At 46.6% G+C, this 109,417-nt stretch overlaps 6 protein-coding genes and 1 non-coding gene across 8 annotated transcripts; 5 read left to right on the top strand and 2 right to left on the bottom strand.

Annotated features, from left to right (window-relative positions):
- The first annotated feature begins 823 nt into the window (after positions 1–823).
- si:ch1073-13h15.3 (inactive all-trans-retinol 13,14-reductase) lies at positions 824–5,880 on the top strand. The gene is made up of 11 exons (XM_067244913.1): positions 824–1,043; positions 2,124–2,306; positions 2,395–2,636; positions 2,752–2,947; positions 3,184–3,381; positions 3,469–3,588; positions 3,700–3,838; positions 4,030–4,139; positions 4,230–4,396; positions 4,554–4,713; positions 5,096–5,880. Exons 1-11 carry the CDS (start codon positions 887–889, stop codon positions 5,260–5,262), a joined length of 1,839 nt encoding a protein of 612 aa, XP_067101014.1. The 5' UTR covers positions 824–886; the 3' UTR covers positions 5,263–5,880.
- A 24,456-nt stretch (positions 5,881–30,336) lies between these two features.
- Positions 30,337–49,072, top strand: col1a1b (collagen, type I, alpha 1b). The gene is made up of 51 exons (XM_067245370.1): positions 30,337–30,535; positions 31,904–32,101; positions 33,269–33,282; positions 33,594–33,629; positions 34,179–34,271; positions 34,837–34,902; positions 35,122–35,166; positions 35,343–35,396; positions 35,654–35,707; positions 35,812–35,865; positions 36,092–36,145; positions 36,261–36,314; positions 36,419–36,463; positions 36,624–36,677; positions 36,915–36,959; positions 37,225–37,278; positions 38,194–38,292; positions 38,411–38,455; positions 38,566–38,664; positions 38,766–38,819; positions 38,935–39,042; positions 39,180–39,233; positions 39,464–39,562; positions 39,720–39,773; positions 39,905–40,003; positions 40,262–40,315; positions 40,531–40,584; positions 40,751–40,804; positions 40,923–40,976; positions 41,308–41,352; positions 41,463–41,561; positions 41,778–41,885; positions 41,994–42,101; positions 42,369–42,422; positions 42,698–42,751; positions 42,953–43,060; positions 43,249–43,302; positions 43,405–43,458; positions 43,675–43,836; positions 44,058–44,165; positions 44,431–44,538; positions 44,640–44,693; positions 44,860–44,967; positions 45,235–45,288; positions 45,397–45,504; positions 45,762–45,815; positions 46,165–46,272; positions 46,412–46,691; positions 46,863–47,053; positions 47,238–47,480; positions 47,717–49,072. Exons 1-51 carry the CDS (start codon positions 30,454–30,456, stop codon positions 47,861–47,863), a joined length of 4,338 nt encoding a protein of 1,445 aa, XP_067101471.1. The 5' UTR covers positions 30,337–30,453; the 3' UTR covers positions 47,864–49,072.
- Positions 49,073–49,684: 612 nt separating this feature from the next.
- Positions 49,685–52,800, bottom strand: sgca (sarcoglycan, alpha). The gene is made up of 11 exons (XM_067244854.1): positions 52,761–52,800; positions 52,351–52,479; positions 52,063–52,211; positions 51,857–51,926; positions 51,498–51,696; positions 51,239–51,404; positions 50,911–51,119; positions 50,772–50,798; positions 50,394–50,573; positions 50,023–50,049; positions 49,685–49,930 (listed from the first exon to the last, which is right to left on the bottom strand). Exons 1-11 carry the CDS (start codon positions 52,795–52,797, stop codon positions 49,924–49,926), a joined length of 1,200 nt encoding a protein of 399 aa, XP_067100955.1. The 5' UTR covers positions 52,798–52,800; the 3' UTR covers positions 49,685–49,923.
- A 940-nt stretch (positions 52,801–53,740) lies between these two features.
- Positions 53,741–67,720, top strand: ppp1r9bb (protein phosphatase 1, regulatory subunit 9Bb). Its single transcript, XM_067244817.1, has 11 exons — positions 53,741–53,802; positions 54,036–55,574; positions 61,404–61,536; positions 61,968–62,088; positions 62,311–62,415; positions 63,261–63,393; positions 64,465–64,617; positions 64,753–64,806; positions 65,520–65,749; positions 66,110–66,203; positions 66,291–67,720. Exons 2-11 carry the CDS (start codon positions 54,153–54,155, stop codon positions 66,339–66,341), a joined length of 2,496 nt encoding a protein of 831 aa, XP_067100918.1. The 5' UTR covers positions 53,741–53,802; positions 54,036–54,152; the 3' UTR covers positions 66,342–67,720.
- On the bottom strand, positions 67,714–72,289 carry prdm9 (PR domain containing 9). Of its 2 annotated transcripts, XM_067244816.1 has the most exons (7): positions 72,234–72,289; positions 71,767–71,877; positions 71,566–71,658; positions 71,134–71,411; positions 70,788–70,855; positions 70,478–70,668; positions 67,714–70,314 (listed from the first exon to the last, which is right to left on the bottom strand). In XM_067244816.1, the coding sequence occupies exons 2-7, from the start codon at positions 71,864–71,866 to the stop codon at positions 68,228–68,230; spliced, it is 2,817 nt and encodes a 938-aa protein (XP_067100917.1). In that variant the 5' UTR covers positions 71,867–71,877; positions 72,234–72,289; the 3' UTR covers positions 67,714–68,227. The 2 variants fall into 2 exon arrangements, with proteins under 2 accessions (XP_067100917.1, XP_067100916.1); XM_067244815.1 differs by lacking the exon at positions 72,234–72,289 and having other exon boundaries at positions 71,767–72,113.
- A 316-nt stretch (positions 72,290–72,605) lies between these two features.
- trnag-ccc (transfer RNA glycine (anticodon CCC)) lies at positions 72,606–72,676 on the top strand. The gene has a single exon. It is a non-coding gene; the product is annotated as a tRNA-Gly (tRNA).
- A 299-nt stretch (positions 72,677–72,975) lies between these two features.
- fbxw10 (F-box and WD repeat domain containing 10) lies at positions 72,976–80,105 on the top strand. The gene is made up of 13 exons (XM_067245169.1): positions 72,976–73,504; positions 73,994–74,206; positions 75,085–75,212; positions 75,325–75,441; positions 75,623–75,733; positions 76,497–76,696; positions 76,909–77,030; positions 77,281–77,435; positions 77,552–77,694; positions 77,779–77,937; positions 78,068–78,348; positions 78,754–78,957; positions 79,240–80,105. Exons 1-13 carry the CDS (start codon positions 72,976–72,978, stop codon positions 80,103–80,105), a joined length of 3,228 nt encoding a protein of 1,075 aa, XP_067101270.1.
- The last annotated feature ends 29,312 nt before the right edge of the window (positions 80,106–109,417 follow it).

Below are 109,417 nucleotides of genomic sequence, written 5' to 3'. Positions count from 1 at the left end.
ATTTTATTGATTGGTTAAGAGACTTAAATAAATTGTGGATTTTTAAATCAATTATTTGCATTGATAAAAAGTTATGGAATTGAAGGATTCATTTTTTGGGAAAGCTTTATCCTTTTTGGGAAAGCTTTATGGACGTTCTACGTTAATAGGAAAGCTAGTAAATTCCACAGATTCCAGTTATATAAAGTATTTTATAGCTGTTATCACTTCACTTGGGCAATGTTTATTTTATTCAGGTATGAAGTTCTACCCAAATTTCTACCTTAAACATGATTAGAAGGCTTTGTTAACTAAACTTCCATAACAAATCCAATCTAAAAGATGTATGTGTATAAAGTCTATGGAGGATTTGCACAATTCCTCACTATCTTAATTACCTTATCTGATAACACTCTTAAGTAATTTAAAACTGGAAGATAACCTTTGTTTTATTGTTTTGATTATTTGGACCTGGTGGAGGCTAGCCTACTGCTAATTTCAGCTTTGGTCAAAAGCATTTTCTTTGTCAAGTCTTTTTTGTTGACACTTCAAAGATAATCTTTTTCAGCTGCCAAGTGCAGTGTCCATCCAGCACTGTGGTGCTCAGTCAACCATTTTGTGTAACCATCTGACTAGAACATCCTCGCAAAACATACCTCATGCAGGTGTTTATCTTTATTGTCCGCTATAACATGATAATCCTATCACGGCTAGTACTAAGATAATTGGCAGTTACACAAACACACTTTCTCGTCGTACCAACCAGACCTTCCAACCTTCCAACCAGACCTTTGTCACTCAATACGATAAAAGGGGCTCGATGGGGCAAGGCAGTTTCAGAATCACCAGGTTTTAAAGCTGCAAACTTGGTTTCCTGCTCCACAGGCTGTAGCTGAACTCTTTGATCATGTGGCTGTTGATATTCGTGGTCTGGTTGGTGATGTGGGCTGGAGGGTCGTACTGGTACCTGTTTGGCAAGCCAAGTCCCTTCTCTATAGAGTCTGTGAGACCGCCGGGCCCCAGGGAATATGACCAGAAGAAGAGGGACAAAGTGATCAAACAAGGTAAAGATGATAAACAAGTCTTCCTGTCTGGCCTTCAGACCTTCAACACTTCTGCAGTCTTCTGGTCTAGTACATGTTTTAAAATGTAGCTACTTTAATTCAAGTACAATTTTAATTTCAATTTCCCAATAGTTACAGACATGATGTCTAGAGGGTGATTTACTTGATAAGTTTTTGTACTGTGTCAGGCTATTCTGCATTAGGCACCCTGTTTCAACACAGGAAATCATAATTTGACGACGGTATGATACAATACATGTTCCAAAATGGTAATTTTGTGATTGATCTATCCTTAAGATGGGATTCTCTGTGTTACTCCGTCTATAGCTTTAACACTGAGCCAAATGTCAGGTTTCTTCTTCATCAATGTTTCAGTAATCAATTTTTATCCACTTCACAGGGGATTGGCCTATGAGCTTCACTAGTGCCCTATTAGCCAGCATTACCTGTTTCCACCTCTCACGACAATGACGTTAGGGTTGGACTTTGAGCGGTTTAGTGAATTGATATAGATAGAGAGAAATATAACATAATTCAAATAATATGGATAAATATTGTGGGGTCCTCATTGTGACCTAAAGCTAATGGGAGTCAGGTGGCTGAGAGGTGAGGGAATCGGGTTAGTAATCCGAAGGTTGCCAGGTCGATTCCCGGCTGTGCCAACTGACATTGTGTCCTTGGGCAAGGCACTTCACCCTACTTGCCTTGGGGGAATGTCCCTGTACTTACTGTAAGTCGGATAAGAGTCTGCTAAAATGACTAAATGTAAATGTAATGGGTGTCAGTATTTCTTAAGGAGGATTAAACTGTTGTAGTTCCAGTCCTGTTCATCTCCATATGCTGTGCTGTTTATCTTAATTAGATAATTACTGATTGATGATAGTAGCGGTCCAAAATGCCATTCAACGACTGTTTACAGCTTAAAAACAAAGATACCAATTGTAGTAGTAAGATATCTTGGGCCAACCTTCAGACTTTTGCCTCCAAAGAACATAACCTGGTTTCATTCTTTACAACTTGAATAGCACACAGATAAGATGTAAGTGTTCAGATAAGAATTGTGATATCTTCCGTTTGCAGGTTTCAGTGTTGACAAAGTCCCCAAAGACTTGGATGTCATTGTCATCGGCAGTGGCATCGGAGGCTTGACGGTTGCAGCCACGTTGGCTAAAGTGGGCAAGAAGGTCTTAGTGCTGGAACAACATGATCAGTCTGGGGGCTGCTGCCATACCTATGTGGAAAAAGGATTTGAATTTGATGTTGGTAAGAAGTCGTGTTTGTGAGAAATAGGAGGATGTGTACATTTTTGAATGTAAGCCCTCACACTGAATTGTCACGATTTCTCCTGAAGGACTTCACTACATTGGCCAGCTCCACGAGAACAGCCTTCTGCGCATCGCCTTTGACCAGATCACCGAAGGCCAGCTGGAGTTTGTCGAGCTGGACCAACACTTTGACACCATCCAGATTGGGCTGGGAGAAGAGAAACGAGAGTACACCATCTTCACTGGCAAGACAGAAATGGAGGCTCACCTCAAGAAACAGTTCCCAGATGACGTCGCCGCCATTGAAACCTTCTTCAGAATCATGAAGGTATTAGATGAGTCGAGGGTGGGGTTTTTTTGGCATGGGAAGCACAATTTCTGACTAGGGCCAACCCTAACCCTTTTTCCCCACAACTGTTCTCAAAACTGTTTGGTTGTGGCAGGTCTCAGCTAAGAAGACTCATTACCTGGCCACGTTGAAGCTGATTCCTAAGTGGCTGGCCCTTTTCCTGGTGAAGACACGAATCGCCCACCTATTTTCCCCCATATTCACCCTCTCTGGGACTGGAGCAACAGATCTCGTCAGCACTCTGACCAGCAACAAAGACCTCCATGTCATCTTCTCCTACCTCTTCTATGGTGAGTTTTCCCTTGTCTTCCTTGAGGGTTTAGGTTGGTTGAGGAGCAGTTGTATGGGCTTATGTGAAGCCCTCTGTGACATGCTTGCGTGTAAAAAGGGCTATACAAATACATTTGATTTGATTTGACTTGTCTTTTTATCTCTTGGTTCTCTATCCCAGATCACTGGTAAAGCCCTGGTTAACTAAATGTGACTTTTCATTAACAAAGCTTTTTTTCTTGACATGCTTTTCTAGGTGTGCCACCTAAGGACTCCAGTATTGTCATCAATGCCCTCCTGATTCACCACTACAAGAGAGGAGCGTACTACCCCCGAGGAGGGGCCAGTGAGATCTCCTACCACATCATCCCTGTCATCCAGAAGTCTGGAGGCAATGTCTTGGTCCGAGCACCTGTCACCCAGATCTTAGTCAACAAGGAAGGGGCTGCTTATGGTAGGTCAAAGTGTATCTACCACCGCTGCCTAAATAACTCAGATAGCCAAACCGATTCCTAACTTCCTTGTTCTTGATCATGTGCAGGTGTGAAAGTGAAGAAGGGTCAGGAGGAGGTGGAGGTGCGTGCTCCTGTGGTGATTTCCAACTGTGGCATCTTTACCACCTTCCAGAAACTACTGCCTCCAGAGATTAGCATGAAGCAAGGTAACTTATGCTCAGAATGATGTTCAGACTTTTTTTCTTGCCAAATACCGAAGTCCGAACACGCTTACGTAGTAGGTTTAGCAGGAATGAATATTCTATCTTTTTCCCCAGATGTTCAAGATCGACTTGACATGATGAGGCATGGCCGAGGATCGTTCTTGGTTTTCTCTGGTTTTGATGCCACTCAGGAGGAGCTTGGTATTGTGTCGACCAACTTCTGGCTGTTCAAGAATAATGACATGGATACTTCGTGAGTAAAGTTGATTACTGTTGCCTTACTTTCTTCACAAGGTGGTGCTATTGCCTAGATATTAACTCCTAAGATTTTCAGAAACATAGGGTTGGTCACTGTTGAATTCTCTGGCCTGTTGTAATGTAATATAATGACACTGCATGTATAAACAGAACATCCAAGTTGATATAATTCCTGTTTTTTTTAAGGATGGATGAGTTCTTTGCCCTGAGCAAAGAAGACGCACCTGAAAACATTCCCATGATGTTTATTACATTCCCCTCTGCCAAAGACCCAGAATCCAAGAAAAGACACCCAGGTAATGAAAATAGTATCAACAGTACAATGGCATTGTACATTCGGATAACATTGCCTGAAGCAGAGACTTAACAAACTGTGACACCCACAGGGAAATCCTGCATGACGATACTAACCATGGTAAAATATGAGTGGTTTGAGGAGTGGAAGGACACTGCAGTGAGGAAAAGGGGGGATGAATACCACAACTACAAAATGAGATATGCTAATCAACTCTTTGCCTGGGCCTGCACCATTTTCCCTAAACTAAGGGAAAAGGTATGACCTTCTCTTTCTGTCCAATTGTCGGTGTGTACGTTAGAGGAAACTGTTGAGAGTGTACTTGGTGTGTGTGTGTGTGTGTGTGTCACATAAACACACAGGCCCATACATCTCAAGAAGATTTTTCAATTATGTTTCTGTGTTGTGTTGGTAGCTGGTCTTCCAGGATGTGGCCACTCCTCTCACCAACATGCACTACCTGGGAGCCCAGCGAGGGGCCATGTACTCAGCTGAACACAACCTGGACCGCTTCCATGCCGAGGCTGTAGCCAGGAACAGGTGCAACACTCCAGTCAAGAACCTCTACATCTCAGGTAGGATTTCAGCTATATAATAACCAAATATATCAAATCAAAATGTATTTGTTTAGAATGTTTTACAAGCAATGTCACATAGGGCTTCACGTATGCCCATAGAACTGCCCCTCAGCCAACCTAAACCCCCAATGAAGACAAGGAAATCTCCCAGGGAAACTCATTGAGAACGAAATTAAAGAAACCTTGGGAGGAGCAATATATAGGGAATGATAGAAATTATTTTGATGTTGTATCTACTAATATAGATCGGATCGTGTGTTGAGCTGTGCACGACAGTCATTCCATGTCTCATGCGTGTGTGTGTGTCTGTATGTGTGTGTGTGTCTGTATGTGTGCTTGTCCGTGTGTGTTCCTGTATGTGTGTGCGCGCGCGGTACAGGCCAGGACGTGTTTAGCTGTGGGATTGCAGGTGCGCTACATGGAGGCCTGCTGTGTGCTTCCACTGTGCTGGACCACATCGTCTACATCGACCTTCTTTTCCTCAAGAAGAAGCTAAAGAAGCAGAAGGCTAAAGAGCTGGCCCTGCTGGCTAAGAAGATTGAGTGAGACTCTAGCTCCCCTACAGAACTGTGGCATAACTGCATGTTAAAAAAAACATTTGAACACTCAAATGGACCAAGGCCTGGAAGACTAGAGACTGGAGCTTGCACATTATTGTGGTTCCGAAATCAACTTCAGTTTAAAAACATGGCCCCTCTAGAATCTGATCCTTTCCGAGTTCACCTTGAGCATAAGTGATACATGGGGTATGTTTCAAGTGAGCCAGTAGTGGGTAAGTGGGCCAGTAAATGAGGTGCAACACTTTGAACGAATGCTTCTTAAATATGGATGCACAATCCTCATACATTTCTGGATTCCATGAACTCATCATATGATCCCAATATTTGGACCAAACAGCATCTCTCCAAGGAAGAATTACAATCAAAATATGTGTTCATGAACACTTCTCCGTAGTTTCATTTAATAGCTTAAATTTGTAAATACAAAATGTCAGTAATATTGGATGGTGATCACCCTGCCTCAAAATGTAATTCAGTATTAAATACGTAACACTTATAAATGGCAAAACAGTAATTATTTATTTGAAAACTCCAATGCTATCAATAGTTATCCAAACTATGATTTTGAGAAGTGAAAGCATACAACTATTTCTTTTCAACATTAAAATGTATAATTGATATGTGCTTCATTTTCAAACTGAAAATTGTTGTTTATTGTCTGATGTTGTCAATGAAATATTCACAATTCACATATAGCTAATTTATTCAGAATCCATGATGGAGGCCAGCCTTAATGGCGAAAATACACTTCTCAACTCTTCTAAAAACAATCATAAATGCAGTTAACATGAGCAAAGGATGAATAGTTGAAACAAATCAGTCATATCTAAATAATCAGAGGCTTAACGTTTATCCTAAATTTACCTGACAGACCCCTCGTGGGTCTCCATGTTTTCCCACCTATGTTGTTCTGACCTGAGTAACAACCCCGTGCTGTTTGAACAAGAGCTGAAATCTAAAGGGTGAGGAAAACCTCAGACTTCCTGAACTAAGTGAACATTTCCTGTGAAGGCAGAGCAGGTTGGTTGGCACGCTGTGGTTTGTAATGGAGGACCTGGGGGATCCTGAAAGATGAATGCCCCCTCTGTCACGGTGCGCTGTTTAAACGTGCACCTCCATCCCCCTGCTGGATGAGCCAGTACCTCTATCCCCCTGCTGAATAAACCAGTTCCCCAAGTTTCTGGACAAAGCATTAATAAAATTGGCCCACTTATGCTTATGTTCAGATTTTCCTTAAATAATTGAATTTGATGTGCATAAACTGTACACAGACTTCAGACAGTTTTGTGTTTTGCCATGTTTCATTGAATACCTGATTCTTACTGTACCTGTTGGATCTGTTCAGTACAAAAAGAGAGGTTTTGACTGAATGAGTGTGGACACTGGACCAGACTGGAAAGGAATAAAGTTAATTACATTGCCCCAGCCTTTATGGAAATCCAGCCAACCAGAGTATATAATTACCAGCCTGTAATGTGCACTTCTTCACCAAAAATAGAGGTCAGCATTACATCTAATTCTTACTTTTCTACAGCCTCTCTGACTCACCAAATGAAAAAAAAGAACACGAGGTAAAAGTCCACCAAGGATTTCAGGGCGTGTTGCATTATTTTCTCTCGACAGACTGTCCTAAAGCTGTTAAAGTAATCAACATAGTATAGGGCTTTGACTTCTTCCCAGGTCTCTAAAAACAAGGACAGTGTGGAGTAATTAAAGCAACCTTTTCCATGCAACTGCATACTGTTTTAAAGCAAAAGCTGTATCTCTGTGTGGTGAATTCCAGGGGGGCATGGATCTCCTCCATCCCACTCTGCTTTTGTGGGTGGTTTGTACACGTTAAGGCTTGCTCTTGTATGACTGTCAGAGGCCCAGGAGAGAGTTGCTCTTAAAGAGTGTCCGGTATCACCTCTTTCTATCAACCCCTCTAATATACAGTTAACGAATGCTGTGAGACTGCCGTTCAGCTTTTCATCGTCATACTCCTCCGTGATTAACATACTTTCTAAAATACAGATTTTTTCCACAGAAGGTGACAGGCTTGAAGCAACCCTCCCCCAACAAGCTGTGCAACACGGTGAGCTCCTATTGGCTCTGTGCGGCGGAGGAAGGACATGTTGCTGGTCTCCCTTTTGTTTCAGCCAGCTTTCTTTTCCAGATGTTGCTCCTCCCTTGGGCTCGGCTTGGCAGGCTGCTCCTCGGCAGACTCTCCGAGCCAAAACCCACAGCTGGTTTCCATCTGAGGGTTCTCTAAAAGGGTCGTAGCAGACAGCCATGACCAGGAGAAAACAGTCTGAGCAGGACTGTATACGTATTCTGGTGGACACCACCAGAATACGTATACAGGCGCGACGCTGTGCGAAGGAAAGGGACATCAACCAGAGCTGGGAGTGTCACTAAAACCAATACATCCAAACTTTCTATCCGATCCTGTCAACCACTCATAATCGACCTACCTATCGACCTAGTTTTTTACTCTCGACTTTGAGTCTATTTCTTTTATGCAAGATGTAACACATCTTGAAGAAGTTCTGTAGCTGCACACACGTCTGTGTGTGTGTGTAAACTGCCCTCCTTAAGAATGTGAATATGTAATAAATAAAGAGGGGCAAACACAGATTTCTCCATGTCTGTGTCTCTGTAGAGGAAACCAAACCAGACAGCTTTTTCCATTCAACTCTGTCTCTATGTTTGGCAAAACCATCTGCCAAGAAAGAATCAGAGAAACCGATTTTAAAATAATTCTCTCCCTTCTGAAAGCCAGTAAATGTAAAACAGAGCAACAAATGTACCTGAATTATACATTTTTATGAAAGAATAATGTGATAACATTTCTGATTCAACAATGCATTACCATTAACCCCCACCCTATTGGATAGGTATTACCACATTGGATTATGCAAGGTCAAACCCAGAGCAGTTATGGTTAACTGTTTGGGTTAAACACAGCTAGCAGTTTAGGTTAACTGTTCGGGTTAAACAAGCTCGCAGTTCAGGTAAAACACAACTCGTTGTTCCACACATTGTTCAGCTCAGTTCTGGTTTAGTGGAACTGAGAATTCTAAAGCGGTGAGACTGTCTTACATATCTTATACACTATATTTGTTTGCTGGACCAACCATTTGCATATTCCCATGTTGCAGCACACAGGTCTTCCGGTACATCATCTTATGGACTAGCTGGATGGCTTCGAGATCAGAGACTTATAATTCAGTGTCTATAACGATCCTATCATAACCATCCTTTCCATGATCAATGAACAGGGACAGCCTGTACGATTCACATTTCAGTTTCAATGTTCTAAATAAATTAAAGGCATTACCACTGCAGGGACTGAACAATCTAGGTTCCAACTGATCAAGGCTGAGTGACCCATGTGGGCAGACTGGAAGTTTCCAGATAAAACTGCAAGTACGTTCAACCTCTGTGATGCTACCTTCCCCGACTGCCTGACCTGGGTGTGAGGGTATACAGGTTACAGTGTGGCCCTCTAGTAGGAGCGGCGTCTCTCCTGAGCGCCGTCTCTCCTCAGCGCCGTCTCTCCTGAGCGGCGTCTCTCCTCAGCGGCGTCTCTCCTGAGCGGCGTCTCTCCTGAGCGGCGTCTCTCCTCAGCGCCGTCTCTCCTCAGCGCCGTCTCTCCTGAGCGGCGTCTCTCCTCAGCGGCGTCTCTCCTGAGCGTGCCTTGGATGCAGGAGCGTCTGAGGAATGCGTCCTGGCAGGCCACAATTTTCCCTGTTCAGCTGCCATGTTTCCTTTGAGACTGCAATGCATGTTTTACTATGAATTAGACTGCACGGTCACCTCAGACAGCAGGAGAGAGGGGGAGGCCTAGAAAGAGCTTTGGAGTTCCACTTTTGGACACCTTTTAACACGTTTTTCTGTCTATGTTACGATGTTTTTTTTGTCAGTTTTCTTTATTGATTCATTCTTTTGGGCAGTTCTTAGTTTATCTAAGCTGTGGAGAACTACTGTTACTGAATTCATGCTGTAAAGACAAGAATGATGTAAGAAAGTGCACAAGCACGTGGGTAAAACATGACTGGAGCTCCTCAGTACTCTTCATCCGCATCTGTGCCTCTTCAGGCAGGAGCTGTGTGCACCTGGCAACAACAAACATTTGACTTTTGACCTCAAAACCGAGCCTAGACATCTCTCGGGAATGGGGAGGGGGGAGGGGTCTTACTGGTCATCAGTAACAGTACGAAAAAGTTAAACGGCACGATTGCAGTACTGAGCTTGCACTGCCACGGGCAACATTTTCTAGTCTAGCCACATGGCAACAATACTAATCACTACCTGCAAAACCTCAAACCACCCTTCATTGTATAGCAACAACTCTCTGGGAAGCAGAGGGATGCACGTCTGTGGTCTCCACTCTAGACCACAGACGTGGTCTCCTACTCCAGAGCTGGAGAAGGCTCCTGACTAAACAGATCCAATAGAGGAATGCTAGGCATTCTGCTCATCTTCTACAATAACGACATTTGTTTTCTCTTTCCATAATGACTAATCCTGCATTCTGAGTGTCTATGTCTCACTCACTCTCTGATTAGTTAACAGTACTATTACAGTATGATTACAGTATTAATAGCATTTGAGCAGCAAGTCCCTCCCATGCTTGCTGAGGTCATCATCCAGAGTTTTGTATTCCTCCATCAATCTCAGTTCTAACTCCCCATAATGCCCCTCCCCTCCACCCTCAACGCCCAATGAACTCTCCTCCACCCCCAGAACATTAAAATCAGTTTCCCTGCTTCCTCTGTACAGCCAGAAGCTGCTGTTTCTTTGGAAGAGTAAGAGTCCTGAGGTGGACAGTAGAGTACAGACTAGAGGGGGCCCTTTATGTTTATGTTTATGTTTATTAAGGGTCCCTTTCATACCAGGAATCCCAGCTGGTCTTACATGGACACTAGTCTTCTCCAATGGGCTTGGAATTACAAGTCATTGTCTCATATACATGTATGTGCAGACAGAATCCTATGTTTTCTTACCAAAGCAGAAAAAAGGGATTAGAAATGGACTGATTTAAAATGTGTTACAAGGCAAGAAAAGGAAAAAAGATCAGCACATTTCTGATAGAGAGTACTAGAGTCTTGTTTGGTTTAGGTTCTGACTTGACTGACTGCCATTTGAATTTGAGTTCATATCATGGAAAATAATCCTCCTCCTTGACAACTAGGTGGACACTTGTTTTAGAAGAAGTTATTTGTTTGAGTGTTTAGCACTCATATGGGGAGCGATTGACCAGGAGATGGCAGACTCCTTGTAGGAGGACTGCTCTGCACCTCTGAGGTTCCTCACTTAGTCATCCCCCACATCTCTCTCTCTCTCTCCGGATGGAATGTGAAGTTCACAGACAATCCCAGTCTGAATCACAATTCAAACCTCAAGCATAATTAACATTTGAACAATATATGGCAACCTGGTGGGCACAAAGAACTGACGAGCCAACTGCTATTATGACAGGCAGTTGTCTTTAAAAGAAAAGTAAAAAAAGTAAGAATGAAACGTTCCCATTTCCCATGAGAGGGCAGGGGGGAAACACGAATGGGCACAGTCTGGACTGAGTCTGTGGTGGCTCAAATCCGTTCTCCAGCAGCGTGACACTAGTTCTTGAGTCTTCAGCTACACTCAAAAGAGCGCAGGCTTTTCTCTCCCGGTGGGAAGGCGTGTTTTCTCTGGCTGCTCCTCCGTGTCTCCAGGTCTGGAGAGGAGGGCCCTCGCAGCTTGAGGCTGGAGGCCGCCCGGACATGTTTCACAGAGAAAGCGGCCATGTTGACAGACTGACCCTTTCACACGTGTCCTCGCAGCTTAGACTGGACGGAGGTGTGGTCGTGTCGCTGCATGCTACACTGTCGATATGACCACATTTTGATTCGGTAACTGTGGATTCCGGTATGACTGCAGTCCTTGTGTTGAGTGATCCATGGATTCTCAACATTTACATGCCAATTATATTACATATATTTCAGCATAAATTAAGTACAGTAGTCCTGTATGAGTTAAGGGAGTCAGGTGGCAGAGCGGTTAGGGAAGCAGGCTTGTAATCAGAAGGTTGCCAGTTCGAATCCCGTCCGTGCCAGATGACGTTGTGTCCTTGGGCAAGGCACTTCACCCTACTTGCCTCGGGGGAATGTCCCTGTACTTACTGTAAGTCGCTCTGGATAAGAGCGTCTGCTAAATGACTAAATGTATGAGCTACGGACAGAATACATGTCATTGTACTGTCCCCCTCTGTGTCTCCTCTAGACAGATGTGGATGGGGTGGAAGTTCTTGTTGAACTGTAGCCTGTCTGGGCTCACAGTGTGTTCTGGCTCATGATTCATCCTTTCCGCACTCAACGTTTGGTCTTCCAGCAGGGTGAACGCTCCCATCTCTTCCTCTGACACGAGACCTATTCTGACTACACAAATAATGTTTGTACCCTTTTGTCCTCAAGGCAATTTGTGGGGTGATTGTCAACTATTTTAAGAAATACATTACTTGGGAGTGGCAGGTGTATAGCCAAGGCCTACCATGCAACCTATGGTATCCTATGTAATGAGCAATCTTTCACAAGCCTGTTAGTCTCATAGCCCATTTAAAGATCTTTCTAGAACTGACAAAAACAAATTTAGCACACACTAGCCAGATCAGAGTCAGGCAATCCAGAGATATCACCAAAATGAGTTTGCATCGTTGCATGCTTGACTGACGATAGCTCATTGTTCAAATCTAGAACCAGTTGTTAAGCTAAGCTGTAGAACATGACAACATATACAAAGGTTCATGCTGCAAAATAGGATGAGGACACTGGCAGCATGCATACATCAGGCTAGTAGCTATGTTCCATAGTGACCTGTCAGTGACAGCTCTCCTCGGGCTGATACAGAATCTCGTGTGGGCTTGAAAAAAGACAAACATTCATGTGCCAAACCACATTGCAGATTGTTGGTTTTGTTAGCAAATTATCGAAACAATTACATTCAGGGTTACTGACACATACATCTAGTCAATGACTTATCATTGACTAGACTAGCATGTGTGAGGAAGAGACAAAACACCTTACCTTAGTAAGGTGTTTTGTCTCTTCCTCACACATGCTATCTGTTAGACCTAAAACAGCTGACATGGGATATCAATTTGAACATATACAGTATGTTGACTGTTATTTTGGTTCTGTCTTCTTGATAGACTGGAAGGCAGCTGCTTTGTGCACCTTGTTCTCATGTTGGGTTTAGCACTGGCTTCATTTTTATATGAGTTCCTGCATGTATTTTACTGTGGGGTAGCTCATATTAATCGTTGATTAATATGTCCTGTGACTACGCAAAACAATCATTTGAATAGTAAAGCAGGTTTGTTGCCGTCCCACGCAACAGAGCTAGGCAGAACAAACTCAGCTCCGTGGAGCCAAAGTGATTCCAGATGCTCGCAAAAAATGGAACTCATGAGAGAACAAAAAGATCTTCCCCCCTTTTTCTCTTCTCTGTTTCCACCAACAGACGCTATCTGAGATGTCGTTCCACTCATCTGTGGCTGACACTTCTGTATCTCCTTGGTAGTGGGAGGAATTTTTTCAACATGTCCCACTGCGGTGAACACGTGGATGGTAAAATGACTGTTTGAAACCATGAGATCGAGTTTCATGAAAACGGGATGGAAAAAGTTACAGTAGACGTACTTCTCCGGCAGACAAAAATGCAACAAAAGTCAAGCAGCCTGTCTGGAAAAGGGTGGAACAATCCGAGGACCAGCATTTGTTCTCAAGCTTGCTTTACTGGACCCCCTCCTACACATCCTGTTCATTAACAATCATATGTTCATAGTACTGCATGTACCGTTGAAGACAAAACTATGATTTGAGCAAAGCAGGGATGAACTGCATGCAAAAGATATCATTGTACCAGTGCACATACAGTAACAGCATTACTTCCAATCAAGACATTATCATACGAGTCATATCATATGCAGTTTCTTAATTGGGACCTTGAGAAAGTCTGGGTGGGGCGGGGCGGGGCAGGGTGGGGTGGGGCGTGTTGGGGCGGGGCGGGGCAGGGCAGGGTGGGGCAGGGCAAGGATGAGTTGGGACTCCTTAGGTATTTGCTTCTTGTCCTCCTAACTGTTCAATGATGTTGGAAGGAGGGCTGAGAGACTCGAAGGAAATGGAAGAACTCGAGTAATGCACAGGGCAAGTACAGACAGGACAAGAATTAGCTGAAGAGAAAAAGAAAAAATGACACAGAGAGAAGAGCTCGGTTTGAGTCAGGCTAATAAAATGTATGCTGCACAGCATTGCTTCTTTGGCTCTCTGGAGTAGATTCCCTAAAATGTGTGAGGCAGATCTAAAACTTAGAGAAGAATCAGTTTACATTCATATGTTCACTCGGTATACACAAGGTTATGTGATCTCTCAATAATCATGCATTGTCACTGGAGTCAAAGTTAATGAAACCGATTACAACAAATGGCTAATGATCACTGTTTTTGGAGAGAGCTTCTCCTGTAGAAATGTTTTGGGAAGAATGCGTCTACTCAATGTCTCAACATGCTGTGTGAGAGGCTGCAGATGAGGAGGACTGCAGGACTGCAGCCTGCTTGAGTTGGACAAAGCCACTTGTAGTGATGAAGTACAGTTTAAGCAAAGTGCACTCATACTGCAAACATACTGTTTGGAAATTTATTTTTTACATCATCAAAATCTTCAATGGTTCCAGATGCAGTAGAACCAATCCAGTAAGGTTTAAGAGGAACCGTTTTTACCATGCTTGAAAGGGTTCTTTCAGTAATCTTAGATTTCTATAGGTCTATCTTCTGTGGGTTTATGTCGAAAATGGTCATTCATAGCAGACCTTTTTTGGCCTGTGAACTAATGGTAGTTATTTGGGCCATATCCATGTTGGAATTGTTAGGGGGCTTTGAAAAGACTGGATTATGGGGATTTTCATTGTCAGATAAGTATACCTATCAAGTCAACTAATGACAAGGCTCCCCAATTGCCAAACGCCTGTTTTTAACACGTTCCAAAATTATTTTGGCTTCCAAATTTGCTGTTGATAGATAAATGGTCCAGTATCCTCCTATAATCGCCAATGGGTATTGTTTACATAGGCAACAACCCTGTCATTCCAAAATGACATACAACACAACTCAACTTTTACGCCCATGAGACACTCATATGCTACCTTAACTGTCAGAGACTTTATGTCTTCATAAAGGATGGTCATGTTGAAAAGTTTTCCTTTCACTGACTTGATAATGAACTGCTTAGTGGAAGTATTGCAACGTGACTTCCATCGTACATCCAGTTTTTGTCTAATCTAATGTCATCTAATCTTGTATTGTTACCCTTGTATTGTTACAATTTGTTACACTTGCATTGTTATATGATATTCAAAAAGACAGTGGAAAAATCGAAGGAGGGTCAAGGTAATTGTTTACAGTACCATTCAGTTCTGAGCATAAACGTATTTTTTTCAGTCTTATCCATCAGCATTATAACATTCTTCAAGTGAAGGGACTGAAATAACTGAAGGAACTCTCTCTGTGGTATAGCTCCATCCAATCACAGACGAGTAAATGCTGCTCGGAGCGAAAGGAGTTTGAGGGTGTGTGTACTCCAGCACCCCTGTCCTAACTCAAGCTGTGTTAGTGCTCCCTGCCCCTCCCTCTGTTTCACTGCATTTTTTTTTGTCTGTAGTTCGAACTGAGGACATCACTTTTTTTTCTATTTGCAATCCAGCCAAGGTTTCTCCCTGTGTTGATGTGGCAGGCCTGGGAAATGATGTGTTGCTGCTCTCGTGTTAAGCAAAGCCCCTGGAAGTAAAAGCCCTCTTCTCTTCCTTGAAAAAGATCCTTACCGAAGCATACAGGACTTGATCGATCCCATCAACAGTTTTATAGGACATTGTATCTTTGTAGTACTAACCCATAAAATAGGTCCCCATTGGCCTTTCAGTAGATGACATGGATGACAGTAGATGCAAGAGATGACTAAGTCTGAAATCAAAGTCAAGGTGGGGTTTCAGATTCAATATGTCATCAACCCCAGACAAGTATAATAATCAGGACACAGTACATCTTTTTCTGGTTTATTCAGGAGACAGGTATAATCTTTATACACACACACACACACACACACACACACACACACACACACACACACACACAAATACCAGTGCACACACACACACACACATACACACACACACACACACACACACATAATGCTGTGTTGGTGGGCTAGAGGAGGAGCTCCATTGTAAGTTTCCATTAGGTGATGTGGAGGAAACTGAATCCAGCTGAACACCACTGAGCATGGAGACCCTGCTCATCTAAATATGGGCATCCACCCATAGCCAATCAGAGCACTAGAATGACCTGGCCCGGCCCACTAGTGTCTGCCCTCTACCTTTCCCTTTTTTTTAATCTAGTTGAACATGTGACGTGGAAATCTCAAAAGCTGTCAATTCTCTGTAAAGGTTTTTCTTCTTTGTGGGTTTTTGGCTCAGTTGTCTGCCTGTATATCTCTTCTTCTGCTCTCCCCTTCTGTGTATCTGCCCTGGTATTTCCTCTGGGGAACAGCACTGATCTCTGTGTTCCAGCTGAACGACTGAGGCTGTTGGCCGGTCGCATGTTAAAGGATGTTTGCAGTTCGCTGTTATGTCTGGTGGAGGGACCCTGTGCTGCATTTACACTTCCAGATATGATTGCTAACGACTTGTCCTAATGCCACACCTCGCGGTATTTTGGCATGATCATGATTTAACGCTTTAAAGATTTAAAAACTGATGCTCTACACCCCCAAATCCGAAGACAAAGCATTCGATTTAACCTCAGACTTTCCGTGTTCACGGGTGACATAATGTCTGCCGGTCAAATGGAAAATGGCGACGGAAACAGATGTTGAACACCACATACCTTTCTGTTTGTGGGGGGTTGGGGAGGTCGGATGGGTTAGTTAGGGGGGTACAAGGGCAGGATAGATTCTCCTTGTCAGCTTGATGTTTGGACTTTCTTCCCCCCATTGTGAGTGACTGGGAGGAACTGTGCTTCGGTTACTCACCCATAGAAGGCGTTTCAACTTGCTGTAGCATTTGCAGACAGTGGAGCTTTGATGTGAAACCCAAAAAAGGCCTCTCCCTCCTTCTCCGTGAGCACGGCCTCTGTCCATGTCCCTTCCTCACACCATGAACAACACATTTGGGAGGATTCTAGATCCTTCTAGATCAGGACACCTCACCTCTCAAGCGGAATATGTCATCCCTTCATGAAGCACTTAAGAACATTCTCAGCAGCTCTGCATGGCATTGAGGATCCAGTCCATGTCAGCATGCTGTGAAAAGTAATTGCCTGTAAGGTTTTGCTCTCCTTTTTGAAGGTGTTTTACAGGGGGTCCCCCCAGGTGTGGAAAGGGGTAGGGGGCTAGGTTTACAGATACCTGTTTTCACTGACAGGCACAAGTTTACTTATATACTTTCGAGCCATAAAAATCCCCCACCCAATCACAGGTAGCCCTTTACCTGCCACATGCTTCCTATTAGGTTGCTGGAAACAGGAGCAACTTTATGGATGCCTCTCCCCAGGGAGTCAAGAACTAGCTGGGATCTCCTGGGTAACCTGAAAACGTCTAATAGCGATAATCAGCACCTGTCACATAAGCTGTGTGTTTCAGAACACACAGCAGCCCAGTTATGCAAGAGACCAAACATGACTTTGGTAAAAAGGGGCCGTTGTCATGTTAAATGTTGTTCAGATTGTACGTTTATTACACTACTGCAATGCCTTGGGTCCTGAGTAATATACCTGCCTGGATTTCAACTTCATACAATACAAGGTACGCAAGATAATCGAGCCTCAGACACACACAGAGACCTGCCTTATAATTACATGAAAAAATACAGTAGACTTGACAGATCTGCTCCACCCACTGCAGTCATTCTCCTGTGAAGAGTTTATTTAATCCAACATGGTCAGTGACACGTCCGCATGGAAGAAACATTTCCAGCACCCCTCTTAACCTGATTCCCAGAATGACTCTGTGTATTTACAACACACCCCTCACTTTTGACATTGAATTCTCATTTTCCACTACCATCATGGCTACTTGGTCTAAACTAAGGCCTTTGAGCACCTCAGCTACTTAAAATACAATCTGCAGCAATGACCACAAACTGGGTCCTGGCTTCTTATCAAAGCAGTAAAGGACCCTGGGCTATTGTAAAACACACAGGGGGCCAAACACACCTCGATAAAACACCCCTTGATCTTCTGAGATAGAAAATGAAGCAGGCAGTAAAAAGGACTGCCGTAATGGAGGACCTGCTACTGTGAGGACCCCGGTATATGAATCTCAATTTACGCTTGTTAACATTTGAATAGGCATTCCCTTTGACTCAGGAAAACAGGACCTGGTCTTTGATCCTGTGTTATGAAGTTCATAAAGCCAGATGATGAGGTTGTCATTATGAAATGTAACTATCCCTTTGGGATGGAATGCTAAAGAACAATGCAAATCAGGAATTGCACTTTAAAAATAAAAAAAGACTAGACACACTGTAATCAACAGTTTTACTTTGCTTTCATGGTAAGGTGTCTTAGCGCTACAGGCAGCACACATTTCAGGCCTCATAGTAGTTGGCTGAGGTGATCAGAGAAGATGTCCTCTCAGATTGCAGTACTGCAGTCCAACAGCCATCTGGTTCCGCCATTTTTCAGAGTTAAGTCAATGAACTGATCGTACAAGACAGGGACTGCGAAAGACATTAGGCAGACAGCGAAAGAGCAAGAGAGAGAGAGAGAGAGAGGTGTGTGAAACTGGAGCACATGCAAAGGTTTGACTCTGAGTAAGGATTTCCTTGGCTGTCCAAACTAAGACAGTCTGTCTACCTTTTGGCATTGTAGAAGGCAAAGTAGCTGCTCTTAATTCAGTCAATGTTTGTAACCTGTTCAGGTCATTGGGAGACCAGAAGCATATCTCAAAAGACTTTCCTCAGACGCTTGTCTGGTCTGTAACTCTTTGGGACTCATTAAGTGACCTCTGAAGTATCAAATGCATTTAGGGTCAGGGTTAGGCATAGGGTTCAAATGTGTGTCTGTAAGATATAACTATATATATATACTGTATATATACTATTTAATTTGAATTCTTATGCTTAATTCAAAAGAAGTTTAGCACCTTTTACAAAATGGCTGTCGGTTAAGTAAGAGGAAGATTGCACCTCCCACAATTTCCACCCTAACTGTGTCAGCCAACCCTCTGTTCAAACAGTGGCCAGATCAGACAGGGGGGTGAGGCAGGAAGGGAGACAGGCAGGGAGGGAGGGAGGGAGGGAGGGAGGGAAGGAGGGAAGGAGAGAGGGAAGGAGGAGAGAGAGAGAGAGAGAGAGAGAGAGAGAGAGAGAGAGAGAGAGAGAGAGAGAGAGCCATATCCACATCTCAGCCTTTCTCTCCCATCTCTACCTGGCAGAGAACCAGGAATAATACCAGACAGAAGAAAAGACATCCAATGCTACAATCTGTGTGGGGTCAAACAAAACCAGTGCCTTTTTAGTAGTCACAGCCTTTCATTAGAGATGTATTTTAAGAATGTTTATTGAGCTTGCGCTATGCTGAGTCAGAAGACTTGAGTCAATGATTACTTGGAGGCAAAAATTACTTCATTTCCTATCCCATCTACCAATCTATATTAATAATGAATCCATGGTGACTTAAAAGTGAAATGGCATTTAGTGACAAAGAGCACACATAATTTTTTTAAAGCTAGTACACAATGAGCTTGTCAGAATCTGGATGAGGATGGATGTGGACAGACGCCTGACTTATATAGACTGCAGTCTCCCCAACTGTCCAGTCAACATAAACAAAGCGGTAAAGATGTGAACGAATTATTGTCAACCACCTTTCAACCGGTGTCTTGCCATCCATTTAGCACCCAGTAGCTTATAAAAATAAAGGAAGACTGTCTCGGGAACGTGTGCAGGGAAACGACGCCTATTCTGTCTTTATGGGGCATTTTCATAGCAGCAGTTAACTGGTGAATTATAGGACGCCAGCGAGGCACTGTTCACATTCCACTGGGCAAAGGGAACAGAGAGTCATGTATAGAAATGTATCACTTGTTTGGTTCACCTGGTTTTTCTGCTATCCAGGTGTAAGTGTGTACATGCATGTATAAGTGTGTTTCTTTGCAGGTGGATCGACCCTGAGCAGGTATTACCGTTCCCTTTTAATAACAGCACATGAAGAAAGGCCTATGTATTTACTGTCACTAATGGTAAATTATCGGATTTAGTATCACCCATTTTCAAATGTTGCTGTTGAAAGTGCTTTCGAAGAGATTCAATCTTAACCCTTTCACTGGATTCTGCAGGCTCGGGCCACGAATAAGGAACCACAAAGGCACTGTGGTACAAACTAGTGCTCTGGGCTACAAGATAAGGTATAACACTTGCAAAAGGACCATCGTTTGTTGACCACGTAATGAATCCAGAGGTCGATGATACCATTTCATAGTACCAAAGCACACTCAGCCTCTGCAACTGTAGTGCAACTGTCACTCATCTTATCAAAATAAAATATACAATAATACAATTTGCTGACTGTGGTGATAGTTAGGGCTGTATATAAACCATATATACAAATGTAAATGTTCACAATGGAACACCAGTGTTTAATCACCATGCCTGCACTAGGTCCGTTTGAAGAAGTACAGGCATGTCAATACGATTTATGCTGATTTTTGGGATCCAAAGCATTGATTTAAAGCAATGTGCATTGAGATGTATGGTTTTCAGATGACATGGTGACTATGCACCAGTCTGATGCCATGATCACCTCCCACCACTTGATTTAACTCTCCAACAGCAGTAGAGGTCAGCTGGTGAATCTTGGGCAGCGTTTTCATATTGAACTGAGTTCAGTGAAATAATGACGGAAAAATAACCTCAAGACATCCTATTCCCACAGTATCAGCTGAATGCATTCATAATCATATTTCCGTCAAAGCTTTTGTCAAGAAAGATGGAGGACAAAGAATAGATGGCCCAATACCTCCGCCAACATCTGAAAGCTGTTAGCGCAACGTTTCCAGGGTGACACAGGAGACAAGCATAAATCTTGCTCCTCCCCCACCTCTCTACCTCTCTGCATTAGAACATGTGGCTGGCACAAGTTGAAAACGAAAAAGAGCTAACAATTCTCACAGACATTCTATGACCGAATATCAACCTGGGGAGCTGTAATGGGGATGGGGCAACTGACTAGGGTGCTGCAGTGATGAAAAGGGCATAGCGCAACTGACCCGGGTGGAGCAGTGAGCAGAAGAGCATTGGGTAACTGACCAGGTCAGAGAGGGAGAGAGAGAGAGAGAGAGAGAGAGAGAGAGAGAGAGAGAGAGAGAGAGAGAGAGAGAGAGAGAGAGAGAGAGAGAGAGGATCAGGAGGAGAACAGGGGGGGAGAGACAACGAGAGAGAGGAGAGAGACACACAGATGAAATTGGAGAGAGAGAGAGACAGACAGAGACATCAAATCAGAAGAGCATGTAACGTGGCAAAATGACGAATATCCACCCCAACAAAACAAAAGAGAGATGGGGAGGGAGAGAGAGAGGGAGGGAGGGAAGGAAGGAGGAAGAAAGTGAACGACTGCGGCTGTCTAAATGGCAGAAGGCATATTCTCTCCCTCCACTAAACAGTGGGTTAAGAGAACGTTTGCCTGAGTTGAATGTTAGGGGAGGGAGAATAGACCGCACTGCATTCTTTTCAGTTGAGGTCACTTTCTTCCCTACCACTCTGAACTACTCAGCGAGCCATGAGCCTGGACTACAAAATGTAGATCTCCTGCACGTACTATGACGAGTGCTGCTGTTCTCTCAACAACCCACCCTCCCACCTCTACCAGCGCTGCTCTCTCTACAACCCACCCTCCACCTCTACCAGCGCTGCTCTCTCTACGACCCACTCTCCCACCTCTACCAGTGCAATTCTGTCTACAGCCCATCCATCCATATGTTTACTCATGATACAAACAACATGTATAAAAACAATACATTTATACTATGGTGAAATGTGTTAAACAGTCTCTACATTATTGGCAAGTAGAAGTATTGTTTTTAGACCGATGAACAAAGCACACAAGCAGTGTTTGAAGTGAACACATCCAGATAGATCCTCAGTGAGATCACTAGATCAGACCCACTTCCTGCCTGGTCAATCCTAGTTACTAACTCCAAGTTAAGGGGCAGGCTTTCATCAATCACTGCCACATGCTGCCAAATCTGCAACCTTCCATGCAGGGAGGTAAAACAACATGGACAGGAAGTGGAAAAAGACATTCGGTCTGTGGAGATGTAGCTGTGGCCATGTGGTACACTGTCAAATACAAATGTATTTTACCACACTGTCCAATACTGAGGATGTGCAGATAAGCACGCATCGCATTGCAATGCACAATGGCGTTAACTGTTGCTATTTGAAATGGACTATTCATGCAGGCTTCTATTACAGAATTAGCATAAAGACAGGATATATAGGACATGGTGCAAGTTTAAAGGAGAAAGAGCGCCACACCTAGACACAAATTAAGGGAGACAGACATACAGAGACAGAGGGGGTTGGGGAGACAGAAATTAGTGTAATTTTGTGTGTGTGTCTTCATATTTATGTGTGTGTTATCGTGTCAAGACTTCCCTCTGGCTGGCTCAGGTAAGTTCGCTCTTTCAGTGGTGTAAAAAAATACAAGGACAGCAGTGTGTGTGTGTGTGTGTGTGTGTGTCTGCATGGTCAATGTGTGCCAAGTAGAATGATGGACTTACCTGCTTCTCTGTTGTCTGGAGAGTTCCTTGGAAACCAGATAGGAGAGCAAATCTTACAAGGTTCTGTTTGCCAAGTGCTGTGATAACATGGGAGGGCTTGATATTCCAATCTGAGTGCGTAAAGTTGGAAAATGTTGTGTTATTTAGTACATGCCTTGTGCTGTGATAGAGCAACATCTTTATGTATCTTTATCTGTAGAAGGACATGCATTACAGTCACCAAGGATGTGCAATACCTAAATCTGAGATTTTATTTGTATTTTGAGTCTGAAGTCTTAAGCTCATTTATAATATACACAGGCACACATGCACAAACAGTACACACATACTTTCTGAGTATATTTTAGTCTGTACATAGGACTAGTATTTCCACTTATTGACAATAAAAATGATCAGATTATGATTTCTTTGAAACAACTATGTCTAACAGAGAGAGAGACAATGTGGAAAGAGAGCACAGTCTCGTTTTTTTTTGTTGAGAGGCCAAGGGGAGAACGTGAGTCATCTCCAAGATGGCCAGATTTTCCTCCCAGGGTTCCATTCCAAGCTGCCTCAAATTTAGGTCTCCCTCCTCCCTGTCTCCCCCACAACTTTCATTCTCTCTCCATCCTTCTCTTTCGCCATTTTGCTTTCAGTTACCTCCCATTTCCTCTCTCTCTCTCTCTCTCTCTCTCTCTCTCTCTCTCTCTCTCTCTCTCTCTCTCTCTCTCTCTCTCTCTCTCTCTGTATCTATTTCTCTTTCTCTTTCTCTGTATCTCTTTCTCTTTCTCTCTCTCTCTCTCTCTCTCTCTCTCTCTCTCTCTCTCTCTCTCTCTCTCTCTCTGTCTGTGAGCATCTTTGCAGACACTCCACAGTATTTATGGGAGCAGTTTTCGTGCGGCCTGGGTAACTACCTTTCCAGACATACTCTCTGAGCTCATTTCCCCCACTCAGTTCCACATATGCTGGTCACTGGGGCTGAGACCTGACACGGTTTTCCCCTTCTCAGGTTCGATGTTCCCCAATAATATTTCAAATTTTTAGCAGGGTGACAATGGGTCATTACACTTTTTAGCAAGATGATTTGGTGTTGAGAGAAGAACTTAACACTCAAAATGTTGAATGTTTTGTTTAGTATTTTGTGAACAGATTGGTACAGAATAAAAGCAAGCCTTCATTGAAGTATTTTGACCAGCACAACTTTTTCACTTTCAGCTAATGTATCCAAAAGATGTTTTACTGACCAACCAACAGGATCAATAAGAATGATTTGGAGGATTTGAGAGGGAAAGTAAGAGATGGAAGGACTTGAAATGAACAGCATCTCAAAACATGGAGGTTCACTTTTCCAGATGTTTCTTGAGGCAGCAGCCTCCATGGAAAGTCTGCCAGGGAGACTGGAAATTCTGTTGAAAGTAGAGCAGACTGAAACTTCCTATGGGCTGTTTTTAAAATCTATAAAACACTTTTCCTTGTACAAACAGATTTTTCTATACACAGTTAACAATACTGAATTCACAAGAGCAAAACTTGAAGGACACTTCTAAGTCGGCCATATTGGCAAGTTCAGAACATAAGATTTCAATTTTAGCGGGAGCAGTCAGCATATCATTCCTTTTTTAATCGTCTCCTGCTTTTACCCCTCTAAATATCTTCCTCCCTTCGTTCGCCAACACGATGGTGTCCAGGTGGCTAAGAAAGAAGACTGTGATGAGTTGGTGTTCTGTCGGGGTTCTAACATGCAGAAACAGTGAGATGGTGGGAGCTCTCAGGCTTTTTCAAACAGCCACCCACCATCCTGGAGTGTTATCCCACCTGTCCAGTTGTCATCGGTTTGCCACTCTTGATGCTGAGCATTTGCTTTGTGATAAACCTTAGTGTCGTTTACGTCAGTATATTTGGGAACAGAAACACATTTCTGTCTAACTTGCACACAGCCTCATGTTCCACCTGAACGGTTTAATCATAGAAACATTAACGTGACCAGGAGGGCTTTAAACAGATTTGCAAAGTAGCATATGCTGCACGTTATAAAGCAGCTCCCAGTCTGGTATGCGGCCTCTCTCTCCCTCCCTCCCTCCCTCCCTCCCTCCCTCCCTCCCTCCCTCCCTCCCTCCCTCCCTCCCTCCCTCCCTCCCTCCCTCCCTCCCTCCCTCCCTCCCTCCCTCCCTCCCTCCCTCCCTCCCTCCCTCCCTCCCTCCCTCTCTCTTTCTCTATCTCTCTCTCTCTCTCTCTCTCTCTCTCTCTCTCTCTCTCTCTCTCTCTCTCTCTCTCTCTCTCTCTCTCTCTCTCTCTCTCTCCCTGTGTACAGTTGTGTCATGCCTGCCAGCAGCCTTGCACATTATCTGAAGTCAGGGAAGAATTCAGTCATATTTTCCATTCACTTTGTGTGTCTGACTCTGGATGTCTGCTTCGGGGGGGTGGGGTGAGGGGGAGGAGAAGGGGCCCAGGTCTCCAGAGAGAGTCAAAAGGAGGAAAGAAAACGAGGCCTGCATAGGGATGTTGGCTTTAGCAACAATTTACGTTCAGACAAAGTGAACTGAACTACTGAACTAGAAGAGTAAAGAAGCAAAGGAAGGGTTGCGACAGCTTTTTTACCGTTTATAAAATTTCTGTTCCATCGTGTTCAAGAGACAACGTCCCCTCATCTGGAAATGATGCTCGTAAACTATCTTAAAGGCTCAAGAGGTAGATGTAGACCCGTGCCTTTAGGGCTGTGTTCCTTGCTGTGTCATCCAAGAAGGAGGTACTTTGTGGAGGGGAGGAGTTTATGAGGGTCTTCTGCGTTCTCTCACGCCCTGAGACACTGCCCAGGGGGGGGAGGGGCTTACAAACAGATGGAAGACTTCAAGTTTATGTGTTTTTCACTTCCCTTTTAAGCATCGACCGCTCAAGAAAAGTACGATTTATATCAATATGAGATGTGAGACTTGTGATGGAACTGAAATAAACAGCTTCATAAAAGCCAGAGCATTCAACAGATTTGTTTTGTGTATTGATTTCAGCAATCTCGGAATCTAAAAAGTAATTCTTCCCCCATGATCCCACAACCAAAGTGACTCGTGGATGAATACGTAGTCTATTGTAGTAGACTCTCTGGATAAGAGCGTCTGCTAAATGACTAAATGTAGTCCAATGGATAGAAACAAACAAAAGACAAACCACAGACTGGGTTGTCCACAGCTGCCCTCTGTATACAGTAAGATACAGTTTCAGTCCTACATTCCATCCCTAACCAGGCCGAAAACTACTGCCCAAAATGCAAATGACTGGTGTATAGGGGAGACAGTGGTGCTCATCTAGGAAGCACCAGGCCTTAGCCAACAGACAAAAGCAAAGCCATGCCATTATGAGATGATTGTAGCTCACAGGACTCACTCGCTAGACAAGCTAGCCAGCTACTAGGCTTTGGAGCCATCCACCCTGTAATCGGGCTTTCCTAAACGCTCTGGAGAAGCCCCTCCCTCCTTCAGATTTTATACTGCAGCTTTGAACAAACTCTGGAGGTCTGGGGCTGGGCCTGCAGATGGTTGGTGTAAACACACTGCCGGTGTTGAAACATTACTTATCTGTCTGGCTTTGTGCGTGAGGGACAGACCAGACCAGGAGCAAGCAGTGTGTGCAGTAGCTTGTCTTCCTAGCTGCAAGAGTGCTCAGGTCAAAAATATTTTTTGAGTTACAGTGGCTTCGTAAAGTTGATCGATCAAGCCTTTATGAGAGAGCAGCTAGACGCAAACCGATCCTGAGTAAAAGGCATGTAACAGCCCGCTTGGAGTTTGCCAAATGGCATCTAAAGGACTCGGAGAGCATGGGGGAAAAGATGATCTAAACATCTTTGTGCAGAACTCCAAGCGATATGTCTGGCGAACACCTGGCCCTTCTCATCTGTTGGCTAATACCATCAGTATTGTGAAGCACAGTGCTGGCAGCATCATGTTATGGGGGTACATCTCAGGGGCAGGGACATCTCTGAGATGGTAACAAACAATAAACTAATATAGGCCGCAAACAATAGAAAGATCTGTTTTGATTGGATGGAAACCATGAATTGGACCCATGAGCGTTCTCCTAATGTATGTTTATGCTCAACAAGAATCTTTGATCAATGTCGAATGGTGCCGAATGCAATTGATCATAGCTGGCAAAATAGTGGGGTGCGATGGTAGTGTTCACTTCTTTGCTCCATTGCTGTTTAATATGCAGTCTCAAAGATTGTATGTCTGCTATTTATCAAACCATGTTTGTATAAAGTTTATCTCCTCAACGACTGGCATGGAGTTAAGAAGTTACGGGGTTTCTGGAATCACTCAGTTTGTGTAAGGTTTAATCTAAAATAAGTGATATCAGGAAAGTAGTACTCGCATTGGGTGTTCTACTTTTTACTCAAACGACAGAGTGGCAGCTAGGAACCCATGTAATCCTTGAGTTACTCATTAGAATAACATGTCTTGATAACAGACAAAATACAGTTACAATTTCCAACTACTCTTGTCCTGAACTGAACTGGCCCCTTCCTAACCTATCATTTGTCTAGGGCAGTTAAGATTGCAATAGGTGAGTATATATTTTTTGGAATAGCATATACAAGATACACAGTCTCCCACAAACGTAACACTCTTATCCGCTACAGTGATACCTGAATGTTGCCAATTATTTCTAGATTCATGGCCACATGATCCCTCTCTTGGAGAAGGGAGACATTAGTCGAATCTATCTTTCGTTTGGCCAAATTCTTTGTCTTATGTAGAGCAGTGGCCTTACATTGATAGATAGTATTAAAGAGCTCTTGGCAAAAGGCAAAGCTTTGAAACAAGCCTAGAATATGCTCAAACCCTTACAAGTAGAAACACGTGCACCTGGCCATATGCTGTCCATCGCTCAGAGGCTTGCTGGTGAATGCACAGGTTATGTTACCTCCAAAGCTGTCTGTGCTATAAGAATCCACTGTGTAATCAGTTGGCCTGTCTTGACACTCCCTAAGTTATATGACTGAATTTGACTAAATGAATAGTTTATTTTGATGCTCAGAATTATCTAGATGATTTTCCACAACCCCTCCATGACTTTTCTCCTATCAGAATAATTTTCCTTTCCTACTCACGTTTGAAATTGACAGATTCTCTTTGGGTTTTCCCTTTCCAAGACTGCTTTTCGTATACATAGGGTCCACCAAACAGACAGGTTGCTTCCGTTCATGGCTTCTGGGTTATTAGGTTTCATTGAGGAAAACAGTCCCACCGTGCTCATTAACAGGTAGAAAGAGATGCAGGGGCAGCTAATGAGCTTCTCTCTCTGTTAGGTGTCCCCTTCATTCTCTACCTTCGTAGGGCAATGGCAATGTTGCATTCTGACAAGGTTCTCCAGCAATTCTTTGCTAATTGTCCTCTTGTTCTCCTACTTATTAGAGTTTGATACAAATGATGCGTTAAACATCTTTAATGGTTTTTGCTGTACATATCTTTTTCATCAATATGTTAAATGGGATTTAAAAAAAAGTTACATTCAAACAAGGATACCAACAACATGGAGGCATGAACTTATTTGAGATACCTGTGAGAAAAGGGTTGTCCTTGGCTGCACAAACGGACATAAACGCAGCTGAAACTAATTTCTTCCTCCTTTCTCCAGAGTGCTTCCACCCAAACCACCAGACTGAACTCTCAGGGAATAGCCCCGTAAATACAGATTACAGTGACTGCAGCCCAACAAAAACACCAGAAAATGACCATTTCTATTTAAACTCCATCCGTCTAGCGTCTAACTAATTTCACTCATGGAAACGTAGTAGGAATGTTCCAGAACCATATGAAAGACAAGTGAACCATGATGCAAACTTAGTGATTTTAATTTCCCAGAATGCACCACCCCAATGAAAAACAGTGGGGGTACAACGATCCTCCATCTGATCGAACACCTTGAATGGTGCACATGGATGAAAATAGATGGTGCTAACAACTGGTGTGAATACAGCTTTGAAACAATAACGCTGTTCAACATAACACACAAACGCACTCTATTTTCCCTAATATTCCTCATATTAGTTCATGAGGAATACCAATCTCTTAAAACAATCATAACATTCATCACTCAGCCATATATATTATTACATGAGAATATGTGCTAAGGATTTCATAAATCAAGCAACACCACCACGCAGCACCCTTGGGGTATGAACAATGGACAACATGTATAGAACTCTGTAAAGAGAGGTTGACAGCTGCCTGTCTCTGACAAACAGGTGTCAAAACAGTCCTGTACTTTCATGAAAGCGTGAACAGATGCTTAAAAAATACCTGCTAAGTGTTGCAAAACAGTAACCACTATGTTTTACTGTACTGGGAGGAAAAAACACTTTCCTTTCTGGGGTGGGCCACATCATCAACTTGACAGAATCCCTTGCTGCCTGTACAGATGGAAGACCATTTCAAGACATTAAGGTGACAGTGCCCGTGATGCCCATGCCCGAGATGTAGCCAGTGATTAACATGTTGGTTAGTTGATTTGGTTTTTGCATAGAGTGCCTGTGATGCAACTCGTAATTTTTTGGACATATATATTTGTCATGAATGCAAACAGCTCATCAAACAATGACACAAGTGGCACTGACACCCAAAAGACACACAGACAGACAGAAAGAGATTCACGGAATTATAGATAGATCATATTGCCATTGGAGAGACAGATTGGTCACCTAAGGATACTGCAAAGTTAGTAATGTAAGGTAAGACTGAACGTTGTGGTGTTGCAATGGCCACTATGTTTTAGGACTTTCATCCTGCTAGAAGCAGGTTGGCCAGGCCCAATAGCAGTCCCAACCAATGACAAACATTTAATGTACTGATGACACTTTTACCTGCCAACAGAAAGAGCCCATTAAATGATAGGTTATAAAATAAGTTGTTTATTATCATATGTTTAGCCTGTCAGCAACCTAATCTCTTAAACATCCCTTAAACTAAACTGATAAAATCTCTTCTGTTACAACAACATTCACTCAATAGGAAGGTGCTTCCTTGCTTAATATTACAGAGTATAACGTAATGAAGATTATACATTAATTCTTTGCGCTTCTTTCGGTGAGTAAACCAAAGACACGTAGTGAGAAGACTGTATGAGAGTAGAAATGGAGGGGGTCAATCCGGGCCATGGTTCTCAAAGATGCAACGTGTCCACAGTGCAACGAGAGTGCTTTGTGATACTGCCAAATTTTCTTCTCTTTTCTTTCTTTCTTTCTCTCTCTCTCCCTTTCTCTTTCTTTCTCTGGTTATGTCCCTCCCTCCCTCTCTTTCTTTCTTTCTTTCTTTTTCCCTCTCTCTCTCTTTCTTTCTAACAAGCTATCCCTGATTTGCAGAGATGCTTCTACGTGTACATTGCAGATGATTATATTTGTGACAAAGTTACCGAAAAACAAAGAGTGGAACTCAATGAATGAATCATTTTGATCAAAATAACTTTAAAAATGAACATGAATTGAATTTGAATACCACTTTCGTTATACTGCAGGCCCAAATGATAGTGTATAAAAAACATGAAGGAAAACAACAGCCTCCATACTCATTGAATGAACATGCAACTTAACACAGGTGCTACGTAATTGTGCATTGCAATATGTAACTGGGTTGTGTTTTAGTAGTTTCTCAAACTGGAAACACAAAATATAGACACATTCTTTTCTGAAATACAATGACACACAAAACACGACAAGACAGCCAATTACATTTGAGCCCACCACACAATGCATCAGTTTTGAGTGACATCTCCAGGCCTAAATGTAAGCTCAGTTTAATTGTTGAGTTTCTAGAACATTTCAATACATTTCTATCAATGCTTGGTTCTATGTAAACAACATGTCCAACAAACTGAAAACATGAAACTGTCAACACACAACTCTGTTACTATTCCAAACCCAGATATGTGCAACTTATTCTGAAATGGAAAGAGTCATCCAACAAGCAAATACAAAGTGGTACACGTGGTAAATCTTTACAAGTTGCTCCAACTTCAATGATAAACCATTTAGCCTTTTTTTAGTCTTGATAAAAAACGTTGAATTGAGAAAATAATCACTTAAAATGCATGTCAAGTCATCCGAAAAAAGCTCAAAAAACTATCTATGTTTGCACATCAACATTTTAACAAAAAAGTTAACTTGTTTGACACTTTAAGGCGGCCCCTTCGAGACTGAAGGAGGGACTCAGAGACTTGTACATGTAGAAGTTGAGCACACAGGCCCTCCCCAAAACGTTGGCATATAAAAGCCAGACTAACTCATTTGTTTAGGCAGTAGGGAGTTTCTGCTAGGGTCTGGATTGGAGTAACAAAGACCGGGCCCTGACTTGTATGATTGGTGTCTGAGGAAAAAAAGGATTCCCCTTGCCTCAAAGAGTCTACATGTCTAATATTTAGACATGTTCAGCTTTGTGGATATTCGGTTAGCGCTGTTGCTCAGCGCAACAGTGCTTTTGGCAAGAGGTCAAGGCGAGGATGACAGTAAGTAAGACTTTCAAACATTGTTCTGAATTTATGGAACAGAGACACTCGCAAGAACTGGACATCGCTCAAGGATGCTTTGCACTTCGTGTATTGTGTTCTGGGGATTATCAGATGCTGCTCTGTGCGACACCTGACTCCAAATAGTAGGCACACTTGACAAAGCATTGCAATAGGAAACTATGATACTTTTTATATTAGAAATGTCTATAACTATTGTGGATTAATCTGCAAACATGATTGAGCGTCTAAATGGCTTCCTGATACATGTTGAGTCAGTGCATCCCCTGTTAACGCGCATTTGTATTCCCTCGGGCAAGGGAAATTGTGGCATCTGTAAACTTCGTTGCACGAGGAGATAACATGATGGCACAATTATTTGGAGTAGAGAATAAGGATACAAACCACAAGAAAGATAATATATTTTTTGAAATTGTATTGAGAATGTTTTAAAGTAAAGATAACAAACATGTATGGATCCTTATGAGTTTCAGACAAATCTGCCCTGAGTGCGGTCTACCATAAATCAGAATGACGTAGTCCGAGAATAAATTATAGCCAAATCTTGATCAGGCACAGTACGATCTATAATGATGGATAAGTACTTATTTTATTGTTCATCGGATTAGTATATTTTCACTACATTGGCTTTAACTATATCAGAACAGAATAATTTTTTTCTTACAAAACGGTTTTACTCGGACGTCGACGGGTGGAAGTCTAGACATCAATTAATCATAGTGCATACAGCATAAGGATCTGACAACTTTGACGAGTTTTGAGCGCCTCCATGTGGCCTTTTAGTGTAACAGCAGTGCCCTACCCAGCTCCACCCTATATATATTTTGTTTTGCAAAGCATCTTAAGCATACGTTATGTGTTCATGCAATACTAAACTTCAGGTTCGCAAATTTAAGCAATATTTAGCACTGTTAAATATACACACGTGTGTTTTTTTTCATGCTTCAGGCCAAGCCTCAAACATTTAGCCACGCTAGGCCTGGGCCTACATATCTCCATATTTTGTATTTATTTTGAACTCTAATATTTAACAACTCTTGCTGAACCCTCAAAAACATGCGTATAGGCCTATTTTATCTTATTATATTATCTAGGCTATAACTGACCACAGTTCTTAGGCTGTCGTTAAAGAACCAGTAGCCTATAGGCCTAGACTGAACAATAAACCTTTAAAAAAATCTATTGGCCTACTGGCATTCAGGCTTGACATGGCCTTTAGGTCTGTTTATTTTGTATAGCAGCATATTGGGCCAATTGCCTTTTGGAGCCAACAACCTAATCCTTATGTTTAAACGATAAAACATTTTTACAGTTTGTTTTCACTTACAACAATGTCCTTCTTCACAGGCGCATACGGCAGTTGCACGTTGGAGGGCCAGTTGTACAACGATAAGGATGTATGGAAACCTGAGCCATGTCAAATCTGCGTGTGCGACAGCGGAACTGTTATGTGCGACGAAGTGATTTGCGAGGATACAACTGACTGCGCCAATCCAGAAATTCCCGATGGGGAATGCTGCCCTATTTGCCCCGACGACTCAAACGGTAGCCTTGCTTGATGTCCTCCTAAATGTTTTTTGGTAGCATGCTGGTGCCCTCTAGTGGCACCAGTGAGGGTAAGAGTGTAATCAGACAGGAGGGGTCAACACCAGTAGAGAGGAGTTCTAATCCAGACCTACAGGTCAAGGACACACCGCTTGAGGAAAGAATCGCCTTGGATACACTTCTGCCATTCTTTTTTTATCCCTTGATTGGATTTAACCTTTATATTGATTAAGTGTGAATATTCATATTAACGAAAGACTGCAATACCCCATGAAACATTTACCTTAGGCCTGCCAACCGTAGGACATCCTTCAAAACTCTTACCAACCATGGGACTACCTACTATAAGACAATCAACCATAGGATTATCTAGCACTGGACTACCTTCCATTCCTAACCATAAATACCATTTGACTACACTAACTACCTCAGGCCTACCTGCCAGAGGACTCCTTAATACTGAAATAAATACCATAAGACTACCTACCCTAGCACTACCTCCCATAGCACTACCTACCATAGCACTACCTACCATAGCACTGCCTACCATAGTACTGCCTACCATAGCACTGCCTACCATAGCACTGCCTGCCATAGCTCTGCCTACCTACCATAAGACTTCCTACCTACCATAGCACTGCCAATCTACCATAAGAATTCCTACCTACCATAAGACTTCCTACCTACCATAGCACTGCCTACCTACCATAGCACTGCCTACCTACCATAGCACTGCCTACCTACCATAGCACTGCCTAGCATAAGTCTAATCACCATTGAACTGCCCATTATAGGCCTGCTTACCACAGGACAACTTACCTCACAACTGCCTACCATTTAACAATATATCGTATAACTGCATACAGGACTAGCTAGAATTCCCTATAAGGCTTTGCTACAGTAGTAAAATGTATCTCTAGGACTGGGTAACGGCAGGGCTCTCGACAGCAAGGTCTTGCAGGTTCAAATCCCCCCTGTACGGTTCACCTCTTTAGATAAAAACGTTGTGCTAAATGAACGTTACATTGTTATTTAGATTGTTAACATGTATAAAGATTTCCTGCTTAACCAGGGGTAAACTGCATTATCTTCCATTATGTATGTGTTTGAAGTGTGTTTTAAAGCTAAATTAATACTTATTTTTTTCTTTCTCAATTTATTTCATAGGCCCGGTGCCAGTGGTAAATATTTTTTTATATACCTATTTCCAATGTAAATAGGGATTCACAATGTAAACAACAACACTTGTTATTTAATATTTTCTGTTTGTTACAGAAAGTAATTTAGGTTGATACGTGTTCTATTTGATTACACATGAATGATAGCATTCGTATTACATACTGCTTGGGATGTTGTTTTGACCCATATTTTAAGCAGCCCTGCCTTCGTATCCCAGCTCAGGGCTGGAACCATGTCCTGATGATATTCTCCATGTCCTGATGATATTCTCCATGTCCTGATGATATTCTCTCTTCCTCTCCTTTTGTCTCAGGGACCCACGGGAGATGATGGCCCCAAGGGAGATGATGTAGGTACCACCTTGATGTGTGCCTGGTTGGAATCCTGTCATAGCAGCCCTAAAAGAGGACACAGCCCTATATGATGTCCCCTACTGTCCCAAACCCTTTCCTTAACCCCAGACTTACCTCTCATTACCTTACGGTCCTAACCCTAAGCCCAGCTTCATCTCACTCCATCCAATGGTCCCAGCCCAAATCCTAAGGCTTTGCTGTCAGGGATTCACCTCACAATTCAAAATAGTGTTTTAATTCATCCATAATTTGAGAGAAATGTATGAATCTGTCAATTTACGGTCAGTGTCAAGGGCACTGCCAATTTCGACCTAGTGACCTTAGGCTTTGACCTCATTCTCTTGAGCTTGATCATCTCAAATCCTTATTACTTCACAGCAGGCACGTGGTCTCTGCTGGTTTACACAGAGTTGTGTGCCTGCCTCTCCTATTAATCAATCAGTGCCATCCATAAACCTTACTGGTCTATGACAACATGGGATCATTGATGTGTGTAGCACTGCAGTAAGGCTGTAGTTGAATTCTGGTTCTGTGTGTGTGCCCAGGGTCTTCCCGGCCTGCCAGGAAACGATGGCATCCCCGGCCAGCCTGGACTCCCTGGCCCCCCCGGCCCCCCTGGACCCCCTGGCCTTGGCGGAGTATGTGGATTTGGTGATCATTTATTAGTCTACCAGTACTTCACCTTTTCTACCTTATAGGAGAGATGAGTACAACTTTGAACTGGTGAGAGAGTCCTAACGTGGCCCATTTAGCACTGGAGTTGGGAACAGTTCCCTTGTTCCTGATTGGTGGAATGGATCCCTGCCTCTTGATTGGTGGGCCAGTTCCTTGGCTCCTGATTGGTGGTCTGGTGTGGTGTACACAATGAGTAAGAGAGCGATTCCGCAGTTACAACTGAAAACTCATGAACTCAGGACAGGAGCCAAGCTAATTTTTTTCTGGACAGTCACTCAGGTTCTTCTGAAGCAGTAGAAGAATGGCTTAGCTTTAGTTAGTCCTGCCCACTGGGAATCTAAGATGCCTGACATGGCCTGACAGATTACAAACAGAAATTACTGAGAGATTTAAAGAATCAGAGCCATAACATTCAGTCAGGCTCTAATTTCAACGTGCAGAGAAAAAAGGTTTCAAACCATAAAGCCCTCAGTTTGTTGTTGTAGCCCTGATCCGAGGCTAACGTCATTCTCTCCTCCTCGCCTGCAGAACCACCTTCCTCAGATGAGCTATGGTTCTGATAAGTCAATCGGACCTCCTGTCCCTGGCCCAATGGTACGTCTTTCCTTCTCTCATTCTCTCCCACCCTGATCTCAATCATCGCTTAGCAACTGCAGACCAGCATGTTGTAGAGACCAAAACACAAAACCTTTTGCGTTGACACAACAGCTTCAAATGACAGCAAGACATGTTGTCACCATGTATGTACCGTAAATAGGACACCTACTGTTGTATCAAGAATGTTCTGTGACAACTTCCTGTGTTTTTCCCAAGGGTCCCATGGGTCCCCGTGGCCCCCCCGGCCCCTCAGGTTCCTCAGTAAGTACTTTTGATCAAACTCGTTTTTTTTTCAATCAAATTACTTCCGATGGTGCTCAATAAATTTTTTAAGAAAGTTTGATTATTTCTGGATAATCCACGAGTAGTGAATTGATATGTTTTGGAGGATTTGAGTGTCCTGACATTGTTGATAAGTGTTTTCTTTCTCCAATTAGGGCCCTCAGGGTTTCACTGGACCCCCAGGTGAACCTGGCGAGCCCGGAGCATCTGTAAGTATGCCACATTGTCACATCCTGTTTCCTGACACGATGACACACTGTCTAGTCCCTCCCCTCCCTTTCAAAGCAAAAAAAGAACAAAACTCAAGAACACACACGTGCACAGCACGCACGCATGCACACATTCAAACACGCAAGCACACACACACGCGCACACACACACAAGCAGGTGAACACACACATACAGACACAAACACAAACGTACGACATTTCCCTGTGACTCATCGTTCTGTCTTTGTCTTGCACAGGGTCCCATGGGCCCCCGTGGTTCCGGAGGGCCTCCAGGGAAGAACGGAGATGACGTATGTTGCTTTGAATACCAAAACCTACTACCTGTTCATGGAGTCCTGGGTCTCCTTTTTTCAGCTATTCAACCCTCCCTCCTCTCCTCCATCCTTCTCTGCAGGGTGAGCCCGGCAAGGCTGGTCGTCCTGGAGAGCGTGGAGCTGCAGGCCCCCAGGTGAGTGTTCCAGCCTTCAGGGGAACGGTTCACAGCGCCCCTCGGTGGACCCTGACTTTGACTCTTCCTCGCTGCCTCTGGTTCTTCTCGGCCCGTAGAGCAAAACAGCTCCAGCCGCTGTACGGCAATAGCGCCGTAGTTCACATCGTGAGATACAACCAATGTAAAAGTGAAGATGTACGTGGGCCAAGGGGTCGGTAACGGTAGCTTGTTTTTTGTCTCGCAGGGTGCTCGTGGATTCCCCGGAACTCCCGGACTCCCCGGCATCAAGGGACACAGAGTGAGTTTTAGAAATTCTCTCGAAAATGTTGTCTTCATTCAGTGTTATTTCCAGACACGACCTTATGTTGTGACACCAACCAAATCTGATTGTGTTTGTCGGATTTCCTCTCCAGGGTTTCAGCGGTCTGGATGGTGCTAAGGGAGATGCTGGCCCCGCCGGCCCCAAGGTAACATGAGACAGTGCTGACTGATAAGAATAAGGTTCTAATATCATATGTTTACCTCATGGGGAGGGATGAACTTTGAACCTCACTCTTCTGCTTGTTCTTAGGGAGAACCTGGTTCCTCCGGTGAGAACGGTACCCCCGGTGTCATGGTGAGTGCTTGCTATCGCAGTAACAGCAGTCCCCACTTACTCATCCGACTCCACATGTGCACAGTACAACTGAAAATAGATCTATTTTGGATGTCAACAGTCGAATGCGAACTTCTGTCGACGTCATTCCTTCTTTACTAACTGAAATTTTCTTGTCCAGGGCGCTCGTGGTCTTCCTGGTGAGAGAGGTCGCCCCGGACCCCCTGGCCCATCTGTGAGTGCACTATACATATAGTAGCACTCGTATTGTGTTTAGGTCCATATCTCTCATGCTTGCTGGATAGGAGACTCAAGATAAACTTCCCCTTGAGGGAAACAGTCAAGTGAACTTTCAAGCAAGTCCTTCCAAACACAAAGCCTTTGGATGAACGAATTGGCCGTTTGAGCTCATGTTTGATATTGCTGCTCTTAGGCCTGACAGCATTGTTTTTTCTTCCCCCGTCTCTGGTAGGGCGCTCGCGGTAACGATGGCAACGGAGGCGCCGCTGGTCCACCTGTAAGCATCCTTCTCCTTCGTCACACCAACTCAATTGCACTGCCGACCACCCTATGTGGTTGGGAATCAAAGTTGTGGGATTTGATTCACATAGTTGCACACATGACCATTTCCAGAGGTTCTAAGAAATGCACATCCATTGAGTGTAATTAGAAGTCATGATTCCTTTGCTTAGCTCAACGCCCAATAGGAGGACTGTATCATGACCGTACATGTCTGTTTGTGGGCCTGCTGAATGAGACGTTGTGTTTCTTTCCTCTGTCAGGGTCCCACTGGCCCTGCTGGTCCTCCTGGATTCCCTGGTGGTGCTGGAGCTAAGGTCAGGCTCCTCTCTGGTCTCCCTTCACTGTCCTCTGGCTCCATCAGCTTACCAGACATAACCAGTCACTAAGGCTGTAGGGAAACTTCTAACACGCATAAAAACACTGCCCTCCGATAGCGGTTCCACAATCTGACACTCAGGTCATGCTGACTAAACAAAAGCCCAAGAATGCTTTTGTCACAATGTAGCCACGTGCCAGACTTATTGGTCAAAGTTGATGAATCTACCCGAGACAAACAATCTCCTCATCCCTCCATCACTTCATCCCTCTACTCTTCTTCCCCCTCCTTCACCTGGACAACTCACGGCTCTGCCAGTAGCAGGTAGAGGCCGTGGCCACCAGGTGGCGCAGGCCCTAGCCTGTGCCAGCCCCTCCTGGGTCCAGCCGTAGGGCTGTCAGTGATGGCGGTTGAAGGGGACGCTGTTAGGTCAGACTGTGGAACCAGTAAAAGCCACCATGTTCATGTAGGCACGTCCAGTGTCAGGTTTAGCCTGGATATCTCTGCACTACCTGGCAAAGGATTCAAGAAGTTTATGCTGTAAGATATTTAATTAACATTATTCAGCGTTGAGTTTATTTATCATATCTACATAAACCATTTATTAAAAAAGGTTTTAAGTGAAAGGGTTTGTGAAAATAGAGCTTTTACATCTATTACAGGACTGTAGCTATGTTGGTCTACTGTACTCCCAAAAACATGAGTCTACTCCCCACTGGGAAGAGGGTGTTCTTAGTTTGCAAACGCACCAAAAGCTGAAATGTATTATTTCCTTTTGGCATGGCATGTACATCCACAACATGTTAAATCCCACCCTTGCTGACACACACACACACATACACACATACACACATGACACAGGATGAGATGTGTGTGTGTGATATTTAGTGCTTTCCCCCATCCCCACCCATAGGGAGAGACTGGCGCCCAGGGAGGTCGTGGCTCAGAAGGCCCCCAGGGATCCCGTGGAGAGCCTGGTAACCCCGGACCCGGTGGTTCTGCTGGCCCTGCTGTGAGTCACTTTGGCCAGGATCACAGCTGCCTCAACCATGTTGCTTCGTGACCTTTGAACGCATGGCTAGTGTACGGGTTAACTCTTTTTTTGATTGATTTTTCATCTCATCCAACAGGGAAGCCCTGGATCCGATGGTTCTGCTGGTGCTAAAGGCTCTCCTGTAAGTACTTTTTTGTTTGACACCTGTCAATCATCGACAGATCAGATCGGTGGACGTGAGTAACACCTTATGCGGCCATCCCCTCATGTGTTCTTTGTGTTCCGACACAGGGTGCTGTCGGTATTGCTGGAGCCCCAGGTTTCCCTGGTGGCCGTGGGCCAGCTGGAGCTGTTGGTGGAGCTGGTGCCCCAGGTCCTAAGGGGAACAACGTGAGTAGCGCTGCCAGACACCACACCTTAAAGCTTCTCCCTCTCTGATGAGGTGGTGGTGAGCGTGGCCTCATCGCGTCCCTCTCGTCTGTTCCCCACAGGGTGAGACAGGAGCTCCTGGATCCAAGGGAGAGCCCGGTGCCAAGGGAGAGAATGTAAGTTTTGTGATGACTATGCAACAATGATCCCGCAGCGATATCCAGACCATGGCTAAACGTAATCCAGGCTGTGAAACTAACGGATGTCCACTGTTCGTGTCCTATCATCCAGGGCCCCGCTGGAGTACAGGGAGCCGCTGGTCCCTCTGGAGAGGAGGGAAAGAGAGGAGCCCGTGGTGAGCCCGGTGGTGCTGGTGCCCGTGGACCCCCTGGAGAGCGTGTAAGTCCCCCTTCCCTCCCCATCCCCCCGTCCTTTCTGACCCCTCTTGGTCGAATTCCCAGGGGACTCGGTCCATACCACTGGCTGGGGCTCTCCCGATCGCCTTGGTAACGCTCCGCGCCTGCCTTCTTTTTCAGGGTGCCCCCGGCAACCGCGGTTTCCCTGGTGCTGATGGAGGTGCTGGTGGTACCGTAAGTCAACATTCACTCAATCTTCATCCATCCAGGTAGCGTTAGGGGCATACATGGAAGCTCATTAGATTGGAGGGCGATCCGAGATCACAGCGAAGCCATCAAATCATCACAACATGTACTGTACATCCACACCAAACTCTTTCGCGTGCAGGCATTGACCTTCGTTCCGTTGGAAAGCCACGGCAGCCATTTTGGAGACTCATCCACTCTCTCCTTTCCTGTGATAGGGCGGTGCTGGTGAGCGTGGTGCCCCTGGACCAATGGGAGCTCAGGGAGCCACCGGTGAGGGTGGACGCCCTGGCGAGCCTGGGATGCCTGGTTCCAAGGTGAGACTGATGTTTGAAGACAAACGTGTTTGGGGATTGCAGTTCTCATTCGATTTCTAATTCACTCTTGGTCGGATGCAAGTCATGTAGACGTGTCGGAGATGAACAACACCTGCATGTTTCTGACCTTTCATGTGTTCTTTTCGCCCAACATTAGGGTATGACTGGTAGCCCAGGAAGCCCTGGACCCGATGGCAAAGCTGGCCCTGCTGTGAGTTCTGTTGTTTATAAACTCAGAATAAACATTTCATGGATACATTGCGTCCCAGCTTAAACGAGGACCGTGTTTCACTGCTTGAGGAGAGCAATTTTTCTCATGCCTTCATTCTTGTTCGGGTGTAGGGTGCCCCAGGACAAGATGGCCGCGCCGGACCCGCCGGCCCTGCTGGATCTAGAGGTCAGCCTGGAGTCATGGGATTCCCCGGACCCAAGGGAACTGCTGTGAGTAATTCCAACCAACCCAACGCTCACCCCCACCTCAAACAATAGGAGGAATATATCCTCTCATACACAATTTCAGCTCTAACACAGCTAAACAAAATCCAGTGGTGTACAACCCCCGTGAACACAATATTGTGACTCTCATTGAAGACCGCTTCATGGTGAAGTTGATGTGGTGGTCAAGCTTGTTTGGCCTACAGTCTCAAACTACCCTGGATGTTTGGTTGTAATGCCTGCTCCGGTCTATCTTCTCCCCAGGGTGAGGGTGGCAAGCCTGGAGAGAGAGGTGCCGCTGGACCTACTGGTGCTCTTGTAAGTCATTGGATTATAAAGTTACATCGTGCTAATTAGTGTTGACATTCATGGTGTTGACATAAAGCTTTTAAAGAGGTTTCAAGCAAACTGAAGCGTTTGTGCTCGTAACCTGTAGTGTACTGTGCAGGACAGCTATGCATGTTCTTGTACAGCCATAGAGTGTGTGTGTACTTGGCTGGATGGATCTTGACTGTATCTGTTTACATTTCTAGGGTGCCCCAGGCAAAGATGGAGATGTTGGTGCCCCTGGTGCTCCAGGCCCTGCTGTAAGTGCTCATACCAAACCAACACACTGACAAAAAGCTCCTCTCTTTAAACCTGTGTAGTTATTGCAATATAGTAGTTGTACACTCTGCTAGTAAGAAAAGTATTCATGGTTGGATTAAAATATTCCCGTGACTGAATATCAATGCCTTGTGATCCTGTTGCTAGGGTGGTGCTGGAGAGAGAGGAGAGCAAGGACCAGTTGGTTCCAATGGCTTCCAGGTATCAACTAAGCCCTGACATCACCTACAATCCCCAGTCCATCCTCGTCATCATGTCAACTCTCAAATCCACGACTTGATTCGAAATCCTGATCCCACTTTTCTCTTCTTCCTTCCAGGGTCTGCCTGGACCCCAAGGTGCTACTGGAGAGACTGGAAAGCCTGGTGAGCAGGTAAGGATTCAGCCAACTACGCTCCTTTACCTCCCTGATCTCACCACACACAGCAGGCCACACCCCAGGTGTCGTCCATGCTTACATAGATCCTGAGATTATAACTCATTTCATCAAATCGTGATTTATACTATGAACCCATTTATCTTGGGATGAGACATAATGACTTTCGTCGTCATAGGCACAAAAAGGTTTGAGTGGCTGTTTGCTCAAAGCTTCCTCGAACCCACTTCAAAGCGTCTGCCCAAAGCCTCATTAAGGCTTCTAATTCAGGCGGGCCGTCTAACGGTCACTCAGTGATTCAGTACGTCTGCTCTCCTCTCATTGACAGGGTGTGCCCGGTGAGGTTGGTGGCTCCGGAGCATCTGGACCCAGAGTAAGTACACCGCTGATCTCTGTAGAGATGTCCCTAATGACCTCTGAAGTAGCAGCGGTCAGATTCCAGTGGTCAGTGCTGACCTTGGTACTGTCCTCTCTAACCCCCAGGGTGACAGAGGTTTCCCCGGCGAGCGTGGCGCCAACGGGCCTGGTGGCCCAACCGGACCCCGTGGTTCCCCTGGCTCCGCTGGCAACGATGGTGCTAAGGTACAAGACAACCCGCCCCAACACACACACACACACATCCAAGCTCTTATGCATGTTCTTTCAGGTCTCTGTCAACCTACAGATGCTAGTTTGGACTTGTCATATCTGATCATTTCCAGATTTGACAATGTTTGCGTGTGATTCGCTTGTTTTTCTAACGACGTACACATGTTGACATGCGAGCGAAGGGGATCATTCTGTCCTGTGCTTTTCCAGGGAGAGCCTGGTGCTGGAGGTGCCCCCGGTGGTGTCGGACCCCCAGGTCTCCAGGGCATGCCCGGTGAGCGTGGTGCCGGCGGTCTGCCTGGTCTTAGAGGCGACAGGGTGAGTAGCGGGAAGAAGCCAGATGGAGGTAGTGCGGTCATCGATAGTTCTTGAGCTGTATGGCCTCCACTTTTGTACACAGACTGATGGGTCCCTCTCTCTTGCCAGGGTGATGGTGGTGTCAAAGGTGCCGATGGTGCCGCTGGCAAGGATGGCATGCGTGGAATGAGCGGACCTATTGGACCTCCTGGACCCTCCGGTGCTCCTGGTGAGAAGGTGAGATTAGAAACGCCGGCTGAAAAGACCTCGTTCGTCACCAAAACGACACCGCTCTTCATGTTCCACAACAACAATGTAGAAACGCCGAACTACTTTGCGAGACGATCCTCTGCTTATTCGTGTGTCCATGAACATGATCGGAAACGTGTTTGCTAATGGCTGCTCTCTCCTCTTCCACTTCCTCCTCCACTTCCTCCTCCACTTCCTCCTCCACTTCCTCCTCCACTTCCTCCTCCACTTCCTCCTCCTCTCTTCTCTGTGTAGGGAGAGGGTGGCCCTGTTGGCCCAGCCGGATCAACTGGCTCCCGTGGTTCCCCTGTAAGTACCCTTACACACACTGCATAGTACATAGTACAGACACTACACATATAGTACATAATTGTACGCACGCGACACTCATATCAAATAGTACAGACACACATAGTTCAGGTCACCATAACATCCTTATAGTCCCGCACCTTGTTAGATTCCTATTCTCGACCCCTCTGAGTGTGAATGTTATGAATGTTAACATCCCAGTCGGTCTTCGCAAGAGACCCGTGCTGTTTGCCATGCCCACCATCTGAGCGGCGGTTTCTTCCTGTGTTCTGCAGGGTGAGCGCGGAGAGAGCGGTCCTCCAGGACCCGCCGGCTTCGCTGGACCCCCTGTGAGTATGACCCCCCCGCTCGTCTCACCTCACCTCACACACCTCCAGATCCCAGCCAGGCACACCTCAGTTTGGAACACGACTCACGACACAACTCGCCCTCATCCTTTTTTTGGGAGGATATCGTTCTGATGGAACTTTGACAGTATGATACAAGTGTTTGGTATAGTCCTGAGCAGCCTGTTCTCTGGTACTCACTAGGGTATGGATGGCCAGCCCGGTGCCAAGGGAGAGAGCGGCGACTCTGGACCCAAGGGTGATGCTGGAGCCCCTGGACCCTCTGGGCCCGCTGGTGCTTCTGGACCCCAGGTACGTCTCAACCCTGCACCCTCCCTCCACCCTGCACCCTCCCTCCACCCAGCAGCCCATACCCTCACAGGGATATAGCATAGTTCCCAATGGAACCACAAGAGGTATTTCTGACTTGAGGGTTGCTAAAAAAGGAATGGACCCCAAACAAACAATTGTGCGTTCCACTCACTGGTGTGTTTCCTCAGGGCCCCGCTGGAGCGACCGGACCTAAGGGTGCTCGTGGTGGTGCCGGTCCCCCTGTAAGTAACTTCTCCTTCAGGTCCAGACCTCCATAAAGTACACTAAACAGGACTCGGTTTATAGTTGTGAACCAACACATTTATTTTTTTGTCTGTCTCCAGGGTGCTACTGGTTTCCCCGGACCCGCTGGTAGAGTTGGACCCCCCGGCCCTGCTGTACGTTCACAGAGAACCTCACACACACACTGTGATTCACACAATACTTCATTAAAACCTTGTATATGTCTATTCAAAACAACACAGTAGATTTAAAACCTATTATTGCATCCATAACATGGGAAATATGTTTACAACGTTGGTAAATGAGCTAGTCATTTACGTGAGAACCGAACCTGTTGTCGCCTTTTTTCCATCCTCACTTGAATTTTCCAGGGAGGTGCCGGTGCCCCTGGTGCCAATGGCCCCGCTGGAAAGGAGGGCCAGAAGGGTAATCGCGGTGAGACTGGTGTTGCTGGTCGCCCTGGAGAGGTTGGCGCCGCCGGCCCCCCTGGATCATCTGGAGAGAAGGGATCCGTTGGTTCTGATGGCGCCCCTGTAAGTAAAACAGTGAAATATGCATAAACGCAATGATTATTATTTTCATATTTTATTCATTTTCATCATTTACTATTATGTTAGAGTTAAAGTCACCCATTTGACACATCCATTCAGTCATTTATGTTTGGAAAAGTTATAGAAAAAATCTGAATCAGCTTCATTGGTGTCTGTGGTGTTCCTGAGCAGTGGCTAACCTCAGCCTGTGTGTCTTCCTTCAGGGTCCAGCTGGTATCTCTGGACCTAGCGGTATCGCTGGACAGCGTGGTATTGTTGGTCTGCCAGGACAGCGTGGAGAGCGTGGCTTCAGTGGTCTTCCCGGACCTGGAGTGAGTTCCCCCTAAGCCCCAGAATGAGAACTTTGTCTCTGTCATCGAGAGCGAGTGTATTTTCAGTTCTCCTTCAAGATATAAAAATGACAAAAAAAGGGACAGATCGACCGTCACCTCCGTTTTATCCTTATATTTTCAAAAGAGATTCCTCTTGTTTACCCTCATATTTAGCCCCATCAGCAACTTCAATGTACGTTCTACAGGTTACAGGTATACGTCGCAGGTCTGACCAAACCCTAATCCCAATCCTAATCCTACACAGGGTGAGCCTGGCAAACAGGGACCTTCTGGACCTCTGGGTGAGCGAGGCCCTCCAGGCCCCATGGGACCCCCTGGACTCTCTGGACCATCTGGCGAAGCTGGACGTGAGGTAAAAGACCTTGGCTACTTTAACCTAGGAATAGCATGTCCAGACCTATGGGCCCTCTGTTCTGTGATTCCGAGCTAACCAGCCTCTGGTTCCATCCACAGGGATCAACAGGTCACGATGGTGCCGCCGGTCGGGATGGCCCTGCTGGACCCAAGGTACGCCCCCAGCATCCCCCTAAATATAGCCACCTGAACTTGACTATTGCTGCTGGATCAAAGTTATTTTGGATTGAAAAGACATTTTCAACAGTTGTATACTTGCCCAGTTATTATCTACTGTGTTGAACTTAGCGCCATGGCTGTGTGTGTGTATTCATGGTAGGGAGACCGTGGAGAGTCCGGTAATGCTGGTATCCCCGGGGCCCCTGGTGCTCCTGGAGCCCCCGGAGGCGTCGGACCCTCTGGCAAGACTGGTGATCGTGGAGAAGGCGTAAGGACCTTCTGATTTTATCTTCATCCGTTTCACGTCCATGTCTTCTATCTGTGTCAGTTAGACCGTGGAAATAAGTACAAATAGAAAGTGTTATTGACCAGGACTGTACTATTTGCAATTGTAGAACAGGCAGTAAACACATTTATTTTTCCTCTCTCTCCCTCTTTCTCTTTCTCTTTCTCTCTCTCTCTGTCTTTGTCTCTCTCTCTCTCTCTCTCTCTCTCTCTCTCTCTCTCTCTCTCTCTCTCTCTCTCTCTCTCTCAGGGTCCTGCTGGTCCTGCTGGACCTGCTGGCCCCGCTGGTGTTCGTGGTGCTAATGTACGTTCCAAGTTTCTTCAGCCACAAACTGAAAATACAAACACAAAAACAATTGTACTGGACATTTCTCATGTCGCGCTGACCTCCCATTGACCTCCCCAACCGCAGGGCCCAGCTGGTGCTCGTGGTGACAAGGGAGAGGCTGGCGAGGCTGGCGAGAGAGGCCACAAGGGACACAGAGGATTCACCGGCATGCAGGGTCTGCCCGGAACTGCTGTGAGTACGACAACAGGCACATGCTATAAGCACAGCGTCCAACAGCAGGATTGGCAAACCGGCAAACAGCGCAACCACCAACACACAATATGACGCAACCCGTTCATCACTCATAAGCATGAACATTCCCCTCGAAAACACTGTTGCCGTCTTGAGCGTTGATGACTTGCTTCTGTGTTCTACTGTTGATCATCCTGATGCTATTTTGAGAGCTGTCAAGTGATTCGTCTATTTTCTCCCCCTGTATCTTTGTGTAGGGTTCCGCTGGAGAACAAGGACCTGCTGGTGCCAATGGACCTGCAGGACCCAGAGTATGTCTCAGTGCTGCTGCAGTCTCACTCATACAGTAGACTCACACAGAACAAGAATACAAATTTGAGGACTCTTTACTCTTCTACCAATACATCACACTGTATATATCTGGGCTGATGAATTGTGTAATCATCAAGCCATGGTTATATTCCAGTTTATAGTTTTGTGGTGTGACACAAGCACTCCATTTAAGCAGCTACAGTGTATATGTTGCAGCATACACGCACTCCACTTGTCCAGCCATGACATTTGGGAGAATTCAGGATTGTTGTTTCTTGAGCATGTCTGAGCAAGGCGATGTCGTTGTGGAGAAGCTGTTTCTGAAGATGGGCTCCTTGTGTTCCATAGGGACCATCTGGCAGCTCTGGCTCCCCTGGTAAAGATGGCATGAACGGTCTGCCCGGACCTCTCGGACCCCCTGGACCCCGCGGTCGCAATGGAGAGATGGGACCTGCTGTAAGTCGTGACTGTGCACTCTGATCCACACACACACACAAACACACACATGTACTTCAAACGTTCACTCAAGTGTAGTTGAACTCAGCATGGAGTTGGTCAAACAAACTTTTGTTCTTGAATTTTTTGCTCAACCCAGGGTACTCCTGGTGCTGCCGGACCCCCCGGCCCCCCTGGACCCCCCGGAAGCGGATTCGACATGTTCGTCAGCCAGCCTCTGCAGGAGAAGGCCCCAGATCCCTACCGTAGCTACCGCTCAGACGACCCCAACATGATGCGTGACCGCGACATGGAGGTGGACACCACCCTGAAGACCCTGAGCCAGAAGATCGAGAACCTCCGCAGCCCCGAGGGAACCCAGAAGAACCCCGCCCGCATGTGCCGTGACATCAGGATGTGCCACCCCGAGTGGAAGAGCGGTGAGCTGACGCCAGTAGCCAGCGGAGCCTGAGAGCCAACCCTACCTCCTAGCAAAACAGAGCCACCGCCCGAGTACAGGCCCCCTTGTTAGCTAGCGATTGTGGGACGTCTTCTTGAGATCTGGTGCTCCATGGCTCTGATCATGATCTTGTGTGTCCCTCCCCACACAGGACAGTACTGGGTCGACCCCAACCAGGGATCTCCTCTTGATGCCGTCAAGGTCCACTGCAACATGGAGACTGGTGAGACCTGCGTCTCCCCAGCCCAGTCCAGCATCCCCATGAAGAACTGGTACACCAGCAAGAACATCAGGGAGAAGAAGCACGTGTGGTTCAGCGAGTCTATGACTGGTGGATTCCAGGTGAGGAACTACGGCTGAACCAAATAACACAGCCAGACAATGCAGAACAACGTTGTCCTCAGACTGTAGCAAACTTCAAATCGTTAGCTTGTCTTTATCGACAGCCCTAAAACCCCATACTCCTCTCTCTCTCCCCTCTCCCTCCATCGACTCTATTTTGGTCTCTCTCTCTCCCTCCACGCAGTTCCAGTATGGCACAGATGGCGCCGACGCCGATGATGTCAACATCCAGATGGCCTTCATGCGTCTTATGTCCAACGAGGCCTCCCAGAACGTCACCTACCACTGCAAGAACAGCATCGCTTACATGGACCAGGCCAGCGGCAACCTGAAGAAGGCCGTGCTGCTGCAGGGCTCCAACGACATCGAGATCAGAGCCGAGGGCAACAGCCGCTTCACCTACAGCGTCACCGAGGACGGCTGCACGGTGAGAGCACCTCTCTCTCACACACCTGTTCCAGTCTCACCTACAACTCTCTCCCAAGTCTTTACACACCTTCGCATAACCTCTTGGAAATTTGATACATTTACGTCCCTTTGTAGCCTTGATTCTAGTCATTTCCGTTGATTTGAGATGAGGAAATAAGTCTATTTCTTGTTTGTTCTTTTTTTGCTGCTTGTGAGTATTTGTTTTTGACCTCCTTTCCTGTTCTCCCTCCACAGTCACACACTGGCACATGGGGCAAGACAGTCATCGATTACAAAACATCTAAAACATCTCGCCTGCCAATCATTGACATCGCTCCTATGGACGTTGGTGCACCTGATCAGGAATTTGGCGTTGAAGTTGGCCCCGTTTGCTTCTTGTAAAAAGAAAGAAAAAATCTGGACATGAATTTTTGTTTTCTAGCAGTCTTCTCTAAATCTTTTTTCTATGCATTGAAAACTCATTCGGCTGCCACTGGTCCACATGCTTAATGCTACTCTTCTGAAGACAGAAACAGTTTTGGGACTGCTCCTTCAACCGAAGCCTACAACATGGACACTTAAAAGAATCTTTTGTTTCCACTGGCAACAAGAAAATAATATATACTTACAAAGTGTAAAATCCCCCCTGGAGTTTGAGAAAGAAAAAAACACAATGAAACACAGGTGACTTTGCTGTTTTACCACTGCGGAAGGACATTGAAAGCAACAAATGTCATGTACCATTTTCTGGTGATAAATAAATCGTAAAAAACGACGGTAAAGTGTGTTCTTGTTCTAAATTCGTGAAAGATGCTCACCTTCATTTTGATACCTAAATGGCTACCTCAAATAATTACCCCAAAATGTTGCCAAAACACAAGGGTATATTTTACACTACAAGCCTCTCAATGAAAAGAAATCAACTGTCAAAGGTGCTATTGTCAACTCAACATGGTCCAGTTTTTTGGAGTGTTTTTATAGAGGTTTTCCCTGTCGGTTTATTGCCACTAATGCCGGCAGGATCTTTGGTGCTAGTTGATTTATTGTCTTGTTGTCAATGCAGTGCAATGGTTTTCTTCCTTAAGTGTAGAGTTCCTATGAAAGATGAATACTGTAGATATAATGCATGCAAATCATGTCTGATGTAGATTAAGCAAGTGGATTTGTTTCTGGTACGGTTTCATTTCACTGTTGACTCATGTCTGTTTATTCCTGTGGATAACTTCTCTTCACTAAACAGCACCCACCTCCCACTTATGGTTTTAGTTTTTGTTGTTGAAATGCTTTTAAGAGAAGGGTTTCTAGAAAAAGAAAAGAGTAAAAAACAGAAATTGACACACTTTCATGGTTTAAACAAGAGAATCTGTACTTATTTTGTACATGTATAATAAATCAAGATGTTTTTAATTATTTTGGATGCTGAAATAAAGCATGTGAAGTGGTCTACTCAATGTTTGAAACGGTCACTTCCCTTGACCTCCCACAGGATGGCCTAATCATCCAAAGGTACTGGATGCCAGACTTTTTTGCATGGCCCAAATTATTAAACCGGTTTTTATATATGTCTGTCAATCTGACAGCTGATACAATAAAGGCCCATAATAAAGCAAATTGACTCCTTTTTGAGCCGACAAGACGATCATGGGCCTCTGTATTCATACTTACTCTACAGTAGAGTCTCTTCTTTCACTTTTTACGTCTACGTGTACCAAAACATATTTGACATGCACAAGTTTACAATATGAAAAAACTAGTATTTTCCCCAAATCTTTTTCATCGACACGTTTGATATTGAGTTTCCATTGTTGTTACAAAGGAGACACTGACGACCCCTGGTGGATGAACTAGAACACTGCGAGACCCGCATCCTCCAGTAACCACTTCACCTCAGGCTGTCGTCCAGTATTAGAGATTACGTGGCACAGGCATGCGGAGAGAAAGCCAACAATACTGTGGCAGCTTTTTATCGTGTAACCTGCACACCATGCCCATCCACAATGCAAGGTACAGCATAATTGTCCTTACAAATTTGTTGTCAAGTTCTCAGCGCTTTGTACAGAGGATTACAGTTGTGCACAAAGCCAACCTGGTTATTTCAGCTAGTTTATATTGGGCAAATTGAAATTATCGGAGTATGTGCAAATAAAGCCTTTTAGGATAGAAGGCTGACTGTCTTGGATTGTTGCTATGGACAAGAAGTATTTCTGTAAAATTGCAAAATAATCTAATTGAAAAACAACAACTATTTATTGGAGTGCTGTGTGCATTCAAAGCAATAGACAGAGACAACATATTCACAAGAAGAGGTTACAAATGATAAATATTCTGTAATAAATTATTCCAAATATAATCACTCTGAAATATTTACCCTCACAGGGATTATGTGAAAAGACCACAGCAAACTCAGCAAACTAAAGTCCCATTGTATTATTGTGACTTCATTTCCTTATTGTGCCATCGTGTCATTTCCTGTGAAATGGAATTTTTTAAAATCATTTTATATCCATTGATTCTACCTTCAAATAAATGTAAATGAAGCAGTGATATTGCCACAATTTTACCTGGACAGTGAGTCAATGTTGGGTTCACTGTGAAAAAAATGAAGAATGGAATGTTATAGTTGAATAAGCACTTTGTTCGTATTTCTATACATTGCAACATTTACTCCCCGTTAATTTCCTATTATGCAGTCATATCATTATACCCATTTATTCAAAGGTTATGATAATATTATATTCCACATCGTTTTTACGTTACAATTAATGATTCCTTACAACCTGCTCCACTAGATGGCAACATAACCAAATATCTAAACGTGTCCATAGGCCACAGAGGAGGACTGCCTATTTTCATGACAGCAACAAAAATGTTCTTGTTCAGTGTTTCAGCATGCATTGTGTCTGAGAGCTCTGCCATGGTGTACAGTACTCACTGCTGGGCCATGATGAGAGGAATACTGGGGCTGTCGGACTGGAGAGGAGGGGGGCGTTCCCCAGTGCGGAAGTTGAACATGGGCAGGGTGGACAGGGGAGGGGGGACGCCGCGCGCCCCAGCCATACTCCTCAGCTCGCTGCTGTTGCCGTGGATGGTGTGGTGGTGGTAGAGCTGTATCCTGCAGCAGGCGACAGGGGGAGGGAGTTTGTTAGCAGCTCTGTGTGGTCCGAATTACAATACAGAGACTGTGCAACAACCTCACTGAAGCCGTTACATTGAAGACGTATGCTACTGTGCACAGTAAACATATGCTTGGAAGATAAACATGTAAAGCCATTTTGTGGAAGAGGTTTACAGTTTGGGTTTTGTTACTCACTCTGGTGTCCTTGCGTCCCGTTTCTCCCTGAAAATAATCAAGACCCAGTTGTCAAGACACAGTTTTCAGTTCATTTGAGTTCCTATTGGCTCACTATCTGTCATTAAAGGTGCATCACGCAAATCTCCACGGAACGTACACGCCCTCACGCCTGCAGCACATGATGTAGGCCAGGAGAAGACACAGCAGTATGGCCAAGACCAGAGGCACCAACACCGTCACTATGTAGTCCAGGAAGTAGTCCCTGGTAGGGGGAGAGTCCAGGGGGTCATACTGGCCCCCAGCCTCCAGAACCCCTGAGCCCATGGAGGGGGCCGGAGGTGCAGCCACGGGCCTGGACAAATCAATCTGGACACAGGGAGGGAGGGGGGGGGGGGGGGCAGGGATGGGGGAGGAGGATAGGGGTTAGGATATGGTCGAAGTGGTTTGACAATGTGGCCATTCAGGAGTGAAAATGCTGGCCTCACCAGGGTTGACTTGCACCAGGTGATACAGTTGCTGGGGATGGTACAGATGGCACAGTCTCCTGTCTCTCTCCGGCCTCCTTCCTCACACTGCCTCTGGTGGTCCGGGCTCTGGAGCTTCAGCAGGCACTTGGAGTAGTACTGGTCTGACCCCATCTTCACGTACACACTGGGACAAGGACGACACGATTTACACAATATACCGTCAATATATAGGTTTTCTTTTTCTTTTGTTTCATGTTGTTTGTGTGTGGCACCGCACCCCTCATAGTGTCCGGCCAGGGGCAGAGGGACTCTGCCACCACGGTCCAGAGCAGAGGTGATGTTGACAAACTCCAGCCTGTCGGTCTCCCACATCCTCATGACATCCTGCTTGATCGCAGCCTGAACTGTAGAGGGCAGCACCTTCTCAATCTCCCTCAGTTTGATGAAGAATTCAGCTTGAAAAGGCATCTTGTTCGCTGAAGGGCCATAAGAGATATGGATAAACTATGAATTATAAACAACTACAAACGGTGGCACTCTTATGAAAAACAGAAATATGTATTTATGAAGCCCATTTTATCCACTGTCATTTCATAGAAATGATTTATACCACAAGAAAACACCAAAAAAACGTACCCCGAGGGCCGATGTTTATGATCAGCCTTTCTCTGAACGTGTCATAGCTGCGTTTGTTGATGACTGTAATCTGTGAGAAGAAAGGAGAGGAACGGCACCTCAGTTTCCATTACAACAGCCTCACAAGCTTGGCATTTACATGACAATGTGTCAGATCAGCTCGTCTTCACTTAAGCCACAACAAACCAAAACTAGAAGGAGCCTACCTCGATGATGCTCTTGCCTGCGCTCATAGGTGTACCGTACAAGAAGCCATTGTCATAGGGGTGCCTCTGGGTAAAACGCAGCCACTCAGGCAGGTCAGGGAAGGACTGTTTGTTGCACTTAAACACCATAGGATCATTGTAGACTCTGCCTGCTTTACCAAACACAGAAGGAGGATGGAAAGGCATCAGAGTAGAAACCAGTTGGGAAACAACATCAAGGTAACATTGAAATGTGATTATGTTGTAACAAAAATAAGTGAGTGTACAGTTTTGAGTTCAAAGTCTTGCCATAGTGTTTCAGGAAAGGTTCAAATTCATTCTGGAAAGTCTCTCTCTGCAGCTCGAACACAAATAGCTGTCCCACGGGGGCAGAAACCTTTATGTCTGCCTTGGCCACCAAGAAGCTGGCCAAACATACTGCGGAAGAGGAACACAAACTTTCTAACACTTTCATTATCTTGGGTTACCTCACGAACAAGAACACATCTGTTTACCTCAAAAACATTGCTTCAAACATAATGCGTCATGAAGTAAAAGTTATGGCTGCAAAATTGGTGTAATACAACATTCTAAACTGTTGGTGCAAAAGCTTGGTATAAAGCACATTCTGTTTGTAAGATTTAATATTTACTATAGTAATATTTATAAAAACGTATCATATTTAAACTGTCAAATTATGTGGTAGAAAGAGGACTTGCCTGTCAAGCAGAACCCCCAGTTCCTTTTGTCTGCCATCTTGTTATGAGCTCTGATTGACAGGACCAAGTGGTGAAGAGGGCTGGTTTATGGGTAGGGGTACTTCAGAGCTATTTTTGCCCCCCCTTGCTTCCTAAATGAGTCACTGTGTGCATGTGTTATACTGTGCTTGTGTGTTTCTCTGTGTTTGAGTGGGGCAGGAGGTGTCTGGGTGCTTGCATGTCTATAAATCATTTATATATTTATATTTATATATATAGCATGTCTATATAGCTACTACTTAGTTACCAAGGCTTTGATGACATTATTTTATGAGTTCAAATTTGTGTGTGAGTGACAATACTTGAAGTTTAATGATGTTTAATGTTTTTTTTTTACACATTTAGTATTATCCCTTTAAATGGCAAATCAAATGTTTATTGGCAGTAATTTGGCTCAATACTGGCAGGATGTGCAAAACAAATTCAGATTTTTACGAAGTAGCCTAGTTGGAATAGGATTATGGATTTGGGAAATGCTAAATTTAAGCCAGTCCTGTGATCTAGCCAAGTCAAAATGTGGGAAGGAAAACATCTGCTTTGCCATTCTTACAAAAAGAACACGTATCTAGGCAAATCATTAAAAATGAACAATTATAAATCGATACAGAAAATAATTTATCATCTTATTTTGCAGTTGATGCAGGAAGCGAGTGGCAGTGTAAACGGATGTATCATTGGATACAGTTGACTGAAGCGCGTTAAACATTTCCTCAGGGTCCTACAGCACTACCTATAACAACAGAATGTCATAATAAACCGGTTTTTAGGTTAAGATGTGGCAGGCTTTATATATGGGCAGTGAAATTCTAAATATTATATGATGAAACACAGAACGGTAGTATTTGAGAACGGAGGACTTTAGACAAGTCAAGAACACTACTAGCACTACGACCCTGCGGCGTCCCTCCTCCATGCAGCAGTCTGCTTTTACGCGAGGACCAGAAATCTGCAGTTCAGAAAATCAAGAGATCAAAATGATGCTGCCAGTGAAAAGGGATTAAACGTAAGCAATCTGTCGTCAGTGGTAAATCCGTGGCTCATTACTTACTGTTCCAGTTTACTGCTACTGTTTTAATGATTATCCCATTTTTCTTTTCATTTGTGTATGTTACTGTTGTAATTACAAGGTAGTCCTTAACAGATGCATCGCGTCCACTCTCCATTGCATAGTATCACATTGGATGAAAGCGGCCTAAAACGATAACTGTATTTGTTTCTCTCCATTTGCTATTCCAGCCAGCAAGGAGACACCATCTCCCCGACAGAATCGACTGTTGGTGGAAAGGGCAGATTTGTGCGTCCACCGGGGGAGACATGCCGTTGCTGAGCATCCGTTGAGACGCTTGACTGACTATGATGAAGACCGAATCCTCATCTTCCAAGAGCCCCGGCTCTGGGTCTACGCTCAGGAGCCCATCCCCGCACAGGAACGCGTACGAGGCGGGGATGCAGGCGCTGAAACCTATGAAGGACAATGCGGCCAACGGAGATGTCCAGGAAGGCCCGCGCGGGCGCAGGTATGGCTCAAACGTGCACCGTATCAAAAACATGTTCATGCAAATGCAGTCTCCATTGGACGGGGAGGGAGGTGAAGAAGCGACCAAGACGAACGACAACGAGAACGAGAAAACGGTGCGTCTGTCACTACCCAGGGCCGGTAGCCTCAACGAGAACGTGGACCATAGCGCATTGCTAAAGCTCGGCTCCACGGTCTCGGAAAGAGTCAATCGGTTCGACCCCAAAGCGGAAAACGGCCACCAGCGGGCCTCGTCACCTAGCTACTCCAAACTGCAGGAGACTCGCCGAATTTTTGAGCAGCAGCAACAGCAGCAGCAACAGCAGCAGCAGCAGCAGGAGAAGGCCGCCACCACCCGTGTCTTGCTGAAGACCGATAGAGCTTCGGGCTTCCAGGATGGCAGGTTGGACGTGGTGGCCCGCTTTAACGGCAGCACAGAATCCCTGGACAGCCTGGACACCTCCGACGCGGTGTCGCCCACCGTTAGCCAGCTTAGCGCCGTGTTTGAACGAGCCGCCGAGCTCCGCAACAACCTCCACCGCCTGTCCTCCACCCCTCCACTACCCTCCAGGGGGGTCAGTGCCAAAGTGGGTGTACTCAACTCAAAAATCATCTCCAAGAGGATGCGCACCATTCCGACGGGAAAACAAGAGGAAGACGGTCACAACCAGAGGGACCAGGAACGACCTGCCAGGGGTACCAGGAGTAAAACAGCCGCCTCCGCTGGGACCCTGAACGGAAGCCGAAATGGTGGCCCGGGCGACCCTGCACAGGTTTCTGGGAGCCTCACAGAAGAGTACAGGGAGAAGAGCGCGTCAGACGCAGGAGTAGAGGTCAACGTTGGGGGGAAACCCGTGGAATGTTCAGGAGAGGCTGGCAGCACACTGGTCCAAGCTGAGGTACACGTGGAGAACGGGGGAAGCGCAGCCAAAAGAGAGCCCCTGGCGAGGGAGACCTCCCCCAAGGACGAGAGCGGCGGGCTGGCCGGGCAGGGTGGAGAGAGGGGCCAGGGTGTCGGGGAGGAGAAGGAGGAGGAAGAGAGGACTGGGAAGGAGGACGAGACCGGGGCCGACCAGGTGGATATCAGTACCTACAGCGCGGTGGGGGAGGACTCTGGAGGGAGCCAGGCGGACGAGGAGGAGGAGGAGGAGGACGATCGCTACGATCCCGAGTCCAGCTGCACGGAGATCACAGGGCTTCCTGTGGAGGAGGATCCGCCCACGAGCCGCAAGATCCGCTTCAGCGTGGAGCCCATCAAGGTGAGCTCCAGGCGGCAGAACGTCCAAACAGCGCCAGCTTTCACACTACATTATAAACCCGTGCACCCTCATCAAAACAAACCAATCACAACACACCTTCTGCTAGCATAGACTCACTGGTTAGTGTAGACTTGACTGCTCATCAAGGAGTCTTAATCAGGCCTGCCTGTTCTATCTAAATTACCATCTTCATCCCTGCTGATATCCAGTCAAAGATGCACTCAGGCCCACACATAACATTGAAGGCCTGCATGGTTATTGACATGGTTCATGTTGACCTGGAGCCGGTATGCACCATGTTCCCTCTCTTTACTTGCAGGAGATAGTTCCCACACATTTGGTAACGGCAGTGCCGGCATTCCGGGCTGACAGCCCTGAAAGAGCCGGTGTGCCAGATTCTTATCCCAAATGCAGGGGGAGCTGCCTCACTGTCAATAATTGTTGTGGAGGAACAAAGGGGCTGGATAATTAGCTTTGCTGGCCTATTGTGTGCACAGGGTTGTTGGACCGGGCCGATTAAAGGTCAACAGCCATGCGCTGGGGGCCATTGGACAGTTTATGGGGTAGATGCGTTCTGGTATGTGGCATGAGATAGAAGGCGAGAGAGAGAGAGAGAGAGAGAGAGAGAGAGAGAGAGAGAGAGAGAGAGAGAGAGAGAGAGAGAGAGAGAGAGAGAGAGATAGGAAGAGATTGGGTGTGAAATGGAAATGCTGGGGGGGAGAGGGAGGGTGTTAGAGGAAGGGGGGGTGGAGAGAGAGATAGATAAAAAGAGAGTCAAGGTTTGTGGCTTGTAGAGGAGGTGAAGATTGAGGGGGAGGGGGAGTGCGAGCTCACGTCATGGTGATGTCTCAGCATTTGAGTTGATTCCCACTGTCTGCCACCAACCGGGCCTGCAATGACCCAAGGAGGAGCATCCGAGCTCTCCCAGCTCAGCCAGGCTGCCTGTCGACCCCCCCCCCCCCCCCCCCAGTGTGGCCTGACACTGTACATCACACACTCTCCCACACACACACACACACACACACTCTCCCACACACACCCAGACCACTGACGGTGAGTCTCTGCTCGGATCAGAACCATTCCCGTAGAAAGTTCCGCTTCCTCCGTCTCGATATGATGTTCATCCACCAGTGTCTCGTCTAGTTTCATAGAGCCGTCACAGTCATTACTTCGGGCGGCTTGGTTGTTTTCAAAACATATTTCTCATTTCCTTGTTGAAGGTCTGCGCTGACAGAGTGAACCTGTATGGCAGGCAGCAGTGATAAAGTACATGTTTGGCTTTAGGCTCCGAGTACTGGCCTTCCAGCCACCAGCAGCTGCAGAGACCCCCCTTCCCCCTCCCCTCTGCCAGCACCTCCCACTCTATCACAGACGGCTTTGTTATTGAGATGTGGGGGCAGCAGAGAGGTTGGGGGGTCAGATTGGAAGTATTTAATAGCTGACGTGCCATGCGACCAGAAGTGCTGTTACAGTGTCACTTTCTTCACTCTGAAACAGGAAGTGTGCTCGTCTTTTTGTGGTGAATACCCCCCCCCCGCCCACACACACACCCCTCCCTGTGTGTGTGCTTTAGATGTGGGTCCGTACGGGTCGTTGTTCTGGCGATGTCGTTTGGCCTCTGTGTTTTGGTCAGGACAGTGTGAGCTCCCACCTAACTGGCACAAAGCATGGCTGCTGCTCAGTCTAAACTTCACACCAACCTTGTTCCTTCCCCTTGACACCCTCTTTGTCTGCTCTTTTCTTTCATCCTCTTTCTTTCTTTTTCTTTTTTTACTCTCGCGCCTCCTATTTTCCGACCTTATAAAAATAGCTAGCATTGGAAGCGGAGCCGACTCGTCTACACAGCTGTATTGCGGTCTCGCTAAACACGGGAAACAGCTCACATCTTATTTGCTTGTTTGTTTGCTTTATTATTTCATGTGTTTGTTTGTTTGTTAGTTTTTTTTTACATCTGTGTGTATTATTATTAAGTCCATCCTTTATGACCATTGTACCTGGCAGTGCCTTGAGTGTGGATTCACCAGAAGTAAACAGTATCTCTGAACCTTGACCCTCCCACTCCATCTCCACCTCCACCTCCCTCTCCCTCTCCGCCTGCCCACACCTTTCCCTCCACCTCAAGCCCAGTGCTCTGTCAGGAGTTCCTGCTGCAGCTCAGCTCATCACCAGCCCTGTGCCAGCGTCAGTCCAAAAAGAATCTGCACAGATTAATCCAAATGGATCATTTTATTATCCGTTATTACATTGCATAAAGCTAAAAAATAAATAAAAAATTCAACAAGCATTACCTCCCAGATGATGTGCAGCTAAGGATGCTAGCGTGACATTGAAAGGTGGATTCCTTTCTACCTTGAGAACTCCCTAAACTCCGCAATGGTTCATTCTGACCTACATCCAATATCATCTTGGATTAGACCACAGGGGAGGGTTTCTGGGGAGGTGGCCAGGTGTCCTGAAGCTGTGGTGGGAGCCTGTGTGAGGGCGGGAGTGACTCACAGCCCTTCTGTGTTCTGACGCTAATGTACTAACTGACACCCTCCCCACGAGTTAGCCTACGTAAGGTTGCACGCATAAAGCCTGTCACTGTGAAATAATCACGAAACAAACAGACTTCTTCTCTTTGCTGACGCGGACTTCCCTAGGTGAATCTGCTCCACCAGACCGGTGCTGGAGTGCCCGTTTATGTTCTGTTTATGTACAGTTTTATACAGTTACAGTAGCGCCATTGTACTGCTGAGCCATAGTCTCTTGCTGCTCTTAGACCAACACTGCTGACCAAACACATGCTGAGCCACCTCACTATGCAACTGTTACCATGACAAAGCAACCACTTCCATTTGATTGGCTGCATGGGAGTCTGGCCCAGTGTTCTGTCTCATGGCTGTGGGCACACATCTGCAATCCTGGATTAGGGACCATTTTTAGGAGGATTTGGGAGCAGTTATCTGCCCCTCTGGGCAAGGTCCTGTTGAATGTATTCAATAGACTCTGGCTGGAGCTGGACTCTGTGTAGCCAGGAGAGCTTGCTGGAGGTAGCTGATGGACAAGGCTGTCTGTTTCAAGCGGTCTGTTTTGCTTGTTTTGATAAAGGGCTCTTTGCCTGCTCACTGACACCAATTTATCACACAATAGGGGATTCATTGCAATATTTATTAGGGACAATGAATTGGACTGAGACTCAGAGAGTCCTGAATGATCTCTGTGGGAATAATAATAACTGGTTATTGATGGGACACATGGCGAGCATAACAGCTTTGCACAAATCTGATGATGGAACCATACATTTGTATAATGACACAATTATATTCAGTTATATAGCCTAATTATAGTTATAATTGCACAATAAGAACATGTCATGAAAGTGCCAGAGCTGTCTGGGTCGTTGTCCTTAATATGTAGGTTAGCGGCAGAGCTGCTGTAGAGAGACTGTGTGAAACCATAAACCATAAACTATAAACCCAGCCTGGCCTCCTCCACACATTCTATTGGTTAGATCCAAAAAGAGATCTTTTTAGGAAAGGCAGAGAGGAGGTGTTGTTGGGAGGAGAAGGCAGCTGGAGGCCGTAACAGACTAAACTTGGTGTCGTCGCCCCCGTCCCCCCCCCCGACCACATCCCAGCGCAAGACCCATCATTTAAGTGGCTCTTTCTCACGACAACTGCATTGTAAGAAAAAAAAACAGGGTTGTTGTCACTTACTGGACAAATTTAGAACTTTGTACATTCTAAGTGGTTACCCTGCACAGACGTAAACAGAAGCTATAAAGAGAGAGACAGAGAGAAAGATATAGAAAAGGAGAGAGAGAGAGAGAGAAAGAGAAAGGGAGAGAGACAGAAGAGAGAGAGAGAGAGACAGAGAGAGAGAGAAAGAGAGAGAGAGAGAGAGAGAGAGAGAGAGAGAGAGAGAGAGAGAGAGAGAGAGAGAGAGAGAGAGAAAGAGAGAGAGAGAGAGAGAGAGAGAGAAAGAGAGAGAAAGAGAGAGAGAGAAAGAGAGAGAGAGAGAGAGAGAGAGAGAGAGAGGGGTGGGGTGGGGTGAGGAAAGACTCTCCTCAGCCATCTGTTTGCCACTGTGACCTACTATCTGCCACAACTGGAGCAACGTCCTCCCCCCATCCAGCCCTGCCCAGCCTGGCCCAGCCCAGCCCTCCCCCACCCACCCAGCCTTACCCATCCCTACCCCCCACCTCACCCTGCCCAGCCCTGCCCCCCACCATGCCCAGCCCCCCCACCTTAATCCCAATGTTTGTCTCCCTAAAGGGGAAAGGCGCAGTGCTCTCATTGACTGACAGCCTTTTGCTCTAACGTGTGCTCATCTCTGACCATGCTCACAGGCAGGGTGGAGGGGTGGGGGAGAGAGAGAGAGAGAGAGTGAGTGAGGGAAAGGAGAAAGAAGGGCATCATGTAGGATTGCAATGTTTGTCTCCCCTCAGAGGGATCATCCCATGTAAGAAGGAAGCAAATCTCCTTTAGGAAGAGAGAGTATCTCTTGCTTGCGTGTGTGTGCTTGTGTGTATGTATGTATGTATGTGTCAGGTCAGGGAATGGCCTTACTTATTCCTTGTGGCACGTGTAATACTCCTGAACTGTGTTTGGTGTCTCGTGGTGAAGCTGTAGAACGAGGGCACCATTGGGTTCCCCCCCATCTGGAGCGAGATGCTAGCCTGGGACATGGAGCCCCGCCTGGTCAGACAGGAAGCTGTAATCCACATTAGACTAAGCCATCGAAAAACAAAGGTAACCTAAATCATAGACGCCCCAGGTCTGCACCATGTGGAGGATTGTGGCTGAGTTTTCCCCTAGTTTTCCCTGGCCGTGAGAGCAGAGGTGGCACTGGTTTGTCTCATTGTCCTTTGGTTCGGATGTCCTTTCCTGGATAGATTGGTTGGTTGGAGAGGCCTGGATAGTTCATTTCCCTCAGTGGAGGAGGAGGAGGCCTGGCTGAATAGCAAAAGCCACTGTCAAAAACGGACAAGTGCTTTACTCTGTGGTTGCTACGGAAACCGAACCCATGTGATCTGCAGACGGCCCTGTTGCGAGCAAAGCGATGCTTCTGTGATACGAGACATATACAGCAGGCACCGAGAGGGGTGGGGGGATAGGCAAAGACTTTTATCGCGGAGGATACTAAACTAAAAGGTTATTTCAACTGGAATAAGCGAAATAAAGGAGGGAGGGGATGACAGGAAAAAGAGGAGGCTGAAAGAAAGGAGAGGGTCAAAAGAAAGACAGAGTGGGTCCTGTGAGATGGAGAGAGTGGCTTGTGGACCCTGTGAGGTGGTGCATATGTAATCAACCCAGGAAGGCCAAAAAGAGACAGAAAGAGAAGGGAGAGAGAGAGTGAGAGAGAGAGAGAGAGAGAGAGAGAGAGAGAGAGAGAGAGAGAGGGAGGGAGGGAGGGAGGCAGTGGCCGAGTCTTTTCAAATTCAGCCATGTTGGCAGCTCCCTGTGTGCGAGGCTTGCTAATAGCAGCTGCAGTGCTTCTGCATTAGCATGCTGGAGGTGGTTATGTAAACTGTCATGCTGTTGGTTGAATGTGGGAAGCTATTGGCCCGCCTCTACCTCACAGAGGGCAGCTAAGTGTGGACTGTTTGGTGTTTGGGGGAAAGAAAGTAAGGAGATACAGACCCCTTGAGTACAAATCTAAATGTCCTCTCACACAATCAACTTTTTTGGACAGTCCACTCCAATCCTCGGATCGCACCGTTCTTACAATGACAGCATGTCATTTAATCTCATCATGTTCAATGGATGAATTCCTCCATTCACCCAGCGGCTAAATAAAAGCCCGACTCGTTGGCTCTGTGATGCTTGATGTTTCCTGTCTCTCCAGGTCTTCGCCACCTATCCCAACGAGGATTATGACCGGCGCAACGAGGACGTGGATCCCATGGCGGCGTCCGCCGAGTACGAGCTGGAGAAGAGGGTGGAGAGGTTGGACCTGTTCCCGGTGGAGCTGGAGAAAGGTTAGACCACGCTCCCACTTCCCCTCTGACCACGTTCCCACTTCCCCTCTGACCAGCCCCTGCAACCTCCAGGCACATGTGTTTGTGACATAGCCAGGCTAACATCTCGGAATAGTTCTTGTGAAACGTATTTGAATGGCGAATAAGACTTAACTAGGCTACACGCACGGACTGTGATTGGAGTCTGGGAGGAGAATGGAGAGTTATATCGCCATTGTTCAGACGATAATCAATTGTATTGATCCGTCAGTTGAGATCTCATTTTTCCAACCAACCAACCATCCATCCATGCATTGGACATCCCTCCATCTGTCCATTTAGTGCTCCCCCCAAGACGGAACCCCATCCCTCCGTCATCGGACAATACGTGACAGGAAGGTGTAGCGAGAGAAAGGGAAACCAAACACGTCCCTCTGTGTTTCTCTCCTCAGATGGCGATGGGCTCGGCATCAGCATCATTGGCATGGGTGCTGGGGCGGACATGGGTCTAGAGAAGCTGGGCATTTTTGTCAAGACAGTCACGGATGCCGGGGCGGCACACAGGGACGGCAGGTACGTGCGAAACAAGCGCACCTCCGGCGCACCTTCAGCGTATGAAGGCAACTGCTTTTCCCGAAAAGAAACGTTTTACGTACATGAACGTGTTTCGGTTCGTGGGTCACACATGCATCACACACATGCATCGCACGTTTGCTTGAGACAGGTTGAGCACGTTTTGGAAATGACACGAAATGGTGCACAGGGTTAGTGCTCAGGGCTGCGCTTTCTCCCCAGGATCCAGGTTAACGACCTCATCGTTGAGGTGGACGGGACCAGCCTGGTGGGGGTCACCCAGAACTTTGCTGCCTCTGTCCTCAGGAACACCACAGGAACTGTCAGGTGCGTGAGAGAGGGGGGTGCTTTTCAACGCAACACCCAGAGACACCTGCTGTTTCCTTTTCACTACTTTTTTCTCCATCCTCCAGACTGCAGTTTTATTACTAGTTTGATATACTATATATAGCTGTGTGCTTGGCCTGTAGACAACAGTCCCATGGTACATAGTGCGTAGCTCAGAACAACACAAGGTTTCACATCTTCAGCAATTCTAGAAATAGAAGACTAAAGTAAACCACCATTTCCTGCCCCTTCCACACCGCTCACGACAGATCACAAGTCACCAGGTTACAAATAAGGTGATGTTATCGAACACTTCGAGAACACATCCTTTTTGAGACATACGGTATAAAAAAATCACAAGGCGGCACTTGGAGAGTGACGACAACAAGGCCACAGGAATGGGCAGTGTCAATAAAGAATGCCAGGAGTCTTTCGTGTTTTGAACCGTCTCCAGAGAGCTGTGGGGTTTCACGGCTGCTCCCCGTCGCCCTCCTTTGTCACCCTGTCGACTTATTCATAATTCAGGGCTTCGTGGTCTGCGCTATGGGGTAATTGCTAGTGTGTTGTGTGACTTGTGGAAGATCAGAGACCTTCCAGATAGCTCATGCATTATATATAAGTGGAGGATAGGATGAGGACAGTTACTGGTGTGCCTATTCATAAAAATGTCAGTCAAGCAAATAGGATACAGGAAGTATGTCTAAGCATTTAATCACCGGTTAGCACTTTAAAGGATGTTGTGGCCAGCTAAGGAAAGTACCTTCGAGTATGATTAGACATGAATTTGTTGTCACTCGGGAATGCGTCACTCGTTTTCCTGAAGCGGTTGTGGGGCTCTTGTGCAGGTTTCTGATTGGCAGGGAGAAGCCAGGTGAGCAGAGTGAGGTGGCCCAGCTGATCCAGCAGACCCTGGAGCAGGAACGCTGGCAGAGGGAGATGATGGAGCAACGCTACAACCAGTACATGGACGACCAGGAGGTACAGCAGAGAGGACCCGTTATACACGTGACCGGAAACACAGCAACACAGCTGCCCGGTTTACAGACACTCACAAAGCATCGAAAAGCATCATCTTCATTTGCTCCTGGTTTCCGAAACGCAATAGACAAATTAATAGCTTGTCTCTTAATGAACATTGTTTGTTTTCACCTTGGTCAGGAAGCCACAGTAACGACAAGGTAATGCAATTTGGACAATTATCTGTGTCTTGGTTCGGATGTATCTTTGACATTTGCTTGGCCTTTCTCTGGTCTGGTTAAAGTCATAGCAAAAATAGCATCTGGCAAACAAAGAAATAGCTTGCAATGCTGCAGCTATATCATACCACATGAAGGACACTGGCACATTCTATTAGTCAAAATGACTTGGAACAACAAAAATGTTCATCAAATAGAATGCCCTTTAACCTTGTAGACATATTTTAATCTTCATATTAAGCTTTTTTCAGCTGTCGTATTCGCCCATGTGTGGCCTCTATTTCTTTCAGCTTGAGGATTAAGATTTGTGTGCCAATACCATTTTTGACAGAGCTGACGCAAACTGTATTGGGGCACTGGGCACAGAATCTGTGCTTGTGTTTTCAGGCTACACTAGAGTCATAGCCAACTCATAAGGACTGTTTCCCAAATGAAGTCTTTCAGATGTTTTGGCTTTGTCCCCACTCAACTGTGAAGTTCAGCTGTGTGTAGGAATGTTTTTGTGTAGGAATTTTTGCCAAAGTCGAATTTGGCTTCCAGGTTCCATTATACCCCCTTACAAAAATTTTGCTAAACGTTTGTTCTTTCATCCCCAATGAAAGCTGCACGGAGGATGCAGCGAGAGGATTGACAAAATTCCGTTATAATCAGGACACTCCGAGCCCCATTTGGGTTTTGATCTAGTGTTTTGCCCCATCTAGTGGCTAATCATTGCTACATCAGCCCAAAAGAAAACCTTGACTTAGGATACTGACAGGCATAGGAGTCTGCATAGTAAGTGTTGTGGGTTAGGGCCTAGTGGACTGAAGGGAATGTTGTGCCTTATGTCTATCATCCCTCCCTCTCTCTCCAGACTGGTGACTATGGCAGCGACGAGGAGGAAGAGGATGAAGAGGAGGCCAGCCCCCCGTATCCGAGTGCCATCGAAGTGTTCGACCTGGCCGAGAATGAAGACATCTCCCCCCTGGAGTCCGACCCTGAGAAGCTGGCTCACAAGTACAGAGAGGTGACAAAGAACGTCTTCGATATCACGATATAAACATTACAGACAGACAAAAATACTCCCTTGTCTCCCTTTTGAAGTCCTATTTTTAGAACACTTTGTTGCGTCCTCAACTGGTATTTGCGCGTGTCTTCGCAGCTTCAAATAAAGCATGCAGTCACACAGGCCGAGATTCAGCAGCTGAAAAGGAAGGTAAGGCTGAGCTTTCAAGAATGACACAGTCACAAGCTATAGACACGGTTCTATCTACACCATCACAAGCTATAGACACGGTTCTATCTACACCATCACAAGCTATAGACACGGTTCTATCTACACCATCACAAGCTGTAGACACGGTTCTATCTACACCATCACAAGCTATAGACACGGTTCTATCTACACCATCACAAGCTATAGACACGGTTCTATCTACACCATCACAAGCTATAGACACGGTTCTATCTACACCATCACAAGCTATAGACACGGTTCTATCTACACCATCACAAGCTATAGACACGGTTCTATCTACACCATCACAAGCTATAGACACGGTTCTATCTACACCATCACAAGCTGTAGACACGGTTCTATCTACACCATCACAAGCTATAGACACGGTTCTATCTACACCATCACAAGCTATAGACACGGTTCTATCTACACCATCACAAGCTGTAGACACGGTTCTATCTACACCATCACAAGCTATAGACACGGTTCTATCTACACCATCACAAGCTATAGACACGGTTCTATCACTGGACTACACGGTCACAAACAATAGACACCGTTCTGTTTACACAGGCAGAAACGATAGCCAAGGTTCTATCTACACAGTCACAAACAACAGACACAAGGTCTGTCCCAGGAATGGGTTTCTCGTCTCTTACCTTACGCATGCGTGCGTCACACACGTACAGGTGAACCATGCCGAGCAGGACAAGCAGCGCTGGCGGATGGACAAGGCCCAGCTGGAGCAGACCTTGACGGAGAACAAGGAGCGCATGGATAAGCTGGAGGGCTACTGGATGGAGGCCCAGTCGCTGTGCCAGGCGGTGGACGAGCACCTGAAGGAGACCCAGGCGCAGTACCAAGCCCTGGAGCGCAAGTACAGCAAGGCCAAGCGCCTCATCAAGGACTACCAGCAGAAGTAAGAGACTAGTGCAGGTTGCGGCGTCTTTCAGGTAGGGCCAGTTGGATGGCAAATGTGTCCCTTTATGTAGAAGAAACTCACGATAGACGAATACATTATGTGAGGTAAGGAGTGAGGGATTAGGTGGGTCCTTTTTAATATAATTGTTTTGCACATGTTTTGTCTACTTTAATAGACAGGTTTTAAGTGAAGTGGGACAGGAAGGGCAGGGTGAGAGAGAGGGTGGGGAAGACATAGAGCAAAGGGCCAAAATCCAGATTCAATCCCAGGCCACTGCAATAACATGGTAGGCTGAGGCCTGCCATGGGCCCTCGCCCACCACTTTTCATAACTCTTTTGTGACTGCTTCGTCTGCAGGGAGATCGAGTACCTGAAGAAGGAGACCCAACGTTGTGCACAAGATGGAGCCGAGGCCTCCTTGAGAGAAGAGTCCAGCCAGCTTCACGAGCAGGTGGGGGATGAGCGCCCATAATGACTCTGACACAGCCAGAGATCCCTGTCCACATCCATCTCATGTCTGTTTTCTTTATGTTTCCAGGTAGCAGATCTAGAATGCAGAGTTGAGGAGCTGAAATCTGATCCTTTATAAATAAAATTGAAGTCCATAAGGGTGATGCGGTGACTAAGAATATTGTGTTGTTGTACTGTCAGTGAACCCTGTCAGTTAACCCGGGGCATTTCTTGTCTCGGACTTGAGCTTGGTTTCTGGTTGCATAGGTTGATGTTCAGTATCCTCAGGCTTTGAACTGCTGCATATGAACTCTAATCTCCATCATCCTTTTGGTTTCTTACCTGTTATGTTAACACTTCCCATTTGGGGAAAAAACTGCCTATGGCTACAGATTTGTCTAACAGTGTTATCAGCGTTTTTCTTAGCAATGGAATACTGACAAAGACTTTGATTGAACTTTGTGCCGTTTTCTGATTATTTCCAGTGTTCAGTATTTGACCATTTGGTCGCAATGATGTGTTTGTGTGAATTGCAGGCCAGGCTTTTGATTTTAATTGCCTTTACAACAAATTCCTTTGTTTTCTTTTGTTCCCCCTCTTGTTTTGTGAAACTATTTTTCTTTTCTGGGATTGTACAAAAGTGCTCCTGTTTGTGGTTTATCAAACAAAGTTTGGTTTGTATATATTTTTTATTAATATATGTATAACATTTACCATAATATAACTAATGAGATCATGGATCGTTGCATAATGATTATTGCGAAGAGGGATGTGTAAATTGCACTGAGGGAGACTATGTTGCTATGGTGCTTCACTGGAGTGAAAAAAAATATCTGAGATGTATATTATCCAGACATTATGTGGAACCCGACATTTGTAGGGTTCAAATCCACTGAAGAGACACACTTGTAATGTTTCCACGTTAGCTTCCTTGACATCAGGGAAAGACTCCTCAAACCCCTTCCTCCTTAACGGAACAAACACCGGACAAACACCCGACCAACGGCGACAGACTGGAGTCGTACATTTGTCTGACACAGGACAACTACTGAGGTAACTTGAGCATTGGGAACCCGAGTGGACTGAAACAGTACACAGCTTCACCAGCAGCTGCCCACCCTCACCCCCGTGCAGATCCTCTGCAGAGCACACAGAACCACTGCCAGATCCACACTGCTTCAGTCTGGGGGGAAACCTTTAAAACCTTCACTCCTGTTAAGTCTCAGTATGTTTGTATAGTTTAAGATTAGATTCAGATATTTTACTCATGTTTAATATGGTGAATGCTGTAAGAAAAGCTCATGGATAAAACAAAAAACAAATGTGGTGACAAAAGCAATGAAAATGGACGAGACAATGACATGTACTGGATCTGTCAGAGAAAGATGGCTCTAGCAAAGCTCAAGAATAGAAGAAATATGTCATGGGCATGATTAAGTATTTTCATAAGATTCTAGGCTTGTACAGGGCACATGCTTTGCATTATATGTTTTGTGGAATAAATGGTCAAGTGATGTTGAAGTCATTTTATTAAAAAACAAGAAGCCTTCCAAAAGGTACATTCTTTGCAAAGTCAATTTTAGAAAACTATTTTAGAAAACTATAGCAAGCAAAAAAATCCTGATTCATTTGAGGACACTCAAAGGGAAAGAGTATAGCATGACCAGCACAGTTAAGTGGCACATTAATGCTTGTTACGGGAGTAAAAATAAATTATGACAGAACAAATAAACATTACACAATTATACAACATGAAGACAGAACTGGGCTTTTTCTAGTGCTTTCTATTGAGGAAGCACTTACAAAGCGCAAGATAAAACGCATCTAGAATTAAGGGATAACGAGCCCTATTGCCAAACCTTTAATTAAAGTTTAACAAAATAAAAACCCTCTACATGTACAATGCTAATGAAGCATGAAGCCCTTGGGAAGCTCAACAATAAGTATTGATCTGAAGTCAAACTCAAATGTGGGTGTGTTATGGCCGGGTAACACACAATGTGCATTTCGCAGCGACCCGTGCACCTAGTACGTGTGCATTTTCTGGTGGTGCCTCTTCAAGTGATAACCTCGCGAAAAGCTCTTCCCACACTGGGTGCATTTGAACAGTCTCTGGCCGCTGTGGAGGAGCTGGTGAGCCTTCAGGCTCTGGGGGCGGCTGAAGCTCTTGCCGCACTCGGAGCACTGGTGGGGCCTCACGCCCGTGTGCTTCCCCTCGTGGCGCTTCAGGTCCCCGGACTGCCGGAAGCTCTCCCCGCAGTGGGTGCACAGGTAGGGCTTCTCGCCGGTGTGCGTTCGGATGTGAACATTCAGCTGGCCGATGAGCATGAAGCACTTCTCGCAGTGAGGGCAGCGGTGGGGCTTCTCCCCCGTGTGGAACAGGTGGTGCTGCTTGAGGGCGTACAGGCACGAGAAGCCCTTGCCGCACTCCGTGCACAGGTACAGGATCTCGCTCTGCTTCATGCACTTGTGGGCCTTGAAGCTCTTGAAGGAGTTGTAGGACTTGCCGCATTTCGCGCAGTTGTGCGCCTCCTCGGCTTCGTCGGCGCGAGGCGAGACCTCGCTGGAGCCCAGCAGAGAGACGAACTCCACCGGGTGGTGCCTCTTCATGTGCTTGTCCAGGTACAGCTTGGACGTGAAGGAGAACTGGCAGTAGGAGCACGGGAAGATCTCGGAGGTGAACTGGACCTTCTTGCACGAGTCCATCTCCTGGTGCCGCTTGAGGGCCGCCGGCCTCGTGAAGAGATGGCCGCAGTCGTCGCAGGGGTAGGTCTTCCCCGAGTGCGTGACGCGATCGTGCCGCAGGAGGTTGCCGTACTTTTTGAAGACGGCGCCGCACTTGGGGCAGATGTACGGGCCCTCCTTGGACCTGGAGCACTCGTGGCCTTCGAGCTCCTCGGGGTCGGCAAACGCTCCCTTGCATTCCGCGCAGTCGTACGCGGTCGTCTCGCCGTCGGCGTCCATCCCGTCTGGAGATTCGGAGTCGGGCGCTTCCGGGCCGCGGCTGCCCTGCTCCCTCTGGACCGGGCCTGGCGATTTCCTCTTCACGGTGGACTGCCTACGTTTGGGTGCTATGAGCCTGGTGATGGCCGACAGCCTCGACCTGCTTCCCAGGTGCTTCATTCTCTGGGAGCGAGGCCTGGTGGTGACTCCAGCCGCCTGGGCCACCGACAGCGGCGCTACGAAGGTCGGGTCTGGGTCCTCGGACTCATCCACAGGCACACGGTTCTCTTCTTCATCCTCGGAGGCTACGTCTGCCACCTGGGTCTTCTTCTTCTGTCTCTGGTGAACCTGTAGGTGCTTGTCCAGGTCGGACGACTGGCTGAAACACCTCTTACACTGGCTGCAACAGTAGGGTTTTGGCGTGTCGGAGTGGACGTTTTGTTGGTGTCTTTTGAGGTGGTATTCGTTCGTGAACACCCTCCCGCAAGGGGAACACTTGTGGGGTTCCTCTTCCGATACCCCACTGGCGTCCTCTGTGAGGGCTGGCGGGGGTTCTGAAGCACCATTGGTTGAAGGATTTAATGGATCCGGTGGATTTTCGGTTTGAGAGGGGTGTTCCGATTCCGTTGGATCAGCCCCAGGCGAGGATGGGTGGTTGGGTGAGGCGGTGACGGCGAGGGTCACTTTCACCCGCCTCAACGGCCTCTTTTGGTGAGTCAGCTGGTGCCGACGCAGGCCAGACGACTGGCTGAAACACCTCTTGCAGTGGGTGCAGCAGTAGGGCCGTGTCCGCAGGTGGACGCTTTGCTTGTGTCTTTTCAGGTGGTGAGAGTACATGAACACCTTGCCACACTGGGAGCACTTGTTGGGGTTGTCCTCCGGTTTGTCCTCGCCCGACGCCTCCGCGGGGCCCGACGGAGACGGCGCCGCGGCCCCGTTGGCCGACGGGCCCTCCGGCTCTGTCGCACCGCCGGGGAGTAGGTCTACCAGCTTAGGGGGAAGACTCAGAGGGTGGTGTCCACATACGGGGGGCTCTGGCCCAGTTAACGCAGCAGCCTCTTCTACGGTCTCGGGGTGGCAGCTTTCTGTGTGTCTCTGCAGGTAGCACTCTGTGGTGAAGGAGAGCGGACACTGGGCGCAGAGGAACATCTGCGAAGTCGTGCCGTCATCTGGAACAGAACGCAGAACACAGTTCAGAGATGTCTGGGAAGCGTATTACACAGCTTACACCGCACACGATCATCTACCCTTACAGTGTCAACACAGCGACACGCGTTACGAAGTTCTCAGCAGGGAAACCAAACGAAAATCATGCGGAGAGACGACAACTACCTGCGGGAGTGCACTTCCGGAACCAGATCTGGTTCCAGGCGTCCGTAGGCTGGCTAACGAACTGGTTACTGGGCCACACCATCAGCTCCTCTCCCGCGAGTATGGAGCGGCAGCAGTGGAACAGGACGCTGCCCCGGCACTGGACGACCAACAGGTTTGTCTCTTCCTCGTGGCGAGCACAATTGACGTACCTGAGGGAGACGGGCGAGAAACGCAGGGAGCTCCGTGACTGCGCTCCATCACGGACGGACAGGCGGACACAGGGTGACGCGCGAGGCAGCCGGACTGCGACGCGACAAGCGGCGGTTACCTCATCCAGTTGGAATGCGTCTCCCTCGACGCATCGATGTACTCGTACTCGCCCGTTCTTCTGCAAACCTGGGAAATCAAGAGTATTGCTCAAACTGGAAGTATTGATCGACTGGCAAAACAACACGACCAGCGATATCTTGAGTTTGCACAACCGAGAGCACTGAGCCTCTGCACCATGGAACAACCACTGCATTGCAACTCAGATCGGTAGCTCAGAAATATGCGCTAAACAATACATCGACATGTAGGCCTAGTCAGTAAGCAGATGCATTTATCCAAAGCGACACCATCTAGCTGACTTCTGCATAAACTGGCAGTTTAGCCGCTGATGTCTTAATGCTCACCTCCCAGGAGTAGTCACTGTTCACGGCCTCCTCGTCTGTGATGATCTCTCCCTCATAAGGCCCAAAGTGCATCCCCGGAGACACAGTTGGACCCTGGTTCATGACCCCTAGTCCTGCGCCTGGGATGCTGGACCTGCCAATCATCAAGCCATGAGGCAGAGTGAGCAGAGCCCTCTGAGGGACTCCTGTTGCAGTGGGGGAGTCCAGCACAAAGGATGGCCCTACACCACCTTGGAGGTCACACTGGTCTTTGAACAGGTTATGGCACTCCTCACAATCTGTAAAAAAAATCCACAACAAACAATGTTTCTCATGAAACAGTCGAGCCTTCTAATGCATGTTGAATAACCAGCAAGGCGAACGATGATTGGTAATCAATGTGTTAAGCAGCTACAGGTGAAGCACCTCTCAAGGAACAACGTGCTCACTCACAGATGTTGTCTGAGGGTGGAGGGTCATCCTCCTCTTGAACCATGGTTTCCAAGACATTTTGGATAGGACTCACAGTTTGCTCCTCGAGTAACACTGCAGTGCAAAACAAAAACTAAACTGAGCATGAATTGCATATTTTCTCCCTGAAGTACAAGTACTACAATTTGGGAGCACTGACTCCAGGACTTTTTGGAGTCTTACCTGTAGTGGTGTTGCCATCGCAAGGTTGGTATTCCTCTGTTACAATAATCACTTCCGTGACAGTCTCTGCCCACTCTACGATGCTGCCCCTCTCTGACATAGGTGCAAACTCTAAAATGGACACAAATGAGTGAGCATGTAACACTGGCTAACCCACTGTGTTTCACACAGCACCACTGGTTAGCCTATTAAAATGTCGTTTATCTGGCATTAGATAATAGCTGTGATACTGCTGTAGTCTCAGACGACTGAGTTGGCTAAGTTAGTTAAATGTCACACAACAGTAGTTAGCTGCCACTACTAGAGACATGTACTGCTATGTACTGTGACTAGCTAGCATTAGCCTAGCGAACGTACAAGTAGCTAACAAGCTAGCTAGGTTAAAACAGCTGCCAAGTCCAGATGTAGGAATTGTGTGTTTTATAAGCTACTTCGGTAAGGCTAGCTACGAGGGTATGTTTACCAACCTGAAATAGCTAGCTAACTAACCCGTTATTGCTTAATTGTGACAGCTGGATACGATATCCGTGGAGTAGACTACACAAGCTAGCAAAGACGAGCCGCCAAAATACGCATTAAGGGAAGCGTCATGAACCGACGTAAATCAAAACACATTTTCAAAATAAAAGTCAGTTAACCAAGTCTTTCTGGCAATGGTTATGATCAAGTACAAAACAACTATGAGTATGAAGTAATGTAAATGCTCTCCGTAGTCAGCTAATGTCTTGGAGCTTTGTCGATAAATAGACCGCTGAAATAACAGCAATGTTAACCAATTACAAACGTTATATTAAATATTGTCAAATTGTAATATACTTAAATTATCTGTTTAGATATCGGCGCCGCTGGTGTAGTGGTATCATGCAAGATTCCCATTCTTGCGACCCGGGTTCGATTCCCGGGCGGCGCACGGATTTTTTTTTGTTTTGGCACATTCAAACACATAATTGCATTTATGCGATGTTAGAATATCCAGGTTTAAATGTCGTTTTATTTGCAAAGTATGGTTGACCAAAAGCAAAGCCATTGAGTCATATTTACTATCTGTACTATCGCTTGCTTGCGTTGCATGGCAACAAAGCAATCAGCTTGCTGCACACCGACTTCTAACTTCTCAATTGTAAGCTACACAGTCAGACCAGAGCGACTATTTCAAGGAAACAGACCCAACTTGTCTAAATTGTCCACGCGTAAAGAGCAGACTAGACAATGAAACACTTTGAAAATCAACAGTGTATGTTACAAATCGACTCAGCAAAAGAGGTCTGTTGCAAAGTGAAGGATGAAGATTTTCACATCTGCGGAAGTTGCCAATCATGTATCTTCACTTCGAAACTTTCGGATTCAACTCAGTGGTTGTGGCGCGCTGGAGACGCGTCCAAACGGAGATTCCTCACCGGCATCCTCATGCGCTGTCACAGTGTCGACATTCTTGAAAATGTTCAAAATGTTCTTCAAGTGACATTTGGGAAAGACTTCACCTATAGTAGGTCTAAACCGAAGCCGAGTTTGCCTGAAGACATGAGCACTTGGAGTTCCGACCGAGCGCTTGATACAAAAGTTCTTTGTGCGGAGATGTTGGACACTTGGGATTGGTTTAGTCGCAGTCACCACTGGATACAATGTAATTATCTTTTGGGAATTCTGTCTCTTTGTGACACCGATCTTCTTCACATGCTGGGAAACCTAACCAGTGTGCTTTTGGTGAGAGAAAAACGGTCCTTTCTTCAGTTTAATGGTAAGCATCATCCAAACTGCCATTCCCATTATAATAGCCCACGTATTCAAATGCAGATACAAAATCAAAACAGACTTTTATCTTATTTATCAGCTCAGGATGATGAACCGGAGGACGAGGCCTCCTCAATTGCGGAGTCCAGTTACACCTTCAATTCCCTGGATCGTCCTGACTTGGAGCTTCTTGTCCGAACCAGTTCTTTTTATGATCCAATAGACAATGACCCTGACTTAAGCACTCTTACTGCTGGGCTGAAGGTTTGCCATACCTCAGAACTGTGTGAGTGCACAGAATGAATGATGGACATGTAATATCCATACAAGCTGTGTAGCTTTTTAGGGGCAACTGAAGCTTTCAGTTACATTGCATGCCGTGTTCAATGGAGAGTGATCAGTCTTGTTTTCTCATGCTCAAATTCACTCTCTTACCTCCTCGTTGTCCCTCTACGATCCTCTAATTCACAACATGTTTTTTTGGGGCGTTTCCCAGCTAAGAACAGGCAGCTTACATCTGTTACTCCCGGAACCTTATCGAGCCTTGGCAGAATGTTCACAAAGGAAGAACAGTGTGAAGCTAGTGACACAGACTCAGATGACCCTGCTCTCATGGTGGTCCCGAGGTCCTCTAGGTCACTGTCTGGGGTCAGTCGGTACAGAGACTTCATCCGGGGTCTCCCTGTTCATCTTGCTAAGTATATCTTAGGTAAGCCCTCTTTTCAGTGAACTGAATCATTGTTATAATTATAACCTATGTGTACATGTTAATGCCAAGGTTTCACTTTTGGCCATTTTAAGGTAATACTATCCCCCCCCCCCCCCCACACACACACACCCCCCATGGTTGATCACATTGCAGATTGAATATCTCACGTGAACTTGTGTGCACTTATGGCCTCACATGCCACCTGATATCCACTGTGCTCCTTTGAAGGGAATGAGTGTACTCTGCTCTGGTCCCATTGTGTATACGGACGTACCTGTTGACATATCTTTGAGTCAGCACCGTGAAGACACAGAGCACTGTCATGGTGATGACTGTTACTCAGGGGTCCTTGTTAATAGATAGAGCTATCTCTCTCTCTCTCTCTCTTTCTCTCTCTCTTTCTCTCTCTCTCTCTCTCTCTCTCTCTCTCTCTCTCTCTCTCTCTCTCTCTCTCTCTCTCTCTCTCTCTCTCTCTTTCTCTCTTTCTCTCTCTCTGCCTTGGTCTCCCTGAACGCCCAAAGACAATAAAATCTGCTTGACAACCAGTTCATAAATACTAGGTATCTCCCCTGGGACATGCTTCTCAAACTATTTTATTTGTTTTCTCTTTATAGTCTGTCGTTTCAAATATTTGTGCACGCTGTCTAGCATCTGAATCACATTGCCTGTGCATTGAGAGAAAATGCATGTCACTGCATTCTCCAAACACATTATTACATCATGACGGTTTCCATGGAAAAACAAAAGCTAGAATTGCAATCAGCCATTCTGAGTTCATCACCAATAACCCTCATTCAGTCGACTGTCAGCTATAACCTCTGGGGGATGGCCACTTGTCATATCCTAAGAGACTCATGGGTGATATCTATGTGTTTTAGGCTTGCTAGACAAGACCTCTCTGGGCATCTGCCGAGATGTCTCCCGACACTGGCGTTACCTCACAGAGGGTACCCAGGAAGACATTAACGCCATAAGAACCAAGCAGAACCAAGCAATGATGATGCAGGTATTGAAAAGTCCAAAACATCTGCTCAGCTATCCATAATCATGTTTCTACGGCATTATTCCTATTGATTTGATGACATAGAAAAATACAAATACACACATGTTGCTTCCAGGGGAGCACTCATAGTGGACCAAGCCCTGTCTATGCCAAGATCCAAGAGATCCTGGTGCCCCTTCGAGATGATGAGAAGCACATGCACCCTGGTGACTGCTTCTCCAAAGTCCGAAAGGTAAACACAAGTTCACAATGTCATAAACTGGATTGGTCCAGCCCTTATATCTTACCAAGCCAATCAAAATCCAGGAATGGTCATTGGCTGTGTGCAGGTAGAACGTAAGCTAATATCGATTATTTAAGTCAGACTGTTGCTTTTCTGTGCTGCCCTGCGTCCATGTCTGTCGGCTCGACAGGAAAGGGGTTTCGAGGCCGTCTACGCAGACGTTCGGACCAAGGTCCTGGAAATGGAGGAACGGAATGTGTTCTGCGGAGAGTACAACGTTGCCGTGCTGCTGGACAGGTTAGTGTTGTTACTGTTTCATTCAAGAATGACTCCAGGAAACGTACTCTGAGTTGCTGGACATTGGAACAGCACTCATTCCTCGACTCTCGACTGTTGATGCCGGTGTATACGTACGGAAGTTCTATTGAAACATAGGTTCCTTCAAGAGGATATTTTAAACAGTTTTGATGTCCTACAAACAGCAGAAAGAAAGTTAGTTCGTTCATAGACCGGCGGTCTGACATAAAAACAACACCAGTGATTAGTGACTATTTGAATGATGGTAGTGAATAGTTGATACTGATCCTTGCTAATCTGCTGTACTTTCCACATGCACTATTTATATGTTGCTTTGGGTAAAAGTGTCTGTTAAATAAACTGTAGACAAAGCAATCGTCCCACACGTACCAGAAGCAGTCATAAGAAGATTGGTGATTCGGCCTTTGTCAATTACGCCCCAAAACTATGTAACAAATTACCCATAAATATTAGGGAAGCAAATACGCTAGACATTTTTAAAAGACAGCTTAAAACCTACCTTTTTACCGAAGCATTTAAGTAATTTAATCTCAGAAGGGTTTTACTACTTTTATTAGTTATATTATTGTTTTTATAATTTGCTATTTTACTATTTATTTTACTATTTTTGCTATTACTTTTATCACATGTATTAATGTTTTTATTGATTTTATGTAAAGCACCTTGAGCTACAATTCTTGTATGAAATGTGCTATATAAATAAAGTCTTACTGACATACTTAGGAATGTGCTTGTGTCTCAGAGAGGACAGCTCTCGGGTGGTGGACTACAGCGGGGGGCAGATGGTGGCTACGGGCTCCAAGGACCGCATCGTGCGCCTGCTAGACCTGGTGTCCCAGAAGGAGGTGTCCCCCGTCATCCAGGGCCACGCGGGCAGCATCCGGGCCCTGCTGCTCTGTGAGCAGAGAGGCCTGCTGATCAGCGGCAGCTACGACCTCAGCATCAGGTCAGCGACACCATCCAAGCCTGACACCATCAAGTCTCCTAATCCTCCATATTTCCCCTGCCGGCCCCAAATGTCTCCCCCGCCTGGGGCTCGATGAAGTGTATCTTGTCTCTTATTCACATGGGAGTGTTTGTTCACGATCGCGTGCAGGTTTCTCCACAGAGAAAACTGTAGGTGTAAGGGATTTTGCAGTTTAGCTGTTTTATATTTAGGTGTTGGAATCTGAAGACCGGAGCCTGCCTTGCGCATCTGTCCGGACACTCGGGCACCATCAACTGCCTGGACCTACACGGTAACAGACTAGTATCAGGTGCCAAAGACTGCCATGTTAAAGGTAAGGCCTCCTCACACTCACCTTAGCTCCTGTCTTGGTCCTGTGGGGCAGTTAGAGCAGGTATCCACATCTACAATGCTTGGATCTCTCTCTCTCCCTCTCTCTCTCTCTCTCTCTCTCTCTCTCTCTCTCTCTCTCTCTCTCTCTCTCTCTCTCTCTCTCTCTCTCTCTCTCTCTCTCTCTCTCTCTCTCTCTCTCTCTCTCTCTCTCTCTCTCTCTCTCTCTCTCTCTCTCTCTCTCTCTGTGCTAGTGTGGAATTTGCAGACAGGGACATGCTACAACAAGCTCAAGTTCAAGCACAACAGCCCCATCCTGTGCGTGAAGTTGGACGAGGCGTTTGTGCTGAGCAGCTGTGAGAAAGGCCTGGTGAAGATGTGGGACTTGGAGACCGCCTCAGCGGTCAAGGTGAGAGGCGATTCTGCATCTCCGCCCACAAAACAGATTTGCAATTCGAGACATAAAAAATGCGACGTTTTGATTGAAACGGTCGCTCAATCGACTCGTCAACCCGCTAATCCTAGGTTATAGATGCCCACCAGAGCTCCGTCAAATGCCTGTTCTTCGACTCTTGGCACATCCTGTCGGGGGGTTTGGATGGTCAGGTCATGGCATGGAGCACCAACCGTGACATGGAAAGGTGCCTAATGACCTACTGCCACCCCAAGTAAGCATGGCCGCCCTCTCCGCTGACTGCACAGTCTCTGTATGTAAGGTGGAGGTGCTCTGACTGGACCGGTTATCCCCACAGGGAGGTATTGACGCTGACCCTCCTCTACCTCCGTGTCATCACCGGATGCGTGGACGGAAAGATCCGGATCTTCAACTTCCTGTCCGGGGAGTGCCTGAGGGTCATAAGGGCTGGTGGTCAAAAGAGTCCGGTGCAGTCCCTTCACATCCACAACGACAAGTGAGCTCTCTAAAACCCCAACTCACCCCTCTTCCGTTCACGGCAACTCTACCCTACCACTGCGGCCTGGTTTCTGTTTTGTTTCTCCTCGGTTAGCCTTTCTCCCCTTCCTTCCTTCCTTCCCCCCCAGCATTGTCGTGAACACACACAGCAGTGTCATGCTCTACCAGTTCGCCAAGATAGACTGGGACTATAAGCTGTGCGCTGAGAAGGATGAGCTGGCGGTCAACACGGGGGCCACTAGGAGCTCGCTCCGGAACGTCCCCTATGCCTGTGTGCGGGCCGAGCGGATGGCACACGTGGGCTCTGCCAACAGGAAGATTTTCGACAGAGAGGGGACGACGTCGGACAAGCCGGCCCTGTCGCACCACGCCCGGTTCCTGTCTGCCCCCAGCATGCGACGGGCACAGGGTGAGTAGAATAGAGCTGATAATAAAAGTTGGGTTTTAGGTTAAAAAGTATTAAGCTATCTGTAGATTGGAGAGAGAATCTAAACACACAATACACACTGTCGGTAACAGTGTCTCTCTGAGGCATGAAGGCCAGAGGACAGAATTTATAGTGGAAAGGGAACAACAAAGAAAAGTTACAAAATCCTTGATCTCTTCCACAGACAGTGAAAAACAACAGAAACACAAAGGTATCCTAATATATCATATTCTGGCACAAGTGAGCTATCAGTTAGAGCAGTTGACTGCAAATCAAGAGTTCAAATCCCCCCTATGCTGTACATCACTTAGGAGAAAAATCTCCTGCTCATAGATCACATAACCACGCGGTCGTGACCGTGGCCGGGGTCGTGTCGTGTTTCCTCAGCGGCCCAGCAGGAGTCCCTGAGACCGGCCTCGTGGAGCGAGCTGCAGGGAGCGCGGCGGTGCATGACCTTCATAGACCTGCAGCGAGAGTTCATCAGCCAGCCCCCCTCGGCCCTGGCCCCCGGCAGGCCTGTGAGCGGCTACAGCCGGGACCCCCAGAGCAGGGCCGGCCACACGGCCAGGACGGCCCCCAGCGGCAGCTCAGGTCGGTCGGCTGCGGAAGAGCCTCAGCTCTCCCGAGACTCTGTCTCACGTCATGTTTCAAGTTTCAAGTTTATTTAAGTAGAAGTAAAATGAGGTTGGAATTTAGTGCTGCTCCAATCCTTAAGTCAAATCCTTAAAAACTGGAATTACGGAAAGTGGAATCTTAAGTCCTACAGTAGGCCTTGGTTCAATATCTTAATGTAGAAATAAATCTTTGTGATATGTGTGACAAAGGGGGTTCGTTTTTTCCTTTTAATCCTAGCTTACGTTTCTTCACTCACAGCGAGAGAGTCCTTTGTGACCACCAGGTGGGTTATGACCCAGAGTGAGAAGGCAGTCCTGGAGCGGGTCAAGAAGAGGGGTCCCCATCGACCCCTGACCTCCGACAACATCCTGCTGAGGGTGAACAGCGCCAGGAAGCCCACAGACCAGGCCACCGTCAACATGGAGCTCAATGCCAGGGTGCGTGACGCCTGGGGCTCCCCCCCGCCCCCGCCCTCCCCCCCAGCCCCACAGCACAAGGACCCCCACCCCCCCAAAAAGAAGCCCCACCCCTCACCGCCCCAGGCCTTCCATGGCATGACCAAGACCTACGTCCCTCTCATAACCACGCCCCTGGACCTCAAAACAAGGTTCTCCGTCCACAGGCCAGATGTCCGCTCCACCGTCCCCTCAGCCACCCTGGTGCGCCCCCAAACCGGCCTCAGCCCTGGAGGGCCTCCGCCTCCTCCGCACCGGCGCCCCCAGAGCTCCCCTAGCCCGGGGAAGGCAGCGCGGAGGGTGGGCGCCTTCACCACGACGGCCCTGGAGGATCCCGCGGCGCCGCAGCACATGTTTATGACGGCGAGGAGTGCCCGCCCCGGGCACCGCGTGGACTTCCAGATGCCGGGCAAGACGAGTCCCGCCCACCGGGCTCTGGACCCCTTCAGGGAGCGAGGGGGCTTCAGCCTGCACACTGACAGCCAGCTGGAGGAGGTGCTGAGGGCACAGGCCCAGAGCCAGGACCGGGACCAGGGGTCCTCTGCTAGGAAGCAGGAGAGGCAGAGGAAGAGGATGTTGAGGATGAAGAGGAAGGGTTACCCCATGACTGACTACGCCAAGGAGGACCAGGTCTACGCGCCTGAGCTTGGACCTGATGCTTACATCTGAGACACACGCCTGCACCAGACATGGAGACACACCAAGACACACATCTTTCTTGGCTGTTTCCTTTGAAAAGGAACACAGTTAGCAGAGGTTTTTTTGAAACAGATGATTCCGAATCACTTTAAGTCATACATTTCCTCAACAAAAAAAAATTGCTCTCTGCTCCTCTCGCTTATACCGGACCTAATAATGCAGCATTCATGTTTTAAAAGAGGCTACCTATGGCAGAGGAGTTTTAATGTGTCTCTGTATCATGTCCTAGAACGTACAGTATATATCTATATTATCACTCTGTAATCTAATATCTTTATCGGTGACTGGAGATAGCAGGATACTTTTCATCTGTACCAATAAATTATTTGACCTTACATACAGCCGCTTTACGTCTAAAAGTCTTTCTAAACCATCCTGAATGTTACATGGGTGACCAGCAGAGGTCAGAATTGTATTGTTCTGGATCTTGGATGATGCTTAACCCAGGTTGGGTACATCTCTTAAATGGCTCTTTTTTACTTCATTATTCAAGCGAAAAGCTAATTTGGACAGAAAGTAGGATTTCAGTAGATTGTGGGTATAGTGGGCTGCTATTGTTGGACTGTTATTCAAACTGTCAATGCATGGAAAAACACTGAATGGGTAGTTTAGAATCAGATGTTGAGTCGGCAATTCACGCGTTTTAGTTTAGTTCATTGGTAAGTTGGTTGGTTTTCAAACTCAAACCAATTCTTTGAGTCGCCCTTGCCAGCGACAGCCATTCAACCTGTCACCTGCCCTCTGGCCCCGGAGCTTGGAGACATCAATAAGGGTGTGTGTGGGGGGGGGGGGGAGGGGGGGCTGCCTTTGACGGTTGCAGCACAGCAGCTGGCCAGTAGCAGAACAGAAAGAGGTAGAAGAGGGTGGAGGCAGGGGAGGAGAGTCCTCTTTCAGAGACAGTCTGTAGCTAATTTGATTTAATCTGCAGAAAATTGAGGGTTTTACTTCACCCCGCCCTTCTTTTCTACCGGGGGACTGACCGTGTCTGAGAAGGGGCAAACGATACACCCTGCCCCCACTTCCTGCCCTCCCCACCTTGCCCCATTGTCCCCCAGGTACGGGACACCTTGTCCAGGGTCACCGAAGCCACAAGGGAATCAGGAGTGTGAAATCAAGGCAACGGTGTCTGAAGGGGAAGTCTCCATGCAGGGAGACCCCGAGACCTGCTGCCCTGAGCAGCTTCAGCATGGGCCGGCAGGGGGCGGGGCTGTGGGGCTGGGGATGTGGACCGGGTGAGCAGGGAAGCACTTCAAAGAAATGAGAGTTCCCCCAAGAGAGAGTTTCCCCCCCAGAGACCGGCCACAGGGGTGTGGGGGAATTGGGTTGGTGGGACGAGTGGGGGTGGGCGGGTACGGTTGGTGTTTGAGGGCACAGGAAGCACAGGGAAATGGGTGAGCTGGTGGAACAAATGTGTGGACGAGGTAGTACATGTTGACAATACTATAGTCACGACTAAAGGCACACTGCGAAGAGACACTCGAAATGTGTGTTTCTAGTATTATTAACGTGCTCAAACCTCAATCCCTGGTCCAGGATTGTATCTGCACCATTTGTCATGCTGTGTCACAGGGCAGGATTGAACTGTAGCTGTGGGGACACAGAGCAAAGGGCCAGTCAGGCCTCAGAGGACAGGATTTACACAATCAAGATGGGAATAACGCTGGATTTGCATGCTTCTCAGACGGTTGGCTGACATGCCCGGAAGCTGTGCAGTTTATCGCCCCACTACAACCACTTACACTGCATCTGATGCTTTTGAATATGCAAATCCGGATAAGAGGATCCGCAAATGAATCCATCAACAAAGATTCAATAACGACCATAACACGAATTTAGACGGTTTTGACATGTTTTCATAGGCTACAAATAGGAGCACTTTATCAGCACTTTCGGCACACCAATTTATGAGACGGGATGTACTTGAAGAGCCAGGGTAACTCGTAGGGAGCTGGTGACGACTACAAGTCAGGCTGTTCTGGTCCTAATGAGAACCACCAGGAGGTATCCCCATATAGGAGCCATGGCAGGCCCAGAGATCTGAGAACAGGCCCAAAACGCCAACCTCTATTCCTTCCTCATGGTGCTCAGGAGAGCCGGTACGGTCGGGTGACCTCAGCTGCAGATAGACATCACAGCCGTAAGGGGATATGGCTACAACGAGGGGGGGAGGCGATTATCAGGAACACCAATACCATGATATGGGACTGATTAGCATCCAGCCAAGCCAGATAGATAAGAGGGGATCTGATTGCTCATTGATTGTCTCTCTGGGGTGGATGGGCCCGGTTTTGGTCCAAAGACTCTTGATTGGGCCAAGACAGGGAACTGAACCCAGTGTGACCACACATGTGGAGGGTGATCAAAGGGAGGGCTGCAGGCTGGTGATGGCTTGTGTACACTGTGGGGCTCAGTCCTCTGGATGGGATGAGGCCTAGACGTTAGCCACATGCTAGCATTGATGAATGGCCATGGAATTTAGACTAACAATTTGACTTCAGTGTGTAGAACACATCCGTGCTGTTCTCGTTTAACTTGTCTGTTTAACCCCTCTAACCCTAACCCTCGTTTTGAATGGCAACTGGAAAAAAAAGTATAACATTTCACAAAATTAAACAATTCCACACATTCATGCCCTTGACACATTTATATCCCTTACGTAGCGTCCCCAGGGATAGTAAAAGTGTGTGGTGGGTGGGTAGGTGAGAAAAAAAGGATTAACAAAAAGGTTTAGAACACTTTCAAAATAGCGACACAGTCCCTCTTTGGCCACTAGGGGGCCCTCTTGCTTCAGACACCGGCCCTCTGGAGGGTGAAGTGCTGTGAGTTGATATGGAAGTAGCTTGGTGCTCATGCCAGTTGTAAATGTTTCACCCGCTCTGTGCCACGGCGTGTCATGACTTCCTGTCACTTCCTGTCATGAAACCCTGTGTGTTTCACTGTGGGCCCACCGTTCCTCCAGCACTCTGCTGAGGAGGGCCGTGTTCACTGTCCATCTCTGTGTCCCTAACTAACAATAACAGGACGCTTTGGCACCTCAGCCTTACCCGGTTTACCGAGTCAGCCTGTTCAACCTATTGGTTTTCTTTTCGGCTTTCCTCGAAGAAACAAACTAAAATGGGAGTCTGATGTTTCATGCTGTCAAAGCAGGCTATAAAACATGTGCTTTACAAGCTATTGCAATACAGTTGTTGCTTGCATTTTCACGAGATCTCTTTGTGACTGCGTTCCAATGTGCCTCTATGAAGCAGCGGTGAGGGGTGCCAGACACTGACCCCTGGTCTCAATGGCCCCCAGTATTCTCTGAGCTGTTCCAGACACACGCAGGCGACAACGTTAAGTGTCATAATTTTACTATTTTCTGAGACGTAAATAAGGAGAAGTACAGGTCAAAGGTCACCTGCATAAAACTTCCCCGTTTGGGGGCGGGTGGACGTGCGGTGGCTGGGGGGAATCAACCTGAGACAAGTGGCCAATTCACACAGGAAAAGGTTACGGCAAATAGCCCCCGACACGTTTCCTGCCTGAACAGGAACAGAAAATTAATTGTAACGCAACACTCAACGAGGCGTCCGTCCACCACAGAAGAAGAACAGAACTGCCCAAAGTCCTGAAGCTACAGGGGTTGCGATGTCGCACATTCGCCGACGCGCAGCAATGCTGACTCTTTGAGGAGGGCGTTTGAAGAGAAATAATCGACAGGAGAAGGAACGACAACAGCCTAGCCAACTCGAATGAGACCAACAGCCACTTAGACAGAGTGGACAAGCACATGTTCCAAACAACACTGTGGCATAAATGCCCTCAGAGCTCAAACACACTCTCAGACAAATTCGACTAATGGACAGCTTAATCAGCACACCCCAGTCATGCACTTAATCCAAGTTTAACAAGCAATTAGCTACGAGCTCATGTCAACTACAGATGTTTGCTCTCTTCCCGACCCTGATAGCGAAAAAGGTCCAGCGCGATAGGGGATAGGCTGCACCTGATAAGAAGGAGCAAATACACTCTCTCTGTCTCTCTCTCTGTCTCTCTCCTTTACACACACACACACACACACACACACACACACACACACACACACACACACACACACACACACACACACACACACACACACACACACACACACACACACACACACACTAATCTCAGAATTTTAAGTTGCCATTCCTTAGTCAGCTTCTCCTAAACAAAGTTTTCCCATTCTTTGTGTGCCATAGGGGAGAACACTATGTTTCTTCACCCCTTGTCTGGGGCCGAATCCTTAAGTTTGGGTCAAGCAACAGCAGATCATGTTGTGGTGTGAACTTCCATTGACCTGATATGGGAGCTTATGATTGTAAGACTTGGCAAAGATTCAACTGGGCTCAGCCCCTCTGAAACCCTCGGCTCACAATTCTACATGATTGATGGATACTCTGATCTGCTGAATTGTCTCACAGGAAAGGAATTTGACCATATTTGTTTCCCATACAATATTCACATACATGTAGTAAATCGGACAAAAGCCGACCTAAGAACTAGACAATATGTTCTAAAGAATGCCAAGTGCTGTTTACTGAATTGGTTTGTTCAGGATATTATCAAACAGATGTAATCAAGGGCAGCACACAGCTCAGTCAAAGTGATTTCTCATGGGCATTCGGTTGACAGCTCCTGTTTTTACAGTAAATACTCTGCAGGTTTGTCACCGTCTGTTGACTTGCTCTCAGTCCAGTGAGGACCCTTCTGGCACCCCAGGGGGTACAGTGAGAGGGACCCAGCTCTGATATCTCACAGCTTCATGTGATTTCGATCATGTTGATACAAGTGCTGTAAAATAACACGACGCCTATGAATCAGAGAGTTTGTGTTTTCAATTTGGCTGTTACACAAAGAACCGTCGGGAGACAAGAGATAAAATAAGCCATATTAGCAGCAGATGTTTGAGGGCTGACTCTGTGCCTCTTCTCTAAATTTTCCACTGAGTAGCTGGATAACAGAAATTACCACTAGAGGGCTTGGTCATTTGCTGTTAGATTTGATGTCTCAAGGTCTGCTGTCTAAACATGTTTGGTAAGACTTTGCCTCAATTAATCAGACCACTGCTGATTCGAGATAACATTTGTTTCGACAGGCAGGCATGTACATTCAACCAGACTGACAAATACTACGGGCCAAAGATGTCACACAGAGGACATATTGAACCCCATATTGAGTCCCCTTGCACATTAGAGAGTGCATGGCCATGTTGCAGAGATGTCACCACAGAGAAAACAGCTGCGTCCAATGAAAGGAGCCCTGCCGAGTCCAACAATGACCCCATCGGGTGGCTGGCGAACCTTCCATTTTGAATTGGTAGAAAACAGCTCCTTTCTCATCATTGAGCTGTCTTCGGGCTGAGACTGTCACTCTCAGCGGGTTAGGCCTCTTCTCTCTCGTTATTTCCTAATTCATCCAACCCCCGCACCACTCCCCCCACCCCCTCCCTTCCTCCTGCCCCCTCCCTTTCTTCAGCTGTTGAAACACCCCAAATCATGCCTGTAATTGCTTCAGCATGTCGTCGTGTTATTTTAAAGTGCCAAGCTAGATGAGTCAGGAATCAAAAATGATGGTGGTAGAAAGTCAAGTATTTTTTGACTACTGACATTCTCACCCTGGCATTCAAAGGCTTTTTTGGAATAGTTTACAAATCATCAGGTGTTTCCAATTTCTCCCCTTTGACATGACATGAATAGACCCTTCAGAAGACCTGACCTGCAGCCTTCTGTGGAAATGCAGACATTGACTGACGCTGGACTGAGTCTCTCTCTCTCTCTGTCATCTGTTCCTCTAATACTTCTGTTTAAGAATATACTGTCCTCAATGATGTGAATTGTGTGTTGGTCCCCAGTGAGATTGACTGAACTAGCACCATCCAGTGAAAGGGTAGGCTGTGAGTAGAACACCAGCAGCCAGCCTAACACATCGCAAAAATTGACCAGAAACAGTCATGCTCAATTATGCGGTAATATCGTGAGTCTGATGCCGTAATTGATGTTTACAAACCAGCTCACACAGAGCAGAGTTTGGACTTGAATATAGCTTCCCTTTCATCACCATCTGGTGGACCACAGAGTTCTTATCAGCAGAGCACCACTGCCCGCCGTGCTCTCCAAATTTCCCGTCCTGACGATTTTAAAGGCTTGTTCGCGGATCGCAGTCCTACTTTTATTGTTATTTGCTTTGGTCGAAGCTCAGATCCGGTCCGTTACGTACAAACCATCGGAGCCGTTTTCCCTCGGCCTCTCTGGGCTCCGTGTTCATGTTCCACGACTCAGAACTCCAGAACTGCCTGTTTTCTCACTTTGTTGCTGTTTTATTGGGCCTTCCCCTGTCCCTCGTTAGACTTTTAATGAAACCGATTTCAGTCCCTTTCTTCTCGCAACATCTGTTAACAGCTGCAAGGAAATTAATTAAAGGCCGGAGGAAAAAATATGGGAGAAGAAAAACGAGAAGGGATGAACGCACATATAATTGTCACCGTCACCCTGAGTAAATGTGTGGATTTATGGTTTTCCCTCCGAAACCATTCTCAGAGATAAAGACGGGAATTGATCTGTATGCAGCTGCAACGTTTAACTGTTGTGATATTCGAAAGTGCACTTGAGGGAACTTTAGGTCAGGGTTCTGGTGTTCCTCACAAATACAACCAGGATTTTAAACATGACACACCTAGTTATTTTCCAAGTAAATATATGCTGGACACATCATGTTTTATGGTGTATCCCCCTGGTCACTGTGAGACCTGTAGACATCCGATCACTCAGGTCCTGTTGAGATGCTTTTCTTTTCTAGGTTGCAAGAAGTCTCTTTGCTTTCTAAAGGCCCATGCAAGCTGAAGACCATCAGCTTATTCATCCACGGTACAATTGTCCAGTTCCATTGCGTACATATGCAAAGTGCTCAACGAGCATAAACTCAGAGCATGACTAAAAATGAAAGTGACAGGGGCTGACAGCTATCCATTGCAATCTGTTGGCGACGACACAGAGAGGCAGGGCACCACAATCCATGACAGTTCCACTAAGAGCTTTCTGAAAACAGCGAGCCACGCCAAACGTACAGGGCGAGAAACCCGATATGATTTGATAAGTTGGAAAAGTCAGGCCTCCGTTTGACGTCCTGCGAGTGTCTGGGTTAGCTCATGGCGTGCTGGACGTGCAGACATCACAAGTGATCTTCTCCGTGAGTCTGAAGGAGTGGCTTTGCCACATTTGAGGCACCTCATGTGTTTCACATCAAGTGGATTCACTTAAAAATAAGATTGTACTCTGAAATACGGACTACTCCTTCCCAAGGGTTAACCGGCACTTAAGCAACGCTTAGAGGAACTTCAGCAAGTCCTTTCCTCTGTTATTTTGTGAAACGTTAAACATGAAACCTCCCCAATCAAGAATTAAACAGAAATAAAAAATGAAAGACGTTTCAGAGCTGCATTGTAGAACTAATGAGCACACTGATTATGCCAGTAAGGATGGCACAGTTTAGAGCTGAGTCACATGGGCTTCAGACTGAATAACAGAATCTGCTCAAAGCCACTTCATTGTAGTTTATTCTATGTGTATTTTATGTATGTCATCAGTCAGAAACAAACCCCACTACCTCATGTAGATTAATAAGCAAAGTTTATTAGTTCTCATTCTTTCTAAATGTTTTCTTGTAATCGGTAGTTAACATATCTGTCAGACATTGTTTCTCTCAATACTTTACACCACACAATATCTAGAATGTTGTTACATGATATTTAGCAGTGATGGAACAGGAGCTTCAAACATTTGACCTCATTTCAGACAAGCAACGATAAGAAGAGAAAATCTGCAATGGTGCAGTGGATTTATTTGTCTTGCCATAAATACTGCTCAAGTTATATTACTGCCCTAAACCATTATTCTAAGGTTTGTTTTAAGGAGTAGAATTCCAGTTCAACATCACATACTTCATCTGTTTAAGAAGAACATTTCTTCTCAAATAGACCGGTACGTCTACAAACTACGCCATCTGAAACAGTCAAGATGTCAAATGAAATACTCTCCTTCCCAAAATCGACCATAAAAACCTCTTTCTCTCCCTCGATCAAATGTGCTAATTTAGCACATATATTGAGGTTCGCTTTGGAGACTGTAAAAGCAAACAAAGAAAGACAACCAATATCTAGAGAAAGGAAAAGAACGAAACAACTCAACTTGACTTTGCTAAAACTGCACTGCCGCCTTTGGAAGTCTGTAATCGTCCAATGAAAGCACTGAGGAAGTCTTCCTCTCCTCATAAAGTGTGCTCTGCCAAACACAGTGCATGATTAAAACCACAAAGAGAGGAAGAGAGAGAGAACGTCTCGTTAAAAACCAACCTCAGAGCGGCAAACAGTGGAGATTGTGGAGAGGGCTGTTTTGAAAAGGGGGTGAGTCCATTCAAAGCAAGGGGGAAGGGTCAATGTGGATAATTGACATAATACCAATGGCTTGCAATCAGGATTCTGTTTACTTGGCTCGCATAAACAGCATATTGCCAGGCAACCGCTAATAGTTAGGAGCGGCAGAGTGGCGTGCATCCCAGGCAGACTGCATCGCATCAGACAAAAGTCACCACAGAACGCAAACATCCAGGTCTGGAACATTCTCTCTTGTACTGTCTAGATGCCTCTTCTACAGTTAATGCCTGTGATGCTTTAACAGCAAATTAGCTTAAATTCCTGGATTTCTATGGCGACATCTAAATTAGATGTGGCAGAGGCTTGGATGGATTCCTCCAGTGTGACTGTCTTTGACAGTGCACTGGATGAAAGTGAATCTCATTTGTCCATATCAGGCTAAACTTTCCCACATGTGAGAGCCTGATATTCCCTGAGCTCCTAACATGAGTTCAACAGGCTTGGATGCACTCCGCACCCATATCTGTTTTACTATTGGCCTGTGCCTCTTTGTAGTGGGCCATAAACCTATGCCATAGTCGGGTGTGGTATGAATGACTGTACAACAATGACCTTTCCACCCACTCACACTCTGGAGGGAAGGTGCCCACCATGCTAATATTATGAAGGTCTAAACCTTCTATAGCGCTGTGAGTTTATTGAATATTATTATTCAAACCACAACCATAACCTTCATGTGAAAAGCCTCTTACGTGCAAATACAACACTTTCCAGTGGGACGAGAAGGACACGATCATACCGTTGTTCTCGTATTTATTCCTGCAGCCATGATTGGACGGGATAGCGAAGGCCGGTCAGCAAGCTTCCACTTCATCACGGCACCGCTCAGCCTGCTGTGTTTACGGAGGCCGAGTCCGAAACAGAAATCAATTATTAAGCTGATTTGCCTGTGTAAACGATGTGCTGTAGGTCAGGCTGTAGCGCTTGTCATATAAACACGTCTGGGATGACGAAGGAGGTGCTAACACAGCCCGGGGAGCGGAGCAGCATGGACAATCTGTGAGCGGCGGCTTGCAACTTTTAACAGGCTCCTTTCTTCTTCTCCCGTCTCAGGTCATGGACTTGTAACGTAAGCGATGGCATGCCACGCGTTGCCAGGGGTCCGATGGCTGGACGTTCATCCCATGCCTTCTCTATCTAAGCGGCCCCCGTGGAAGAATAAACCTTAACGAAGCGAGGAAAGACGCTGTTTCATAATATGACGTTGCACCATGTCTACTGCCAGTCGAGGCCATGAAATGTTTGGGAAAATATGTGGCATATCGTATTTGACCAAGAGCGAGGATTCGAGTGCTCTTTTTTTTCGTGGGCGTTTAAAGGATGTAAGTGGTCTAGTGCTTGTGAACGAGACCCTGTCAATCATCTCCAGGATAGTAAACAGTAAAACAACTGGCACACACTCTTAAACCGACCTTTGCCTTTGTGTCTCCTCTGCTGTCTGTTCTGTCCCTTGAGAGATAACTAGATGGCAACGTCTTCACTTTCGAAGGGAACAACCCCTACGGGTGTTGGAGGCACCAGCAAAGTCAACCGTAAAATGTCCCGGAAAAAAGGAAATGATATCTCCAGACCCACAGAGGGGGGAAGTGGCCGCAAAATATTAGGGCCAAATGAAAAGTGCAGATAGGTGCCATGGCAACCCAGCCCTCAAAGGCAAAACAAAACAAACAGTGGGACGATGGCGATGTGCTGAAACGGAATGGCAATTAAAGGAGCTTTTCTCTCTCGTGCTTGTTGTTCTGATGATTAAGACACAAAGGGAGCGACGTTGCTTTGACTAGGCTTGTGTGGCCGTGAAAGAGGAAAGATAGATTCAACCGGAGCTTCCCCCTACTCAGACATGGAGTGAGGGAGGAAGAGGAGGAGGAGGAAGAGTCTGAGCCAAGAAGAAGTGTGAGATCCTCTTTTCCAGCTGTGCTCCAGGAACATGTGGGAGAGGTGGGAAGGGGAAGCTGGGAAGGGTTGAGTGATGGGGAGAGAGATCTGGCACGTCCACATCATGGTGAGACGGCTGTACCGAGCAAAGCTATCAAAGCACAAACCGCGCTGCTCGCATGTCCTCACAGCCGGACCGGAGATCCACATTTTATGTTCAGATGGAATTTTGGGTTGTCAACTGGAGAAAAAAAAAACAATAAAGTTACACCACTCCACCCTAGATGTAGATATATAATGGAATCAGGTGCGGAGAGCAGAATCGGAACCAGGGTTGTGATTTCACAGCTTTGAAACCGCTTTGCTAACGGGAGCAACCCGGAAAAAAAACTATCTGCCGGCCGACGAAGAACAGTTCCTTGCCTTCGTTCGAGTTTGGAAGCTCAGAAGATAAAGTTGTGGCTTTGAACTGCACACGCCGAGAAAGACCATGAAGGAGTCAGAGTTTAATATGCTGCAATGCGATTAGTGTCGAGCTGTGAAATATCACTGGCTTATCTGGGAGCACCAGCACACAAGGGGAACTTCAGGAAATCAGTTCAAGGGCTCGGTGAGCTGTGGAGTGTGGAGTGACGAAGCAGATGACATCCAGGATACTGGAGAGGACTTTTTTCCTCCCATCATTGTTCTACAAACATACTGTGGACGCCACGACCTCTCGGAGAAACATACCCAACCGTCCGACAAAAGAACATCGGATACCACTAACTGGAGCACAATAGAGAACCCTTGCAGAATGCCGTTGGGGGGCAGACCTTCGTTCTCTGACGTGAAACTGGATGCTTAGCGTTGGTTGAGGGGCCGCTCACATTGTATGGCCCCCCCCATTCACATAGGGGGCCTGGTTCAGACACACTGGCATGGTGATGACACTTTCATAGATGAATGGGATGACCACCATTAGGAGGTCTGGACTACAGACCATTGGGATTTGAGTTGGAGCCATCTCACTACTGGTCCACAACAAGAGCTGTGGTTTCACCCAATATATTTCAGCAATGCTGTTGCAGGCGAATGCTCTTAGCTCCATGTTGTCCTGTAACACGGATCGTTCCACACAAGTCTTGATGGAGATGCAGAACGCCTGACAAAGAGGCTTCTCAGCATCTCCTTGGTGTTGTAGTCCTTGAACTCGAAACGCACGCAAACCTGATACGTGCGCGCGCACACACACACACATCCCTTGCAGACACTTGCATTTACTTCCCTGCCCACATGTGGAAACAAATAGAAGATTAAAATAACTTTCCTTCCCTACATGTAGGATGTTTTTGGCCATCTCCTCTCCATGGCTTTGCCAAAGGAAATACTTTGCTCAGTCCGGTGCTTGTGTGCTAAGAGTAAAGCGCTAATAGTGTTGAAGCCGGTGGTTTTAAAGAGATAACAAGCCTGTCTGGCAGGGAGTGGAGTCTTTCAGACTGTCTCTCTCTCTCTGGCAGCCTTCCAGGAAAGCTGCTGTGAGCGTAAACCTGCTTGACTCGGGTAAAAGGATAGATAACCCTGCCTCTTCCTAGCACGAGACTGTCTAAGAGCGTGATTGATGGAGAGACAATGGAGAAAAAGGAAGAGAGAAAGAGAGAGATAGAGAGAGTGAGAGAGTGAGTGAGAGAGAGAGAGAGAGAGAGAGAGAGAGAGAGAGAGGGACAGAGTGGGGAAAACAGACACACACACACACACAGAGAGAGAACCCCCCTCTGATGAGAGTGAAACGTTTTGCACATGGACAGAATGCCTGGCATGTCAGGTGCAAGATGAGCTGTTGACTGTCTGTAGCATGAAACAGAACTGCCTGAACACAGCTATGATTTGTTACAGAGTAAAGGTTTCAGTCTCGATATCTCTCTTTGGCGAACGTAGCATTTTCCAGCAGAGAAAAAGAAATGTAAGCTTTTGAACACTGGCCTTTCCACAGACAGCATGACACGTACCTTAGAAATCTGTAAGTCGATATGACAAATGCCTGAAAAAGAATTTCAAAATGTCCATGTTTCTTCAGTATCAGTTTTATATTAAAAGCTGGGATCCATTAAAGGTCCTTCCACCTCACATGGCACCCCGTAGACGCACATGGGAGCCATGGTGAAGCAGTAAAGGGCATCAGTTTCCGCTGTACGTCCTGCTTTCTTCTTGGATGGCATCTTGCCTGAAAACAGGGGGCTGGTGAACGACCAGTGCACGGCATTGGCCTAGGATGCCTAGTTAGGTGGAACCTGTTATCAGGCTGCAATCCAGGGGCATGCTGAGGTTTTTCTTTAGTATAGAGTTTTTGTTTCTTTTTCTCCAAAGGTCATGATTAAAAAAACATCTTTCATTATGAAAATGTAATGAGCGCCAGATGACCTGCCTGGCGACCCGCCGTTTCCCTCTCGTCGTTTCCTATTATAAGAAAAGGTCTGATGCAACCCATTCTTCATCGCTCCGCGTCAGGTTTTTGTTTGGCTTGAATTATTTACAGTGAAAACTGCTGAGGGGCGTCCGGGCCGGGCGAGAGGAGACTTGAAGCCCCCCTTTTCCCCACGCCATCTGGACCTCGCCTGCTCGGCGCTAGCGTGACCCCGGTCCAGCACGACCCAACACGGGTTCGGTCCAGGTGTCCGAGTCAATCAGGTGTTCCAGCGCCACTGAAGGAAGCTTCTTGGTTTTCTGAGGCTCTGAACAGAGCAGACAGGATGTGGCGTCTTCGCGACGGGACTCCCCCGCTCTGCCGGTGACACGGGAGATGAATGGCGGCGCTGGCCTCCGGGTGCTGGGTCGTCAAAGACAAATGAGGGGGAAGCCCACCAATCAGAGAGGGGGTGGCGGATGTGGACTGCGGCGGGGCTGAGAGGAGGGGCTCATTTCTTTTGCGTTTGACTATACATCACCCGGACTGAGAGCCATGTTGGTGGAGTCAGAACAGAGACGGAAGCGCAGGAAGCTGCATAATCTCACCGGATCTTTCCAATACAGCCTCAAAAAAGAGAAATGATGCTTTTGCACATTCTTTTATGCCGAAATAAAAATGGAGATTAAACAGGCCAACTTATAAGTGTGACCACTTTTGCCGGTGTGAGTATAGTATACCCATCAACACTGGCTGAGAATGGCTCTGGCGGAGGGGCTGAGATTAGCTATTTACTTCTGGTCAATACACACACACGCGCACGCACACACACACAGAGTACAAGATAGTTTGTAGAACAGTATATCTCCCCATTTCATGGCCCCTTCTTGTGGATGTGTGGCCCTGGACAATTCCCATCGAGAGTGTTCTCACATCCCACTCTGCTGTGATGTGTATATTCCTGATGACATTTATGAGTTGCTGTAATGGATTGTGGCTCGTTAAAGGGTCTGAACTCCTCCTCAACACATTTGCGTGTGGCACACATTTCTCCTCGCGAGAGCTGTGCGGTTACAATTAAGCCCCGAATCCAGTTTCAAATCGCTACACGTTTCCAATGCACATGTATGCTATGATTCATCTGTGCCTGACACAACATTTTCTGACATTTGATGAATAATTACATTTTCCCTCCCACTGCTGTAAATGGTGTATCTAATCATGATGTGTTATTCAGACTAGATTCCTTAGGCATTGTAGAAGTTTACTCATGGTCTAACATACAGAAAGAGGTCTGAAATGTGTTTCTTCACATGCTACAAGTGTCAGTCACATTTATGGTCTCATGGGAGACCTGTGTTCAAAATGTTCAAACCAACACATGCGAAACATACACACACACGTATACACACAAACACATTGGACATTTCAATGGCCATTCATCAGTTTGTATATAATATCGATAATTCCACATAATTACGGCTCTATTTTGTCAGGGTCCACAGAGTTTGAGAGTAAATGCTTGCTCTTGGCTCATTCCAGGGCTAGTAGTGAGAAATGGAGTCTTCATAAATAATGCCTCTTGCCTTTGGCGTAACTAGAACAAGATTAATCCCCTCTACCAAACACCAAGCCCTTTTTTCTGATTAATTTCACATTCATAATTTAGTAATTGCATCTCTTGGACACTTGGATATGCAGCTAATGAGATTTACACATGCTCTTTGGACAGGGGTTTCTGGCAGCTGTAAATACACATAGCTTATTGCAGTAGGAGTTCACAGTACATCATAATTCAACATTATGTACCATTTTTTACACATTCCAATTTTCTGTGTAAATATTTCCATTGACCATTTTCACAGAAATGAAGAGGAACAAAGGAATTTGTGCAATGGTTCACATTTGTGGTCCGTGTAATTTTGATCTAAATTTGAAATCTAAGATATGGAAAGCAAGGATCTGCTACAGAACTCTTTCCAGCTGCGGTTTCCAGAATGTCTCTGTTTTGCTGCATCTCTCATTCCAGAGTCCAAATGGCTTGGAGAGTCAGTACTCAAGCCTCTGATAACAAAGAGACTCTCATCTTCAGTGCTGGAAGGAAAAATGGAAGATAAACAAAAGTAATGAGAGGGAGAGAAAGGGAGGGAGAGAGACAGAGACGGAGAATGCCAGATATTTCAGTTAATCCGATAAGCGGTTGATTCTCCCAGTTCTACATTTAGTTGCTGAGGGACTTGGAGACAAATGTTTACTTATCAGGCATGGAAACACAGTCCTCCCCAGGGACAATGGGGACGTTGTCTGTGCTGGCTCCACCCCCCTGGAACAGCAGTCAAACTGCAGGAAGTCCAGGCTAACCTGAAAACCTCTCTCCCCAGGAAGTGTCTGACTGTGATGGGAACCATTCAGTCATTGTCAGCTAGGGGGATCAGTCTGCAGAGGGACATTACATTACATCCCTCAGAGCCCCCTTTCTCTTTATTACTCTCTCTCTCTCTCTCTCTCTCTCTCTCTCTCTCTCTCTCTCTTTCTCTCTCTCTCTCAGATACAGAATCTGCAGAAATGGTAAGAACCACACTGTTTTTTGGATGTTAGAAGTCAAGCACGAAAACTTTCTTGGTAAATGTTTTTTATGGAAGGCGTCAAATGGAGACTTACAAAAGGTGAAGAGAGAGAGAGAGGCACCCACACATACATACACACACACAAGCTGTCTTGAGATCCATACCTTACCTGTCAAGTTGAGAACATACTGTTGTCTGCTTACGCTATCCTCACCTCTCCCCCTGCCCTCTCTCGATGTCCTTCTCCACAGACAGTGCCGTGCAGACAACAGCACCCCCCATCACAGACAGAGACGCAGAGTGGGATGAGAGGAGAGAGTGATGAGTCAGTCCGGTCTGTATCCAGCCCCCACATCTGTGGGCCTCTTGCTCTGCCGAGATCTGGAGTGATTCAGCAGGGAGGAGCCAGCGAGATACTCAGGTGCTTTGTGAAACAGACACATCCCCTGTCACGCGTGGCAAGAGGCAGGCAGGGAGACGAACGGCCACTGCAGAGGAACGGAAGATGGACGTTCGGCCTGGGCGTGAGCTGAGCTCTCAGGGGAGCGATGGATTTGTCCTTTACTTTGGGGGGTCTAGGTCGTCGTTGAATTGTGAAAATCTTTCATTGTTCTTCTAAAATACCTGAAAAATACCTACGGAAAAAACGACCTTCTTCCCAAGTGTGGCCCATTGCAGATGCTGGGGTTGGAACTCGACTTGTTTACTGTAAAAAGTCATGGAGTTCATTGACTTTATGTTCTTCACATCAACAAATCTAAATGAGCCAATGTTGATCTGATCTCTCCCACTTACATGGCCATGGTGACATTTACCACAAAGCCAGGCTTGTGTCAGTTGTGACCACGACAACCCTGAACTCAGAGACCAGACAATTTTCTGGTCTCTCAGCTCTTTATATTCCATCCGAGGGTATGTTCTCCATGACGCCTGCTCTCCAAACACATGCAAGACGCTTTGTTCTTTAACAATGCTGCACGGCAGCCCAAACTAGGAGCAGCCTAGCTACCCTATGCCCCTTCTCTCCTCCTCTCAGCCACACTGCTGGGAGGGCAGCGGGACACTGTTACTGTACCTGGGCACCCGGGAGGGACAGGAAGTTGGGGAAATGCTCCATGTAGCGGAGGTTGCTTTGTACCCTGTGGGGGATGATGGGAGCCGTGCGGCGAGGCGGGGATGTGCCCTGGGCCTAGTTCCACATGGCCTCGTCCTCACTGTCTGGGCAGGAAGCTCTGCCTGCCCCCCCCTGCACACACACACACACACACATACACACCCTCACTGCAACCCCACTGATGCAGCAGTCTGTTCCACACCTGTGAAATCAGGCAGCTGTCAGAGATGCTGGTTCTCTGACTAACTGATTTGTTTGGACTAAAACATGTGCGTGACGTGGCGACGGCCTGTGTCTTTTCCCAATATGCTGATTGCGCTCTGGAAGTGGACATTATTGAACGCCCGACACCTAATCCTGACAGGCCTAATGAATCAAATTTCGAGAATGGATGTGTTCCATGACCCAACCCTGCTCTGCAAATGATTCTCTAGTCGGGTCCCTCACGTACAGTATGACTATCATGAGGAAGTCACATATCATGTCCACATTAGCATGTCCGTTGAAGGAATACATTGAGTTTGTTGCTCTGTGTGAAGCTTCCGGGCTCCACTCTGAAATACAATGTTTTCCTAGACTTTGTGTTGTGTGTACTCAAGCACAGGTGTCGCCCTCAGAAATCCAATCAGAAACACAAACTGTAGGGTGAATGAGATCACTAGTCTTTGCTACATCTGTTTCCATGCATGAGCAGGCCTTCTGCATGCTTGTGTTTAATCATTTCTTGGAAAAGCAACTTTATTCCTCAGGATAAGGTAAACAGCCTCTCTCCTGAATAAGTAAAAACAATGGCAACTGGTGCAAACTGGTTCTGCAAGGCTACTGACTCAAACCAGAGCATATGACAACATTACATGTATTCTCGCCTCTGTACTCTGGCTTCCAATCCAAGCCAAAGCATATTTCAGAGTCCTACTTCTAGCATCCAAATCACTCCATGGATTAGCACCGCCTTATCTCTTGGATCTCTTCATACCCTATCACACTGTAAGGAAACTAGGATCCCAAGACGTCGGATATCTAGCAGTTCTCAGCATCAAGAACAAAACAGCAGGGGGGCAGGGCTTCCTCATATAGAGCTTGTCTCCTCTGGAACAGACTTCCTGTTTAAATCAACGAGGCTGACACCATCTCAATATTTAAGGCTACATTAAAAACCTTTTCTTTTTAGTCAGTCTTGCGGCAGTTCAAATGTGTGTCTGTGTGTAGCATTGTTGGGTCGCGTCGAGTGAATGTGTTACACTGAAAAAAAATTACACTGTATATCTGTGTTGTATTATGTACATTGAAATGACAAAAACAGCTAACTTTAACTTGCTACAACTTTGGTGTTCCATTGTATGTCTGTGTTGTATGACTTGTGATGAAATGAAATGGAAGTCATTATTTGTGGTTCGTTTCCTTCCGACCCGGGAGCTGAGTGTTGATTGCGATGGGATGCCAGGCTCTTTGATATCATCCCTCGCTAAGAGGTTTCATAACTCACCTGAGTCCGTTGAAAGAGGGATAGAATAGATTAATGACATTTCCTTTCATCTCACTCTCTCTACTGTCAGACATCTGCCCAGAATCCGCTAGGTGAGAAATCACAGCACCTTCAATGCCGCTGGAAAACCCATTCTTTCAAACAAAGAGCTTTATAATTCACTGTACAAAGGAGATTTCAGCTGGAGACGATCAGTTTGAGCTGAGAGTGTAGATGGAGTCTATTAGCTGCAGGAGACAGGAGAGAGACCTGCCACAGATCTATTTGATAGGTATCTTGGGTTGGGGTTAGGGTGCATGTTGGATGATCCAGTAATGTACAGTATATTGCTTTATTGTTCCCTGCAGACCACAATATATCACTGATAAAAGGCCATTGGTGAAAGGAGTCTAACAATAGTAGGGCCTATGTTTTTGGAACAATTTCTCTCAATATGATTTATTTCATTTTTTATGTTATACATTATGGTACCAGATATCTTCCTTGAAGAGGAAGTTCATGTCTGACACCACAACCAGCGCATTGTGCCGTAAAAGAGACAACTCATTGTTCTGATGATTATACAAAAGTACGGCTTTAAACGACGAAACACGAGACCCTATAAAACACTTGATTTTAACAGAGGCACATTCCAGGTTTATCCAAGGGCTTATCCCTTGATGACTTCCAGACCAATTACCTTCTACTAGGTGTTTCCATGTTTCCAAACAAGGAACACACAGACAGGCCCTCCTGATCGTTCCCCATGAATACCCCCATTATGAAAGCCCATGGAATCAGTCAAGTGTCCATCCTTGACACCCTATTTGCAGCCTCCCGGCACGGCTAAGTAAACATCTTCACGCCCCATCTATCACGGCCTCGCTACCGGAGTGAAGCTCTGCCACAGCTTCATCAGTGGAGAGCCGGGGTATCGACGGTTTTACGGTAACTAATGAGGAAAACACGGGACATGCTCCGACTTCAGCTAGGAAACACGTTGGAGAGACATGACTCCGTTTTAATTAGCACCCCCCCCCCCCCCCCGACTCTCCAAGTGGTCGTAAAGCGTTCTCAGGGATAGTGGAAAATGATATTGTGGCGTTTTACAGACGTAAGTGTTTTTCCAGTCTGGGGCTCGGAGTTAAAATAGGATGTGTGCGTTGGAGCTCCAGCCAATGTCTACCTGGCCCAGGTCCATGGCTATGGTGCCTTATTTCGACTAGACGGATGTTCCTGACCTGCTCCTGCTTCACCCCAGGGAACACTGTTGAGGTTCAAATACCACAACATGATTTGGACGCCATTCAATGTCTCTTCTGCTAACTGATATTGTTCCAAAGACAGAATCAGCTTTTGCTACAATCTTGCTATCTCTCAATGCTGAGAGAGAGAGAGCGAGAGAGAGAGAGAGAGAGAGAGAGAGAGAGAGAGAGAGAGAGAGAGAGAGACAGTGGGGGTGGGGGCAGTTTCAGTGCATGTGACTGTCCAGTCTGAAGGTTCCTCAGAATGTTGGGGGGTGGGGGTGGTGGCGGGTGGGGGAGGGGGTGGGTGCTGTTTGTTCATCATCTCTGAAACATCCATAATGATGTATGGCCCAAGTGTGGCATTGATATGCTTCAACCAGCATTCTCCTTCTACTACAGACTTGGGAGGAATCTGATGAATGTCTCCTTGCGTCTCAGGCTGAAGTTCTCCCATAGATTACCTCGACACTGGCCGACACTGGCTGACACAAATGTGTTTTTATGACGGCTCATCTTTCTTCCTTCTCATCTGGTCTTTTTTTTCTTTTTTTTTCAATATGCCAAGGACCTTTGAACAAACAGGCTAAAAATAGCACCCAATCAGAGCAGGAACTGGGCAGAGTGACAACGATAAGCGATGGTTGCCGTGGCGGCAGACTTAGCAGAGGTGTGGATGTGACGAGGAAGGGCGGCCAGAGGGGTCAGGATCTTCCAGGTTATGTTTGCACGCCCTGGCATAGGAGACACTCCCTGGCTCACACCCTGCAAACCAGGCCAATCCTTTCAGCAAGACCTACAAATCACCGGTTTCCACCTGGCGACATCAAAAAGAGAGGATGTGTCTGGAGTGTGTTTGAACACGCCCGTCACAGTCGGGACAGTCGCCAGAGGTCATCAGAGGACTCCTGAGGACTCCTGAGGAACCCAAAATTCACAAACCCCCCCCCCGCCCGTAACATCTTCACCTTCGCTGAAAATAAACAGCCTTCACTTCTTTAGTGTGTGGAGGATCAACAACGCCCCCTCGTATGAGAGTTGAGCACCACTCTGATTTGCAGTTCCCTGCGGTTTGTGTTGATAGGTGGATGAACGTGTTGCACCGCATACAGGCACACGCATGCACGCACACTCATTGACCTTTAAAACCTATTACCCTCTTCTGCGTGCTTTTCAGCATAACTGGTAATTATCTGAGGCCCAACGGGTCTGATGCCTAATGAAGGCAGTTACCCCAAGGTCACAACCTCATTTATCCTCTGACCTTTCCCAGCTAGTGATACCTGAGGTGGATGCTAACTGTGGCTAGCTCAAACTAACAAAGCCTTCTTCCAGAAAGTGACCCTGACCCACAGTAAGCCTGATCTTATTGACTTGGAGAAGCATGATTGCACTCCTGAAAGGAAATCCACGTCCACCTGTGTAAAAAAAATTAAGACACTTCCCACACCATTTTCCCAGCAAGCTCACTCAGATTCTGAAGTACGACGTCACCCTGCCTCCGGAGTTCTTGAACGAATCCAAACCTCCATTCCATTCTCAGTAAGTAGCAGGCCCACCCAGCCCCAGCCACCCCGCCCCACAAACACCATTACCATGACAAAGCAGGAGGTGGATTGCAGCAGACACCCTATCAGTGTTAATTATGCTGGGAGGAGGAAATGTGTTGTAATTACAGTGCAGGGGCTCAGTCTGCCTCCAGAGCTTACTGTAAGAGGCCGGGCCTCCCTCTCTGCTCTGTGGTTAAGACTTAATGAAGACCCTCTGACTTCTTCTCTAACTGGCAGCTTCTGGCGGCTACCGTTCCCTCTGACTTTAACTGGCGGCGTTTTCACGTTCCAAAAGTATTTGCCAATTCCGTTTTAACAACAACACACTGCCAGTGATGCGTGTTTCGTTTCTCTTTGAGGGTTTCTTTTTTATTCGTGGTTAATTCTCACCCAATTACCCCGATAGTCCCCTGAGGTAGTGGATTAGTAAATATTATTGTGCTTAATGATGGAAGTGTGAATTAAGAAAGACAATCTTTATCAAGGTCTTTTCAATTGGTTAATATAAGCTTTGTAACATTTTAAAGATTTAGTTACTTTGTTTGTTTACTCTGTCTGTGTCTGTCTGTGTCTGTCTCTCTCTCTATCCTCTCTCTCCCGGTCTCTCTCTCTCAGCCTCTATCAGTCAAACATCTCCACAGTCCATCTTCAGTGTGGGTGCTCTGTGATATGGCGGAATGGATGAAGCCAGATGAAGCATCACTTCCCTTCTTCTGTGGATGGTCATTTATTTTGTTAGGGATCGATGACAGACTCACCTCTGGGGATGATGAACCAACATCCCCACAGGAAACATTTGGAGGCTCCTCAAGGTAAACTGCATATTATCATCCAACAGCTTCAGGCTTCATGAAGACGTTTGTCCTTCATGATGTTGAAACACTATGCAGGGTTTTAAAAAAATGAACAGCTTAAGAGACAATAAAAAGCTGCTGGATGAGTGAGATAGTCATTTAGGAGACACTTGTGTCTAATTAATATCAATTGTGCTAAGCTAATTTGCAGTTTCAACTAAACCCTAGAGACTGTGTCTCCGAATGCTCGGCACAGCTTACAAAACGTGTGTTTAATCAACAGGAATCAACATCCCTCCCTTTGTCCAGACCTTCGCAGAGCTGTCGGTGTAACCATGAACCACGGCTTCAACAGCAACACGTGCAAAACGCGGGCCGCCCTACGTTCACAGCCAATGAAACCTCTCAATTTAAGATCTCCCGCGAACAATCATTGGCTCCTGGCCTCTACCAATGGCAAGGCCCCCACCCACCTGTTCCCCTGGTCTGGATGGCTCTAGCCCGCCACAGCTGTCTCTCTGCGGCAGCTCCGCTATCTGGTCATGTGAGAAGCGTGTCTTCAAAAGGGGAAAACTCAAAGAGAGTGGGTTTTGAGCTCTTTGCTCCTCTTGGACTCTGGGAAAAGATACATCTTATCTCCAGATACATGTGGGGAAATGTGTGTTGGTGTGTGTGTGTGTGTGTGTGTGGGGGGATCTTCCTCCATCTTATTCACTTTGCGTATCTTATTTAGTTTCACATCATTATGGCGAGGATGAGACAGGGACTAGGGCACCCGGTTGGTTCGATGAGCTCTGGTGTCTCGTCTCAAATGATATCAGCTGTCCTGCTTTCCATGCTTGGTCACTGTCCATCCAAGGAAACAAGTGCTTCCATTGTGAGAGGGCCGTGTGCCCCTCACCTCACACATCCCTGCCAACCTTGAGTCTACATGGTCATTCTCCCCATCTGACGACAAGTTCTGCATGAAAGCTGGCATCCTGCCATCACCTTGTGCAAAGTCTGATTAAATGTATGTTTTTACCCCTCCCCACCCCTAGTTAAGTAAAGTGAATTTTACTTTTAGATTATTTAATGCGTGACGGCAGGTAATTTGTCATTTCAGTAGTCTTATAAGAGTAATGCGCCGCTGTAAATTTTGACTCATACTGATATTATGAGACAGGCTGTAAATGAGATATGAATTATGTCGGCTTCTGGTGTCCCAGAAGCACTTGTGCTCGGCCAATCACAGCGAGAGGAAAGTTCTAGGATGAGGCTGCTTGCACTTCAGGAAGTTTAACTGGACAGGGAGCACGAGTTGTGTCCTTACTCATTTAGCTTTTAAGGTGAAAACGAAGAAGGCTTGTGCATGTTTTTCCATATGAAAATGGACTCTGTTGGAAGCACATATTCACATATTCACACAATCACACACATATACACACACACACACACACACACACGCACTCACACGCACGCACACAGGCAGTCGGAGCATGAAACCAAAACAGAGGAATCTGAGAAAACAAATGTTTTCACAATTAGTGAAGGCGTTCTCCTTTCAGCAGGGGGAAATGGGAGAATAACACAAACTGAGACCGACTGCGGCATGGTCGTCGTGCCAACAACCAGCAAGAGTGCCGTCTCCTAGAGCACAGATTAAGAATCCAGTGGCACAGAATCACTGTCTGATGTTGAGGTGGCGAAAATCCTTTGGCCAGTTATGAGAGAATCTTTAACAAGGGCTAAAGAACGATGAGCTACAAACAATAAAGTTCAGTACCGGACGTTCCGGGATGTTCCTGGACCAGCTGCCCATGGATGGCTGACGCTGATGCTCACATCTTTACATTCTGAAGTTTCAATTTGCTCAGGTCTGGGTGTGGAGACACTTTTTTCTTGGTTGTGCTGGGGCGGGGCCTCCTGGATACGAAGAGGACGGGAAAGGCCAAGTCAAATAACTAAGACGGTTCGGCTGCCATGTTTATGTCTGTTTTTAACACTTTGATGTCGGCTTATTTAAAAAATGGTGGCTAGAAAAGTATTTTGTGGGGCAGATCGTCTGTAATTCCTCCACCCATCTCCCATTTTGCCGAAGAAATGACAGGTAGATGGCTTCTATTCAGGGGGAAATGTAGCTATAATATTCCTAACCATGTGGGAGTTGGTGGAGTGTGGAATGTTGTGTTTTGGGCCATGCAGAGTGTTGGCAGGGTACTGGCCTGATGATTGACCTCAGGCCTGGGCTCTGGGCAAAGGAGGTGATAATGATGGACTTGACTTTTTCATATATGTGGGTTAATCCATGTAATTCCATTCTGCAGTCTTTCAGCAGAACAAATGTGTGCTGAATTGCTAGGGCATCATCTGACTGTGTCAGAATAGCTCATAAAGAGACGGAAAAAAATGACATGGAAAAAATACCAAAAACATATATGCTCGTTTCCTACCAATTGTTTATTAGATAATTGGATTTCCTGCTCTAATATAAAATAATGGCTGACTGTGGTGTGGAAGTACTCCTGCAGCTAAGTTGCAGTGAGGGGAAATTCCTGAGAGGGACCAACCGATTAGAAGACCTGAAAGAACAAAGGCCGGCTCCTAACCGGCATGTAATGGACCAGAGGAGAGGAGCCCCACGGTCCATCCACGCCTGGCCTTCCCCAGGGGGAAGCTAACCTTCCCATCTCTCCACACGGTCCAAAGGGTAACTAGAAGGGACATCTGACACTGGCCCTGTGTGAGTCAGTCAAAGGCTTTAAGAAAGAGGGGGAGGCGATTGAGAGGGGGGGGGGGGGGGTGGAGGGAATAAATTCTGTCCGATCTTCCCCGTGTTCAGGAATGGTCTTTGATTGACCCCCCCCCCCCCCCCCCCCCCCCCCCCCTGCCCTCCCCAGGTCCGTGAATAGGGCGCTGTGGACGGCAACCTGACACTGACGTTGTTATTGAAGTGATGCCGGAGGGCCTGAAAGCTGGTCTCATGGGCACAGCTCCAGTGTGCAGGCCAGCTCCCAGACCCTCTAAGAGACAGTGGCAGGTGTGTGACAGATCAGTGCGTTAAGGGACGGCTGCGACCCCCCCCAGAGATGACAGCCTCTTGGCCGGTCCTGAGGACTGATTAGGGGCCCTGGCAGTCCATGACACCCACCCCCCTCCCCCGCCACCACCACCACCCTCCCCTTCTCTCCTCCCTTCCCACTTCACTCCACCCGTCCCACGCTCTCCACCCCGAGACCCCCCCTACCCACTCCCACCTCCATCCTTCCCTGTCCTCTCCTGACCGACAGTGGGTACTGTTGGGCCGAATCGTTGCTGAGAAGCAGGGAGCCTTGGCTGCCCCACATTGTGGAGGGGAGTGGGTGTGCGGAGTGAAGGAAGTGGTGGTGGCTTGAGGAGTGGAGGAGCGGGCCCTCAAACACAAGTGCCGTCGTTGTCATCACCTTGTTTTGATTTCAGCTCATCTCTCGGCGCCACCATTGCAGGCAATATCTGCCTATTAGGTTACAGGAAGGGGGATGGGCAGGTGGAGCCACCCCTCTCATTATGTTCATGGGAACCCAAGGACAGCCAATCTGGAGCGCGAGGGCAGGATGAGTGGGTATTTATATGAATGCATATAATGTCGTGTTCTCAGGGCGCTGGAACATTTAGCGCTATCTCTGAATAGCATCAGCAGCTTGCAGCCAGACAGGATGGCTAATATCACGCCTGTTTATGTGCCAGCTGGGTCTGTCTGGATGAGGGCGATGAGGAAGATGAGGAGCAGGGAGAGACACACCCGGCCTCCCTCGATGAGTCGCCTCACCTCACACCCATACCATTCCGTGAACCGTAGCGCCGTAAACGCGGCGCTCTCTCTTCTGATCACGCCGTCGATGATTATCACGCATCGCTTTCGCATTGATTGGAGTGTCGAGTCATGCTAGCTTTGTTTTGTGCAAAGCCATGTTAGCAGTTCTTTTTTTTTGCTCTTTTTTCTAAAAAGTTTGTAAAGTTATGCTGTATTTATTTATTTTTGATGGCGGGGGGGTTTCGAGGGGGAGAGAGGGTGTCATCCAATACCGCTCCCCTGTAGTCAGTGTTTCCTGCTTTGGGGCAGACTGCCTACCATGTGTCTGATGGGTTTAGTGCAGCTCTGCCGTGCAGCACCATGTCTAGTCAGGGGGATTAGGAAGGGGTCTCGGGGCAGGCCCCAAGACTGCTGGAGTTAAGGATGAAATGGTGCTGGGTTAACAACGTCTGTGACCGGGAGATGCCACTTGCCTTAAGACAAGAGGAGGGAGAGGCTTCGTCGAATCAAAGATGGCGGAGGAGCAATTTACCCCAACTCCCCCCCAACTCCCCCCCCCCCCATCCAGATTAGACGTAACTGTCAACTGTTACTGTAAACCTTCAATGCCGTGGACAAATCTGTGCTGACATTTGGTTTCAAACACACTCCTGTCTCCGTGTAACGCTACACCTCTCCTGTCATTCCTGCCGTCGTGTTCCTGTTGATTCCTGGGAAAGCCGAGCGGGAGATTGTATTTGATCCAAGTGTTGCTTCATCTCAGTGGTTGGGAATGAGGAGACAAGCACAAGATCAGTAATCCTCTGATTTTGAGCTCAGCATTATCCAAACCCAACCATGTCCATCACATGAAAAGACTGTTATCCCCTTAAATAGAATAAGTTTCCAACCAAGTTGGAAAAATGTTTAAGTTGGATAATAATCTAAATACTTATGTTATTGTATTTTTTACGTTTATTACTGCATATATGCTTTCTATATGCACTGTCGACCATTTAAATACAGGTGAAACATTTAAATACAGGTGTTTTTTTATGTTCTGGAACTAAAGACATCTCAGACTAATGATCACCACCCAGGACACGTACAGCTGCCAGCCTGCCTAGCAACAACTTCCACAAATGTTGCAAGCACCAGTGGGAGAGTTTTCTTACCGCCCATGTCTCCCAGCATGCATTGCCTTCATGGAGCCCTTAACCCTGTGACCTGGCATGATGGCGTCAGAGGAGATCAAAGACACCAAATGAAACTTTTGGATGCCTAAGTTCAGGACTCCCGCCACTGTCTAAGCTTTCAAATGCAGCGTTCATGGGGAGACAGGGAACATGGGCCAGCTTGGGCAATGATGGACATAATACAAGCTCTGTATAGAAGTGATGTTCTCTGTTGTCCTACAAAGAGGGCATTGTTTGTCCCTGTATGACGTTCATTTCAGAAGTTCACCTCCATTGTCTGGTGTTGTCAGGGAAGTGCCTATGTGCCTACACATTTTCAAGGCGTTCGATATTGGATTATATATTGGAGTGTAATATCCGGTAGGTTTCCTCAGCGGTGTCAAAGTATATGAGAAAATAAGAAAGAAAAACAGGCAAAAACATCCATCCACTTACATCAACTGCACTTCAACCAAACTCCACAATCAAGAAAACAAGGGGGTACTACACGCCTATAAGTAGGACAACAGTCAACATGGCCACTGCCAATCACAGCCCCTCCCCTCCCCCGGTATTGTGACGGTAATGGGAGTTTAAATCAGTGGTCTGTCTGCTCAGGGTTCACCATGGGGTGATAAGCCATTATTGTGTCTGCATGGACAACAACTAGCACATGAGGGGGCTGGGTGAGAGAGGCAGATGGCACCACGGATCACAATGGGCCCATTTCAGCACATCCTCCACCTGTGGTGTGACGGAGGTCTCCCTCCCTCTCTCTCTGAGGCCTTTGGCACCAGTGAACATTCTCTCACTTTCTCTTTAGAGCCAGACCAAACTGTGGGATTTGGAAGTAAAGTTTAAGAGTGCACCGAAAATCGGAGTTGCACGTCTCGTATACAGATGTGAGATGAGGTGGAGACTTTGGAGATTGCATCGGTGTGATATAGGAGAGGATGAAGGGATAAATTGGCAGAAAAGGAGATTTAGAGGCTGGAGATTGTGTTGCATTGGCAAAGTCTGCCTGGCTTCTTATTTAAGTGAAGCCAAGTTTGGTGGGTGAGCTTCAAACTGTAACTTACTTGCTGTCATTTGAGCAAAGTGTAGCGTACATATGATAGCTTTACAAATGCTGTGATTTTGAATAAAGTAAAAACAATCGAATCTGTTCGTAACCCAAACTGATGATTGCAGGGATATGTTTACACAAGGACTGAGTGCTGGACCCAAGGAAATTTCTGCAATTTCAGACACTTATGAGACTTACAAAGATTGATGACGCCTTCCTGCCTGGAGAGTTCACCCCACTTTGCACCAAAAACTCAAGAACCATGCAATTACCAATACGTAAAAGATAGTTTCACTTAGAGATTTTTCTTTGTCCAGACCCACTAACACAATTCTGTATCCAGCAAAACCCTGTGATAGCATTTGCAGGCAGGCTGTCTAGCATGCAGCACTGCATTTATTACAATCCATCATTATATTATCCAACACTTTATTGTTTCCATATTCCAAATAACGCCTCATAGCATCATCATCATCACAACAACATATCCATTAATCAAGAAAACTCCCAATGGACGAGAACCGGATTATTTCCTGAAGCACACCGTTCTGGAGAATTCTCCACTCGCTCCTTGGAACAGCAGACCTGCCAGCGTTGCGTTTGAGCATGCGAGGGGAGCCGGTCGAGAAAGTTCCAGTAGGAGAGCAGGTGGCTGAGAGTTCAAAGCCTGCTGGGTGAGGCTTGTGTTTTCATTTCAGCGCTCCTCTCTGTCTTCTTCCTCTCTTTCCCCCAGAGGACCGGGCCGATCCCTGCTCGGAGTGGACGTCGCGGACCGACCGTTATTATCAGTAAAGTGCTTTTAAATCCCGGTCCCGCTCAACACCAGGATGTCCTCTGCTGGCTAATCCTCTGGGATACTGATCCCTCTCTCCTCAGTCGTTCCCTCATGCCTGGCATGTCTAAGACAGCTGGAAAAGCAGTCTCTGCCCAACGATCCCTGCACACAATGGGGATTTCAGGCCACCGCAAAACTGTACAGTGATTACAGGAATGGCTGTAAGTGCGCTGGAAAAGAACAACATCAAAGTTATAGGGTCATGCCAGGGAGGGGGGGGGGGTCAGGGTGATGGAACAGAGCACATGTCGTGGAGAAGCCCCATCATGTAAATCAGGGGGTCAGTTTGCCGTGAACCCTGAACTATGAAGCAAATGAGTTATGTCACCGAGTGGAATAACCTCAGCCTGCATTCCATTCGGCGCAGTTGAAACAGAGTTCAGCTAGTTCATCGACTGCACGTTACTGTACTGTGCGGCCACATCATCCAGAGGTGGATGGCTTCCTTTCCTTCTCTACACCTAAAGCGTTCACTTCAGTAGTCCGGCGTTTGTAAGAGAGAAGAGGAGCTGTTGAACTTTAAAGGAGGACCGGAGCAGTGTGAGAGGGATGATGGATGATCTTCTCTGGAATCCTTAAGGACTGGAAAAGCTTTTCACTGAGCTGTGTCCTATCTCTCCTGATAGGATGAGAGTGTGTGCGTGTCTGTGTGTGTGTGTGGGAGCGGGTGAAAGAGATAGCTGTAAAAAGAGGGAGGAAGTGAGAGAAAAGTTGACAGTTGAGAGGGTGAGAGAGAGAGAGAGAGAGAGAGAGAGAGAGAGAGAGAGAGAGAGCGAGAGAGAGAGAGAGAGAGAGAGAGAGCGAGAGAGAGAGAAAGAGAGCGAGAGAGAGAGCGAAAGAGAGTCTGAGAAAAAGAGCGATTTGTACTGTACTGAAAGCCTGTTTATCCCGAAGGTTGACTAGGAAGATGGAGACAAGTGAACGCTCACACACAGATGTCGTCCAACTCTCCACACCAGCCCGTATTGGCACTGCACCAAACCCTCTCATTCTGAAGCACTCAAGCCCCTT

This window comes from Osmerus mordax, chromosome 10 (assembly GCF_038355195.1).
Source record: "Osmerus mordax isolate fOsmMor3 chromosome 10, fOsmMor3.pri, whole genome shotgun sequence".
NCBI lineage: Eukaryota > Metazoa > Chordata > Actinopteri > Osmeriformes > Osmeridae > Osmerus > Osmerus mordax.
The sequence above is the reverse complement of the archived record's forward strand: the minus strand, read 5'-3'. Positions and strand labels throughout refer to the sequence as shown.

What these genes read in the sequence shown, in the direction of transcription:
- col1a1b (XM_067245370.1), top strand. Translation starts at nt 30,454, where the DNA reads ATGTTCAGCTTTGTGGATATTCGGTTAGCGCTGTTGCTCAGCGCAACA. An exon ending in CCGGTGCCAAGGGAGAGAAT is followed by an intron (nt 38,820 to 38,934) that starts GTAAGTTTTGTG and finishes CCTATCATCCAG; the next exon opens with GGCCCCGCTGGAGTACAGGG. An exon ending in CCGGTGCTCCTGGTGAGAAG is followed by an intron (nt 42,102 to 42,368) that starts GTGAGATTAGAA and finishes TTCTCTGTGTAG; the next exon opens with GGAGAGGGTGGCCCTGTTGG.
- ppp1r9bb (XM_067244817.1), top strand. Translation starts at nt 54,153, where the DNA reads ATGATGAAGACCGAATCCTCATCTTCCAAGAGCCCCGGCTCTGGGTCT. An exon ending in TTCAGCAGCTGAAAAGGAAG is followed by an intron (nt 64,807 to 65,519) that starts GTAAGGCTGAGC and finishes ACACACGTACAG; the next exon opens with GTGAACCATGCCGAGCAGGA. An exon ending in ATCAAGGACTACCAGCAGAA is followed by an intron (nt 65,750 to 66,109) that starts GTAAGAGACTAG and finishes CTTCGTCTGCAG; the next exon opens with GGAGATCGAGTACCTGAAGA.
- sgca (XM_067244854.1), bottom strand. Translation starts at nt 52,797, where the DNA reads ATGGCAGACAAAAGGAACTGGGGGTTCTGCTTGACAG. An exon ending in TGCTGCAGGCGTGAGGGCGT is followed by an intron (nt 50,799 to 50,910) that starts GTACGTTCCGTG and finishes GATTATTTTCAG; the next exon opens with GGAGAAACGGGACGCAAGGA. An exon ending in CCTCTCATCATGGCCCAGCA is followed by an intron (nt 50,050 to 50,393) that starts GTGAGTACTGTA and finishes TTTTTTTCACAG; the next exon opens with TGAACCCAACATTGACTCAC.
- si:ch1073-13h15.3 (XM_067244913.1), top strand. Translation starts at nt 887, where the DNA reads ATGTGGCTGTTGATATTCGTGGTCTGGTTGGTGATGTGGGCTGGAGGG. An exon ending in CCTTCTTCAGAATCATGAAG is followed by an intron (nt 2,637 to 2,751) that starts GTATTAGATGAG and finishes TGGTTGTGGCAG; the next exon opens with GTCTCAGCTAAGAAGACTCA. An exon ending in CTTCTCCTACCTCTTCTATG is followed by an intron (nt 2,948 to 3,183) that starts GTGAGTTTTCCC and finishes ATGCTTTTCTAG; the next exon opens with GTGTGCCACCTAAGGACTCC.
- fbxw10 (XM_067245169.1), top strand. Translation starts at nt 72,976, where the DNA reads ATGAAACACTTTGAAAATCAACAGTGTATGTTACAAATCGACTCAGCA. An exon ending in ACCAAGCAATGATGATGCAG is followed by an intron (nt 75,213 to 75,324) that starts GTATTGAAAAGT and finishes TGTTGCTTCCAG; the next exon opens with GGGAGCACTCATAGTGGACC. An exon ending in CAAAGACTGCCATGTTAAAG is followed by an intron (nt 77,031 to 77,280) that starts GTAAGGCCTCCT and finishes TCTCTGTGCTAG; the next exon opens with TGTGGAATTTGCAGACAGGG.
- prdm9 (XM_067244816.1), bottom strand. Translation starts at nt 71,866, where the DNA reads ATGTCAGAGAGGGGCAGCATCGTAGAGTGGGCAGAGACTGTCACGGAA. An exon ending in CGATGGCAACACCACTACAG is followed by an intron (nt 71,659 to 71,766) that starts GTAAGACTCCAA and finishes TTTGCACTGCAG; the next exon opens with TGTTACTCGAGGAGCAAACT. An exon ending in ACAGTGACTACTCCTGGGAG is followed by an intron (nt 70,856 to 71,133) that starts GTGAGCATTAAG and finishes TTGATTTCCCAG; the next exon opens with GTTTGCAGAAGAACGGGCGA.